Here is a 144,179-nt window from a genome sequence, read left to right as displayed (position 1 = left end):
TGACGGGTATTCACATTGACATTACACATCCAACGGAGCATACTGGCTTCATTCCTTGCGAGCTTACGTATGTCCTCAGCAGTTACAGCCCATGTTTCACTGCCATGTAGCATGGCTGTTCGTACGCATGCGTCATACAGTCTGCCTTTTACTCTGAGTGAGAGTCCCTTTGTCGCCAGCAGGGGTAAGAGCTCTCTAAACTTTGCCCAGGCTATTCTTATTCTAGCAGCTACACTTTCAGCGCACCCACCCCCACTACTAACTTGGTCGCCCAGATAGCGGAAGCTATCGACTACCTCTAGTTTTTCACCCTGGAATGAGATAGAAGTTGTTTCCTGTTTGTTTACAGTCTTTATTGCACCTGAACATCTGCCACAAACAAAAACTAACTTGCTAGTTAACCTGCCTTTGATGTTGCTGCACCTCTTATGTGTCCATAGCTTGCACCGGGTACATCTTATAGAGTTACTACCTACTCCTTTTCTACATACTGAGCAGGGCCATCTACCTGAAGGGGTTTGTGTTTTATCTACCTTCCTACTTATTAGGATTTTGGTTTTAGCTAGGTTGACTCTAAGGCCCTTCAATTCTAGACCTTGCTTCCACACCTGAAACTTCTCCTCTAGTTCTGATAGTGACTCCGCAATTAGGGCAAGGTCATCAGCATAGAGGAGCTCCCAGGGGCAACCTGTCTTGAACTCCTCTGTGATTGCCTGGAGGACTATGATAAATAAGAGGGGGCTGAGGACGGAACCTTGGTAGACCCCTACCTCTACCCGGAATTCATTGCTGTACTCATTTCCAACCCTCACCTTACTGGCAGCATCTCTGTACATGGCTCGCACAGCTCTCACTAACCATTCTTCTATCCCAAGTTTCCTCATTGACCACCAGATAAGGGATCGGGGGACCCTGTCAAAGGTTTTCTCCATGTCAACAAAAGCCAGGTACAGAGGTTTATCCTTAGCTAGGTATTTCTCCTGCAACTGTCTCACTAGAAATAAGGCATCAGTAGTGCTTTTACCTGGCACGAACCCAAACTGCATCTCATCTAAATTGATTCGCTCCCTAATTAGTTGGGCTATGACCCTCTCTGTAACTTTCATAACCTGATCTAACAGCTTGATGCCTCTGTAATTATTTGTATCTAAAGCGTCACCTTTACCTTTGTAGCAGTTGACTATGATGCTGCTACACCAGTCATTGGGTATGACTCCTTCGTGTATCACCTGGTTCGTAATACGGGTGACTAGGCTATAGCCAACACTGCCAGATATTTTGAGCATCTCTGCAGTGATTCCTGATGGGCCGGGGGCTTTCCCGGTCTTCATACTCTTAATTGCTTTATCTACCCTGGTACTATCAACTTGGATAGCTGGTCCCTCTATTGGGTCGACATACGGCAGGCTCTCTTTCTCCCATTCATTCTCCTTATTAAGCAATCTATCGTAGTGGCATCTCCAGACCTCTTTCTTTGCATCCTCATTTAGTGCAAGCGTACCATCATCCATGCGAACACATTTCTCTCCTACAACATCACTATTCTCTCTCCTACACTGTCTTGCAACACGAAATACCTCGAGTATGTATGTATGTATGTATGTATGTATGTGTGTGTATATGTTTGTGTCCCCCCCCCCAGCTTCGCTTGACAACTGATACTGGTGTGTGTATGTCCCCGTAACTTAGTGGTTCGGCAAAAGAGAACCGACAGAATAAGTACTAAGCTTACAAAGAATAAGTTCTGGGGGTCGATTTGCTCGACTATAAAGGTGGTGCTCCAGCATGGCCGCAGTCAAATGACTGAAACGAGTAAAAGAGTATCTTTCAGACAGCACCTGTTATAAACAACAGCTGCAAAAAATAAATGCATAATCAACATACCTGAAAGGAGACCTGGATGTGAACTGCTCAGCATACGGAAAAGAGAAAAGAAAGAAAGGACTATGCATGAGTACGTTTCCTGTAAAGTTAATGATAGTAATATTAACATGAAGTGCAGTCTTTTGTGGTACTATTATATCGGAATTAGATGTGAAAAGAAAAATAGTGAGCATGCACACATACATACTGACACACAGAATCTTTTTCGAAATTTCATGCATCATTTTGTGGATACATGTGACGTGTTGACACATCACATGTATGTGAGCCCACCAGTTTTTTTTTTTCCTTTTTTTAATTCCAATATAATCACAATCTACACATTCTGAAAGAGATTTGTAGAAAATTTCATTAAAAAAAACAACATTTTTCTCAAAGTCATGAGGAAACAAAGTCAACTCGTGTGAATTTTCCAAAACTCCTCTCCTCTACCCACAGAAAAAACTTTTCATAACAAATTCCGATATAATTGGAATCTACACCATCTGAAGGGTATTTGTAGGAAATTTCATTAAAAATATCCATTTTTCTGGATAGTATGAGGAAACAAAGTCGATGTGGGGAGGCACACTTGTGTAGGTATGCCAATTAGTTCTACCACACCCTTCAAAGTAGAATCCCTGAATCGTTGGACAATATGCCATGCTTGCGAAGATCTGCTGAACCGAGTGAGATCACAGTCATAGCTGATGGCAGTGCCACCTGACTGGCATTTAAAAAGCACCATCGAGCGTAGCCGATGCCACTGTTGCCTGGCTGGCACCTGTGCCAGTGGCACGTAAAATGCACCATTCGAGCATAGCCGATGCCAGTGCAGCCGGACTGGCTTCCGTACCAGTGGCCCACAAAAGCACCCACTGCACTCTCAGAGTACTTGGCGTTCGCAAAGGCATCCAGCTGTAGAAACTTTGCCAAAGCAGACTGGAGCACGGTGCATCCCCCCACCCCTACCCCACCCGGTTTGCCAGTTCTCAGTCAAACCGGCCTACCCATGCCAACATGGAAAGCAGACGTTAAACGACGACGATGATTGTATATATAGATAGAGACATACATTTATACATACATACATATATATATATATACATACATACATACAGTTACATATACATATATATATATATATCAATTTTTTTTCTCCATTTTTTTTTCTCCGTGTTTTTCTCCTTGTCTCCGTATTCTTTCTGTTGAAGAGCGTAGCTCGAAACGTCAAAGACTTTCCGTATTCCCGAGCGTCATACTAATATATCCTTTTGTTATTTACACCACCTGTCCTCGTCTGTTGTTGTTTTTTCGTACATTCTCCCATATATATATATATATATATATATATATATATATATATATATATATATATATATATATATACATATATATATATATATATATATTTACATGATAAAACTCCGAGTTTCGGATCCCGGAGTGGGAACCCACGCCGCCAACTCTTGCCATCTCTTCAGTTATCCGGCCCATGAAGAGATGGCGGCGTGGGTTCCCACCCCGGCATCCGAAACTCGGAGTTTTATCATGGCTACCGAATAAATGTCACATATTCTTACAGATAAATTCCTCTATTTGCATAATATCGGGGTCTCTTTCTTTCTTTTGTTGTCCTTCCTATCAAATACACACACACACACACACACACACACACACACACACACACACACATATATATATATATATATATATATATATATATATATATATATATATATAGCAGACGATAGTGGTGTGGTAGAAGTAATTAATACACAATTGAAGACGTTATTAACCCCAAAGGGATTCCAGTCAATGACCATTTTACGATTTTTTTTCTTCAGACTAACTCTACAAAGGACAACATTAACCAATGTATCCACCCATTTTTCCCCGAGACGTTAGGGTGTGGCTTTGCGGGAAATGTGGCTGCTATTTCAAGCAAATCAAACCACAACATAAAATCTTGTTAGGAATCCCCAAACCACAAATTCTGTTGTGTCTTGGGAGAGAGTCATTATGGCAATATTGAAGTTATTAATTCTTATAAGAAAAAAAAAAACAACCCCTTCGTTTTGTTTATATATGTATGTATGAATGTCTTTAATATAATTACAGACGGCTGACGGCAGTAATGTTTGCTGTCTTGACAGTCGATCTGAAGGTGTCAATACGAAACCAGTAGACCAACTGTGACATTCCAATCATGACCATCTCGTGTGTGTGTGTGTGTGTGTATGTATATATGGCGATCTTTCGAAAGATCGCCGTATATATATATATATATATATATATATATACACACACACACGCACACAGACAGTCTCTCGCTACAACCACATTAATTAATAATATATCATTTTAATAATATTTCCCTTTAATTTTTAAGACAACAGGACATGATCTGAAGGCGATTCAATCGATCGACCGCCTAGATGGTTTCTTTCACTTCTATATTTACAAATTACTGAAGCACTGACAGCCATGGGAGAAGCTAATTAATTTAAATTAACAGTTAATTCGTTGATAAATACAATTGCGATGCTTTTTATAGATATAAATTTATGTTAGATATACTTACGAAGGTGAGAGACGGGATAAATTATTGCCGCCGTGGCAGTCGACTGAAGAGGCTTCCACGAATGGTGGTAGCTTCGCTTCTTTCCGTTCAATAAACTTCATACATTATTTTAGTGTCTTTATCTTTACACAGAAAGGAATATTAATAATTTTTTAATAGAAAATTAAGATATTATAAATAACTTTCTTTCGTGAAATTTAAAAAAAAATTAAACAGGTGCCTGTGTAGAAATTAAATTTTCTCCAAATGGAAATTTCTTTATATTTTTTATACACATATATAGCAATTATTAATCTCTCTTTCTCTCTCTCAAGTATATAACTATATATGTATGTGTGTGTGTATACATGCATACATGCACACAGATATGTATGTATGTGTTATGTGTATATTCATGTTATATATACACGCAGGCGTATATACAAATCAACATTTTCATTATATAGTCTGGTCTACAGGTTCTCTGAGCGCACTACTGTGTACGTAATTGTATGTTCTCTTGTAAACATTCGTTCGAATGTATGTAAGTCGGTTTTAAACCGTTTTAATAACATGTTATCCTCTGAAACTTGGATTCACAAAGGACGAAGGGTTAGAACATGCTTAGGTGTCTGTTTCCTTGCAGCGAATTTTATTAAATATTGTCAATCAGAAATTGGACGTCTCCTCTAAAATCATAATTTAATTTTTTTTAAAAAGCATTATGTAATGCAGAATACATCATATATTACGCTAAACAAATCGTATGAGTATATTTGACAGAATACAGAAGGAGTCAGACCCAAAGATTATGCTAACGAAATGTCTTTAAAAAGTAACGATGTATATGTAATTATGACATAATGCGTGCTATTCAAAGAATTACTGTCGACCACTTTAGGCTTTTAAACCAAGCATTACACAATACTGATATTTATTTTAATAATATCCATTGAGAACGAGCTTTTCCTGGGAACCTAAAGCTTTACCTTTAGTAATAGAAAGCAAGGTATTATTACTGAAAGGGGTTATTAAGTCGAAGACAATCAACCATGTAAAAGAAAACATTAAAAAAAATAATTAGAAAATGGGAAAACTGAGCGATAAAAAAACAAAACAAATATTTGCCATTAACTAAATATTTTAATTAGAAATATTGCATTTCTAAATCTCTCGGAGAGACTTATACAGTAGCAGCATGATAAAGTGATGGTTTGTTGCCAACTTGAATTGTTTGACAAATACGGGAGATAACTCTGAGGATATTTTCGCTTAATTGAACCTCCTCAGCAAAACAGAACTCAACACATTTACCAAAGCCTATTGAGGGAATTACAAGAGTGTACAGTTGTTAAAATAGACAAATAGAAACGTTCTGATGAATACAAGTAAACGAGAACATCTTTGCAATCCTTCAATTTGTTTGAAATAGCATCCAAATTCCCTCAAATCGCAACATCATAAGTGTTACATTGGTACAAAGCTACAACAGAAAAGATAGTCAATTGAATATTATTCCAAGAGTGGACTGAAAAGTTCATAGGCTGGCTATGAAGGAGTGATGCTAGAACTGTGAAATCTTGCATACATTAATTTCAATGTTTTCCACTGTTGAAAGCAGTCCTGAGGAACTCTTGTGAAGTGACACCTTTTAAGACCTCCATCATTTTTTCTTCACCTGTTCCACATCGGCAAAACGTTTTCCTTTAAGGACTGTTTTCATTTGGGGGGACAAAAAAAAGTCACAGGGAGCAAGATCAGGGGGGATGGGTAAGTAGGATCATGCTGTTATTGATCAAAAACTGTGCAGTGTGCACAGGCAAATTGTCATGAGGAAACCACTACTCTCTACTTTGCCACAGGTTGGGGCATTTTTGTCTCACCGTGTCTCGCAGATGCTTCAGAACTGTCAAGTAAAATGTCTGCTTAACAGTCTGACCAGGGGGGAGCAAATTTTGTGGACAACTCCTTTTGCATCGATGAAACAAATCAGCATCATCTTCACATTGGATTTCACTTAATGCACTTTTTTGGGGGTGTGGTGACATCAAATGTTTCCATTGACTTGATTGCAGCTTCATTTCTGGGTTGTAGCCATAGCACCAGCTTTTGTTACCAGTGATGACCTTTGGAAAAAGGTCGAGATTAACTTCGAAATGTTCTTTCAATTCATGATGTGCATTCATTTGTGATTGATGTTGATCTTCCGTGAGACACAAATTTTGCTGCAACTCTTTTCATTCACGATTTAAAATTCTTTGGCAGGAGCTCCAGAACACAGCAGTCAAATAAACAAATTCATCAATTGTTTGGTGACAGTCTTCCAAAAGCAGTTCGTGAATTTTTGAGATGTTTCTATTCATTTGGGAGGTCAGTGGTTGCCCTGAACGAGATCGGTCTTCAAGTGTCAAGTGACCATTCCTAAAGCATGAGAACCACTCGTAAACTTGGCAGCATCCCTGTAATCTGTTTGGGGCAATGGCACCTGTTTTGGCCACCATTTTTCCCTGGCAGAAAATAGAATTTCATGGAAGCACAATGTTCCTTTTATTTCAGCCATTTCGAAAATCAACAAACAGGGGAGAAGTACTGCAAAACAATGATGCACTATATGTCAGTATGACTGTACCCAACAATGCCTGAGGGTTACATCAAGTGGCTTCTAGTGATGGAAACGTGAAGTACAACAGGAAACATTTGAGGTTACTTTTCGGTACCCGCTGTGTTTCCTGGATATTCTTTCTGCTTAATATTCCTGAGCATCAGTTTTATATGAAGGTCACTGTCACTTGCTAGTCTTCCTGTGATTCCAATATTCCTCGTGTCTTCTGTGTACACTTTATTGGATTCCTGTTCATATCTTTTTTGTATATGAAATATGATTATTTCCCAGACAGTGGTAGTCATGTATTCTTTTCTTATTTAGCACATCTTCAGTCTTGACTAAGTTTACCTTAAGGCCATTCAATTTCAGGTTTTGTTTCAATGTCGGAAATTTATTCTTCAAATTTGATAGAGATTTTGCTATATCGCACTACTACACAATGGCTGTGTGAGCTACAAAATCCTCATTGCCACTGTTATATTGCATGTTCGGATGACCTCTACTCAACTACTCCGACGTCTAGACTTCTCCCTCTATATCTACGTATTGGGCTAGCCTACTTCATTGTCTGGGGGTGGCAACACAACAGACTTTGTAAAAAGAATAAAGTCATCTACATTCAGGTGTTCCCAAAGACAACCTGTCTTAAACTCCTGGTGTTTTATACATTCATTAATGCAGTCCAAGATATACTATGGCTTTAAAAAGAAACGAGGATACACAGCCAGACACGACAGTGTCATCAGATGTAAACCCATGGAAAAAGCAAACATCAAAACAATGAAAATAATGATAATAGTAACAGCTGGAACACCATTGATTATAAATCTGCTTGGCCTTGGTTGACCTGGAGATGATCAACAGCATTAAATCAAATTTGAATCAATACAAGGTTGTTATACTTCGTTATTTAATCTGCTTCTGGAACAACAACAACAGTTCATTTAATCAATGGTGGGTTGGCACAATGAGGACTTTTTACTGCATTTTTTGACTTTGAGTAAAAATACATCTTTTTACAAATGTTCTCTATGTTACAAAAACTATATCAGCTTTGCAAAGGACCTTCTCTAAATGCATCAAAAATACTATAACATATTCAGAACACAATTTCAGAAAATTATCTCTGTTTTCTTTGAGCATATAAAAGACAAATTTAGACGGGGCAAAATGAGTAAGTCAAGGTAAAATAAATTTGCTTCTTTAGTTCTCCAGAATTCCATTTGAAAAAGACTCACACAGATCAATATCCAACCTTAGGCATCAGAAAGATTTTTAAAAATGCCACAAAAATCTAAAATATCTTGGTCAAGTGAAAGAGGACAGTGGGCAAATTATACAAAATTAACAAAAGTCAACTAAATCTAAAAACTTTTTTGATATACCCAAAATCCTTTTGGGTATATCAAACTTGAATGTGGCCCTTAAATACTGTCAGCCTCTGTCTAATTTTTCTTTCCACTGGGGATTACAGGTGAAAGTGATGAAGAAATTTGGTTTTCCTAACTTTTGAACTGTTACCATTGAGTCTTGGTATAGTTTCTGCATCCATCATTGGCCTCCTTTGAATGTTGGAGGTATGATTACTTTTTTGCTAATATCTGAGCAATGAGAATACATGTGATCGTGAATATTTTGATAAATTTATGTGCTGATTTTTTGTTGGATTATACTGAATCCACTGTAATGTTGCTTCTTCATTCTTGAAATATATATCACAGTAATATTCCTGAGCTAAACAACCTGAGTTGTGAAAGAAATGGAAATCATGTTCTCGAACTATGAGCCTGTATTTGTAAAAGTCCATCTGTGATATTTTATGACTCTTAACTCCAACATCAAAAGTTGATTCTATTCCCCAATCACCAAATGGAAGTAGCAGAAATGGTACTGCAGTGGATCAGAAATTTGGATGCACCGAATCGATTGTTGGAAGGAGTGATTCACCAGGAACGCATCGTTTATGCAATGTCAGAAGTCTTTGTGGTTGTACTGTTTCCAAACATCTGGCATAATTACTGCAACATCTTCTGAAATAACCATTGAGAACTCTTGTGCATTAATAGCACCTAAATATTCTACACTGTTATTTTGCTGAGGTGGTTGGGACTTTTTAAGAACCTCAAATTGCCAGAAGTTCCGGTCCTTTATCATTTCTTAAGCCCAGAGTCCTAAGGTCAGCCTTCACTACATCATCCCAGGTCTTCCAGTAAGGTATGGTTTAAGAGAGATTTGGTGCCATTTCTAGCAGGTTGACCGACCATACAGAGGTCCTACTCGTTGACAATGTGTGTATGCTGGATCAGAACTGATGTACGCATTTGAAATTTTTAAAACTATGTTAATAGAACGTGCATTTATAAATCAATGAAAAAATTATGCCTAAATACTGCCGATAAATTTATATATATATATATATATATATATATATATATATATACATATATATATATTTGTTATTATATGTGTGTGTGTATGTGCATCTGTGTTTGTCCCCCCACCCCAGCATCGCTTGACAACCGATGCTGGTGTGTTTACGTCCCCGTAATCTAGCGGTTCAGCAAAAGAGAGAACCGATAGAATAAGTACTAGGCTTACAAAGAATAAGTCCTGGAGGTCGATTTGCTCAACTAAAGGCGGTGCTACAGCATGGCCGCAGTCAAATGACTGAAATAAGTAAAAGAGTATAAGCTGTAATAATCGTTTCCAACGCAAGTACAGAGATTTAATTCTTTATTAGGCAGAAAGGCCCGAATGCAAGTACAAACCCTAACCCTAACCATAAACTATTGTTTTTTTTATTTTCACTATTCTTTTACAGGGACAAAATGAGGGGTGCTTAACCTAGTGGCTTATAGCAGACCCCCCAAAATAATGCTTGACAGGTTGTTGTTGTTGTTGGCACTCCGTCGCTTACGACGACGAGGGTTCCATTCGATCCGATCAACGGAACAGCCTGCTCGTGAAATTAACGTGCAAGTGGCGGAGCACCCCACAGACACGTGTACCCTTAACGTAGTTTTAGGGGAGATTCAGCGTGACACATAGTGTGACAAGGCTGACCCTTTGAATTACAGGCACAACAGAAACAGGAAGAAAGAGTGAGAGAAAGTTGTGGTGAAATAGTACAGCAGGGTTCACCACCATCCCCTGCCGGAGCCTCGTGGAGCCTTAGGTGTTTTCACTCAATAAACACTTCACAACGGCTTGTCTGGGAATCGAAACCGCGATCCTATGACCGCGAGTCCGCTGCCCTAACCACTGGGCCAATTCCACCTGCACTGTTTGACAGGTAGAAATTAAAGCAAACAAAAAAAAAAAAACCCACGTTGCTTTTACGCATGCGTACAAACTGTACTCCGGTTATGGAGACTTCCCTCCGGGCAGGACTAAGTATGCAAGAGGTCATTGCACATGCGTTACCGGAAGTCCATAGTAAAAATGTATTATTTCAAACATATATAAGGTAGAGATACAGACATACATACATATCCATACACACGCATACATATATATATATATATATATATATATATATATATATATATATATATATATATATATATATATATATATATATTAGGGATAAAATCCAAAATTACAGGTAAAAACTCAATTAAAATCAATTTATTAAAACTTAAAATTTATATATATATATATTCCAGCTTTAAATAATAGGAATTTGTTGGTTCATTATTATTTATACGAAAATAATAGTTGTGAATAACCAATCATACTGAATTTTGTTTTTCTTTTCATTTCCCAAATATATTTTCTTCAAAGAAGTCAACACTAAAAAGAAAGTCGTTTTCATTTGATTCTCTTATCAAATAATTTTCAGCAATCCAGAATTACATACGAATAATGTTCCATTGCAGTTGGACACGTCGATGTCGAAGATGTCATTGTAATTAAGTAATTATTTGGTGTCTTTACTGCTTTGCTGGAAAAAGTAGGTTGTGTGGAATTAGAATTTGGTTTTGCGTGAGATGGTGGTGGCCGTGTTGACAGAATTCCTCCTACATGTAGCAGTCGACTTGATTTAAGAGTGACACGCATTGATTATGGATCAGCAAGATAATAACATGAGCGGATTTAAAGAAAACAACATTTACAAGAACCTCTGGAAGCTGCTGGTGTCTCCCAAAGTGTTGACTGGAGTCTTGCATTCTCAGAACAGGAATGCTTCAGACTGGTGGGTGTTTCTCGTCTGCTATACTTTGAAATTACCAACTAAAATAATATGTTTTCTCTTTTTATTCCTCTTGTCTATTCAAAAAGCATTATTTTGAGGAATTCACAAAACCATTCTGTAATTTGTGTTGTGTTCCACTTGTTGTTTCGCTCCGTTCGAACAGGTATGTAATGAAAATCATTCCAGCTATGACCACCTCGTATTGTTTTCAAACAATAAATACATCCCAGGTTATATATTATTTCAACATGTTCTTCTTTTTGCAAGACGGTAGGGTGTGTAATTTGGTTACTATTTTTAACAGGTCGAGCAACCACTGTTGTTATGGCAAAAAGTGCAACGAAGTGGCAAACATGTTAGAAACGTAATTATGTCCTTCTGGAATTGCCAAAATAAGATCCTTGGTGTTGTTTAGCCCCAGGTCAATCCAGATCCTGCAAACCTATTATCAGAAACCCCCAAATCATCAAATCTTTTTAGGGTATTTTGGGACAACATATTACGTGTTCTCGTTTTCTTTCTGTTTACGTCTTGGATGCATTAAAGGAATCAACTCCAGTGCTTGACTGGTACTTTATTTTATCGACCCTCTGTTCTTTTAAAATAATATGGTGTTATTTGAGTGAGATTTAACTGCTATTTCTAGCTGCTTTGTAACGTATTGCACCATATTCAATCGAGATCTCTCCATTTTTAAATTTATGGCCTTATGCTAGTTTTAGAAATGATCGTTCTAATTATTATTATTATTAAGCACACTGGACGAAGTGCTTATCGTTATTTCGCCCGTCGCTATGTTCTGAGTTCAAATTCTGCCGAAGTCGACTTTGCCTTTCATCCATCCGGGGATCGATAGAATAAGTACCATTTGAACATTGGAATCGATGTAATCGATTTATCCCCTTCCCCCCAAATTTGCTGCCCTTGTGGCAAAATTTGAAACCATTATTATTATTATTATTAAGGCGGCGAGCTGGCAGAAGCGTTAGCGCGCCGGACGAAATGCTTAACAGTATTTCGCCCGTCGCTGCGGTCTGAGTTCAAATTCTGCCAAGGTCGACTTTGCTTTTCATCCTTTCGGGGTCGATGAATTAAGTACCAGTGGAACACTGAGATCGATGTAATCGACTATTCCCCTTCCCCCAAATTCCAGGCCTTGTGCCTATTGTAGAAAGGATTATTATTGTTGTTGTTGTTGTTGTTATTCTGTGCACCTCCTCTTTTTTTTTCTGTAATTTGTCCCTACAATGTCCCCCTCTCCTGTCACTCTTGTGGTAGGATTGGCAGAATTAGAGCGTTGAGAAAATGCTTTGCTATATTTGTTCCACTTCTTTACGATCTGGTTTCAAATCCTGTCGATGTCAACTTCTTCATTTTTTTCAGGGTCGATAAAATAAAGTACTAGTCAACTACTTGGGATCGATGGTATCAAATAAACTCCTCCCCTCAGGACTGCTTGGCTTTATTATTTCCGTGTGCCCCCCCCCTCTTCATTTTTTCTTCTTTTATCAACCTTGTGATAGAGGTGGTGAAACGTTATATCACGTGGCTCTTTATGTTCTAAATTCAACACTTCTCAACTACATCGGGTGATATATGTTATGTTACTAGTCAAGTACTAAGGTCAGCGGTATTGATTTATCTATTTCTCTCGAAATTGCTGGCTTTCTACATAAAATAGAAATAATTAAGGGCCACGGATGGACAGAATATAGAGCAGTGGGGAAAATACCTGTCTATTTGTTTCAGCTCTTTTAAGTTCTGAGTTCAAATCCTAGAGACTGGCTCTGCCTTTTATCCCTCCTGAGTTGATAAAATAAAGTCAAGGACAGGGGTTGACGGTATTAACAACCCCGCCTCAGAATGTTTGGCCTTATGCTTAAATTAGAAATCTTTATTAAGGTGGTGGAGCTGGTCGAACGAATAGAAGGCTGGAAAAATTGTCTTGCCGTATTTTGTTCTGGCTCTTTGTGATCTGTCCTCAATGCTGAGGTCAATTTTGTCTTTATGGAGCTGTCAGCATCCTTCCACATCACATGACCAAACTATCTCTGTCTTCTCTCTTGCACACAGCAACTCATTCCTCCTCTTGTGCCTAATTTCTCTCAAAATACATTAACACTCTGTCAAACGTGCACACTCACATTTATATATTTGTAGTTTTTTCTTCTGCAGTGTTTTTGTAAGTAATTTTAATCTAACTTTGTTTGGTTTTCAGGGGTTGGCAAGGCTTCTTGGCACATGCCTGCCACAGTTTTATAACCATTATTGATCCCCGCACTGTGCAAGTAAGTGAGTTCATTCTTTACTGATATACATACATACATGCATACATACATACATGCATACATACATGCATACATACATGCATATATACATTCAATAAAATAGAAGTAAAATTTTAAAATTTATTCTTTCTGTGCAGCTTAGGACCAAAAGATCCCTGCTTGGTACTCGTCCCTGACCTGATGATGCTTGCAATCTGCTTTACACGATATTTTGCTTTGAAGTTCTCATCAAAATTTTCCTATTCCATCTTCTTTTATATCCTTCATTTATTTGTCTCTTCTCAGCAAACTGTTACAAGTTGTAGGAAACGTTAAACCTTTGTTTTAGTTAATTCAATTAATATTTTTTTTTTTTGTTTTCAGGTTTTTCAAGTCTTAGAAAAACACAAGAGTAACGTGGTCAAGGTAAAGATCTGTAATATTATTACGCTTGTCATGACATGTACCTTAAACAACTTCACCAAATAAAATGAAACCCTTTTATATAAATTAGTCGTGTCCATAGTCCTTTTATTCATAGAAGGGCATCCAGCTGTAGAAACTCTGCCAAATCAGACTGGAGCCTGGTGTAGCCATCTGGTTTCACCAGTCCTCAGTCAAATCGTCCAACCCATGCTAGCATGGAAAGCGGACGTTAAACGATGATGATGATGATGATGATGTGTGTCTGCTATGAAGGGAGGGGGAAATTAAGCAACAACAATAATACAACAAGCAAAGGCATATATGGTTGTTCAAGTTGCTAGAAATTACAGTCAAACATCTCTCATGTCACACTTTATTGTATGTATTATAGATGATTCTTTTGATATGGATATCTGGTGTGAACAGATGACATACTTTGATAACAACAAAGTATCGTGAATTGTTTTGTGAGAATATCTGTGTTAGTTGACAGACTGAAGGGGCTGGAACGAAATACTCATCACATTCTCTTTCCTAAAACAAAATGCATATCTTGAATGCATCTGTCAATGTGGATGTGCCAACATGTATACAAACTTGTACATAGTGATTCTTTCATCACTCCAGTCATAAGGAAAGGTCATTTTTTTTTTTGTCAATACTACTACACTCTCTGAGTGGTTGGCGTTAGGAAGGGCATCCAGCTGTAGAAACTCTGCCAAATTTAGATTGGAGCCTGGTGTTGCCATCCGGTTTCACCAGTCCTCAGTCAAATCGTCCAACCCATGCTAGCATGGAAAGCGGACGTTAAACGATGATGATGATGATGACTGCCAGAATAAGACCAAAATATGTCTGAGGTTTTTCTGTACTTACTTGAAAAATGAAAATAGTAATAGCCATTGGTTAATATGAACTTTTTCCAACCACATAATTTTTAGTTTGGTTTGCACCACTCTGAGTATTAACTGTATTAAGATTAATTTACTGGCTGCTACATGTTCTGCAGCCTTTTTCAACCCCATGTGCTTGTCTGCTTTTATTGTTTGTGAAAAAAATAAAGTAAATATTTTTCTTTAGGTTAAATGGGCCCGACAGAACTATCACCATGACACTGCCAGCCCATATACTCTCCAACTCGCTTCTGCTGATGCATCAGGTACAATCATGCTGTGGGATGTTGTCACTGGTGAAGTTAAATCAGAGTTTTCAGATGGTAACAAGACAATCCAAGGTGTGACAATTTTGTTTTATTTGATTCTCTTTAAAATAAAAATGCTTTAACCCTTTCGTTACTGTATTTATTTTGAAATGCTCTGTGTATTTTTCAGTTACTTTAAATATTAGAAAGAATTTAGTAAAATAACTTCGTTATCATTAAGCTAGTGTTATGAACATAAATTGTGACTAAGGTTTGATGGAAGATCTTAATTCAAAGCTTATAAAAACAAGACATTTGGACTACAGAGCCAGAAGCAGTTTCAGCTGGGTTGGTATCAAAAGGGTTAAGACTATAGAATTCTCATTTAATTGTCATTGTTTTTGATGTATACGTTTTTTCCTAAGACTTAAAAAAATCATTTGGATATTATTGACCATTTTTGACAAAAAGTTATTGTTGCAGGGCTGGCTGCTCATCTCTGCAACAACGTTTTCAGGGATGGCTGTTCATAGAAACAGACTTACATTTGAAGGAAAATTAATCCTATTAATGATTCATTTTCTACTTGTGTGTGTGTGATGCTGATACAGTTAGCACAGACATTTGCCAGCCAAACTAAAGATGTTCTAGTACCTTGTTCCATGTCACACACACTTTTTAGGTTCAACTGTCTTTGTTGTGGCTGTTCTTTTGTAGTCAGTAGTAGTATTGGATATTTTGATATCTGAAGTAGATTGACTGTCCCGTTTCAGGTTTAACTCATTAGAATGAATCTTTCAACGAGACTCTGCTTTGGTACAGGACACCATATGAAGATGCTGATTTTTTCCACTCCCTGACATATTCTGTATGCTGTGGTAGAAGTAGAGGCTACTGCATTCATATCGGAAGAGAATAAACTGTAGATGCCAATTGCAGGCAATGATATTTTCCAACCTGTGGCATTTGAGACATTTGGAAGAGCTGGGCTGCTAGCTACAAAATTTTTTACATCTTTGGTGTTATGTCCAATTGAAGCCGCCTGGTGAGGGCAGATGTTTGTTCCAGTATCTCATCTTCATGTTGGTTCAGGATTATACATCAGTTATCTTAGGTTGCTTCCGTTAATACAGCACAAGAACTCAGATGGATTTGAAAATGTTTACCGAATGTTTGGATGCAAATATTGAAGCCCGTATGTAGAAGGTCCTTTGGGTATTGATTTGACCAGCTGTGACTCGTATCAGTTTCTTAGCTTTGAAGAATTCTTCAAGAATACAGATACTATATTAAGTAATATACACTTCTATATCAGGCAGTTTGAAATGTAAATTATACCATTTTAATGAACCTTATTTAAGGTTTAGCATTTAATTGTTTTTAACTGTTTTTAAATTCATGATTAAAAAAGACGGAAAGAATATTGAAGATTTGTTTAAGTTATTCAATGTCTGTGATTTGAATATTATTTTGATAGAAGAATTTAATCCTTGTAGATATGGAGTGGCTATCATGTCAGGACACAAACCATAGTTACTTAGTGGCTCTACACCCTCCTTATTCTTTGGTGTTGTGGAATGCAGAGACTGGAAATAAAATTTGGAAGAAATCGTACACAGAATCGCTTGTCTCATTTGTGTTTGATCCATTTGAAACGAAGAACATTACTTGTAAGTTATGCTTGTTGTTCCTGCTATTGTTATCCCTCATTCTGTTATTTGTGCCAAGTATTATTAATATTAATGCTTGTAACTGCTAACGTTTTGTGCCAAAATTTGAAACTGTTATTAAAGCAAAGATAAAAATTATTTGAATAACTTAAAAACCATTATAAGAAATACAGTTATTGTATTCCTTATTTTTATGAAACTCATTTTGCTTTTACGTTTGTTTTGCAAGATTCTTGATGTGATATCGTGTGTTGAAACAGATATCGTTATATTTCAGGATAGTCATATAGTGCCAATTAAACACATGTGCCATGTATTTGGTCTTCACTTCAGCTTTAGTAGTTTAGTCAAAGTTCTTTCAGCAAACACCCTGTGACCTCTTCAGCAACTTTCTATCCCACATGTCTCTTTTTGTTCTGTTTATTCCATTTCCTCTTTCTGTGGTGAATATTTTGCTTCTTTTTTTTTTCTCCTTTTTATAACATCCCTATTGCCACTTTTATTCAATGTTGAAATGCTTTTCTCATATTTTCAGTTCTGGGTCAGGATTGTATCATATTTGTGGATGACTTCTCTGTGAATAAACTCCCATCTAGTAATGGGAAGAAGTTTTACATTTCCAGTCCTTCGGCACAAGGTAAGCATCATTTACAAAACGGTTTCTTTTTCATCATCATCTTTTAATGCCTCTTCTCCATGCTGGCATGGGTTGGACAGTTTGACAGGAGTTGGCCAGCTCAAGGGATCTGTTTTGGCATGGTTTCTATGGCTGGATGCCCTTCCTAACACCAACCATTTTACAGAGTGTATTGGGTGCTTCTACATGGCACCGGCTTTTACATGGCACCGGCACAGGTGCTTCTGTGTCACACCAGCACAAGCGCTTTTACAATAACAGCTATAAAATAATGCTGGCAGTAGATTTTAAAGAAAAGCTTTGATCTGTATTCATTGAGTCATTTTGTTTCTACTATAAAGTAGATAGTAGTGTCATATTATCGTTGTGAATGCTAATGGTGTCAGATATAGCCCTTTCTACTTTAGGCACAAGGCCTGAAAGAGAAAGGCTTTGGGAGTAAACCCTGAGGATAAATCTGGAGCAGGAGTCCCTAAGGCAGTTCAATACTATATCCAACTCAATTCTGGCAATTCCTGCTGCCCCACTAGTGCCAAGTTCTATTAGCACCTGCCCTTCCCTTGGATAACACTGGTGGCAATGGAGAGAGGAGAGCAACTGTCGATCTCCTATAAAACCCTACCCAAGGGTACTTAGCTGCAAAAAAATAATATATATTTCATTGTTACATTTCCAGGTTCAAATCGATCATCAAATTCTGAATCTTTGGATAAAAAGTCATCCCGAAATCTTGCAAAAAGGGTCTCTAGAGTCCTTGTTGGTGAGAGCAAATTAAAGTGAGTTATTTCAAAGCTTGAATTTGTTTTATATAATGATTTATTGTTGTTGATGTTATGCAGCTTCAAGTTACTTCTGAAATTTTGATGGAAGATTTTAATTTGGATCCCTTTAAAACAAAATTTGTATCATAGAACCAAAGGGCTGTCTCAAGTGGCTTGATATGTAAAGGGTCAAGGATAGTATTAAGTTCTTTCTCAGTCGCCTCTCCAAACATCTGATTGACTTGGCAACTTTTGTCCTTTGTTGTGAACACTAAATTATTCAGTATGAGACAAAGCACTGGGGTTAATTCAATGGATTAAGATCTACCGAAGATAATACCCTAGCATGGCCAGTACCCAGTGACTGAAACCAGTAAAAACAAAAAACTTTCCACTTTGTTTAACAATTATGTCTTTTATTTCTAATTTCTAGGTCAAATTTAAACGATGAAGAACCTTTCACTTTAAATGAATGTCTGCAGTTAGCTTACCATAATTGTTGTCGGCATCACTTAATACTCGTTTATCCTCGAGAAGTTCTCATACTTGATCTGAAAATAAACCAAACTGTCGGTATTATACCCATGGAGAGGACTGGCTCACCTTTTATGCAGGTAAATATCATAGATTTTATGATCAGTCCATTGAGGGCAGTGTGTTGGCAGCATTGTTATTGCACTGGACAAACTGCTTAGAGGAATTTCATCCAGCTCTTTATATTCTAGGTTCAAATGTCACCATGGTCAACATTGTTTTTCATCCTTGTGGGATCAATAAAATCAGTTTACCTATTTAGTCCCCCTAACATAGTTAAATTTAGTTAAGATTGAAAAATGGGTTGCAAGCTGAAGTCTACTTTAATAGCTTTATATGTTGGGTTATTTTCTGTTTTGGTAGGTGTTGTCGTGTCGACAGAGGGATGTACTAATGTGTCTTCATGAGAATGGAAGCATCACCGTACGTGTGCGCCGCAAAACAAACATAATCAGTACTCCAGCATCTGAGGGAACTGGCGCATTCGGTAAGGAACCATTTCATCATTTGTCATTTTAATTAATGTAGAAAGAATTTTCATCGGTAGATTTTATTTTTGAGTTACCCTTGTTCATTAATTTGATCCGAGATTGTGTTTTGGAGACTAAAATAATTACATCATGATAGTCATTTTAGACACTAACAGGCAAGTTGTTGGTTCCTTTATTCACTGTACTTAAGCTTTATCTACTTAAAGTTGCAGCATTAAATACAATTTATAAACATGTGGAAGAGAGCTTTAAAAACATGAGCTATAAAAACTTCAGATAGTTGGGAAATCAATTTTCTCAAATGCCCTGGACTCTCTTTAGAGGAAGTGGATAATTTCTGCTACTTGAGGGACCAAATTAGTTGTGGGGGAGGATGTATGGAAAGTGTAATTGCTAGAATAAGAATTGGACAGAGAAAATTCAAAGAGTTTTTACCTCTGTTGACAACCAAAGATCTCTCTCTTTCTCTCTCTGAGTGAAAGGAAGATTGTATGATGCATGTGTGTGAACTACCATGTAGAATTGCTATTCTACATGGTAGTGAGATATGGGCCCTAAATGCAGAGGACAAGCAAAAGCCAGAGAGGAATGAAGCTAGTTTGCTCTACATGTGGGACAGAGTGTTAGTGTATTGAGAGAGAAATTAGGCATAAGAGGAATTAGATGCAGTGCAAGAGAGAAGACTGCACTGGTTTGGTCATGTGATATGGATGGATGCCGACAGCTCCAGAAAGAAGTGCCATTCACTGAAAGTGGAAGGAACTTGTGGAAGAGGGGGACCCAAGAAGACATGGGACAAAGTACTGAGGTACAACCTCAGAACATTGACTCTTTCAGGTGAAATGACAGAGGACTAAGATATCTGACACCTTGCTGTATTCAAGAAGACCTGTACTCCACAGCAGAAGTGTTGTTAAGGCTGCGTCCCGTGGTGAAGAGGGTTGGCCTGCATGAGTCCTGTACTGGAACCATGTAGAAGGCATTCATGCTGGTGCCATGTAAAAGTGCTTGTGCAGGTGCCACATTAAACGCACCCAACACACTGTAAAGTCGTTGGCATTAGGAAGGACATTTGGCCATAGAAATCATGCCAAATCAGACTGGAACTTGGTGTAGCTCTCCAGCTTGACAGCCACGGTTAAACCAACCAAGCCAGACCGACATGGAAAATGAACATCAAAGGATCACACACACACACACACACACACACACATCATAATCATCATCATTATTTTATGTCTGGTTTCCATGCAGGCATGGGTTAGATGGTTCATCACAGTTCAAATCAGTTCTTATTGGGAGTTGCTACTCTTATAGATTGGTGCTCATGCTTGGTTTCTTTGGTTAGATATCCTTCCTCTTACCAACTGCTTTACAGAATGTTCTTCAGTACATTTTTTCATGACACCAACACTCAATGTTTTTCTTTCTTTTGTAGATGATGGCTTGTTGAATCCAGCTTTGGATATTTCCTATGACCTACGATGCCAATCAGATCCGTTACGAATAACTCGACATAGTAAAGTGTTTGGAGTCTCGCTATGTGCTGTATCAGAAAGGTTACTAGCTCTGGTAATGAGTGATAGCAGAGTGCTTTTTATTGAGTTAAAAGCTACTGAATATAAGGTAACCTTCTCCTTCTCTTACTTGCTTCATATTTGTTGTATCTTATATTGCATTTTAATATAATGTGTGTGTGTATATATATATATATATATATATATATATATATATATATATATATATATATCCAAGTTATGCCAGCATGGACAATAGACATTAAATGATGATGATATCTATGTATGTACATATATACATTAGACTATTTAGATAAATAAGAAGAATTGTATATCTGCAGTTCTTATATTACAGTCATTTATACAGCATGTTTGATTTAAAACTCTGTCCCACATATGTTTCTGCTGCAGGAATATCTTATGTGGTGTTTATTTACATCCTCTTTGTTCATCTGATGAATTTATTCTCCTTATCTATTCAAGATATATATATATATATATATATATATACGTACACAAGGTCTTATCAATAAGTATCCAGACTGTTGCCATAGTAACAAAGCTAAAGCACACATGGTTTCTATGGCTCGATGCCCTTCCTAATGCTAACTACTTTACAAAGTGTACTGGGTACTCCTGTGTAGCACCAGCATGGGTGCTTTTTCCATGGCACCATAAATATTTTTTTTTAATTACTGAGAAATGTATCATTTTGAGTCGGGCAAATATTTTGTAGTCCCAGCAGACAGAATGGGTACCGAAAGAGCCATTCTAACCTACTGAGCTTATTCTGGAAAATGGCATTGTCTATCCTGATGAAACCAGGGTACTGGTTCAAGAGCCTAAGATACTAGACATGTACCACCTCATTAAGTTCAAAAGAAACCTATTGGTGTGCATCCAGTAATTCATTAACTTTAATTCGTTTGTTGGGTAATGAAACCTGGTTGCTGTTGAAAGTATTTTTCTCTTATTAATTATTATGGATTGATCTCTCATTTGTTTTTATTTCTTTAGGTTGGTTATAATTATCCAATACAGCTGACTTCTCCTTTGTACACACCTGGCTATTCTTTGGACCCTCTAGTCAGTTTTACCAACACTGTCTACTGCGATGGAACAAACCAGTTCCCGATAACCAGCGATATCCCATATCCTCGCAATACACTCTATGACTTGATAGGTCAGCCTCAGTTGAGTGCTGGTGGAATGTATGAGTCCAGTTCTCCGTATCGTGTGTCAAACCATGGCGTTGCACTCAAGTTTATGTTAACAGGACTCCTCAGTGGCGTTGCCTCCCCGGTGTCTGTGATTAGGATGTCACCACCACTAACCCAGAAAAATGCTTCCATGTACAAACCCCTTCTGGCAGTTGGTAAGTCTGTTGAATGCCTCCTGTTTTACATTGCTACTGTTGTTGTTGTTGTTACTACTGCTCCTGCTTTTTAAACACCAGGTCAACCCCTGCTTTGACTATTCTACCTTTCTGTTTATCTAGGACTGCATTGTCCAATGTGTCCTTGATATATGTGACACTGCAGTCCTCGATGTAAATGAGTTAGACAAATGTATAACACTGTGTAACACGATTTTTGTCCTTGGGTAACAACTGTTATTTCCGGTTTGCTTATCCCTAGAAAGTATGAAAAAATGTCTAATATTTCCTTCAAACTTTGCATTTGTTACGTTTATTCAAACTCCTATGGCGCTCCACTACTACTCCTGCTCGTGATCAGGGATGCACATACTGTCAGCCACTAAAGGACATGCTCAACTGGTTATGGTCAAGCAACTGACAAGCAAATCTGTGGTATTGAGCAGAATATTTGATATAATGATATTTCTGCATCAGCAACCCAGTGCTGAATCTGTCTGAAATGTAATGGGGAAATAGGTCAGGTTAGAAAAGCAAAGTTTGAAGTGAATAGTAGTCAGTTTCCATTGATTTCTAGACAAAAGCAAATAGGAAATAACATTTACTGACCAAAGGCAAAAAAAAGGAAATATATAAATTTTGTTACAAAGTATTATTGAGGTTTTATTTTGCAGCCAAATGTCCTTCTTGTTACTAACCCTTACCTGTTTTTTAAGTAAAGAATATTTTATTCCATATGTATATATATATATATGTGTGTGTGTTTGTGAACCCGGAACCATGTGGTTGGTAAGCAAACTACTTACCACACAGCCACCCCTACGCCTATGAAAAAATGAGCAAGTTAGTTACAGCTGTGTGTGTGTGTGTGTGTGTATTAATCGTATCTCAACAGCTCAACTTAAAAGGTTAAACTTATAAAATCCCACCCCCACAGATTCTAACATGGATGAAGTAGGGATAAAAAAATGTTAAAAAGAAGTGTTGTGTGTCTTTTTTTTTTCCAGGTAACAATTCAGGATCTATACAGATTTTTAACCTATGTAGTGGGCAACTGGACAAAGAATTTTGTGTTCACTCAACCATTGTCAGGTAAACATTTTTATCTCTTTTGTTACTTTTTGTGAGATAAATGGTGACAATTCGATAGAATCAGTTGAGTAACTGATGAAATGCTTTGTAGTATTTAGTTAAAACCCTTTATGTCGAGAGTTCAAATCCTGTAGATGCCAGCCTTCATTTCATAATTCTGGGCTGATTAAATAATTAGGTTAAGTATTGCATTTGATTAATTGCTAGTAATCATCCCTCAGAAATATTGGAAAATGAAAAAGAGAGAGAAAGTATGAGGATCAGCTTGTTTCTTTGCTGATACCTCTTCACCTTATCTAATCAACATAATTCATTTCATGCTTTTTTTTTTAGGACTAATCCAAGATTAGTCACAAAACAAGTTTACCTGTGCCCAGCGTCGCCTTTCTGGCACTTGTGCCCGTGGCATGTGTAAAGACATTCGAGCAAGTTCGTTGCCAGTGTTAGGAACAGCATCCAGCTGTAGAAACTCTGCTAAATCAGATTGGAACCTGGTGTAGCCATCTGGTTTCACCAGTCCTCAGTCAAATCGTCCAACCCATGCTAGCATGGAAAGCGGTGATGATAGTATTAAGATAGTTAATATAACTTTAAAAGTTAATTTTACAGTAAGGAAAAAACAATATTAATCAATGACTAGTATTATTTTAATTTTTTTTTTTCAACAAGTATTGGAGATAATTTTAGACACGTTTCAGCCTTATTACAGTTATAGTCTTATCAGCTAAGCTTAGCCTTCACCAATGTGCTGAAGTAAGGAAGGAAAATAATCACTAAGGAAATGTACAATGATGCATTTTAGTTTGTGGAGGACAATAAAATCATTTAGAAGAGAAATAATGAAAAACATTACTTGGTTTTCTTAACGATCCTTATATTAAATATTTTCCTGACTTGAATATTTATCTTGACTAATCATCTTTTTATGAGGTTGGCATCTCTGGCATGCACATGCCCGTGTGCATGTGCACATACACACACACACACACACATTTAAACTAAGCTTGTAGTGGGACACTAAGAAACAAAAATAAGCTTCTGATTAGATTCTCTTTCACATGTGTCATCCACATGTACATGTATTCTAAATTTAAACATATAACACATGTATTGCGTGATTGCTATTTATTTTTTTATTTTTATTACAGAGGGATTGAATGGGCTGGTCTACATTTCTTCATATCATTTGCATATCCTGACCCAAGTGCTTCAGGACTTGTAAAGAATGAAATTCTGTTGGTTGACATCATTTCAGGTATGCAAATTATATTTTCGTTGATATACACACAGTTCCTTGTAAGATCCAGCCTTTTGTATACAATGTGGATATATATATATACACAACACACACACACACACACACACACACACACACACATACATACATGCATATATCATCATCATCCTCCAGTGTTTAAATCCGGGTTTTTGTTTCTGTTAACAGGGGTGGCCAAATCTACCTCAATGCCATAGCAACTGCCCTCGCACCATCTTGCCCGGTTTGGGGCATCATCCCTTCTCAAGCCAACCCACCCAATCTCCTCCTCCACCTGTTCCCTCCACGTTTTCCTCAGTCTTCCTCACTTTTGCACTCCATTTACTTCATACTCAAGCACCCTCCTCAGAACATGCTCCTCATCCCTCCTCAACACATACCCATACCACCACACTCCATTTACCCTTGCCATCCATTTTACCAATTCCTCCGACCCCAGCATCCCCATCAAGTCCTCAGTCCTCCTCTTATCAAACAGCTTCACCTCACACATTTCTCTCACCATTGCTCTCCCAGTCCTTTTCAAAATTGCCATCTCTCTCTCTCTCTCTCCCTCAAACACCATATCTCATTCCCATACAGCATTGCAGTTCTCACACAACTCCTACAGACCTTTTTCCTTTCATCTTCAATGAGAACCTTTTCCCATATAACAATGCTCCACATTCCCTGAACTTCACCCAGCCAAGTCTCACTCTTACTGTCACAACTGCTTCACATCCACCCCTTATGTCCACCCTGTCTCCCAAATAACAAAACCCTCTCACCGTTTCCACCTCATCACATAAAGTTTCCACTGGTTCCACCAGCCCTACAGCTCTTTTCTCACATCTTCCTCAAACAAACTCTCTTGCCAGTCTTTCATAACCATTTAATACATACACACTCACATATATCATTATGTATATTTGTTTTATTTTGTTAAACTATCAAATACTTTTGACATGTTTCTCGCGCTTTATTCCTTTGCATATAAACAATTACACTTTCTTTTACAGGGAATGAAACCCCAATCCGAATTCAACGTGATGAAGAATCCCCTATCCATGCATTACGTGTGTCACCAATGAGGTAAATTATTAACCAGATTATCTCAGGGTAAAGATATAAAATAATCATGCAAAGAGCCGAGTCTGCTTTGCGGCATTTCTTCTGATGTTCTGCACTTCATGTTCAAATCAGGCCATAGTCAACTTTACCGTTTATATTTTCAGGGCTGATTAAAAAAAAAAGGGGTACTAATTCAAGGTGATGGATTAGTGGAATTGTAAGAATGTCAAGCTGGGTAACTTGTGATATTTTGTTCCAGCTCTATGTGCTCAGAGTTCAAATCTCACCATGGCCTATGTGGATGGTTGAGGCACCTTGGGTGCCTTTCATGGAAGTCTACTTTGTTGCATGTATTCAGGCCAGCTCACCTGTTTGAGGGTACCTCCCCTCCTCCTCCCATCCAATCTCAGAGGCTCTATAAAAAGTTATTTCCTAAAGAGATAAAAAAAAAACATTTTAACCCTAGGTCAGCCTGATTGAGCAAACATTTGATCAAAGGTGTCCTACTTTAACTGTTCTATATTTTTCTAGCCATAGTGTATCTTGGAATATATTGTCTTGTATATCTTTTTTTTTTTCTTTAACAATGGTAGAGTGAGATTAGAGTGAAGTTTGGTTGAAGTTTCTACCAGGTTAAGTGACCACATAAAAGCCCACATGTGGTGCATTTTGAATCGTTTTATAGTTAACTTCAGTATGCTTGAAAGATTAAGCTGTTTTCTTTCACAATCACAAGATCCTGGTTTCAGATTTGTTGCATGGCATCATCAGACTATATTTTGTGGAAAATTATGATAAGAATGAAAGAGACACAAGTAATAAAACAAGGCAAGAATGTTTATGGATTTTAGAGAGAGAGAATGAGGGATCGCTGAGGAAATCATGGCAAAGTATGGGATCACATGGGTCATGAAACAGGGAGAGAATATTGCAAGGATTTAAAGAATTATGAGTTTTGGAAGTTATTTGAAAACTTAAAGAATTACAAATTTCAAAGATTTTTTCTCCAAGATTATGGCAAAAAACACTGGCCCAATGGACCTCACTGTGGAAATGAACCTGAAATCATTTGGTTGCAAAGCAAAAATTTTAACCACACAGCCTTTACATCAGTATCTTTTCTACTTAAAATTTAAGAATTTCCATTTTGTTTTCTTTTTTTATAATAAGGTTCCGTTAATGAGATTTGAAGATGTATACTTGTTTTTCTTTTCCTTTACAGACAGTATTTTGTAATTACATTTAAAGACAAACCATTTGAATTATGGGACCTGAAGAATTTATCTCTGCTACGAGATGTGAGGAAGAGTTCAGCACGTATGACAGCTGTGGTATGTTTCAGGGATCCAATTTCTTTTTGAATATTTTTTTTCTTGTTATAGAGGTCAGCCATGATATATTTTCGAGATCAGACATGTTTTGAATGTGTTTTTTCTTCTTCTTAAAGATGACTGCTGTATTATGGTTTGAAAATCTAAGTTGTTTTGAATGTTTTCCATGAGAGGTGACTGTTCTGCTACTGTTCTGTCTTGGAAATGAACTGGTTGAGAATATTTCCCCACCCCACTACAGATATATCAATCATACATTCATATATGTCACAACAATGGCCATAAAAATGTTTTGTTGTTGTTGTGTGTGTGTGTGTGCATATATTATATATATATATATATATATATATATATATATATATATATATATATATTGATAGAAAGGACAACAAAAGAAAGAAAGAGACCTCAATATTATGTAAATAGAGGAATTTATCTGTAAAAATATGTCACAATTATTCGGTAGCCATGATAAAGTTTTATCATGGCTACCAAATAAGTGTCACATATTTTTACAGATATATATATATATATATATATATATATACATATATATATATATATATATATATATATATATATATATATATATATATACATATATATATATATCTGTATATGCATGTATGTTTTTTTATAGAGAATTAACTTATTGATATTGCTATGTGATGTGTTATTTAATTGTATTTTGAACATGTTAATGTCATGATTGTTTAAAACCATCTGTTAATTATTTTAAATTAAATTTTCTTCTTGACTCTGACGACTTTTGTATTTCGTTTGCCACATCTAGGAATGGTTTCCCGCCTCTAACATTCGGACATTGAAGAGGAAACTCAATACTGAATCTAAAGACTCTGATAGTTCTGTAAACATCAACACCGAAAGCCTTTCTTCCTCATCATTGTCTAATTTAGATAATTCCTCAAAGTAAGAATTTGATTGATTGATTGATTTACTATTCTTTTTTGTTTTTTAACAATTGGTTTTGTATTGTGTCATTCTCAGACCTGTGGCACACATTTAGGCAAATAACAAAGTGTCGCCCATGAATTTATTCTTTTAGATAAAGCCTTGTTTCTGTGCCTAGCTAAGGACCATACTCTAACACGTAGTGGTTGATCATATGGAATGCAGTGTGACAGTGGGGACGTGTCTTCTGTCCATTATCTGGACTGCTTCCATACACTGCACTCTGTCCACTGTCCAAACAACTACACCAACACCAAGTGTCTTTTTGTACACTTGGTGTTTGTGTTATCATTTTGATCTTGGTCGACCCTAATCTATTGATCAAAAGCTTTCCAACCATGCCTAACCCATCTGTTTTCAGAAACAGTATTCCCAGAACTATATTGTAATGTGTCTTTCTCTTTAAAATACTTTGGTGTGAGATGAGGGAGATCTGGCTGTCATTTTTAGCATTGTTCATTCCATGTCTTCAGTTTGAGGATAATTTAACCCTTTCGCATTCAGATTACTCTGTCTAAAAAATAATGCATATTTATTCACATTGTTTTGAATGAATCATGCCTTGCCTCAAACTTCTGAGATTTCAATGATGTTATGCATTATTTTTAGAATGACATTGTAAGATAGGTTTGAAAGGCCAGATCAGGCCAGTTTGAACATAAAACAGGGAGAATATTTGGGCCAAATATGCCCTGTTTAAATTCTAAAGTGTTAATCCTTTCTTCCTTTCAGTTTCAGAGCCACTGAAAAGGGTCATTGGGCTTTGCTACCTCTGATTCAGCCATTTAAAGAAAAATAGTGTGTGTATATGTGGGGGGGGAGTGTCTATGTATTGGGCTTCGTTGTTTGCTCGTCCACACATTATTGTCGTTTAGTTCTGATTCAGGAGACTTGTGTTGATTTCTCCTCCTCTCACCCTACCCACACCAAACTCTCCGTTCACTGCTCCCAATTCCTCCCTCTGCGCAGGCTCTGCATTGACAATCATGACTTTGAGACTCAGACTCAACTCATGGCTCGCCACTTCATCCTTCGTGGATATCTCAAATATGTAATATAATTTGATAAATCTAGATGGATAAGATTAGTACTGGACATAAATACTAAGGTTATGATAGTCATCAAAAGTCCATAAAGATGGTGCTCTAGCATGGCCACAGTAAAAAACTAAATAAATAGAAGTATTCTGATTGTTTTGTCTCATTGTTCCATTTTATCTTTGGTATTTTAGTGAGAACAAGCCAAGCGGTAAAGTAACTGGTAAGGAACATTTGGTATTTACAGACCAAGAAAGCACCTTGTACCATTTTGTTATTGAAGGAAGCACCATCACAGATGTCTCTAAACTTCCTGTGGAGGTAAGCTAGCTTATTACATCTTCAGAATAATCTACCCAAAAACACCATCCATAAGCAACACTGTGGTTTAGTTTGTGTTAAGATGAACATCATTTAATGCAGGGTACGTTCAAAAGATAATTGGAAATAATTAAGTGGTGAGAAGTAAGCAATATTAGTCATTGGCTAAGTACAGAGAAATCTATGATTTGCTGATGAGGTCATAATAAAACTGAAACATGTCCAGAGTTGTTTCCCTTACTGAAATGATGTACTAATATAATTCTCAGTGTTTCTCCTCTTGGTTTGTCCTTCCTTTTTGACATGCATATCAAAGGCAATTAACTGCCAAGATGCTCTTACTATCTCTGTATGTTGTCATATATAATTGTATATTTTATTATTTATTAAATGATAAAGAGGGACATGTATTTTATTCATTTGATTCCTTTAAATACACAAGTAATTGAATATAAAACCAAATATTTATCACTGTGGATTTTCAAAATATCTGCTAGTTAAAATAATATCTATCATCAACTGATATTGTTTTTCCCTCGTTGCATAAATACCTTTAGTTTATCTATTAATGCTCCGTGTATCAACTATGTTAACTATTACATTTACACATGTTTTCATTCCTTTCAACTCAGGTTTTGTTGGAACTCCTGGAGTCTTGTATGTGTAGCAAGCTTGCTACCTGCAGCCTATGATACCATGCTATCTGTTCTTTTCAACTGTCTGATATTTCCCTAATTATTCTGGCTGTGCCAAGGAAGCAAATATTTTATAACAGTTCTGCTGGGCACTCTATTCCAATTTCCTTTATATTCTTCTTGATGCCTTCTGATACTGTCCTGAAGGATCCAACACTATCTTCACCTTCTACATTTTCCATAGCTGGGCTGTTTCATACTTTAGAGAATTGAACATGTCTATATTTTTGCCTTCCTTCTTGACTATTCATTCGTCAAAGGGGCATGCAACATCAGTTATATAGCATATGTGGTTCACGTTGTCCACCACCACTAGGTCTGCCTTGTTGTGTTCAAGTACAAGATTTTGTAGGTCTCCAACTCCTCCACTCTCTGCAGTTTGTGCTCATACCATGTCTTGCCTTGCTCTAGACTCCACTTTTCACATAGGTAGCATTTTTGCTACCTCACCATGTTACCAAAACTTGTAGTAGTTTTGGGCAAGTCTAAGGCATTCGTTATCAATATAAATATATTGATATGAATACATATAAATGTATTTCTATATTTTAGTTAGTTATGTTCCGTCCAACCTGTCTTAGTATTCATGTATTTTGGTGTGAATGAATATGTTATCAAGTCGTTTCAAGAGAATTGGAATATTGACAAGTTTTACTAGATCAAAGTTTTTCTTTTTTGGATTATTTTGTTAACAGGGGACTTCAGAATGTGTGGATGTCTCTCCCAATACCTGGGGTAGACAAAAGGTTTGTCTTTTAGACATTTTTTTTTCTGAAAAATTTTCTTGTGTTTACATTTTATTCAGTATGGCTTCTGCTAATAGAGGCACAGCAAGAGGTACTAATGAGAAAAGAAGTGGCACTGAATATGCTCCAAATAACAAAATAACTTTTGAACACATGAAAGTGAATTTAAAAAAAGGTAACCAAAAAAAAAAGACAATGAAATAAATAAATTCAGTTATAAACATTATCTGGTACTCAAAAACACAAATTTGCATGACATAAACAGAAGTACAAACAACGAATACAACAACAATAACAGTAATGCAAACTTGTATGAATTTAACAAAAGTACTAACAACTCCTTTGCTATCATAACAAATCATAGGGAAGTTTTAGACACAGGTCAAGTTCAGTCAACGAAAGTGGCATGGCAATGATAAGTTACAAAGAAGTGTGCTTCTTTGCCTGAGGGATTTATCCAAGAACAAGCAAAGAGGAAAGCCCTTCAGCTTTTGTAAAGCTTTCTGTTTTACAAAAGCTGGAGGAGATGACCACAATGCCCACATATTACCATATGCCCTCAAAGGAACAATTAATGGAAGCCCTTGACAATTTGTGGTATGATGTGTATTCCATTGATAGATGTTGGGTATATAAGGTATGTACCAAGTCTTCAAAAGTGAGGATAAAGTAAAATCCAGGTGAGGCTGGTGTGCTACACACTTGCAACTTGCAAATGGATGCTCAGCAAGAGATGTTGGTGGTGATATTAACCCTTGGCTTATCTTCTTTGTGTTTCTGACATATTACAGGCAGGTGGTGGGCACACAGGTGAGCACAGAATGATGTAGTTTGCATGACCATGCAAGTTCTAATGACCCCTGAAGATTTCACGATAATCTTGGAGCTGAATCCCATTGTCAGAGCTGAGAGAAGGGTAATAAGGCTGGTGGTGCAAAGCAGAAAGCATAGCTGCTTCATGTGTAGTGGCAGTGTGAGTTACAGGAGCTGGAAAGACAGTGAGAATGGACAACAGCAACAATAATTACAGGTTGCTTCTAGAATAGTACCAATTGCATCACTAGTTGCAGCCTCAAAGAGAGTGGAAAAAAATCTCTTCATTTTCAATGCCAGAAACTGCTCACAGGAGATCCTTTCCTCCAGCCATGACCAATGGTGTCACCCCATCATCTTGTAATAATGAGGAGGTGATAGAAGAGAGCCAGGGGTGGATAAATTTTGGGGACATTGGAAAACAAAAGACTTCCCCTGCCAAAAAAAAAAAAGTAAGCTCAAGCAGAAAGAGTGAGTCACATCTCTCATTGGGTTTGTATGCAGTTGACAATCCTTAGAAAAAAAACCCACCAAAGGACTGTTGGAGGATTTGAATGCAATGCAGGAAGACATAGAAGATTAAATTGTAAACTGAAGCAGTGATGAGCTTTGTCTATGTGGAACATGCAAGCGATTAACTATTTCAGGTACCAGGAGAGGTGGCACCTTTTTTTTATACACTCCGAATCTTGAGTTGCTCACTGGCACCTTCAGGACTGATCATTTTGAGGATATATATGGATGTAGGGTACATGAAAAGAGGAGGTGGTCAGTATAAATGGATGCCCTTATCAAGTTCTGATGATTGCTTTTTGCATGTGTGTGGGTTGGTTGCTATTATTTGTTTTGTGTTTTTATTTATATTCTTTTATTTATATCTATTTATATTTTTATATATATTTGTGTAAAGTTTTAAAAAAATCTTAATATATCCCGATATATTGTATGACATCCTTGCCCACTTCTTGTCATCATTTTACACATCTTTCTAACCTTTTCGTTATGTGTTAATGTATGAACGAGCCTTGATGGCCTTACAAAACAAACAATTATTATTACTATTATTGGATTAGCATAATCATTAGTGTTGGACAAAAACCTTGCAATAACAAAAAAATAATGGTAAGAGTGAGCCTTCCATGAATATCTCCTCGTGTATTTTCACATTTCCTAATGGTTGTGTATATTTTTGAGAGATTTTTCAGCCAGAATCTCTGAATACCATCTGGCTGGTTTAGGAGTTTTCCAATTTAAATATCTCTTGCACTTTCTTTGTTTTCGTCCATCTTCCATTTCACTTTCAAATTTCCATAATCGGTCTGCTTCTAAATCATACTGAACTTCTTTGCTGCTGCTACTGCTTATTATTATTATTATTATTATTATTTTTAACTCAGGTTTTGTTGGAACTCCTGGAGTCTTGCATGCGTAGCAGACTTGCTACCTGCAGCCTATAGTACCATGCTACCTGTTCTTTTTAACTATCTGAAAATACTTTCCTCATTATTATTATTATTATTATTATTATTATTATTATTATTATTATTATTATTATTATGGCAGTGGTGAGCTGGCAGAATCATTTGCATGATGGGCAAAATGCTTGGTGGCATTTTGTCTGTCTTTACATTTTGAGTTCAAATTCTGCCAAGGTTGATTTCGCCTTTCATCCTTTTGGGGTGGATAAATATGTACCAGTTGAAAACTGAGGTTGATTTAATTGACTGAGCTCCTCCCCCAAAATTACTGACTTTGTACCAAAATTATTATTCGAGCTGGCCTAAGGTGGTGCGCTGGCAGAATCGTTAGCACGGCAGGTGAAATGCTTAACTGTATTTTGGCCGTCACTACGTTCTGGGTTCAAATTCCGCCCAGGTCGACTTTGCCTTTCACCCTTTCAGAGTCGATAAATTAAGTACCAGTTGAGTACTGGGGTCGATGTAATCAACTATCCCCTCCCCCAAAATTTCTGGCCTTGTGCCTATAGTAGAAAGGATTATTATTATTATTATTATCATCATTGTTATTTAAATTAATTTTCAGAGTGGACTTAGTATCATTACTTCATTAGCCTGGAAAAACGATCATTTGGCTTTTGGTGATGTTGATGGTGTCTTATCAATCTGGGACCTCAAAGGAAGAATATCAAGGTTTGTTTCATGAAATTTGTACTCTATTTTATTATCAAGATCTTTTTCTCTCAGTAATCACCACAGACTTGTTGATGCTTACCCCTGAGGTCAACTCTAATCCAATAAAAAAAGTTATAGAAAGCATTTCTTTCATTTGTAACATACTTTCTGTTTTTTTGTTTTTGTTTTCTAAATGTAGTGTATGGGTGGGGGTGTTGCAAAGTTCCTGGCTTTAAGGGTATCGTGAAAGGCCTGGTTGGAAGCCCAACCTTCCAAGTTCTTTTACTGGGCTTAGAATAACTGAAGGAATGCTGCAATGAGTGAATCTGGGAGGGGAATATGTTGGATAAACTGATCCTCCTGTATTTTCTTTTACCCAAAGCCAGAAACCTTTCAGCACTCTCTTGTGTCTAACACTATATCAACTCTCCTGTTACTTTTCTCAAGATGATAATTTATGATTTGAGAGTGATTTAGCTGCTATTTTTTTGCAGATTGAGTGGCTACATATCTCCCTTCGGTCACATATCTGTTATTCACTGCATCCAACTTAATCCCTGTCTCTCACACTGTCTTCACTCTTGTACACTTACCCACTGTCCTGTCCTCTATCTCATATCCACTTTCTACCTCAACCTCGTATCTCTCTCTCTCTCTTTCCAGGTGAGCAAGCCATTATACTCACCACTTCAGCAAGACACTTGCTTCTGTCCCTCTATGTTACTTTCATATTCCTGAATGCTATACCCCACTCATTTAAGGGGGTCTTGTCTTGTGGGTACTTGGTGGCTTCACTCGTGTTGCCACCATGAAAAAAGCACCCAGTAACACTCAGTGAAGTGGCTGACATTCTGGAGGGTATCTGACTGTAGAAACAATGCCAAAGCAGACATTGGAGCTTGGTGCAACCCTTGCTGATCTGTTTGTGTCAAACTGTCCAACTCATGCCACTAAACAAAAGAGGACATTAAATCATCACCATCGTTTTACATCCTCTTTCCATGCTGGCATGGGTTAGACACTTTGACTGGAACTGGTAAGCCGAAGAGCTGCGCCAGGTTCCAGTCTGATCTGGCATGGTTTCTACAGCTGGATGCCTTCCCCAATGCCTACCACTCCAGGAATATAATGAGTGCTTTTTATGTGCCACTGGTATGGGTGCCATGTGCACGACACCGGCAGTGGCCACGATTACAATTTCACAGGTGCCATTTATGACACTGGCAACGGCCATGACTACGACTCCACTTGGTTTGACAAGTCTCAAGCACAGCATATCTCCAAAGGTCTGATGATAATAATAGGACAAATAATGTATAATGTTTGTCTGTTGTTGTTGACAATGACCAAGAACACCATGGGAGGAGAAGATGGGTCATGGTGTGTCTGGCTGTGGCCGATCTGGCCAATATGTGCTCAGAAGGTTCTGCCACAGGGTGGGCACTACCTGTGGTCTGCTGAGAATGGAGGGAAGGAGTTGGCTCAGGACTTGTGCAGCTTTTTTCTCTTTGTGCTCCTGCGATTTTATTCTGTTTACAGGAGGTGGCCCCTCTTGATCTGCCAAGCATTTACATGCTGCTAAGGAGAGCACGAGAGCTCACATCTGACAGGCAGGTCATTTCATTCGTATGTCTGACACACACGGGGACCCAAAAGACTGTTTTACAATGAATTGGCAGAGTGTACTGGGTAGGTTTTACATGGCATCAGCACTGGTGAGGTCTGTTTCGGCATGGTTTTTACAGCTGGATGCCCTTCCTAATACCAACCACTTTACAGATGAATATTTATTGAGAATGTATACTCACACACAGGAAGAATTTAAAATTTTTTGTGTACATCTTTCCAGAACCATATCCACCCACAGATCAGCAATTAAAAAGATACGCTTTGGACCAGGGAAAGCAAATTTGAAATTCTTCCTCAAGTATAATGATGGCTTAGATATATACGAGATAAAAAGTCAAAAGGTAAGAGAAACAACTTTAACCCATTTTGTTAATGACAGTGTTTTTTTATAATTATATATTGTTTCTGTAAATATGAATGAGTTAAGTGTCTTTAATGCTCACGGGTCCTATGACCTACAAATGTACAGCTGACTTACAAGCTATGCATGACCTACATTTCTTAGAAATTAGAAATCTTCAGAGAAAGGGTACCCTACTTCACCAGTATGCACTAGTACAGTAGATGCACTACATCACACACACACATAAATGTATATGTATATCTATCTGTCCATCCATCCATCCATCCATCCAATTTTTGGTGCCAGATGTTCTAGGCATATATATATATATATATATATATATATGTATATGTATATATATACACACACACATATACATATATCTGCCAAATGAGCAAAAGGACTACTTTTACTTTTGCTGCCTTATGTGTCTCACAATGAAGGAAGACCCAAATCTACATCTAAGACCACACACACACACACACTAAGAAAACCAACAAAGTTAAAATGAAAGAGTCTAGGTGATACTTTATTATCATTATTGTTGTAATTGTTGTTTCTGTTTCAGGAAGAACTGATCGTTTCTTATAAGTGTTCCAAAGATGTTCCCAAAATCATTGATGCTGAATGGGGTCAGTCTGACAAGCCAGTTGTCTTGATGTCTGATGGCTGTATCAGAGTGTTTGATCTTACTATGAAGAAGGCCTCCTCTCACATGATGGACTGGGATTTAGAAGGTATCCCTTTAGTCTTTCAATGTTTCCAGTCAGTGGTGGACTGTTGCACCACTTCATTATACTAGCCCTTGCACATATTACTGTATTGAACACACACACACACACACACATAACAAATCAGAGAAATGGCAAATGGAATTCACAAGAATCTTTATTCATCACAATGATTGTCTCAACCCATCGTGCATTACTTCCTTGCAATTTGGTTATGGTGCATTCTTCAGTGCAGATGTGTGTCTCATTAGGTTTCCTTTTCAGAAAGAAGATACCTTTGCTCAATATAATCAGTTTCACTTGATTCAGTTATACAGCATGTTGTTATTGCCAGTAGGTTCTCTCTCTCTCTCTCTCTCGAGAGAGAGAGAGAGAGAGAGAGAGAGAGACCTATTTAGCAGTATTGAAAGGTTGTATATGTTTTATATTACCAACCCTTATCTGGTTTCCAAGTAAGAGTTTTTTCTTTTATTCCACAAATGTTCAAAGTGCAAAAATGTAAGCATGAAGATGCATTATGAACACACATTCATTTTATGATTGTTTCTCCATGCTTGCATAGGTTGAACAAATGTCATTTGAGGCATTGTTTTGCAGCCAAATGTTTTTCCTAATGCTAACCTTTGCCTCTTTTTCAAGTAAGGGATCTCTTATTCCACATTGCTTTAAAGCCATGAAGAAGCTTGACCATTTTGCTGACAGAAGAAACTGACAACAAAACTGCCCACAAACAAATACACAAGGACACATGCAATGACACACACACACACACACATTCTCATTTAACATCCCTTTTTCCATGGTGGCATGTTTTATATATATATATATATATATGTGTGCGTGTGTATACACATGCACACATACATGCATGCACAAACACGCATACACATGATTAAAAATTTTTTTTTTTTTTAGAGAAAATATTTTGCCCTTCCTTCCTACCTTCTCCTGGATCTTTATTGATGAAAACATTTCTACAACATCAACCGTGGAATGAAAAATATACGTTTGAGCTGTCTGGTATGAGGGATGAGGAGCAAGAAATTCAGACTGCTGTCAATAAACAACTAAAACTTATTAACAGGTAATCATCATCGTTTAACGTCCACTTTCCATGCTAGCATGGGTTGGACGAAATAATGTTCTTTCTTTCTCTTGTCTATAATTTTATAGGAGAGTAATGGGGTGATTGGTGATTTTCTTTCACCTCAGGTCAGCATTGGTCAAACAGACATATGATTAAAGGCATTCTAAAAGTAATTGTAATGTTAATGATGGTGGTAATAATGAGATTAACAACAATAATAATGTTTAGAAAATTACTATTTTTAAATCTCACAACGTGAGATATTCAGCGACAATATTTTGGAGTAAAGATTGTTTGCCAACATAACATGGCAGTCCTGGTTTAGGACGAATGTTACTGTAATTTAGCCCCAGGAAACATCATCTCCAACTGGCTATAAAGTAATTTTCTCATTTATTGATCAATGACTAGTTGTCACTTTGAAAACTATATTTTTTGAATGGGAATTTGGCAGCGCCACCTCTAGCTGAGCAATTATTCTGTGCCGATGAAGGGAAATAATCCAGAAGTTGTGATACACAGATATTGTTTTGAACTGAGTGGGGGTGCTAGATTCCCTTGTTTGAAAATATAAGGACACAAATCATGTCGTATAGCCAGCTGGAGACAATGTCTCCTGGGGCTAAATTACAGCAACATTCATCCTAAACCAGGACTGCCATGTTATATTGGCAAACAATCTTTACTCCAATAATAATGATGATAATGATAGTGTGAGGGTGCATGGCTGTGGTTTGGGTGTTCGACTCATGAGTATAAGATTGTGGTTTCGATTCTTGGACTGAGCAATGTGTTGTGTTCTTGGAGGTGGCCAGCTGACAGAATCATGAGGAACAAAAGGTTTAGTGGCATTTTGTCCATCTTCGCATTCTGAGTTCAAATTCTTCTGAGGTCGACTTTGCTTTCATCCCTTTGGGGTCGATGAAAAAAGTACCAGTTGAACCCTGGAATCGATTTAATTGATTTGCCCCTCCCCCTAAATAGCTGGCCTTGTGCCAAAATTTGAAAGTAACGAAAGAATAATGAGAATGATAATGAAGGATGTTAATGAGGTGAATAATGATGATGGTAATGACTGCTAATAATAATGGTAATAACTGGTAATAATTATGATAATGATAATGGTAATATTGGTAATGACTGCAACAACAATGGTAACAGTGGTGGTAGGGACAGTGGCAGTGGTGGTGATGACAGCGTTAATAAAGGTGGTAACGATCCTGGTAATAAGGATGTTAATGAAGATGACAGTGATGATGATGATGATAATGACCATTGGTAATAATAATTATCAATTGTAAAGACAATGTTCTTATTTTCTCTCCACCGTTCAGTGACTTGATGACTTACCTTCCTTCTTCAAAGTTCGGTGTAGCTCAACGTTGTCTTTTCGTTGCCAAGTAAGTTACTTTTTCTCCTTTCACTTCTCTTCATTTCACTATATTGTATTTCCTTTATTGTAAATGAGAAAAAATATAGTATTTCAACCATTCATTCATCCATTCGATATCAGGCAAATGCTAGTGCCAGTCATATTGGTTTACCTTATCTATATAAAAGGCCAAATCAAGCCAAAATCATGTGATCTGGTTGTCCGAGTGGCATACGTCTTCATGTTCTGAGTTCAAATTCTGCCGAAATTGACTTTGCCTTTCATCCTTTCGGGGTCAATAAAATAAGTACCAGTAATCGATTTACACCTCACCTGAAATTGCAGGCCTTGTACCAAAATTTTAAATCAATATGTTGTATAAATTATTTATATAATATGTTATTGAAAGCATTTAAAGATTTTCATATGCTGTATAAACTATTTAAATATTTATAATATGTTGTATAAACTATTTGGAAGTTATAATGTTTTATATATTATTTAAAGGTTATTTGGTGATGAAGCTGAACTTCACTTTTGGACCGTTGCACTCCACTATATTAGATCTGAGAAAATATCTCCCATGAGTAAGGTAGGTTACCAATGGGGCTTATTTGATGAACTAATCTTTTACTCTACATCACTCAAATATTTACTTAATGTTACATATATGGTTACTCAATATATAAAACAAAGAGAGACGACAAAGAAATAAATGAACTTCATTATCTTATAACTGTTTCTGCTATAAGATGTAGTTGACACCTTATAGCTTTATCAGAGCCTTGAGCTATAAGGTGTTATTCAGCAAACACTTCTTTCTGAAACATACATGTATTGAGTTCTACATTGGGTTATTGGTATTGAAATACATATATATATTTATATATATATATGTAACAGAGTTAATAGTGAGGGGTTATCAATCTGGGCAAAATACTTCATACGATCTCTGTTGGCCCCCAGGCTAACAATATTGTTTAGATTCGTGAAGTACTCCGAGTATTCTTATGGCAGGATTCAAGGTTATGGTTCATCACCATTCTACATTATAAATCCATGGTTGGGCTCCAGTCAAACTGGTTTTTACACAAAGTGATATATAAGAAAAGATGTGTGTATATATATATATATATATATACATGCACACACACACACACACACATATTAAGTCAGAAAAATTGATTGTAGGTATGACGTTTTAGTGATGTTCATCTCTACACACTCATTCACACCTTACCATGCTAGCTTCTACTTTACTGTAACTTCTCTTCTTGTCTCCACATAAGTGACATTTCTCCTTCTCTATACTGATAAACCTTGTGTCGTTAGAGCTTACAAATGATTATCAGACGATTCAATTACTTGTTTAATTAATGTAAAAATATTTTTCTAAAATACAGAATGTTAGCCGCAGCATATCCGAGGGAATGATCGGAGATCTATTTGTTCCCTTGGGTCCTAACAACAAAGAGGTCCATGACTTGGTAGTCTTTGATAATCCAAAACAAAACAACAATAACATTTTGATTCAGCAATTCAGGGATGAACCCTTGGAGAAATGCTATGATGTCCTCCAAGACAGCGCTACGTTTCAGGTAAGTTGACATGCAGGTGCTTTCTTCATTGAAGTGGATACGTGTGTGTGGAGTGGATGTATGCACGTGTGTGTGCATGCACGTGTGTGTGCATGCACGTGTGTGTGTGTGTGTGTTGTCTCTGGATTATTCGTAGTGTTTCGTAAATTGTCATATTTTATGGTAAGGGCAGTGGATTAACAGAATCAGTAGAGCATCCATTGAAATTCCTTTCCCTATGACCTCTTACATTCCAGGGAAATAGACATTGCTTTTATTTTTCCAGTGCTTGACAAAATAATGTACCAGTGATGTACTGGGATCAGTTTAATTGGTTGTACACTGTCTTAACAAAATTTGTGTTTCAATGGCTGTGTTGGAAATCAATAATAATTACAGAAAATTTTGCTTAACCTGTCTGCATTTAAACTGGCCATATCTGGCCCAAATATTCTACGTATTTCTCATTCAAAGTGGCCAGCTCCATCCAGCCTCTCACACCTACCCTACAATGTCATTCTAAAAATAAGCAGTCACATCATTGAAACCTTAAAACTACTTTTAACCTGGCTACTCTCACATGTACCTGGACTGGTTACATCTGGCTACTTCTGTCCAGGTTACCTCTGGTCTACTTAGACCAAACCTGACAGGTTTTACTCATACATCATACAATTAAAATGATTTTTCTTTTTGTAATTTCCAGAAATACCAACTTGATCGAATTGCCCTGCATGATAGCAAGAGGGCCACATATGAAAATACCAAAAAATGTGCTGAGAACTACATGCTGTTGGGACAGACTGACCGTGCTGTCCAGTTGCTATTGGAAACTGAAGCTGATAATGATAACTATTATGTGGATAGTCTAAGGTAACAGTTAACTCTTTTGCTGGTTTCAGCCATGCTGGGCATTGCTTTCAGCATTTCCAGTTGACCATATTGACCCCTATATTTCAGGCAGTTGTAAGCAGTGGACACACACACACACACACACACAATGGGCTTTTTTTAGCTTCCGTCTACCAAATCCACTTACAAGGATTTAATCAGCCTAAGTCTATAGTAGAAGACTCTTGCTCAAGGTGCCACGCTGTGAAACTGAACCAGGAACCATGTGGTTGCACTGCAAACTTCTTACCACACAGCCACACCTGCACCAAAATTTCATTTCATTTTCATTTTATCTAGTGTCAGCTCATGAGCTGTGGCCATGCTAGGGCACCGCCATTTATGTCAACAATTCATTTAAATTAAAAAATTTTTTTTGCATCAAATTCTTTAGGGAGTAATCTCCAGATTGCTTCCTAACATTAGTACAAGACCACAGGCATTGTTGATTAAGTTGATCCTCAACACTAAGCTGATACAATAAACACCATTATAATTCCTATGTTAACTTCTACTGTTGCAGAGCATGTCTTGTTGCCAGCATCCGGTCATCAGGAGCCAGTCAAAGTACCATCAAACTGGTGGCTACTAATTTGATTGCTAATGGAAAACTATCAGGTTAATTACATTTTTTGAACATTTTTTTAGTCAGTTTTAATGTTAAATTTGATTATTTATTTTAAAATTTGTTTGTTTAATTAAAATCTGATTATTTAATCAAAATCTGATTATTTAATCAAAATTTGATTATTTAATTTTAAAAATTTGATTTTAAAAAAATAAAATCTGATATTTACTGAAATTTATTTGTATAAATATGCAATATAATAATTTCACTTGGAATTTCTGCAATCCATCCATTTTCTCATTTGTTCATAACTATTTTGTGGTCAGCAGCAGCAGTTTTGAACCTTTGGAATATATTAATTTTCTTGTTATGTATGAACTGAAGTGTTTACTCTGCATTATCTCTGCAGCTTTTCTCTTAAGGTTTGAGCATTGAAGTGTCTGAACTCTAAAACCTCAAACATTAATTTCTTGTCCTCTGCAAATCTTGTTTTTTCTATCAACTTTTCAGTGACTTATATGACTGCTTTCACTATCTTTACCCTTCTTTTTATCCCCCTTTCCTCCACCACCATCCTGCGCAATCTTTCTCCCTTTTCTCCCCCCCCCCCCCCGCCTTTTCCTTCTTTCTTTCTTTCTGTGTCTAGTTGGCCTTGAATATTTAAGGACCTGGGGCAAGTGATGGTTCAGGGTTGGAGTAATATTCGATCTGTGGCTGATAATTTGGAATTAATTGTCTGTTATTTTGCAGAGGGAATCCAACTGCTGTGTTTAATAGACAAAGGTCTTGATGCCTGCCGTTATTTGCAGACCTATGGTCACTGGGATGAAGCAGTGTGGTTAGCCAAGGTATCTTTTATGTTTATGTATTTTTATTCACTCACAGGTCAACTCTGATCACCAGCATTCCAACCATGGCCATCCCTTTTTTTTGTTACCCCTTTAGCATTTAGATTACTCTTTCAAATGCTTATTTATTCACATTGTTTTGAATTAATTATGGATTATGTTGTAGCCTCAAGATTTTGATGATGAGATTGTTTAATTTTAAAATGACATTGTAGAGTAGGTTATTTCTCTTCATTGGCACCGGATGCATAAATGGCTAACTTTGATGCTTCCAGCTCAGGCTGGTGCTGGCTGCACACAGCGGCCAGATAGTCACATCCGTCTTTGCCCGATCTTCTTGCTAACTTTTAGCACGTCTCCATAAAGGCATTCGTTTGTCATATGTTGCTGCCATTTCACATTTAGGGTCATTCATCACATCCTTGTGTAGCAGACATCCAACCCAAATTAGACTTGTGGAGTCCACTTTATGGTGATGTAAGGAGAGAAAACATTGCCACACATCATCAACTTGATTGCAGACACTGGCCTGGAATGTACCCAGGACCTCAAGGCAGTGATGTTGGACTGGGAGGTGTGATGGGTAGATTTTGTTGCTGTGGCCCAGGCTGGAACCCGGCCATAAGAAGAAGATATATGATGAGCTTCTTTCAGTTTCTACTGACAAGTAGAAAATGTGTGCTCAAAGTGCCATACAGTGGGACTAAACTCAGAACGATGCTGTTGGCAAGCAAGCGTCCTACCACACATCCACACCTGTGTCATGTAAATGGAATTTAATAATTGAAATATGATTGTGAGACAAGGATAGGTGATGTTCTACATTCTGATTGTGTTATTGCTTCTGTTTTTAATCTTCTTTCTTGGTTTGAACCCAGGCAACCCTCAACTATTGTGAATACAGTGAAGTTGTGAAGAGATGGGCTGACCATTTATCTCAGCAGGGCCAAAAAGTAAGGGACACTTTTTTGTTTTATCTTTTATCTTTTTATTTTTAACTTGTTTTAGTCATTAGACTATGGCCATGCTGGGGCAGCGCCTTGAAGAATTTTAGTTGACTGAATTGACCCCAGGACTTATTTTTTAAAAAGTACTAGTACTTATACTATCAGTCTCTTTTGCTGAACCACTAAGTTAAAGGGACGTAAACACACCAACCCTGGTTATCATGTGGTGGTCAGGGAACAGACACACACACACACACACACACACACATACACGATGGGCTTCTTTCAGTTTCCGTCTACCAAATCCACTCACAAGGCTTTGGTTGGCCTGTGGCTATAGTAGAAGACACTTGCCCAAGGTGTTACACAGTGGGACTGAACCTGGAACAATGTGGTTGGGAAGCAAACTTCTTACCACACCTGAACCTGCAAACAAACTTTTTCAATAATTTTGTTTTTCATCGTCAATTTTACATTTGCTTTTTCCATGCTAACATGGGTTGGACAAGTCTTGTTTTGGCAGTATTCTTCAAGCATCTGTCCTTCCAGTTGCCAACATTACATTATTCCACTGCTGACCATTTTTTTTATGTGGAATATGCATGAATTGTTTTCACCTCAGAAGGATGACAGGCAAGCAATTATCTAACAAAGGAATTGATAAAGTTCTTGCTTTTCTCTTATTCAGATATGTAATGTGTTACAGAAAACAAACACAAAAAATATAAATACCTCTTAAACCCTTAGGGGATTACAGGAACCGATATGTAGGTAAATGTTTCACGGCATTAAGTTGTTGAAAGTTAAATACACCGCCTGGATAGGACGTCAGTCTATCATATGTAACTCACTTGTGATATTGGCATCTATTATCCATAGCTAAATGAGGAGATGAGAAATATGATAGTTGTTGTTGATGTTTAATCGCAGGTCAATCCTAAGTGAGAAGATTTATGGTAATAGCAAAAGTTGTGACTTTTGAGTGATATCTAGAACTATATTATCCTTTTTTTTTTCTTCTTCAGAAATTAAGATATAATTTTCTGGAAATTTATCTTCTATTTCTAGCACGTCAGGTTACCATTTGCTTGGATGATGTTGATTTGGTGGTGGAGGCTGAGGTGGTGATTTGATAGTGGTAGAGGTGATGTGGGGGTGGTAATATAGTGTTGGTGGTGTGAAGGCTATTTTTCTCTATACCACTGATTTTCTTTTTTGTTTTATTTTTCAGAGCAGAGCAATCCTTGCTATGCTGTCGCTTGGCCAGTTCCTCCGTGTCTCTGAAATGTTGTATGGCATGAGATACTTTGACAGGGCAGCCAGGTTTATAGAGGCATGTATGGAATTTGGTGTCATTGAGAAATCAGAAGAGAATGGTATCCTTTATAACAATCAGCTTCTTTGTTTCCTTATTATTTTCTCTTTTCTTCCTTTGTTTTACTTTTTTTTTCGTAATTCATTTTATATTAATGAAATTGTCTTTAAGCTATACTTTTTTACTTGTTTCAGTCATTTGACTGTGGGTCATGCTGGAGCACCGCCTTTAGTCGAGCAAATCGACCCCAGGACTTATTCTTTGTAAGCCTAGTACTTATTCTATCGGTCTCTTTTGCTGAACCGCTAAGTTACGGGGACACAAACACATCAGCATCGGTTGTCAAGCGATGTTGGGGGAACAAACACAGACATGCACACACACACACACACACACACACACACACACATATATATATGACGGGCTTCTTTGAGTTTCCGTCTACCAATACACGCACAAGGCTTTGGTCTACCATTATTAAATGTGGACGTGAATATTCAGTGTGTTGTGTAACAGTCTGACCCTGCTGTTTAAATGAAAGTAGTCAGAAGTGTAAGATGATCGTGAGAACTTACTATGTAACATCTTTGTGCCAGAGACACTTAAGACACTTGTCAGTGACATATAAAAGACACTCATGTCACTGTTGTGTAAAAGACACCCAGTACACTCTGTAGAGTGGTTAGGGTTAGGGATGGCATCCAGCCATAGAAACCAAGCGAAGACAAATGACTGGAGCCTGGTGCAACTCTCTGGCTTACCATCTCTGGTCAAACTGTCTATTCCATGCCTGCCAGAATGGACAATGGACATTTAATGATGAAGATGATTCAGCTGTCCAGTTTCTTTATTTATGATTGAAGGCTCTGGAAAAAGATATGGCTAACTTGTGCAATGTGTGATCTTTAAATTCACAATGATATTGCAATGTTATGCAGACTTTGGATGGTTCTGACACTAATTCATAATTTTAAATTTCATTTCCATAAAGTTTCATAAAGATTTTTAAAAATGCTTTTGAAGTTAAATTTTTCTTTAACAAAATTTTTCAGCACCATTGATTGAAGCTATATTCCTTGCATTTAGCCGGTATCTTATAAACATCGGTATGAAACAAGCGGCTCTTTATTATGGTCAAATGGCTGGAGAAAAAGGAGAACTACTGCTGAAAGAAGTGAACATATTATTCAGTTAAAGGGTACAGTTGGGTAGGAACAATGCAAAGTAAGACTTGGCAGAAATTACAGAGATTCTTCTGGTCTTACTGAACGATGCAGGTCCCTGGAAAAGTAAAAGTTAAACCATCAGAGTTTCCATTGGATTTTTAGCCAAAAATATGCAAAACCATTTCTATTATATTTAGCTATCAAAGTTTAATAGTAATTAAAATTTTATAAATAACCCTTACTTGTTTCCCTGACTCAAATGAATGAAAAAAAATAATAATTAAATAAATTTTTAGAGAATGAAAGGAAAACAAGGGGTTAAGTAATCCCAAGATAAAAAAAAGATGTGGTTGAGGGACACAGAAAACATTCTAGACTTAAATGTTAATTTTTATTGTGCCGCTGGTTAATAAGTTTATTATAATTATAAAGTATTTTAGCATCATGCTCAAAATGCAATTTGTTCAGTTATATCTAAACCTGTGATCTTCTGTTATATAATAAAATATTTTGTACAGTCATCTGTGAAATTTGTTTTTTTTGTTTTTGTTGTTTTTTTGCTTATCTATTTATTTATTTGCAGCCATTTGATTTATGAAACTGTTTTCACATCTTTTCATCCTAGAAAGAGTTTAAAAGACTTTTCCTTTGGGCTTTGGCTAATCTAGCTCTTTCTTTCTTTCCTTCCTTTTTCTTTCTCATTCTTTCTTTTTTTTCTTCCTCTCTTCCTGCTTTCCTTTTTAAGATGAGATGTTTTTCGAAGGAGTATATGGTTGCTGTTTAACAGAACAAGAGACTGTGTAGAGCTGCTATCATCAGCTCATTCTTAAACTTGTTTTCCCAAAAGCTTCACTCTTTTTTTATATTATGGTTTGTCAGGAAGAAGGGGCTGTGTCTATTACCTTCAAAGGACCCCTGAAACCAGTGAAAAAGTTATAAGCATTAAATGAATTATGGATTAAAATACAAAGAAAGAAAATGCCTGTACATATGTTTATTAGCTGTGAGCCAAACATGTTTGTTGATCCATAACTTTTCTTGACAACAGAATTGAAGTCTTTTTAAATGAATAACTTTATCTTGACAATCAGACTTCTCACTGTCACATTATTTTGCCATTATATACCCAGTTTTCTGGGTCTTTAAACCACTTTTGATAAAAACAAAATAGTTTTGGAAATTTATGAATTTTTTTTCAACCCCACCTCTGAGTACAACATATGTAGTTTCTATGTAGTTTCTACCAACAACTTTTCTGCATACCAAGCATGGCCATTTCCCTGATGGTTGGAGGGTCCTGTTTTCTTCCTACTTATTCAAACCTTAGTCTCTGCTGCTAAGTTCACTTTGAAGGTTCTTGATTATCCTGCGTACATCAACATGGCTGTGTGGTTAAAAAGCTCTATTTACAACCTTATAGTTTTAAGTTTAATTACATTGTGTTGGATTTTGACCTTCACTGTGGTTAACCAATGCTTTGTGAATGGAATTTGGTTGGCTGAAGATAAACAAAAGCTCTTCTACATAAAAAAAAACCTTAAATCACTGATAAAACAAAAGCACTGGTGCTTTTGTACATATATCTTGTGTTGCATTTGTTCTGCTCAAGTTGCACAGAGACTCTCTTATTACTGGCACCATCAGAAAAGCAGTAAGCCATTGATTGACTAATTGGAAACTTATAACCAATGATGGTGTTGTGCACAAAAATGTGGTATAAAATATGTTTTTAAAACAGAGGAACAATGAACAATGAACTTATATTCGTCTCAGATATCAAATATATGTCAGTACATAAGTGAGATATATCTCTGTCAACAATTGTTTGATTAGATGACACGCTGATTATGAAGATAATGCTGGGGGTTTTTTGTGTGTTTTTGCTGTTGTTGTTTAGCACCAGATAATCCCAAATTGAGCAAACTTATTGATCAAAGGTGTTACAGTGAATTCTCAGGGTAATTAGTGCCGTGGGAAGAAATATCCCGTGGCATTTGTGCCAGTTCACTGAGCTTTGAATTCAAATTCTAACAAGTTTAAAATTGCCTTTCATCCTTTAGAGATTCAGGGCAGTGGATTAGTGATGCTGCTAGAATCACCCAGAAGTATTTGTTGTGGCTCTTGTGTTCTGTGGTAGGTATGGAATACATCAGGACATCTTCTGTAAGAAAACTAGGGTCAGTGCTATTATATTTAATGTAATGAGACAAGAAGTTTCAATTAATTAAAATTGTTGTTGTTGGCACTCTGTTGCTTCTGACGTCAAGGGTTCCAGCTGATCTGATCAACAGAACAGCCTGCTCATGAAATTAACGTGCAAGTGGCTGAGCACTCCACAGACACGTGTACCCTTAACGTAGTTCTTGGGGATATTCAGCGTGACACAGTGTGACAAGGCTGACTCTTTGAATTACAGGTACAACAGAAAGAGGAAGTAAGAGTGAGAGAAAGTTGTGGTGAAAGAGTACAGCAGGGTTTGCCACCATCCCCTGCCGGAGCCTCGTAGAGCTTTTAGGTGTTTTCGCTCAATAAACACTCACAACGGCCGGTCTGGGAATCGAAACCGCGATCCTATGACCGTGAGTCCACTGCCCTAACCACTGGGCTATTGCACCTCCACTAATTAAAATTACTCTCATAATTAAAAAAAAAGACTCATTAATTAAGTAATTAATTATAATCAAGCTACAAAGGGAGACCCTGAAATTTGATTGTAGGTTTACTTGAATGAGTTTGACCTCGAGCTAAAGAACAAAAGGCACATTGTTTAATATGGCCCAAGGGAAGCTATAACTTAAAAAGAAAAGAGAAAACAGTTAGAGATGGAAACCGTTTGATCATATGTCTGCTGACTCAGGGTCGTTCCAGATTTTAACATGTATGCAAACATATTTCAATAAATTTTGAATATTATATAAAAAAAGTTAGAGTTGGGGGTATTAGAATAACTGAATATAATTAAGTTGCAGTTTGGGTTGTATCTAAAGAAACAAATTCTTTGATAAAATTATGAAAGAATATTAAAATTTAAGAAATAAAACTGTTAAAGGATGATTTTGTATCATGTTACCTCATTAAGACTTGGACAAGCTGAACTGAAAAGAGTTAAGCAATAATGAACATGCAAATAAAATTTATATTATTATCAAAAGTATATTATGAGAAATAACCTGGTTATTTTATTGTTATTTGATTAAGAATACTGTGAACAAAAGAGTAATTGAGTACAGGTTTGTCATAGTCCCATCACTAGTTCAATGAGTTTATGGTGTAAGGGTGACTTACCACTATAAATGGGGTGTCTAGGGTATGTCTGTACAACTCAGGTGGAACAAATATCAAAAGGTATTTTTGTTTGAAAGCATCTGAATATAGGTTCCCTTGTCGATGTTTACCTCTTTTGCACCTGTGAGTGTGGAGGGGAGGGATGTGAACAAGTGTGTATGATAGTTTTTCATATAAGAGTTTTCTCTCTCCTAGATGGTTTGTCAGCCAAGACTAAAGAGCAATTATCTGCCTGTTGAGTAAGTTATCTTGCCCCAGACACCAGACTGCCCAAATGATTAAGAAATGTGCTTTGTATCCACAAGGTCCTGCTTTGATTGCACTGCATGATATCATGGCCAAGTCTCATCAGATGGTTTGTACCTGTAATTCAAAATTACAGCCTTGTTGTAAACCATGTCAAGTTGATTCAACGTTAATGGTACATGTAGCAATGGAACCCTCAGCCACTTATGTGTTAATTCAGTGTTAGGTAGATTAGTCGTTAGAACAACTTAATCCTCATTGTAAAAACCACTAGAAATCCATTCACTTACTATTAATATTTTAATGTTTGTCTTGCCTGGTTTGTACCCATGGCTACATCTTTTCCAGTCTCACTCTCACCAATCATTAATCATCATTTCTAGTCTTTGGAAGACTAAGCAGCATCAGATCAGTCTTTATTAATGCATCCCACATTTTGCACAATTTCCATTTACTTTCTGCATTTAGCACTAAAAAGGTGCAACTATCCATCCAACTAAATATATACACCTGATTTCTCTCATATCTAGTTTCTCTTTCAGTCCATTTGTTCATTTGATTATACATGTTAACATTACATCTCCAGCAGAGCATGTCTGCTTCATTTCATTTCATTTAATCTTTGCACTACTTACTTTCATTATTTCATTTTATTGGCCACAACGGCCTTACGTAGAAGAAAAAGAATAAAGAAAGAAGCTGCGGGCTGGACAAAGACATAATGGTATGTGTAATGAAAGTGATAATAATGAATAAGTGGGGGGAAACAGCAACGCCCGCCGATTGCTTGATCCCCTACTTACTTTCATGCGACATTACTGTTCTCACACAAACATCCTTACCATTTTCTCTGAATGAATAAACCTTTGTTAGCAGCAAAAGTAATTTCTACTTGAACTTCTTTCCTTCAGTTCCCACTCTATTTTTTTTATTATTGTTTTCTGGGTCCTGGGCGGGTGTGGTCTAGCTTCTCCAATGTTCTTCCCTGCCAGTGTGATGGTGGCTGGTCTTCCTTGTTCAGATCTGGTGAGAAAGACGATCTCACATGTGGGCTCCTTTCAGTTTCTGTTTATCAGATCCATTCACAAGGCTTTGCTCAGCCCAAGACTACAGCAGAAGACACTTGCCCAATGTGCCACACAATGGGACTGAACATGGAACCATGCGGTTGGGAAGCAAGTTTCTTACCACACAGCCATGCCTGTACCTATTCATACACACACACACACACACACGCAATGTCAGGATGTAGAAGCATTAGGCAAATATTTTGTAATATTACCTGACCAATGCCTGCCTGAATATTAAGACATTATATAAATAATATTGATGATGTTGATCAGGAGGTGGAGGAGGAGGTTAATAATGAATAAATAATGAATAAATAATGAAGACAACAGGGCATTACAGCAGCATCATTTTTATTTCAAGGAATTTTGTTGCATAGAAAATACTTTAAATTCTATAATATGTCACCATGGAAGGACCTGATACAATACAATGTGAACAATTATATTTTTACAATGAATTTGAAAAAAAAAATGAAATAATATCGACACTTATTAATTATATCTTTGTCAGAGGAGGGAGGGAAGCAGCAATGACGTTTGTTGTGTCTCAATGGTGGGTAGGAAGAACAAGAAGATGTGACCGTGATTTATTCTTAGAATGGAGTCCTGCTTGCAACAGAGTGGACTGCTTCTATAAAGTGATGTTAAATGGGGCAGCCGATTAAGCTTTATCTTTCAAGCACAACAGAATGGACCCTATAAATAGCATCTGAGTATGATCTGGTTGTGTTAAACCAGCTGACAGATTAAGTCTACAACCAAGTGCTAAAAACATCCAAAGACCAACTGGTAAGGTGAAACAGGACTATAAATTCAGACTAATGTCTTTTTTTATAAATTAATTACTATCTATATAAGATCGACCATATTAAAACATAAATTGTTTATCAAATAATCTTTTAAAGAAATCTTGTAAAAACATATCCATAGCGATAATTTTCATAGAAGCTGAAATAAATATTTGGCATTGAAACACTATGTTAATAATGGTATTCACATCAAATGTTCTTGTTGTATTATGAGGACTTGTTCTCTCCAAACACTGTGACACATTAATGCTACAACAGACATTTCTTTCTTAATCAACCTTTTATTTGGTAGATTACATTAAATATGTTACATTTATGAATTAGTGTTACAAAATTCCTGATGTGAAACTGTCTGTTGAAACAGATATTGTTATATTTCAGGATGGTCATTTTTTTTTTTCTTTTTGAGAGAATGAACTAAGTGGAGCAGGAAGATACACATGGATGGAAAGGGTTGCTGAAGAGGTCATAAATGTGTGCTGAAAGATTTCCAGACAATGGACATAAGATAAAATAAGAACAGTAATAAACAAGTGAAGAACAAATATACAGTGTGTGTGTTTATTTGGCCCCAAAAAAAAAGAAAAAAGAAAAAAGAAAAAAAAAGAAAATGACCATCCCCTGAAACATAACAAAATTAAATATGTTAACTACCATTTAATAACATTTTTGTTTCTTTTTAAGGGAAATTTTCAAATGATATTTTAAATGATGTAATCAATGAATATTTATCTCACTCAAGAGTTATACATTATCTTAGTCATTCCGAGGTCTGATAAATACATGTAAGACCATTCCTTGCTGAAGCAGTCTAACAACATGTCCAGAGTTGTCACAGTACTTACCCAAAATACCTACCCCTGACTCACATTCAATTTTTAATCAATTGGAATTTGGGATTTGTTTGTTTTGCTTTTGGCAAGAATTATCATGAGCATCAATTTTGTTTGTCTTTTTATTATGGGTGTAAACTTTAATTGATAAAAAAATTTTTATTTGGTTCATTACATTACATTTGGTAAGACTCCATTTAATCATTTAATTATGTTCATATGTGAGGGTATGAGGTAAATATAACAGAAATGGAGGTGAAATATGTTTTCTTTATCAATGCATCTGTGTTGATATGGATGTCCAATTGAAACTGGTAGAAATTCACAAATCTGAAGTGAAGGAGGAAATTTGTTTTTGTGTGTATGTATACAAAATACACACACACACACATTCATAAATATATATATTATTAAACATTCCTTTAGTTATATATTTGGACAAACATACCCATACTTAATAAATAATTCCTTCAGTTATATATTTAAACAAACAAGTCTCTATTTGGTCAAACATGCATTTAGTTATATACTTGAGTAAACATACCATTATCTTGTCAAACATACAATTAATTATATATATTTTAGACAAATACACCCTTATTTCATCAAACAGTTAAATATTTGGACAACAAACTTCTGTTTGATCAAACAGGTATTTTGTTATATATTCAAACAGGTATACTTCTACTTGGTTAAAGGTACATTTAGTTTTGTATTTGGATGAGCATCCATTTGGTCAAACATACATTTAATTTATATATATATATATATTTGTTCAAAAATACATTAATTTATGTAATAAATATTTTTACATTGGCACAAGGCTATGAATCTGTAAGGGTGGGATATAGACAATCGGTACTTGTTTTATCACCCATGGAGGGATGAGAGGCAAAAGTCAAATATAAACACAATGGTTTTGGTAATATTTGGTTTGACATTCCCTACTTCATACAATTAATCTGTATATGTTACTTTACTGGCTGTGTAATATTTAAAATATTACATGGCCAGTAAAGTAACATATACAGATTTTGATACCATCTTTACATTTTAGTTAGTCACTCAGAAAAATCATAAGATATTTGGATATTGCACAGCTTGTAGCAAACATCAGTGATGAAGCTATGAAAATCTTTTCTCCTGCTCATGTAATATTTGATCAAACATATATGTATTTGTATAATATTAGGATACTACACCACAGCTATTTGTTTTAGAGAATAAATATACACAGAGATGTTATCCACGAAAAAACAATAGTTGAGTTAAAAACTACCGAGTGATGTATTCTCTGAAATATACTAATCTTTTTACATGTACTCATGCACCATAATATATATATCTAGTGATTCTCCCATCACTACTTTGGTAAGTACATGAAGTCTCAGCTTCACTGAGGAGGGCTTATAAGATCAAACCATATCTGGAGTTGTCTCTCATATTTACTGTGAATAAAATTAACATGGTATTATTCATTAAATAATGTTGTATTTTCTTCACAGCATAAATACTTTTAATTAGCTTTTTAATTCCCACTGCATTAAATATGTTAACATTAACTTAATCAGATATTAAACATCAGTTCTGGTTATATGAAAACATTCACTTATTCATGTATATTTAATCAAAAATATACCCATTATATATATATTATATATATATACACACACACACACACACACACACACTCACACATATATACATTTACATTGCAGGTATAAGATGCAGTGTTGATATTTTTAGATTTACATATTTGATGAAAACTCATTTTTTTTTTTTTTTAATGAATTTGTTCTTATTTAAGTAATATATGACCCAATATACACTCGTTTATATTCCTTATAATTTATACAGTGTATAATATTTTCAAATTCATCTTTGGTGAAAATTTGCTTTCTTCATAAAATTTGTTTAAATATGAATTTGTTCTTATTCATATAATATCCATAATAATATTTGGTTAAATATGTATTTGGTATTGCACAGCCCATAGAATGTTACAGTGCTGTTATGTATAAATATCTAATATGTGTGTGTGTGTGTGTGTGTGTGTGTGTGTGTGTGTGCTGAAGAGTGTAATGGGTTCTTTCTGCTTTCATTACTGTACAGTTTCTCCATTGTGGATCATTCAAAAAGTATGTGATGGTCTACTCTATTTTTAAAGATGGCTATGTACACACATGAATAGGTCATCACATGTCATTTGAACCATCCACAATGGTTAAACTGCAGAGATATGGCAGCATAACTAACACATAATACTACTTAACATTACAGCATATATACATATATATATATATGCATAAATACATATACATACATACATACATATATATCTATATATATGTGTGTGTGTGAGTGTGTACATGTGTGTGTGTGTGTGTGTGTGTGTGCTGTCAAACACTGACATTCAAAGAACACCTGCCATTAAATCAGACATATCAGTCCACCTGTTTCATTGAACTATCAAGTTCTTTCTCAAGTTGTCTCATAACACGTTGACACCTAAATAATAACAAGCCATCTGGTATTAACTGCTGTAGAATCTGAATGATACAGTCGGCTTTGTTTAGAATCTCTGACGGTTGGCTAAACACCAGCAGATATTCCTGAAAGAAACAAACACATGATTATCAATAATAATAATAATAATAATAATAATAATAATAATAATAATAACAATAATATGAATTTTGATCAGATAAGTGAAGCAAAGAGGTTCAATATGGCATGGAATCAGACTGGTTACGGAAATTTAAAAGTAAAATAAATAAAAGATCAAAGCAAGGGAATATAGATTACTAATTGGAAAGTCTCTGGATGGTAGAGGGGGAGTATTGTATGAAAGATATTTTGGAGGGATTTCTTTGCCCAGAATTGTCAGTAAGCAATTATACTCTATAATATACTTTGTGATGTCAAAAGGGACCAATTAAAAATGTTGAGTGTCTATGGGAAAGGCCACTCAGCTTATTTTCACAAGTTAGTCAAAAAAAGAAAAGCAGCACCTTGATTATTTTTGAGGCATAGTCATTATAGATGTATTGGTGATCTTTCGATATTTATATCGAAGTTTAGCCGGTGTATTATAGCTATGCTATTTAGCTGCCTTTAGTTTGGGGCTGTAAACACAATTAGCCCTACGTAGGAGCCAGCTGAAAAGTCTGCATGGAGTGCGGATTTTAAGCTAGAATAAAAGGATCTAAACACTTCATAAAACATTAATGAAAAGCGTTGCCCGTCAAATCAGAAAGATCCAAGTTTAGTTAATAGTGGAAATAGTACAGAATCTTTTGATACCCCATACGTGAAAATCGACAAGTCGGTTTTGGAATGCATAAGGAATAGTTGCACCCTGAAAAAACCCAAAATTGATCCACACCCCCTCGGGTGCCCGCGCGAAACAATCTCTACGGCTCACAGACAATGAACGGCTAAAACAAGTGAAACAGTGTGTTGTATATACCTGTTGTATACGTCGGTCTTGTTTTTTCGCTTTGAAGGTAAGCGATTCTCATAGAAGTGAACACGATATTGAATAATTCTCCGTCATACGTCTACTAAAAACTTTAACATACTTCCAAAATGGGACTTCGTCTATGTTTATCTACGTGCGTCTATGTGTAGATATGTGTGTGTGTGTGTGAACCATCCCAACAGCAACAATCATCAACATCTTCTTCATAATATTTGTACCCTTTAAAAAGAAGCAGCTGTTGCTATTTTTCCGAATTTATTTAACATTGTGTACACCCAGATTGGAATTTTTACTGTTACCTTGCACCAGAGAACATTATAGATTATCTGAAGACAAAACATATTGCCAATGAAAAAACCGTCTGCTTGCACATATTCGATGAATTTTCAAAATTCTAGTCGTTCTATTGAAAGGGTTTGTCAATAGAAAGTACGCTAAATGTAAAAGAAAAAACTCATTCCATTAGGAAAGGTAGATTTACAGAAAACTCTAAGCTGTCATATGTAATTTTTCATTTAGTGTTTGAATTTATTTTCGGATTGGCTCTGACGATATCTGCAAGAATGAATTGCAATGATATAAAAGCTGCCGTTCAGTGGTACCAGTTCTGTAAATATGTTTGTTCGGCAAAATTACTGCAGGACATTATAGGGAAAATCTTTTCCAAGAGGGTGGCGAGAGGACTTCGGAAAATTCACAAGATATGAGCTTTTCCTTCGCAACTTTTTAGGATGTATGTATGCCGTTTGAAAGGTATTTCTATAAAATTTCATTGAAAAAGAACCCATTTTCCTAAAAGGAAAAGCTCGGATTTTGTGAATTTTACGAAGTCCTCTCCCTACCTCCTTGGAAAAGATTTTCCCCACAAATGTCATTATAATCGTAATGGTGGAGTTCGATGAAAGCTTGTTCTTCAATAGCAAGAACAATGTAGGACGAATGTGTCGCAAAACTTGGTTTGTCGGATGTTATGACACCACACCCAGAAAAAGGATTTCTTCAACGTGTACCCGACAGGAGTACAGAGACATTGGAGAATCTTATCGGACAAACGTTCTTCCAGGAACTACTGTTATGACTGACAATTTGGCAAGCTATTGTAATCTCCACATACTCGGTTAAGATGATGGATCGCACCCCCTTTGGGATATTTTTTGGGGTTTTATTTTGTAAATGAACACACTCTATTGAGGGCGGAGATTCCGAATATGCAAAAAAAAAATTTGCATTTCAAAATTTATATTTTACAGGCAAAAAAAAAAAAAAAGAATACATAAATGACAAAACACATCTTTATCCACTCACTCTCTCCCCCTCTCTCTTTCCCTCTCTCTTTCCCTCTCTCTCCCCCTCTCTCTCCCCCCTCTCCCCCCTCTCTCCCCCCTCTCTCCCCCCTCTCTCCACACGAAATCGAAGAGTTCTTGTTACCTGCTTAAAATTTTGGCGCGAAAAATTACTAAAGGAAAATGGAAACACTTGATGCTATTTCAAAACTGTTTTGCAGCTTAAGGATTATATACCCTGGGATCTATATATCCAGTAATTTTAGCAGGTAGATAAAAGATATTGTTTTAATACACTTTCACTTGTTTCAAACAAACACTAACATGGTTTCCTTTTTGTCCAGACATCGTTACCACTAATTTTTATAACCTCAGCATTCGTTTATTGTTCTTTTCAAACTTTGATTTTTCAATCTAATGTAATTCCACACTCTAGAAAACGTATTTCTGCAAAATGTCATCTTAAAATATGGACCTCTTTCTAGCATATAGGATGTCCACTTAGTGGTCATCCCTTCTTATACACACACACACATATAGATAGATAGATAGAGAGAGAGAGAGAGAGAAGAAGAGAAAGTAATAACAAGTGAATGAGAATAACTACGGAAGGGTTAAAAAGAAAGAGTAAAAATAATTGAAGATAAAATGAAACAAAAATGAAGCCAAAACATTTCTATAAAAATTCATTGAAAAAAACTCCCATTTTCCTAAAAGTTACGAAGGAAAAGCTCAGAACTTGTGAATTTTCCGAAGTTCTCTTCCCACCCTCTTGGAAAAGATTTTCCACACAAATTACTTTATAATCTTAATGTATGCCGTTTGAAAAGTATTTCTATAAAATTTCATTGAAAAAAACTCCATTTTCCTAAAAGTTACGAAGGAAAAGCTCGGATCTTTGGAATTTTCCGAAGTCCCCCCTTCCCGTTGCTTTGCGCACATTTTTTTTTATATTCGTTTCCTAGACATTGTTTTACACCCATTCCAATATATTTTTTGGAGTTTCATTTCCGGGTCAAGATATAAACATTAACCATAATTTCTTCTAGTGCAGATGTTTTAAGCATTGTAAATTCAGATTCTTTGAAAAATAAATATGAAATAGAATGTGTGGAGGGGGTAGATCTTTTGGCCCACTTTATGTAATTTTCGAGGTTTTACTTTCTTTTGAAAAAATTTTTTTTACATCTATGTTTCAAGAATCTGAAATTGTGATTTTTTTCAAATTACATGTAACATAAATTTAAAAAGTATTCGAAAAGTAAAAACTTTTAAAAACATTACAGGAAAATGGAGAGAGACCCAACGAAACTCATTTTTCTCCTTTTCTTGTTTTTGCCTGTTTGTTTTCTATGATTCTTCAAACATACATCTACGAAGAAAATAATTTTTGGTGCACAAATTTCCGATTCTATTCAAATGCGAATGCATGCATGTGATGGGGGTACCATGGTTTTTATGGTGGTGGGCATGGCTGTGTGGTTAGAATAATCTACTCACGTCCACCCCATTGCACAGCACCTTGGCTAAGAGTCTTCTACTTATAGTCTCAGACCGATCAACGCTTTGTCAGTGAATTCGGTAAACGGAAACAAGAGTGGAAGTCCCTAAGTCTGTCTGTATGTATGCCGTTTGAAAGGTATTTCTATAAAATTTCATTGTAAAAGAACCCATTTTCCTAAAAGTTACGAAGGAAAAGCTCGGATTTTGTGAATTTTACGAAGTCCTCTCCCCAACCCCTTGGAAAAGATTTTCCTTACAAAAGTCTTTATAATCGTAATGGTGGTTCTGTTCGTGTACGTCCTTGTAACATAGCATTTAGGCAAAAGAGACCGACAGATTAAGGACCAGACGACGTGTAAATGCAGAGTCGATTTAATCGACTAGAGACTCCGACGTGTGCTATAGCATGGCCGTAGGTCAACTACTGAAACAAGTAAAAAGTTAAAAAGTAAAATAGTAACCCCACCACAACCACCACCACTATCTGCACTGTGACATGTTAAACTGGGTCTATACTGTAAAAACAGGCACACTGTATTTATCGAGTCACAAGATACACAACGATGTTACACCCATCTTTATAGTCACATGATAAACACAACTTATAACCAGTAAACATATCGACCATATATCCTCTGCGTTGACAAAACTATTACAGACATGACCAGTCTGTTTTTTAGTATAGATAAGATTTCATTAATTTAATTTGGCTGCTATTTCTGGAAGTCGTTCATCCAGCGACTCGCTATGCTAAATTTAAATTCTTCTATAGGGACAAATTATTCATAGAAAGATTTGTTTTGTCTGCTTAATGTCACAAGGTAAGGGAGAGAAAATGAGAGAAGAAAGGTAAGCAATAGGCAGACGACAGAAAGCAGACGATAGAAAGGAAACGAACGACAGAATGAAGAAAGTAAGAGGCAAACATAAGAATGAAATAATGTAAATGATAGAAGGAAGAGAGAAAAGTAGGAGAAAGAATGAAAAGTAACATTCGATGGAAGAAAGAATGGAATGTAGAAAAAAGACAGGTGGGAGATAAACGAAAGGAAGAAAGCAGACGACAGGAGAAAGAATGAAATGTAGAAAAAGACAGAGAAAAATAAAATGAAAGGGAAATTTTGTTTGACTTCAGGTCAATCCTGGGAGACTAAACTGATGATGAAAGACATTCAAACCATGACTATTGCCAGTCTCTCCAGCAGACACCAATATACCGTTTCCAATCGGTGTTCACCACCGTATATACCAGTATATTCAATCAATATTTTCTTTTTTCTCTAGGCACAAGGCCCGAAATTTTGGGGGAAGGGGGGCTAGTCGATTAGATCGACCCAATACGCAACTGGTACTTAATTTATTAACCCCGAAAAGATGAAAGGCAAAGTCGACTTCGGCGGAATTTGAACTCAGAACGTCAAGACAGACGAAATACCGTTAAGCATTTCGCCCGGCGTGCTAACGTTTCTGCCAACTCGCCGATTCAATCAATGTGTACAAACTCTCTTGTCAATCTACATGACAGTCAATGTTTATATTCGAGTTAACAGGTCACTTTACATGTTACAACATGCTAAAACATCGTGGATGCACTTCACCCCAGACAGATAGGAGAATCTCCATGTGATTACACGGCCTACAAGAAATGGCAACCAAATTTTCATCAAATCAATACACCACATCGTATTAAAAAAAAAAAAGACAGTTGATTTGATAATGCAGTTCAGTAGTGCAGAGGTTGACTAGTTCTTAAGTAAGAGGAGGTCGTCATGGCAAGAATGCTCCCCCCCCCATATATATATATATATATATATATAGAGAGAGAGAGAGAGAGAGAGAGAGAGATTTATAGACAGACAGATAGATATGTATATATTTATGTATACACACACACACACACATTGTAACCCTATTGTACATATTGATTCTACACCCATTCAGTGCACATACATGTCTAAACTGCCTATATATATATATATATATATATATATATATACACTCACCAATTCTAGACCCACACATAACTTTATATGCGCCCTTTCGACTTTTCGACGGAAAGAACCAACGAAGGACCCTACTAGAAAGAGCGGCGGAATCTGTCCCTACCAAATCTCATCGTCTTAAAAAAAGGGGCGGAGTCAATGGATTATATAGCAGTCCGAGAGGGATAATGCACGATGATAATAAAAGAAAAAGACCTGGATGGTCATGGCTGGAACGTCATCATACATCTGTGTAGCTAAACAACAATAACAAGAATGAGGGTATTGGAAGTGGGGAAGAAAAATGAAGCGAACCTGCACCCACCTGGAGATAGCGAACTATGTGTTTGAGAATAACTTCGGCGATGAGTCGGTTCTCGGTTTTATCGCAGACCAAACTGAAAGCCAGGGTGCCAGCTCCGTACCAAACGATGACCTTCTCGTCGGCATAGGGAGCGTGTTCGGATAACCTGAGGACACCACACTCCAGTTCGGGTAGCCCCAAGCCATTGTCGATGTTGGTGGCTCTGGCTAGATCTTCGTCCAATGATCGTCCCGATACGGTTCTTCGGAACTGGTATTCGCCATGAACCACATCTGCGACATACTGCCACTGGGCCTGCCGGACGCAATGCCATCGGCTTCCCGATTCCTTGATCTCATACGAAGTTAAAGGATCCTGGCGGAATGTCGACGAATGCAGCACAAGACTCGAACCTGGAAGAAGTGTGTGGATGATGAAGGCGTGAACCATGACCGTCTGCTCGAAATTATTTTTTAAAACCGGTGAACAATAAACTTAGTCCCTTTTTATATTTGTTCCAATCGTGTGATCTCTGACGCAGCAGTAAATAACATAGAATCGATATAAGCCAGGGAGAGATCCTCAACTTTTGGTTGCTTCATCTGCTAGAAATAATAGCTATAGTCCGAGTGATCTGATACTTCAATGCTTTTAAGGATGAAACAGCGGTGTAAGTATGGAATCGATGCGAGCTAATGAAGAATCTATCTGTTATATGGACTGTGTGGTTGCTTAAATTGCTAGAAATAATAGCTATAGTCCGAGTGATCTGATACTTCAATGCTTTTAAGGATGAAACAGCGGTGTAAGTATGGAATCGATGCGAGCTAATGAAGAATCTATCACTTGTTTGTGGTTGCTTAAATTGCTAGAAATAATAGCTATAGTCGAGTGATCTGATATTTCAATGCTTTTAAGGATGACACAGCGGTGTAAGTATGGAATCGATGCGAGCTGATGAAGAATCTATCACTTGTTTGTGGTTGCTTAAATTGCTAGAAATAATAGCTATAGTCCGAGCGATCTGATGCTTCAATGCTTTTAAGGATGACACACAGCGGTGTAAGTATGGAATCGATGCGAGCTAATGAAGAATCTATCACTTGTTTATGGTTGCTTAAACTGCTAGAAATAGCAGCCATATCTTTCACTATGTGCACCGGGTGTTCTTATTTATTATTTTTTTTTTTTTTTGAAAGAAAGAATGTATTTGATAATGTAGTCTTAGATACAACTATTGTACGAATTCTCAATAATAATGTTATCTATGTCAGAAGTGAAAGAACGTAATTGTGTGTGTGTGTGTGTGTGTGTGTGTGTGTGTGTGTGTGTGTGTGTGTGTGCGTGTGTGCGTGCGTTGTATGGAATTTCAACCAACACACTTGTTACATATTGAACAGGGCCATTTTCTTGAAGGGATTAACATACTGTCTTTTTCCCCTACTAACTAAGACTTTGGTTTTGCTAAGTTAACTTTAAGGCCCTCTAATTCCAGGATTTGCTTCCATACCAGGAATTTCTTTTCTAATTTTATTACAGATTCAGTTATGAAAATAAGGTCATCAGCCTAGGGAAACTCCCACAGATAACCAGTCAGAAACTCCTTTGCTATGGCTTGTAGATGGGTGGACTATGATAAATAGGAGAGGACTGAACTCTGATGAACTTTAACCTGCCTATTGTATCCTTTGTGAACTCTCACCTGTACATGACTTGGATAGCTCTTGTTAGCCATATGTCTACTTCTAACTTGCAGAGTGACCACCAGATTAGGGAGTGAGGGATTCTGCCAAAGGCTTTCTCCACGTTCATAAATGTTAAGTACAGTGGTTTACTTTTAGCTAAATACTTCTCCTGTAGTTGCCTTACTAGAGAGAGAGCATCAGTAGTGCTTCTTCTTGTCCCAAAACCATTCTGCATCTCCTCTTAAGCCTTTTTCTAATTAGGTGAGCCATAACCCTTTCTGTAATTTTCATATCCTGACCCAGCAATTTGATAACCTCTGTAATTACTTTTCTCTAAGGCTCCCTCTTTTCCTTCATAATAGTAAAATAAAGTAATATAGTTTTATATACACTTTGCCTGAGAAGGTGAGATGGTCATAGGTGGAATGTCTTTGAACATAGGTTGGCTCAATCAGGGTTGAAATGAGGTGAAAAACAGCAACAATTACGCATTCTCTCGCCTTTATACATACGCTTGTAAAAAAGACATGCACATACTCTTACATGTTTGGAGTTGGTAAATTCTGCTTTGGTTGTAAAAACACAACAGTATTCTATGAAAGGCACAAAAGTTGTGATGTTCATGCCTTTCTCTGAGAAATATCAGCAAAATGAAGTGAGATGTTTAAAACTAGGAATTAAAACTGAATGCCAGCCACTGATAATTCTAAATCCATTCACTCCGTGTCAGAGGTGAGGGTCACTTGACACGTTCAGTTTATTATGCCTTTTTTATGCTGAACTGGCAAAGTCATCGAAGTGTTGGACACAAAGCCTTGAGATACTTGTTCCAACTCTCTGCATTCTGAGTTCAAATTCTGCTGAGGTCAACTTTACCTTTTATTGTTCTTTTGTCGTTGTTAAAAATAAAGCAGCAATCTAAACCAGAATTGTTGGAGAAGTGGTTCCAGACACAAGGTCTATAGACACTTGGGTAGTGCTTGGAGATTCTGAGCTGAATTTAAAATTCATTTGAGTAGACAGATCTTAAAAGCCTGGAGTCTGTGGGAAAATTCATTCAGTTGAAAGACATCCCTCAAATTGGAAATCATTGCACCTGAGCATTGGGTGAGATACCTTGCAGTATCAGGTCTGACTCTGGTGCCAAGTTGTGTCATCCTTGCTATTTTCTTGGACATCATCAGTGACATGGAGAGAGAAGAAATTTGAATGTATGGACAATTAGTCTTCCACAAAAATCTCCTTCAAAAGGGGTCCTTGATTGGTATTTATTTTATTAATGAGAGAAAGAAGAAAAGCTGAATTTGAACTAAAAACAGTGAGGAACCAACTTAGTTACTGTATAGCATCTAACTTGGCATTTTACCGTCGCAGTTATCAACACTATATTTTTTTGTAATGATGAAAAGCAAGAGAGTGACAAAAGTAAAGTTTGCTATGACAAAAATCGTGGACAATTCTATCATATAAAAGATAAGCATTTTATTTTCAAACACTACTTGATACATTTTATGGTCAGCTACCAATTTTTTAGTTTGGCTTGTTACACTGTTTAGTTCTAAATAAATAAAGTGAGAAGGTAGCTGTCTGACCCATGTCAAATCTACCTTCTCGCTGTGTTACATACACATGACAGTCAGGTTATCTTCTCATTAGTGTGGATGCTTTGATGGTTTCTTGTTAATTGCTGCTGATACTGTGCTTGATCTGTTGTAGTAGTGACGGTGATACAGGCAGGTTTGTCCTTCAACTGGAGTCAAAGTAAAACATATTATTGTCTCTGCCGATTTGCTTCTCTACCAAAAGGCAGGCAAGCAATTAGTTTGATGGGTTACTTGATAAATAGGTCAAAGTTCACAAAATGGAATAAATTTTGTTGTGAAGAAAAGTTCAACATTTAAGGAGGAATCTTTTGTTGAAAGTGTTTATAATTTAGGTGTGCTGGTTATTGTGTTGGTGGTGCTGTGGTGGTATTGGTGGTGGTGATGATGAAATTTGTGATGTAGTGTTGATGATGTTGGTGGTGTTGTATGATGTTGGTACCTGCAAAGTTGTAGGTGTGCTGGTAAAGATGGTGTTATGATAGTGCCAATGATATTAGTGTTGTGGTGCTAGAGAAGGTGGTATTTTGGTAGTGTTGTGGTGGTGGTATAATGCTGGTAATGGAAAACTCAAAAATATAGAAAAGCATCAATCTTCTTCTTTGCCGTTTCTATCAAATGCAAAGTTGGTAAAACCAAACTTAGTCGGAACTTGGTAGCTGTTAGATAAGTAACTGTCATTTCCTACATATTCTCCTCCTCCCCCTCCTTGTTCATACCCTTCTGCATCTTTTCTCCCTCCAAGAAATGACCCAGACCAATCACCAAAAGGTCCATTATGATCAACATTGGCTCCATCTTGAAGAATATGTGATCTAGGCTGATCGATATATGAACTAGGCTGATCGATATATGAACCAGGCTGATCGATATATGAACTAGGCTGATCAATATACGATTCAGGGTGACTGGTATTTGATCCAGGCTTACCAATATATGATCTAGGTTGATCAAAATATGATCTCATTGGATCAATCTCTGATCTGTTCTGATCAATAATGAATTTTGACTGATCAGAATTTGATCCTGGTTTATGAAAATATGATTTTGTCATATCAATATCTGATCTGTTCTGATCAATATAGGATTCAGACTGATCAATATTTGATCCAGCTTGATCACTATATGATTCAGCTTGTTCAAAATATGATCTGGCTGGATCAATTTCTGGTCTAGTTTGATCAACGTGTGATTTGTGCTGATCTATATTTGATTCAAACTGATGATCCACATGGGATTTCGGTCTGTTGCTGCTGCCACCACTATAGCCGACAGGTTTTCTCTTTGTTAACATTGCTCTGCTTCGCTTTCTCAAACGGTCAGTTGGCCTTCTGGTACCACTGTTTGCAGTCCGACCAAAGTTACTTTCAGATGAAGATGAGGCAACAGCATTGACTGCCATTTCAGTGATGCTTCCATTACTTTCGGAACGATTATTTCTCTGTTGTAAAGAATGGTGAAGTGAGGAATCAAACTGTCCATCTTCGGTAGGGATCTCATCACTTGAATTGACCGTCCATTGTAAGATTTCATTTTCAACATGTCGGATTTCTCTGTTCAGTTGAAACTTCTTCAGCTTGGCCAACTTGATCTCATCTAAATGCGTCTCATACTTGAGTCTGAAAAAAGAGAGAAAGCAGAATTCTTTTTGTATCTATGAAAAATTGGCAATATATATATATATAAATAAATAACGAACCAAGACTCCTGTCTTAGGGTATCAATATCTTCCCCTCTCTCTCTCTCTCTCTCTCTTTTCTAAGGCAGTGAGTTGGTAGAATCATTAGCAGACAAGGCTAAATGCTTAGCATCAGTTTATCCATTCTTACATGCTGAGTTTAGATTCCACTGGGGTTGACTTTGCCTTTCATCCCTTTCAAGGATTGATAAGATAAGTACCAGTTGAGTGCTGGGGGTTGATGTAATCAACTCAGCTCCTCTCCACATAACTGCTGACCTTGTGCCAAAATTTGAAACCAATATTTTCCTCCTTACCACTAGAGTGAGATACCCTGCAAAAATACATCGCTTGACAACTGATGCTGGTGCATCTATGTCCCCATAGCTTAGCGGTTCGGCAAAAGAGACCGATAGAATAAGTACTAGGCTTACAAAGAATAAGTCCTGGGGTCGATTTAATTCGACTAAAGGTGGTGCTCCAGCATGGCCACAGTCAAATGACTAAAACAAGTAAAAGAGTAAAAGAGTTATAATATACCGTTGTGCTTCTCTGTCAGCATGGAGCATTGAAGTATATTTACTGCTGAAGCCTCTTCCATGGTTGACCTTCTTGTTCAGAACACTGGGCAATGATGGTGGTTTCTTAGAAATGATGCTGGATCCCATTTTTGTGTTAGCTGTTGGTGGATTCAGTGTTTTGGCTCTGGCAGTTGGTGATCTGGCTGTGGGTGAAATTAATGTTGAAGCTGAGGTTGGTGATAGGACAAGAGGTGCAGGGGATTTACCTTTAGGTGCCCACCTCTGCTTTCGTTTGGTATCACCTGTTGAAATAGAAATACTGAACATGAGAAAAAGATCTCATATTTGTTTTAGAATATATATATAGACTTGTAAGTGTTTAGTCTGGCTGTCTGTCAGTATTTTAATGTGAAATATATATATATATATATATATATATATATATATATATATATATACATGTATGTATATATTTATGTATATATATATGTATGTATATACATGTATATGTATATCTATACATGCGTGTCTTTGTGTTAGTGTTTGTCCCCCTTCCCCACCACTGCTTTACAACTCGTGTTGGTGTGTTTACATCCCCTTAACTTAGTGGTTCCACAAAAAGAGATTGATAAAATAAGTATCAGGTTTTTAAAAAAATGTACTGGGGGTTGATTCATTCGACTAAAATTTCTTCAAGGCAGTGCCCCAGTATGGCTGCAGTCTAATGACTGAAACAAGTAAAAGGTAAAAGATGAAAAAAATATACCTGCAAATATCAGCAATCAATTTTACACCTACTGATTGATATTAATACCTCTTCCATAACAGTTGCACGAGTCAATCCAGTCCATAAAAATTAAGAAAAGGTGATCCTTACCAAATTCCAACACCCACGTTGAAAGGTTTAAACTTAAACCATTTACCTGAATACAAACACCTGGGCGTTCATATAGTGACTTCACAGCAAATAGAAATTGTCCATTAATTGCAAATTCTTGCAAAAAACCTCCACATTTATATCTCATGGCACAAGGTTGTTTGTATTTTTGGGGTCTACAGAGCATGTGTACATCTAACAATATTCCCACAATTTCTCAAAGACCTGCCACAGAGTGAATATCTAATCGGTTGCACTGCATCCCAGAGAGAGCCACACTGTACCTCAGTCAGCTTGGATCAATGTTTTCCCTACATCTCTTTCTCAGACATTTAGTGTAGACTTTACTGGGGACGCTCAACAATGGGATTTCTCTGTAATTAGAGCATTCCCTTCTCACCCTTTTTAAAAAATTGGTATTATCACCTTGGATAGCCATTGCTTTGGTGTCTTTCCAGAAGTCCACATCACCTGACATACATCATTCAGCCAGAGAATATCTTCCTTTATTTAAGACTTTTAACATCTCTAACAGAATTCATCCTCTCCAATAGCCTTGTCCCATTTGTGCACCTTAATTACCTCTGTGAGGTTAGTTTTCACCCCTAGATGCATCTGATGTCCACCAGAAGATTTTTTTTTATTGTGACTGGATTTAGGAGAATAGCAAGGTATTCTATCCACCTTCCAAAAATACTCTCTCTTCCTCCTGCTGTCACATCCTGGCTGTGTTGTTGGGTCAAAAGGTGGGATACTTAAGGGGCTGCCTTTGTTTGCTTGCAACTAACTAGGTACCTAAACCAGTTAATGAAAGCATAGCACATATTACCAAGCTATACTCATTCAGTATATATAAACGGTAGTTTCTTTCAGTGTCCACCAACCAAATCTACTCACAAGGCTTTGTGCCAGCTCAGGGGTATAGCAGAAGACACTTGGCCAAGGTGTCATGCTTTAGGATTGAACTCAGAACCATGCAGTTGGGAAGCAAACTTCTTACGACATAGCCAGGTCTGCTATGATATGTACACATACATACATACATACATACATGTCTATGTATATACACATGCACACACATATATATGTGTGTGTGTGTGTGTGTGAAACTATTTATACTGTGAAACTTAATTTAATTTTAATTTTTGATAAATTGAATTTAATTGAGTTTTTATCTGTAAATTTGGATTTTTATCCCTAATATCATTATATATATATATATATAATCTCTGTTCAGATATGTATGTATTTGTTTGTGAGTGTGTGTGTGTGTGTGGGAAGAATACAGGAATGTCATCAAACATCCGGTTACTGGAGATATTTTCAAAATAAGGAGTGTTAGTATCACAAAGAGCAGTCACAGGCACTTTTATTTTATAATAGTACAATATATGTGTGTGTGTGTGTGTCTATAATGAGTGTGTGGTAAGAAACTAGGCACAGGAGTGGCTGTGTGGTAAGAAGGTTGCTTCCCAACTATGTGGTTCTGGGTTCAGTCCCACTGCATGGCACCTTGGGCAAGTGTCCTCTACTATAGTCTCAGGCTGACCAAAGCCTTGCAAGTGGATTTGGTAGACAGAACCTGAAAGAAGCCCGTCGTATATATATATATATATATATATATATATATATATATATGGCTACAGCCTAGTCACCCGTATTACGAACCAGGTGTTACACGAAGGAGTCATACCCAATGACTGGTGTAGCAGCATCATATTCAACTGCTACAAAGGTAAAGGTGACGCTTTAGACACTAATAATTACAGAGGCATCAAGCTGTTAGATCAGGTTATGAAAGTTACGGAGAGGGTCATAGCCCAACTAATTAGGGAGCGAATCAATTTAGATGAGATGCAGTTTGGGTTCGTGCCAGGTAAAAGCACTACTGATGCCTTATTTCTAGTGAGACAGCTGCAGGAGAAATACCTAGCTAAGGATAAACCTCTGTACCTGGCTTTCGTTGACATGGAGAAAGCCTTTGACAGGGTCCCCCGATCCCTTATCTGGTGGTCAATGAGGAAACTTGGGATAGAAGAATGGTTAGTGAGAGCTGTGCGAGCCATGTACAGAGATGCTGCCAGTAAGGTGAGGGTTGGAAATGAGTACAGCAATGAATTCCGGGTAGAGGTAGGGGTCTACCAAGGTTCCGTCCTCAGCCCCCTCTTATTTATCATAGTCCTCCAGGCAATCACAGAGGAGTTCAAGACAGGTTGCCCCTGGGAGCTCCTCTATGCTGATGACCTTGCACTAATTGCGGAGTCACTATCAGAACTAGAGGAGAAGTTTAAGGTGTGGAAGCAAGGACTAGAATCGAAGGGCCTTAGAGTCAACCTAGCAAAAACCAAAATCCTAATAAGTAGGAAGGTAGATAAAACACAAACCCCTTCAGGTAGATGGCCCTGCTCAGTATGCAGTAAAGGAGTAGGTAGTAACTCTATAAGATGTACCCGGTGCAAGCTATGGACACATAAGAGGTGCAGCAATATCAAAGGCAGATTAACTACGAAGTTAGTTTTTGTATGTGGCAGATGTTCAGGTGCAATAAACACTGTAAACAAACAGGAAACAACTTCTATCTCATTCCAGGGAGAAAAACTAGAGGTAGTCGATAGCTTCCGCTATCTGGGTGATCAAGTTAGTAGTGGGGGTGGGTGTGCTGAAAGTGTAACTGCTAGAATAAGAATAGCCTGGGCCAAGTTTAGAGAGCTCTTACCTCTGCTGGCGACAAAGGGACTCTCACTCAGAGTAAAAGGCAGACTGTATGACGCATGTGTACGAACAACCATGCTACATGGCAGTGAAACATGGGCTGTGACTGCTGAGATCATGCGTAAGCTCGCAAGGAATGAAGCCAGTATGCTCCGCTGGATGTGTAATGTCAATGTGCATACCCATCAGAGTGTAAGTATCTTGAGAGAAAAGCTGAACATAAGAAGCATCAGTTGTGGTGTGCAAGAGAGACGATTGCGCTGGTTTGGACATGTGGTGAGAATGAATGAGGATAGCTGCATGAAAAAGTGCCACTCCCTGACAGTTGAGGGAACCCGTGGAAGAGGTAAGCCCAGGAAGACCTGGGCTGAGGTGGTGAGGCAAGACCTTCGAACATTGGGCCTCACTGAGGCGATGACTACTGACCGAGACCTTTGGAAATGTGCTGTGCGTGAGAAGACCCGGCAAGCCAAGTGAGATCGTTGCCAGGGCCCCTGGACTGGCTCTTGTGCGGGTGGCACATAAGATGTACCATCCTGAGCATGACCGTTGCCAGTACCGCCTGACTGGCCTGGTAGGGTTTTCGAGCGAGATCATTGCCAGTGCCCCTGGACTGGCTCTTGTGCGGGTGGCACATAAAAGACACCATTTCGAGCGTGGCCGTTTTCGTGCGGGTGACACGTAAAAGCACCCACTACACTCTCTGAGTGGTTGGCGTTAGGAAGGGCATCCAGCTGTAGAAACTCTGCCAAATTAGATTGGAGCCTGGTGTTGCCATCCGGTTTCACCAGTCCTCAGTCAAATCGTCCAACCCATGCTAGCATGGAAAGCGGACGTTAAACGATGATGATGATGATGATGATGATGATGATATATATGTATGTATGTATGTATGTATATATATATATTTGTGTGTCTGTGTTTGTTTCCCCCACCATCACTTGACAACCGATGTTGGTGTGTTTATGTTGCCGTAACTTAGCGGTTCAGCAAAAGAGACCAATAGAATAAGTACTAGGCTTACAAAGACAAAGTCCTGGGGTCAATTTGTTCGACTAAAGGTGGTGCTCCAGCATGGCTGCAGTCAAATGACTGAAACATGTAAACATACACTCTGACATACACTGGCGTACACACACTCTCACATACACTGACATACATATACTAAGACACACACACACACAGACATAGATTTACATAATGAACGTGCACACACACACACACACACACACACACACACACACACACACACACACACACAAGTGCAGGTATGGCTGTGTGGTTAAGCAGTTTGCTTCACAACCACATGATTCTGGTTTCAGACCCATTGCATGGTACCTTGGGCAAGTGTCTTGACCTGACCAAAGCCTTGTGAGTGACTTTATTAGTGAGTAGGATGTGATTTAAGAGATATTTGGGGTTATTATTTCTCTCAGATTGAGTGACTGCATGCATGGAAGCTCTCTATGTTGGTTAAGAACTATTTATTTATCTCACCTGGTGTAAATGCTTGTTTCCGTTCCACATTTCCAGAAATCAAAACATTTTTTGAAGTTCTCTTAATTTTAGTCAATTTTGTTGCATCACCTGGATATGGAGAAGAAAGAACAGGGTTAAAACTGTTGCTGATATTTATTTAGTTTGTGTTTAATGACATTGTTGTTTACAGGTTTTACAATGAGTCGATCATCAGTTCATTGCATTTCTGACAGAAAGAGCAACAAGGGAGTGTTTGTAACACACATGGAACAAATGTCCCAAGAGATTTCATTCATAAAACACTGTTTGCTGGAAATTTCTGAGGGATGTTCATATGTTTCACATTAGTGAGATAGAAACTTAAAGATACACTGAACAGTCAGATATTTAGAAAAGTTCTAATGAGAGCATTTGACAAACAAAAAGGGGACAGAGATGCATAACAAAAAGGACAACTGGAAGTTGTTATAGATTAACCTACTGAGGGTTACAGTTCAAATCTCTGGCTGGTACAAAGTTCCAGCCAAACCAACGGTGATGTGGTGCTGGAACAGGGAAGTAGACCGAACAATAAAAGCAAAGACAGACTTTGAAGGTTTAGAAGGGTGGGGGTGGCAGAGAATTATACTGCACCAGTATGGACATGCAATATGTATGGAGGATGGGAATAGCCGTATGGAGGATGGGAATAGCCGTATGGAGAAAGTTCAGGGAGCTTTTACCTCTGTTGGCAACCAAAAGTCTCTTTCTGTGAGTGAAAAAAGGTAGTATGATACATTTGTAGAAACAGCAATGCTACATGGTAGTGAGACATGGGCTTTGAAATGCTACATGATAGTGAGAGGTGGGCTTTGAAAGCAGAGAACATGCCAAGACTAGAGAGGAATGAAGTTAGTATGCTCCACTGAGTGTGCAACAGAGTGCTAATGTATTGTGAAAAAAGAGGAATTAAAAGCAGTGTGCAAGAGAAAAGACTGTGCTGGTTTGGTCATGTGATGCATATGGATGCGACCAGTTGCATAAAGAAATGCTAATCACTTAAAGTGGGTGGAACTTGTAGAAGGAGACCCAGGAAGCTATGGTACTAAGAATTGGAAGTTGATTTCAAGATGCTGACCCTTACAAAGCAGATGACAAAGAACTGAGATATCTGGTGTCTTGTTGCACTGAAGAAGATCTGCCCACCACAGCAAATTTGGTATTTTGAACCACTTTGGTAATGCTTGTCTTTGAGGGGTTCTTTCTCATCATTCTTTCCACCCTCCATTTTTCATCTCCTAACATCCATCACTTCTCTATCACCTGGGAGCAGAATAAGCACATACTACATCTTTCTCAGTTACCTCTCTTCCCCCATCCCAAACAACTTCCATTTCCCGTCATCTTCCCCTGCCAACTCTCTCTACCAATCACCTTTCTGTGCCTTTTCTTCCCTGTATTATTCCCCATCATTTGCACCTCACGTATTTCCTATCACCTTTCTTTCTCCCACATACCCACCACAACCCCCACCTCCACACATCTAAGTTTCTCTCCATCATTTACTACATCACCACTTTCCTTCGCACTCACCCACTTCAAACTTCTGTATCACCTCACTTATTCTCGCCACCCCTAATGTCCCTTGAGGGCATGTCTTGAAACACCTTTGCCACCATCTCTCTCCCTATTGCTCTCTTTAACTCGTTTTCCTTTCCTTTCCAACTGGAGTATGCATGTATCTACTCTACATCAAGACACCTATCTCTCTCCCTCTATATTTTTAATCTCTTAACTGGCACAAAGCCACTCCAACCTCGATACTACTCCCCACTCCCTGTTGAGGGAGTTTTGCCTTTTTTTGTCTTTTCTTTTGTCTTATAAGATACTTGGTGACCCTGTAAGTGATAGTGCCACACAGAAAACATTGGCGCTGGTGTCACATAAAAAGCACTGGTGCTACATAAAAGGAACTAGTGCTGGGGCCATGTAAACGGCATCCAGTACACTCTGTAAAGTAACTGGTGTTAGGAAGATCATCCAGCTGTAGAAACTAAGTCAAAACAAACAAAGGAACCTGGTATGGGTCAATAAAATAAGTATCAGTTGAGCACGGAGGTCAATTAAATTGACTTAGTCCTTCCCTTGAAAAATACTGGCCTTGCGCCAAAATTTGACGCCAATGTTAAATCTACTTACTGTCACATTTTTCATTAGGAGTTGCTTCCAGCGTCTCTCTATCAACTGTTATCTCTTTACCAGGGGTTGTTTCTCTGCCAGAGCCTTCAGTTACGTTGGAGGATTCACCTGTTTGAGCTCTCCTGGCTGCATTAAAAATATTAACATGCATATTATTTATTAGCAAAATCTGGAATCTGAGTTTACTTTTGATACTCACTTAAGTGGCAAAACCACAGACCTGATATAATGATTTGGGACAGAGAAGAGAAACTGTCCACAGTTGTGGAAATCAGCTGCCCAGCAGATGTTAACATAAAGCTGAAGGTCAGTGAAAAAGAGAACACCTAACTATTGAGAAATCTGCAGTTATTTTATCCAGATTACAAGTTCAGGTTTATACCTGTAATTGTTGGGGCCCTGGGATATGTAACATACTGCCTAAATGCCAATCTTGAGAAATTAGGTTTCTCAAAACCAGGAAGGAGAAAGCTGATTTGAAGACGACAGATCCAATCCACCACTGGAACTGTAAAAATTTGTAAAACTTTCCAGAAGTTTATCATTTAAATATTTATGAGCATGTCTAGATATGTAGCTATATGCATGAGAATGCATACATAAAGCAAAACATACGAATCTGCACAAATACATTACATACATACAAAAGTACCCTGTTGATGTTGTTGAAATTCCAATGAAGGAGCCTTGGATCTGGGTTAGAAACCAGCTCTTTCTCTATTGGCAAGAAATCTTGAAATAAACTGAATAATGACATACATACATACATATAATATATAAACGCACATACACGCACACACACATGCACATATAGTTATAGATGCTTGCATGCACATAGATAAAAAGAAATAAAAGTTCTTCAGAAATTACCATCTGCCATGGCATAAACCTTCTTTTTACCTTCTGTTCGTTCCTGAAAAAGAATAAATAAATAATAAATAACTGAGCAAGAACCAGTAATGTTTTGTTTTGTTTTATTATTTTTATTTTTGTTCCTAGCATGTTTATTTGTTTTGTATCCTATCTTGTTATCTTATTTCAGTCATTAGACTGTGGCCATGCTGGGGCACCATGTTGGAGAATTTTAGTTGAACTAATTGTCCCCAGTACTTGTTTTCTTTGTTAGCCTGGTAGTTATTCAATCAGTTTCCTTTGCCAAACTGCTAGGTTAAAGGGACATAAACATACCTACACTGGTTATCAAGCAGCGGTCGGGGACAAACATGTGACATAGATATCTGTATCGGGTTGAGTAAAAAGTAAGCAACGTTTTGAACCATAAAGAATTTGTACTGGATTTTTGCAGAGTTTTGAATTTTTTTTGCAATTGTCTGATAATACAGACAAAGACTTGCCCAAATACATCAATAAATTAACATTGATTTTTTTTTTCATCGTTGTTACAATCATTTGAAATGGAACTGTTAAAGTGCGATATTCAAGCAATTTCGCTATTCAACTTCAAGAAAAGGACATTAAGCAGCTGAAACATTTGGTGAAGAAATGACCAGTGAGTGGTCAGCTCGAAAATGGTTTAAATGATTTCGCACTGGTATTTATTTTATCAACCCAGAAAGTATGAAAGGCAAAGTTGATCTTGGTGGAATTTGAACTCAGAACTCACGAAACACTGCTAAGCATTTTGCCTGGCATGCTAACAGTTCTGCCAGTTCGTCACCTTAGACTTTTTAGATATTAGAATCAATAACAAAAGAACGGTCACTAAGTTATCTTCAGTTTTGCAATGGACTGTTAGTATTAACAGGCACCAGCTCCGTGTGGTTAAGAAGTTTGATTCTCAACCAAATGGGTTGGGGGTTCAGTTTCACTGTGTGCCACTTCAGGCAAGTGTCTTCTGCTATAGGCTCAGATCAGTGAAGGCCTTGCAAGTGGATCTGGTGGACGGGAACTGAAAGAAGATCATATTATTTGTAGATATGTGTGTACGCATTAACAATATGAGTGAGAATTGTATAAGTTGCACATGAATAAGAAAAATATTCTTGTTTAATTAGATGCTTGCTTCTACCACCACCGCTGCCACCACCACAACCATCGCTGCCTTTATCTCCAACGATGACAAAAACAACTACAACAGCAAGAATATTTTAATTGTTGGTCAGATTATTACTTACATAGTCAAGCGTGTTCTTCAGTTCAGCATTGTTTTCTTTAAGTGACCGTGAAATAGACCAGAGATAGTAAATAATCATGCTGAAGAGAATCAAAACAGAAACAAAAAATTAATTAATTAAAAAGACATTATAAAATGCTTATGTAATATTGTATTATTTGTTTACAAGATAAATATACGATAAAAATATTGTCAACTTTTATTATACTCATTATATATATTGTATCTGGTATAAATTAATATTAATAAGAAATATTACCAGTTCCTGGCATATTGGTCAAAAAAAAAAAAAACTGCTGGTATGCCACATCAGATAGTTTGAGAAGCACTGATGTACAGGATGTAATATGATTGATAAGAGATTACAGATAACATTTATGAGAACTTGTGCCACAGGCAAAGGTCAGAAAATTAGGTGATGATAGTCATGGTAGGATGGGTGTTTGTTGATTGTATGAACCACTGTACTTGACTAGTACTTTATTTTATTGACATTGATGTGTTTACATCCCTGTAACTTAGTGGTTTGGCAAAAGGGACAGATAGCATAAGTACCAGGCTTAAAAAAGAGTTCTGGAGTCAATTCATCTGACTAAATTCCATTGGGGCAGTACTCCAGCATGGCCACTGCTTAATGATTGAAAAAAAATAAAGACAAAAGATAAAAGAAAGTTATTGAAATAAACAGAAAATGAGAAGTAACAGAAAGCAGTATAATGTAGAATGAGAGAATTAAAGAATTGGTGTGTGGAAGGTTTTGTCAATGTTCTGGATGATGAGAAGCATAAAGTGTGAAATAATTAAAGACAGGAATCAATAAAAGACATGAAGTTAGTGACCATCACTCCTTCTTTGATTAGTAGATACCCAACATCCAGCAAAGGTGATGTTGAGTTGGGTTTTAATCATGGAGTTCCTCTGTAAACTAAACATTCAACAAATGTGAGTCTGGAGAAGGACTATATGTGGTTGCTTGATTGACTAGAAATGGCAGCCAAATTTCTTCAACTTATACCCTATCAATTTCAAAAGAACACACTATTATTTTCTTTGTTTTAACTGTGTCATTGGATCACAACCATCCTGGGGCACCAAAGGTTTTTAGTTGATCATATTGTCTCCAGTATTTATTTCTGTCTGGTACTTATTTTATCAATCTCCTTTTATTGAATGTCTAAGTTAAACCACTTTTTTTTTTTTAAATATAAAGAGACATAACTCAACACACTGACATATACAGCTATATAAAATAAGCCAGGATAGGCATGGCTGGGGTGTTTTTGATTGCAGGTCTACTCAGTCAGTGTTGGCATGTTGGCTGTTCCTCAACAACATTCGAAGAAAATACGATTGAAAATAATAAAAACGATGAAGTAATAAAACAGATAAAAAAAAAACCCAGTTTGAATGAGTTGGAAGAGATAATACCTGAGAGCACCGAGTAATATGAAGGATGTTGCTGGGTTTTTAGCATATTTCATGATGAATGCAAAAAAGGCTGATTGCTTCTCGAGGACATCCATTACATCTTCCTGGCTCCTAAATTGGTCAAACAGATAAATGGTATGACAAGATTAGGTTTTTATCGTGATTGATTTACAAGTTGTCTGTCTCTCTGCCTCTGTCTTTCTTTCCTTCTCTCTCTGTATATATATATATATATATATATATATATATATATATATATATATATATTATATTTCAAATCTCAGTGTTTGAATGTTTTGCTTAACCTTCTGATTCTTTTAATGTGCTAGTTTCCTGGTATTAAATTGATATTAATTAATATCGAATTTTTACCATATTATGTTAATTATATATATATATATATGTATATATATATATATATATATATATATATATGTGTGTGTGTGTGTGTGTGTGTGTGTGTGTGTGTGTGTGTGTGTGTGTGTGTGTGTGTGTGTGTATGTGTATATATATATATGTGTGTGTGTGTATATATATATGTATATATATAAATTGTAAATGTAAAAATAAAAACAAAACACAAAGGATTCTGTGGTACACGTGTTATATATATATGTATATATATATGCTCCGTTGGATGTGTAATGTCAATGTGAATACCCGTCAGAGTGTAAGTATCTTGAGAGAAAAGCTGAACATTAGAAGCATCAGTTGTGGTGTGCAAGAGACGATTGCGCTGGTATGGACATGTGGTGAGAATGGATGAGGATAGCTGCGTGAAAAAGTGCCACACTCTAACAGTTGAGGGAACCCGTGGAAGAGGTAGGCCCAGGAAGACCTGGGCTGAGGTGGTGAGGCAAGACCTTCGAACATTGGGCCTCACCGAGGCGATGACTACTGACCGAGACCTTTGGAAATGTGCTGTGCGTGAGAAGACCCGGCAAGCCAAGTAAGATCGTTGCCAGTGCCCCTGGACTGGCTCTTGTGCGGGTGGCACATGAGATGCACCATTTTGAGCGTGGCCGTTGCCAGTACCGCCTGACTGGCTCCCATAGGATTTTCGAGTGAGATCGTTGCCAGTGCCCCTGGACTGGCTTGTGCGGGTGGCACATAAAAGACACCATTTCGAGCGTGGCCGTTTTTGTGCGGGTGACACGTAAAATCACCCACTACACTCTCTGAGTGGTTGGCGTTAGGAAGGGCATCCAGCTGTAGAAACTCTGCCAAATTAGATTGGAGCCTGGTGTTGCCATCCGGTTTCACCAGTCCTCAGTCAAATCGTCCAACCCATGCTAGCATGGAAAGCGGACGTTAAACGATGATGATGATGATGATGATGAGATATATATATATATATATATATATATATATGTATGTACATGAGAAGAAGGGCAGTATGAATTCACCAGGCTTGGATTTATGGTGGATTCTCGCATATATTTGTACGGATGGTGGGCAGAATCTCCTGGATGTTAAAAGATCACGGAGGGAGAATTGGGTTGGAACTACCTTGGAGGTTCTTCTCCGTGTGAAGCCAGAGCGGTTAGAGAAAGTCCCAGACCTGATTTCCCTCTCAAATGGAGTGGAACTAAAGGTGAACATGGAGGGCAGAAGGCCGAAGTGCTACGATTTTGGTTCAACGAGCCACTAATGGTTTCACTGCCCACAGAACCAGAACAGAAGGGCAGAAAGAAATGTCCAAAGGAAAGCACCACAAGCCATGATGTGAGAAGAAGAAGAAGAAGAAGAGCAGCAGTAGGCAGGGGAATAGAAACAGAAATTGAAGCCAAGGAGACAAAACAGGCAGATGTTACAATAAAGGTAGCAGTGTCTATCTATCTCTCTCTACTTTTATAAACTTGAAATCTTTACTTTAAGACCTAAAACCTATCTATCTATCTTTCTATTTACCCATCTATCTTTATAAACTTTAAATCTCTATAATCTCTAAAATCTTTAAAACCTTAGAACTTTATATTTCATGACTCGGAAGCCTTCAAGAATTCTCAAGATTCTTTGAGAATTTTTGAGATTTTATGAATTGTTTCAGAAATTTTTTCTTCGAGTATTTTTTGAAGTTTGTGAAGTTTATTAAGCTTCTCTTTAAAAAAAAAAAAAAATCACTTCTTCATTTTTGCAATTTCTTTACTCTTTCACCTTCTCTTGTCTTGTTCTTTAAGTACTTTTAACTTCTTTTACTTCTCTTAGCTTCCCTTGATCTACTCAGTTACCATATTTCATCCTCTTCTTCCTTCACCTTCCTAATCTCTCCTACTAATGACATTACCCTATTATCTTTCTTTCGATATGAAACCAGGACCACGTTACCTGAGATACACCAACACCTTAATCTGATTTGGAAAACTTCAAGTGGTCGAAAGGAATTAAACAGGGCCCCTTTGGCTTTGTGCTTGCATTAGAAACAATTATTATTGATATTATATTTCCGTAAGGTAACTTTATATCAAAGTTATTATAAGTAGAAAGATGTTTGCAGCCTAGTTTATTCATATTTTGCATTTCCTTATTTTTCTCTAAAATCTTCACACTACTCTTTCAAAACGGTAGAATAAATATATGAAGCGTGTTCCTAAATATTGATAATTAGGATGACCTAAATTATATAATACTTTGATGGTCATTGTCAGCTTCGTCTTGTATCTGAGAATTTAAGTTTTTCTTTGCTAAATGCTTCCTTTATGGGTGTCGATGGTCAAAATAGCAAAGGAAAATTTTGCAAAAAAAACAAACTCTCCCTAGAGTTATCTCCCTTGCAACGTTAGTAATTTAGGTTTTTTTTTATTTTTATAATGTTCGCTTAGGAATTCATTACTTCTAGAAAAAAATACGACAAAATGGTCATGGCCGGAACGCCTTTTCTCACAGATCCATTACAATCAGAGCTACCCTATGGTTAAAACAATATTCTTCACTGAATGATGAAGCAGCTAAAGTTAAAGAAAAGTTGTTTTTTTTTTTTTCTTGAAGATGGAAATTTCATTTTTCTTTTTTGTCAGGAAGATTTGGTTGCTCTTTCTAGCAACTCGAGCGACCAGGTAAAGGCTCTCTCGTTGCCTCGTCTCGTTCCCTTGTCTCGTTCCCTTCGACACTTGTTGTTTAGTCCCGAGTTGGATTTGATTGAACAGATATGATCAAAGACGTCCCAACTGTGACCATTCCGTCTTTCTACCCAGACATAATGGACTCTACGTGTATATCACAGGAGAGAGGTTTTTCTATTCTGTATATTAAAAAAAAGTTTGGCTACTTTTTCTAGCAGGTCATGCAACCACATACAGGCTCCGTCGTTGGTCTGTATCAGGATACAGCAAACCTATGTTGCTATAAAAATATGTCTGGTTATCAAAGAAGGGTTTTGTTTGGTGGGGGCGGACCCAGAAGTTGTTCGCAAACAGCAACAGTAATTTTCTTCAGCTGAATACACATCATTGATTGGTTAAAATTACCCAAATACGACAACTTTAACACGAAATAACTTCTAAAATACAAAATTTTGTCAAAAACGTTAAGAGTAAACCCTGTTCTATGTGACACATTCTACCAGTATCCGCAGTATCAAAGTGTTCAGTTTTTAAAAAAATTAATAAAAAAATCTGTCGGTCAGATTGAAAAGATCCGGTATGAGCCAAACAAATTACCGCCAAGGGTACCACAATCTGAAGAAGCTGCTCTCAAAATTTCAGATTATTATTCTTTTCACACGTTACATTTTTAATATAATTTATATTTAAATAATGATTTCATATTCTAACTGTGATTACTCAATGATTAATTCAATTAAATTAGTTCTAATTAACAACAGTTAATATCATTAACAAAAAAAAAATTGGCACAAGGTTTTAAAAAAATCATTATCTATGCAAGTTTGTAAAATTTCGTTATTTAATTATAAAGATTTAACATGGCCGCAGTCAAATGACTGAAACAAGTAAAAGAATATGACATGCACACACACACACACACACACACGTGACTGAATGTATGTAGGATGGAAGGAAGGATGGAAGGATGGAAGGAAGGAAGGAAGGAAGGATGGAAGGAAGGAAGGAAGGTACGTATGTATGTAAGCATGAATAAATGGTTTTAATTCTCTGAAAAAGTTTCTGCTTAAAGAAGGCTATCTTACCTGAAAGGCCCACAGTCGTGGGAATGGCTGTTGAAAACGGCCAACATTGGAGGAATGCAACAGATAAGCAACATGAACAGAAGGAGCACATAGTAGAAGTTATTGGAGCGGGATGCTCGGAATATTCTTTTTTCCGGAACATTGCAGACAAGAACTGACCAAAATCGAATATAAGCCAGAATGATGAGTTTAACAAGGTTCATTAAGCACAAACCAGGCGAGAAAAACCATCCTAACCTGTAAAGAAAGAAATGTACAAAGAATTTACAGAAAGGAAACCACCAAACTGTAATAGATAGATAATGGATGGGTAAACGGTGGATCTTCGGTCGGTCTCGACGAAGAACATTCGGTTTTTCGATCAACTCAGTTCCAAAATGAGAAATTAACAGTTGAATATTTTACTGACACGTGTACCACACTGCTCGACTTGTATAAGGTTGTAAGTGCCTGATAACATTCCAAATGCCAGGTACCAAACCTTGGCCTTCGTTTAACTCAGAATTGCATCACCATCAATAAGACAAGCTGCTTAACACGGGTTTGACTACACATGCTCATCATCTCGAAACCTCTGCAGATAGCGCAGTCTTAACGATATTTGTGCATCGACAGCCGCATCATACAGAACCTGCCGTCCAAGATCACCTTACATATAGGTCTCCTTACATATAGGTCTCTTCTATAAAAAGTGAAAGAACAGATGCTCCAATCTAAAACGAAAACAATGGCAAGATTCGACAGAGTTGATGTATGTGTACATTACTGTGCTCAAATTTCAGCGACAGCTTCTTTGAGCCTCTTTCTAGGTGAGACTGGCCACATTGTTTGCAACCTTGTTAGAGTTCCTATCTATCTGGCGTTCCAGACCAAGTTAGAACCTTCCGATTTAACCAGTCCAATTGTACAGCACCCTAAGACGCTGTCTGACAGCATAGATCTTTCTTTCCAGGTGTTGAACTGCAAGTCCACTGATTTGTCCGGGTTAGTATTTGCCCTGTCCCTTATTTGTATTCTCTTACGCCAGTGGTGCTTTGATAATAATAATAATAATAATAATAATAATAATAATCCTTTCTACTATAGGCACAAAGCCTGAAATTTGAGGGGAGGGGACTAGTCGATTACATCGATCCCAGTGACGCTAGAAGTCTTTTCTTTTCCAACAGTATAATCTGTTGAGTGTATATGAAAATGATATCAGCAACAACAAAGTTTTCTGTTATAGGTGTAAAGCAAGCAATTTTAAGACATTAGGAATTCATTAATACAGTTGACGGATCTTTTTTAAAACGGGGGCCACATTTTTCATTAATGTTTTACGTAGTGTTTTTGGTACCGAAAGACTTTCAAACTTCGTATACTTATCTATTTTGTGTTATAGAATAGAAAAATATTTTTGTATTCGAATTTATTTCATGTAAAAAATTGTCTTATTTCGATAATTTCAACCAATCACTGACGTCCATTCAGCCGATATACATTAAGTGCCGACTACATAAACAAACGATTCTTCGTTTTATTTGCTTTAACCTTAACCCTAGGATTAATTGTTTCAGAATCGGAGGGATTAAATTAAAGCTGACCTCGGTGATATTTGAACTTAGAAGATAAAGAACCGGAACTAATACCGCGGTACTTTTAAATTATTTATTCTCTAAACAATTGTATTCTATTCACACCAGCTAATGTGTTATTCTTATGATGTGAACGATTCTTTTTGGCCAGGAAACCCGAATTTGTATTTTCTTCAATGCATGATTACTAAAATTTAGGTTTTGAGTGCTTCTTGCATTAAATATGTTGGATTAATTTAATTAACTTACCATATCATACCTTGGTTATTAATCAGGTGCAGAATGTTCTCGGCTGTCTTAAATTCTGGATATTCTGGCTAGAAAGATAAAACATTTCATGTTTGCTATTAGTTTGAGTGCAAACGTGCGTTGGTGCTTTCATAAATTTAGCATAAGTCGAAACAGCTATGAGTGGATCATTGACGCCTTTGGTCACCGCCACAGAGGAACATCAAAGAAAAGGTAGAAGAATTCCTTAAAGAAATCTCTTGGCGCCTGTCACTCTGATCACCACTGGTAATCTGTCCTTGCGTCTGACGTGAAGCCTGGCATTTTACTGTCCTCCAGTTAACAGCCTCCTTTGAAGGCGCCCACGAGACCATCCCTGCAGACAAGAGAAAAAGGAGGGAAAATAAGGACATGACAACCAACCTCGAACTGCTTATCTTCTCATGCAACCTCTGCGGTCGTAGTTGTTTGTTCCGGCTCGGGCTCGTTGGACATCAAGTTTGCGACAGATGTGGACATTCCCCTCTGTAAATTTTCACTAGCGAAGGCAAGTTTTAAAAAAAACTGACTCATCCAATATATTTTAATTGGTAAAATTATCCCCCTAAATATTTTAAAATTTAAACTAAAATAAAGGGTAAGCATTGCTGTAAGTTTATTTAAATCTTCATGTTGAAGAAAAAAGGGCACAAAAAATACTTGCAACTCCAGATACAATTATACTGTCCAGTAACTTGGGCATTTTCCTCCTATTATGGCTTCGGGATTGACCAATGTTTTATGAAATTTGATAGAGAGGAACTGTGAAGAGGTCCGTTGGTTGAACTATACCAGTTCTTAGGTAATAGACTTAACTCGTCGCCTGGTTCAACGCCACCATTCATTTTTTGTTGCCTTTACCAAACAAGGTGTCTGTGGATACCGAGATCTTGCCCGCTTACCCGAACACAAGCATGGGTGGGTGTTGTACTATTTTTTCAGACTAAGCTTATAAAAAAATGAACGTACATACACACATGCCTAAGGTCCTCATGAAGGAGGGGGGCAGTGGAAGAAGATGAGGAAGAAGAAGAAGAAAGTTTATAAGTGAGGAATAAAAAAAAGAAACTTACGAAAGTTTTTTCCAAATTCCAACACCAGCACTTGTTACAGAACCTCACCCAAAGTCCTCGCAGGAAATCTTGTATTAATATTAGGATAATTGTCATTGCTAAGTCGAGCTCTGTCAGTTTTATAACCTCCTGTGAAAAAAAATAATAAATGAATTAAATATAATCATTGAGATATCCAGCGTTACCAGAAATTGGTGTTTTTATTTGGAAAAGGAATCGTAGAACCAGATTTGTGATGCACTTGTCTTGTGACTTTAGCAGAAGGCCTGAATCTTTTTATAATATTAGTTCCAAAGATATCATTTGGAATACACTGTTCTGGACCAGAATGTTTTCAATGAAGTTCTTGGAGTCAGAAGTTTTTGCCTCTTAACAGCATTCTTAAAGGCTGTGGAGGCGTTGACAAAACTCTCAGATGGAAGAACACATTCAGCTGTCACCCCTTCCCACTGTTTTCACTCCAATGCCGGTCTACAGTTCTGACAAGGAATCAATGAAGAGAATCTGTCAGATTCATAACTATAAATTGGAGCAAAGGTAACAACTTCCTGACCTAATTGTTTTGAGGTTAATAATGATTTAAAATTTTGGCTCAAGGCCAGCAATTTTGAAGGAAGGTTAAGTCGATTACATCGACCCAGTACTACAACTGATACTTATTTTATTGACCCCGAAAGGATGAAAGGCAAAATGGATCTCGGCGGAATTTGAACTTAGGACGTAATGACGGACGAAATGCCGCTAAGCATTTCGTTTTCGGTTAATAATGAAGCTCTTTTGGAACGGAGAATGTCTTGTATACTTTACTGGAAGATATTCTTTTCTACTCCAGGCACAAAGCCCGAAATTTTGGGGGAGGGGGTCATGTTAATTAGATCGACCCCAGTACGCAACTGGTACTTAATTTATCGACCCCGAAAGTGTGAATGACAAAGTCGACCTCGACGGAATTTGAAGTCAGAACGTAAAGACAGACGAAATACCTATTTCGTTATTGCCCAAAGGGGCTAAACATAGAAGGAACAAACAAGAACAGACGAACGGATTAAGTCGATTACATCGACCCCAGTGCGTAACTGGTACTTAATTGATCGACCCCGAAAGGATGAAAGGCAAAGTCGACCTCAGCGGAATTTGAACTCAGAACGTAACGGCAGACGAAATACCGCTGAACATTTTGCCCGCCGTGCTAACATTTCTGTCAGCTCGCTGCCTTACTTTACTGGAAGATATTGTTTCAGTCCAGGCTAAGATTCTTGCTGGCTTCACGCATTTTATGTCCTCCGTGTTTTGTTGTCACTGTTTTAATGTTTCTTGCTGTTGATAGTTCGCTTCAAACATCCCATTTTCTTTAAGTTTTTGTTTTGTTTTGTTTTTTGTTTGCAACGTTTCACGCATTGTTTTCTTCAAGCTGCTTATACCTTTGTTCTTGGTTTCGATTGTTCACCATGTTGATAGGAAGTCTTAAACGCACAGAGAATAAATAATTGTAGCAGTGAAACAAATTGATTTATTTTTGTCTAGAAGAAATCGGTTGCAGAGTTGTTAGGGTATAGGCTCCGTCAGGTCTAAAGGTACTTAAGACACGCCATATATCACGGCGGTGTCCCTAGGATCCAGTCAAGGAGTTGAGGACCCAAGGTAAAGCAACACACACACACACACACACACACACACACACACACACACACACACACACACACACACACACACACACACATACACAGTCCGTTTAGATTGAATTCCTTTCGTGAAACTGAAATTTCACGCAATTTCTTGAGTTTTGCATTGAATAGTTTTAAGAAAATGCTTATACTAATGGAGCAGACTTACATACCGGGTAGATTTTGTTACTGGCAGAAGAAGAGATTTCAATTACAATACATACATATATTTAAGGAGATTTGCTGTGTAAGGCCAGGACAATGCGAGAAGATACAAAGGAAACTACAAAAGGAAAAGGGACAAATCTCATTAAAGTTATACCAGACGATGCTTCACCAAAACAACCTCATTTCAATATGTATTTGTGTGTGCGTGTGCGTACGTGAGGATAGATAGATAGATAGATAGATAGATAGATAGAGACAGACAGACAGACACATAGATAGATAAGATAGATAGATACTGATTCAGTGAAAGTGAAGGAGAGAAACATGATTGAGTCAATGGAGTAGGTAAGTATAGTATTAGTAAACGGATGTGCTTGTAAACAAAGCGATTACCCTAAATCTCAAATGTGCGCGACGGGTACATGTGTGTGTGTGTGTTTCAGGATTTTCCATGACTAACCTGGCCAACGTAATTTTCCCAACATTTCAAACCTTGTGTGCAATTCTGACTCGATTGAACCGAAGTGTTTCTGGTGGTTGCAGCACCATCTTTGGACGAAGAGGAATTACCAGATACCGCCTGGCTCTTTGGTTGGCAGTCAATTGACGTCAGTATCTACGGAAGAATACGAAAAATGTTATAACGATCTGCATCGGCAAGCAGTAAATACAAAAATAGACCAAAGAGGGCTTGGCTGATTGCTGAATCAGTAAGAAAGAGAATGTCCATGAGCCTCGGAGACTAATGAAAGGATGAGAGAAAGCAAGAGAGACAGAGAGGAGGGAGTGAGGGGTGGAAGATGGAAATCCCCTTCAAACCGAAAATCTAGTTCAAATATTTGCAACCCTGTGAATTCCGTTAAACTCATCCAAGGTGACAGATAGTGGGGCTGCCACCTAGAGATAAATGCTGCAAGACCGACAGATTGTTGGGCGTTTCAATGATTTGGTCAGTCTACGAAAAAATGGAAGACATTGTTGACCTCAATGGGAATTGAACTCTGAAAGCAAGAAACCAGAATCATTTCATGATTTATTGTCCGATGCTCTAATGCTTCTGCCATATCGCCGCCTTGTTGCTAACGAGATCCCCAGCATACTTTACACAATAACCTACCCTATACAAGGGTGGATTGTTTTGCCTTACAAAAATAAATAAAATAGAAACACCAAATAAAAAATGTAATATATTCAAATATATGGTTGGCACTCCGTCGGTTACGACGACGAGGGTTCCAGTTGATCGGATCAGCGGAACAGCCTGCTCGTGAAATTAACGTGCAAGTGGCTAAGCACTCCACAGACACGTGTACCTTTAACGTGGTTCTCGGGGAGATTCAGCGTGACACAGAGTATGACAAGGCTGACCCTTTTGAATTACAGGCACAACAGAAACAGGAAGTAAGAGTGAGAGAAAGATGTGGTGAAAGATTACAGCAGGGTTCGCCACCATCCCCTGCCGGAGTTTTGTGGAACTTTAGGTGTTTTCGCTCAATAAACACTCACAACGCCCGGTCTGAGAATCGAAACTGCGATCGTACGACCGCGAGTCCGCTGCCCTAACCACTGAGCCATTGCGTCTCCACTTTATTCAAATATAACTTTGGATTATTAATTTAATATTTAGAGATGACATTGCTTTTACATTATTTATAGCCACACTAAGGCGGCATGCTGGCGGAAACGTTAGCACGCCGGGCGAAATGCTCAGCGGTATTTCGTCATCTTTACGTTCTGAGTTCAAATTCCGCCGAGGTCGACTTTGCCTTTCATCCTTTCGGGGTCGATAAATTAAGTACCAGTTGCGTACTGGTGTCGATCTAATGGACTGCTCCCATTTCCCAAAATTTTGGCTTTGTGCCTTGAGTAGAAAAGATTATTTATATCCACACTGTTTAAATGGATTTAGTCTCTGATCATCATTAGGTGTCTTTTCTCTTGGGTACTCGTACGGTGATATCTCAGGGCAAATACCACAGTAATCGGCGTTCTAATAATCCATCCACGTTTAGTAGGATATAAAGATTGTCATTCGGTATTGATACTGATTCCGTTGTTAACAGTTATTGCATATATGTGTGTGTGTTTATTTTGTGTTGGTTTTTTTTACCTCTCCGTAAATAGCTCTTTGGCCAAAGAGTCGATTGAATAAATAGCAGGTTTAAAGATAAGTACTAGCCCCGATTTGTTCGACTAAGCCTATCAGGGAGGTGCCCCAACATGAATGAAGTTGCTGTCACAACAATTACTTAAGTTAAAGATAAGATATATACACTTGAATGAAAATTTATCTTGCTGTATCGGTGGTTAATATTATCTCTGACATGTGCAAGCATTAATTAACAAGACTCCCAACAACTAAAAATCTCTGAGTACATCATACTAACCACATACCCCGCCATCTATGCCGTCTTTTTTAGATTCCATCATAGAGGTAATCATAAGGGAATTGATTACGCCTTGGAGCGAACGCGTAGTGGAGGTTCTTGAAAGAAAGCTTGCTAAATACCAGAAGCTAATGGTGCAATGCAGAAGCCGGCGCTGGTAGGATCACTGCAAGCAAACTCTGTGTGTGTGTGTGTGTGTGTGTGTGTGTGTGTGTGTGTGTGTGTGTGTGTGTGTGTGTGTGTGTGTGTGTGTGTGTGTGTTAAATAAAATGAGACAACAAAGCTAAGGCAGTGTGAAATTTCTAGAACATTTATGGAGAGAAAAGTAGTCTTTCAGCTGTTTCAAGGATGTGACAGATATCCCTTCATCAGAGACAATATGATAGGGTTAAATAGAGGGAAATTGTAGAGTTTAATATAAGGAGTTATTTGGGAAAGTACAAAGGGAAAGCTATGGAACATTCTGCAAAGCTTTGATTGGGTTTGAAATTACTGGTATAGCAACGTGTTGGGAAGCATATAGTCCATCACCGAAAAAAGCTACTTGGTAGCTTTGGATAAGGAGGGTGAGTCTGTGACTTGTTGTTGCTGGTATGTAAGGTAGAACTTGACTCGATCAATACCGGCTGATTGGACTAAACGAGACAAATCCGACATTGAAGGAACCTCACAAATCCTTAGATTTTAGGTTTATCGAGATTTGGTTCGATCCCCGCCCCCTTTCAGAACATTACTGATGAAGCATTTCAGAATATTCGAGAGGTTTGTCTTGAAACTTGGTCTAATGTTTCGACTTGTTGAGATTTTCCTCGAAAACTTACATTTCCCTCCATATTGTTTTCAAGTTTTGGCACAAGGCCAGCAAGTTGGAGGGAGGGAGAGGTCGATTAGATAAACCCCCAAGTGTTCAACTGGTACTCATTTTATCGACCCAGAAAAGGATGAAAGGCAAAGTCGGCTTCGGTGAAATTTGAACTCAGAATGTAAAGACAGACAAAATGCCTCGGCGTGCTAATGATTCTGCCTTCTCACAGCCTTAATATTAATTGCTTTCAGTTATCAACCGCAATACACTTCCCACGAACTCTCCATTGTATATTATGGATCGTTGAAGAAACTAATTAGGCCGAACGATAGACACAGAAAGGAGCTGCTGATTGCATAGAGTCGCTCCACTCCGATAAGAAGCGACAGCTTTGTAGGTCTTCAACTTCAGTGTTTGCTACTTTTTGCATTACGAAGTTGAAAGCTGTCGAGCGGCGTGACCACATTCATTGAAATCCGGTTTACTGTTTTTGCACGTCATGTAACAATAGAAAAATAATAATAATAAAGTAAGCAGAAAGTATAATGATAAATGCACTTGAAAAACTAACAAATTAGAAGCTGTAATGTGGGAGATAGAAAGAACATATATATATATATAAAGAGGAAGGACAAAGCTCGTATATGTTTCTCTGCATCTAACCACACACATACACACATACGCACACTACATACCTCAAACCATCAACTTCAGATAGTGATAGTAACGCCGTGTAGACAAACAACAGCGTCTCCTCGTTTGATCACTGCCGATTTTTCCGATAGTGTGTGTGTGTGTGTGTGAGAGAGAGACGTTAAAAATATCTCTGACAAAATTCTAAATTAAAATTCATTTTTTTTAATATATTGGCGTTTTCAAACTTCTTATATATATACACACACAAATATGTATATATATATATATATATATATATATATATATATATATATATATATATATATATATATATATATATATATATATATATATATGAGTGTGTGTCTGTGTGTGTGTGTGTGAGAGAGAGAGAGAGTATTTGCAGGTTTACTCGGGCATGTCCAAGCATTAATACAGGAGGCACCTATTTAGATAGACAAAAGTTTGTTTCCATTCACACGACTCACTCATGTAAAGATATTCTTACCTGCCTATCTGCTTACACACCTGTACATTTCACGCGTTCTCGATAACCTCTACCGACGCACACACACACACACACACACACACACACACACACACACACACACACACACGCACGCACACATTGTAACATAAGCTGTTATTCTATGAATTCCCATTCATCTTTGATGACTGTTTCAATGCGGCACCGGAGTCACTGACATGTCTTGCACTTGAACCTTTTGTGTAAACGTTTTTGCTACGTTTAGAAATTTGGAAAGTTCTAAATCGTTGTGACTCGCACATTTGATGACGAAGACTGAATTTCTTTTCATCTCTTGTGTTGGCATTTGATCTGTCATGAGCAGAAAGACAAAAAATCTTTTAATTGGTTTGAAGAGAGTAATATACTGATAATTAAGTTCCCTCGAATACTCTTCGCAAAATGTAGTCGTACATACCTAGCTAAATACTTGTATTTAGGTAGGCTTGTGAGACGAGCGTAACCAACCATCCCGACTACCGACAAAACCATAAACAATAACGTGATATTGTTTGAAAGAGAAAAAAGGAGCAGAGACAACGGTAACGGAAGGCCAGACAGCAGCAACCATGACCGACTCCAACATTCACATGTAGCCAATGCATTCGCATTGCCACATGTCACAGAGAGTAGGGTGCATTCTGAGGGAGACTTTCGGCATAACTATATCGATATGGAGGGAGATGCTGGTGATGTGTTAATAGTCAGTCGCTTCAAGTTCATGAGTGTAAATATACTCCTGAAGGAATCTGAACGGAGACGAAAATTACACACACACACACACACACACACACACACACACACACACACACACACATACACATACATACATACATACATACATGATGGGTATATATGACTTCGTATAATTGTACCCCAATGTCACTTTGGTGGCATGCACAGCTCTCTCACTGCACCGTCTGATAAGAGCATACCAGGCACATGCGTCACAACCATATGTGCACAACATGGTGATCTCATATCAAGATAAACAGTGCATGATCTTGCGGGTGGGGCCCAGTTAGAATTTTCTTCAGGTGGAGTAGCCCATCCTGCTTAAAAGGTCCCTGAATAAGGGTTGTTTAAGGATGTTGAATGAAACACCCATGTTTCTAGAGGTGAATTATCCAAACCCCAAAGAATTCCTCTCAACACATGACTGTGATGCTCCCCCACTACTTCTGCTCATGATCAGAGATGCACATATCGTCAGCCACTAAGGGACATGCTCAACTGGTTAAATTCAAGCAACTGACAAGCAAATCTGTGGTATTGAGCAGAATATTTGCTGTAGCTCATATTATTATTATTATTATTATTATTATTATTATTATTATTATTATTATTATTATTATTATTATTATATAACTGTTCAATATTTGGTAGATTGAGGCAAATTTCTACTGCATCACGTGCTACAGCTCCGTGTTGCTGGGGTGTGTGTAGCATTGTGTATTCTTTTGTTGTTGGGAGTCTGCAAGCTCTTACCGGTATAGTATTGTTTTAGCTTTCTTTCCTTGAGGTGTGGTGCTGTCTTTTGTTGTGTTACTGCTTGTATTGTGTGTTGAGTGTGTAACGCTTTGGTTTCCTAGCTTGCTGGTGGGAGTTTATTTCACTGGATAAATGCTGTATAGAGTGTGTCTTGTATTTGTGGGTTGTTTTGTTTAGGTTTTATTATTGGATTGATAGTGTCTTGTGTAGGATGTGGGCCGTTCCTAGCAGGGCTATTTTTTTGGATAAAGTGGAGTGTTGAGGATCCAGGTATAGCTTCTACGTTTCTATTCATATACCCAAAGCTCCAATCATTATTGGTATTGTTTTTACCTTCAGGCCCTACACTTTGAATACTTTGATTTCAAGGACCTTGTACTTTGACAATTTCTCCACTTCCTTTGTCTATCAGTAAGTAGGACTTCCCCCCCCCCCCATTCCTTGACTATTATATCTGAGCCATTAGCTTTTATTTCCTTGTCGGTTTGAAGCGACATATCCTAGATATGCTAGATCACGCGTTTTCTGCTTATTTGTGTCATTGGGTGCAGTTATCCTCTATCATTACATTACAAATGTTCCTTTTACTAATATAGAAAAAACTGATTAATCGCTAAGTGGCGCCGGAAATACCTTGTGGGTTGGATAAAACTTTGTTATCAGTGACAGGAGCAGTATTAGTACCGAAAAGCAATCTGCATATCTTACTTAACTTGGATATACGAACAGAAAGCCACAACATTGCGGTATTCGTCTGGAGAAGGCATCTTGTATGGACGTATAGTACAACAAAGAACAATATATCTTCATCAATGTCGTCGTCGTCGTCATCATCATCTTCATCAACGTCCATTTGTTGAGACAAGCACCTCCACCCAGGGTGGAGGTGCTTGTCGCCCCCTTGTAAACATAAGGACACAGGAAATGTGTCAAGGCCGACAGGAAGCGGTGCTGCTTCCTAGGGCTAAATAACAGTAGTATTATTCCCTTCATGGGACTGTCACATTAAGTTGACAGCATACAACTACTTTATATATATATATATATATATATATATATATATATATATATATACATACATACACGGAAATGTCGAACGACGAACTGAGTACTCGACACCGCATTGGTGGATATATAATTTCTTTATTTGTGAATTAAGGCTACCATTGGTTTCATGTTAAGAAAGGTAGGAAAATATCCTAGTGTGTTAATTTTTTTAAGCCGATCACATGGAGAAAACTGGTTGTGAATACCTTTTTCCATGTGATCGGCTTGAAAAATTGTTAAGACACTAGGATATTTTCCTACCTTAACATGAAACCAACGGTAGCCTTAATTCAGAGATAAAGTATATATATATATATATATATCAAAATAAGCAACAAGGATATCCAGAGGTAATGCAGTACGATCGTTTCATGCAACTCCATTTAATTGAACAATGTAATCATTACATTAATTTAAAATGCAGAGCAATAACGATCGTACTGCATTACCTCTGGATATCCTTGTTGCTTATTTTGATTTTAATCACCTTACTTTGAAATTGTATGGATAATACCGTACTAAATTCTGGTGCCTAAACTTAAGTACCATATTCACCTGAATCAATATATATATATATATATATATATATATATATATATATATATATATATAGTTATATATATATATATATATATATATATATATATATAGTTATATATATATATATATATATATATATATATATATATATAGTTATATATATATATATATATATATAGTTATATATATATATATATATATATACACAGAGAGATAACGGACAACAGGCTTCTTTCAGTTTCCGTCTTCCAATCCATTCACAAGACTTTGATCAACCCGTCAGCCCGAGGAAATGCGGAAGACACTTGCCCACGTTGCTGTATAGTGGAACTGATCTTGAGATCATATGGCTGGGAAGCAAGACTTATGTACGTGTATATACGTATGTATTGGTGGATGAATGTATGGATGGACGGTGTAAGACCCATTACTTACACTCAGTGATGACTTTATACCGATATGTACCATGCTTTCGTCAATTGTCATAGGGGCCCCTGAAACAGACTTAGAGACACCTATTTACGATGTATAAATTAACCACCAAAATATCAAACTATTTCAAACTTGCAGAGCAAAAGCAACAGAATGGAACAGTGCTGTGCGGCATAGTGAATTATTAGGTTGTCCGGAAAGTTCTAAGCGTGCAAAAAGGGATATAAATAATTGATCTTTCAATAAATTTTATTCAATGAAATAATTTCCATTATTATTAATGATTTTTGCCCATCTATCAGGCAATTTAAATATTCCATCAGCATAAAATTTTACTGATTTTGAAGAAGAAATGTTATCTAGATGCATTTTGACTGCATCTAAATCGTTAAATGTTTTTCCTTGCAAGCGGTAGTCAGGTGGTGCAATCTCAGGAGAATATGGTGGATGGGGTAAGAGATCCCAGCCAAGTTCATGTAGCTTTGTTCGGGTAGCCAAAGACACATGTGGGAGGGCATTGTCTAGTTGGAACAATACCCCTTTACTGTTGGCAATCTCCGGCCTCAGTTCTTTGATTTTTGTGGGTTCAAATTAGCCAACTGACGATAATACACATCAGAATTAATGGTCTGGCTTTGTGAGAGAAGCTCATAATGAATAATGCCTTTATGATCCTACCAAACACAAAGCATGGATTCTTTTAGTATGGATATTCGTCTTTGGTTGATGTTTTGGGGGATCCTTACGCAAACACCAGGACCTTCTTCGCACTACGTTTTCATACACAATCCATTTTTCATCTCTAGTCATAAGTTGTTTAAAAAAAGGCATGCTTTCATTCTGCTTTGAAAGCATATCATAAACTTAATACTGGTCCAAACAATTCTTTTCTGAGAATTTGCGAGGTACCCACACCTCATAGCGAGGAACGTATCCTAGCTTCACTAGATGTTCATAAGCCGTACTTTTAGAAACTTCCAGCTCCTCTGAAAATTCTCCAGTCGTGATATTTGAGTTTTCTTCGATTTTTGCCTTCAAAATATCTTCATCCAATTTTGAAGGTCTTTTACTACGACTGTCATCTTCCAAGCTAAACTCTCCAGCTCTAAATTTTGCAAACCACCTTCGAACAGTTGCTTCACCTACAGCAGCATCACCAGAAACTTCACAAATGTTTTTGCAAGTCTTAACATTTTCTCCTTTTTTAAAAAAGAAAAGCGTTACAACGTGAATATGAAATTTTTGATTATCCATTTAAAATGTCAATAAAGAGTAACCAGAATGAAAGATAAATCTACTTTTTGTTAGAAACAAAGAAGAGATGCACTTCTACTTCAAGCAACACCAAAGTTTTAACTCTGCTACATTTCAGGTGTGTTCAATAAAAACGTTAAAATATTTAGCTTAAAAACGCTCAGGACTTTCCAGACAACCCAATAGGTTGTGGTACATAACAATATAGCGATGTGATGTGCTACAGTGTACTACAGTGCAATAAGGAGAATCGTAACTAAGTTACCTTCTGGTAAAGTGAATAAAGAAGAGAGGCCAGATTAAGGAAATTGAGAATGAATACTCTGTAAGATAAACAAATATAAATAGATATATATACATATATATACATGCGCGCGCGCGCACACACACACACACACACACACACACACACACACACATACACACACACACACACACACACATACACACACACACACACACACACACACACACACACACACACACACACACACACACGGAGTAAAGAATTTCATTGTTGCAATATTTTCACCAATTTCAAATTTCAGTATCTTGATTAGCGAAACGCGAAAACGGGTGATTATCATAATATTGTATTCTTTAAAATTTATTAACAATATATAAATTGTGTGCATTTTCCTTCTTTTGTTTTTCTTGAATTTTTCCATTTCTAAGTTGCTATTTTTTGTATTGTGAACAAAGCGTCATCTCTATATAATCCCCCCACCCCTATGTTCGGGAGTCAAGTTTCTACACTGTAATATTCTTACTATATATATATATATATATATATATATATATATATATATATATATATATATATATATATATATATATATATATATATATATATAAAACAAATAATAAATGAGTATATGCATATATACGTACAAGTATGTGCATACCTACATCTACCTGTATATATAGGTGCATATCTGGGTACAGGACGTTGCAAACAAAACATAGACAAAAAAATAACAATAACCAGAGTACAGAAAACACACCGGCCACATAGAGAACATTTTCCTTCAGCTGCCACCATTCTAACACAGGCGTTTCGAAGAGTTAGGGCAGGACGCATCGTTAAAATGGCTCTTCCCACGGACCACAAATTAAATTTGTACCGACAAATTAAATTTGTACCATGGAGGAATGTAGTGGCGGACAGAGAGACTCTCTCATTAAAAACGACGTATGTTCAGTAAGAAGATAGAAGAAAAATCCAACGAGATAGACAATCAACAACACACTCACAATACTATTGCTACTACTCATCAATGTTTACAATACATTTACTTCACCTTGTGACTCTTCATGTGAGTCCCCAGGTTACCAAAAACAATACGGATATGAGCACGACCTATTAAATCATCACGTGATCTAGCTGAGAAATCACAATGTGGACAATGATGGTTTACGAGAAGGCTGTTGTTTTGTTAGCTTATTTGCCTATTTTCACGTTAGTGCTCTTGATGAAATTTCCTCTGAGTTTCGAAAGTTTGAAGTTAGACAAAGCACTCTCGCCTTCAGTCTGAACTGTTTCTTGCAAGATTCTCAAAGTTTTCTTTCCTAACGTTCAAGTGTTTCAAATTATAAAGAACCTTTTATGTCGTATTTGTCAGCTGATTCTTGCAGTTTTAGCCTCCCACCACCACCACCACCACCACCACCACCACTGTTCGGAGTTTAATTCGAACAGAGATTTGGAGGAGGGAACTAGTCGATTACATCAGCCCCCAGTGTTTCACTGGTACTTAATTTTTCGACCCCGAAAGGATGAAAGGCAAAGTCGACCTCGGCGGAATTTGAACTCAGAATGTAGCGGCGACGAAATACCGCTAAGCACTTCGTCCAGCGTGCTAACGGTTCTGCCAGCTCGCCACCTTAATAGTAATAGTAGTAATAGTAGTAATAATAATAATAATAATAATAATAATAATAATAATAATAATAATAATAATAATAATAATAATAATAACAATAATAATACCAGATATAGTTGTCAAAGATCATGAAGAAAAAAAATGCTTTCTAATTGATGTATCAATACCAGCAGATGACAACGTTTCTCTAAAAGAAATGGAAAAACTTTCAAAATACAAAGACCTGGAAATAGAGATAACTCGAATGTGGAATCTAAAAACAGAAACAATTCCTATCATAGTTGGTGCCTTAGGTATAATAAAAAAAATATTCAGACAAATACATAACAAAAACACCAGGACTTACAAATATATATAACATACAGAAAATTGCACTACTGGGTACTGCACACATCCTACGCAAAACAATTTCAATACAGTAAACATAAGAGCACCACAGCAATCCACAGCACATACCCAAGGCGCACAGAGCTGCGCTCGGTAGTGAAGTGAAAGCACGTTATAAAAATAAAACTACTGAACAATGATAATAATAATAATAATAATAATAATAATAATAATAATAGATCATTACCTTGCTAATTGTGCTCTAAGGTTTGTACGTGGATGATACTGTTCCATTCTTGATATCAGGTCAAAGAAATTTGGAAAAACTAAGAAAATTACCGTTATGACCCATGTTGTCTGCAACGAAATAAGTAAAATTTAATATATTACTGCATAAAAGTAATGTCCTCTGTCGTTTATTTCTTTCACTAATTCTTTCTTTTTCATCTCCCCTTCTGCTCTTCTTTTAACTCCTCCTCCTCCTCATCATCATCATCATCATTATCATCATCATCTTTTTCTTTGTCCTTCCTTCTTCCCTCCCTCCCTCCTCCCTCCTTTCGTTCGTTCGTTCCTTCCTTATTTTCCACGGCGTCTCTCTCTTTCTGATTCTTCCGCGAATAATTCTCCTCTTTCTTTCTTTCTTTCTTTCTTTCTTTCTTTCGTAGCCATTCTTTCTCTCTTACATGATCCCCATCATTTACCCAACCACATAAACACATGCGCACACACACACACACGCACACACACACACACACTCATTTCTACGAAGACACTACTACTACTACTACTACTACTACTACTGCTGCTGCTGCAATAAAAAAAACAATAGCCACTACACAAAGAAACAGAGACACCATTTTACGACGCAACATAAGAACTCACTCAAGAGTTTCCTAACCAAGAAGAGAAAACGAAATGATCTTTTTATTTCCAAAGCTGCTCACCGCATTAGCTTCGAAATAGGATTTCTCAATGTCTGGATTATTCTCCGAAGTAGTGACGATGTAGTAAGTGAGATAGCCACTGAGTCCGTAAAGAAGGAGACTGAAAATGACACCCAGGCATCGGAGAAAAATCAACAGCTTCCTGAAAGAAAAAGAAAAAAATACAACAAAAGAATTTGATGAAACAATTGCATACACATACAAACAATATGTGTGTGTGTGTGTATACACAGACGCATATATATACACATATGTATTTGTATATATATATATATCTATATGTATGTATATAAGGATTTACTTTTCGTAATGAGATTTAAAAAAAGCCAAGGCTGTGTACTACATTATAGAACATTTATAAGTAGAAGGTCTTACAGCTGTTTCCAAGATATTTATTATATCCCTTCATCGGAGACGGTGTGAGAAGATGGTTAAGCAATAGTTAGTTTAGATAAGATCGGAAATAGAGAGTGAATGTAGAGATATTGTATTTGTATGTATTGGATATGTATGTATATATAAAACCATATTCTTTTCTTTTACTTGTTTCAGTCATTTGACTGCAACCATGCTGGAGCCCCGCTTTTAGTCGGCCAAATCAACCCCGGGACTTATTCTTTGTAAGCTTAGTACTTATTCTATCGGTCTCTTTTGCCGAACCACCACTAAGTTACGTGGACGTAAACACACCAACATCAGTTGTCAAGGGATGGTGGGGGAAAACACAGACACACATACATTCATATATATATATATATATATATATATATATATACATATGCAAAGTGATGTAGACAGTAGCAGCAGGACATCGTGAAGCATATTTGCCACCTAAATGTGGCTGACCCATATGGGACGATGCTACTGTAGCTTATAGCCCCTGGAAGACATCTCCACCAGCTGGTTAACGACACACTGTGCCCGATCAATATTTGCCAAGGGAACCCGGGTCTAGAGATGGGAACGATGATTTCCCTTCGAAAATACTGATCGGGCGCAGTGTGCCTTTAGCCCGCTGGAGGAGATGTCTTCTTGGAGCTGTAAACCACAGTAGCATCGTCTCATATGGGTCAGCCACATTTAGGTGAAAAATATACTATATGTGTATATATATATATATATTGGGTGATCCCATAGATAATGCAGTTTTTTCAATTGCATGCGCTAAAAGTCGGAAGGGGACAGGATAAATTACCTGCATCAACTTGCTATAAAAGCAGGTTGTAATTTTACCTTGTACTTATTCTTGGTGCAAGTTTTGAAGAGGGCAGTTCGATTTTAACGGTTATTTTTCAAAGCTATAATGAAAGTGACAAAGGAGCATATTCAGTATATTTTGCTTTATGAGTTCAAAAAAGGCAACGGAAACTACAGTTGAGAAGATGAGTTACGTCCTGGAAGATCTGTAGAGCTCGACGAGGACATCCTGCAAACCCTGGAGGAACAAAATATCATCGTAACTGGTGGAGAACTGGCAGGGAAGCTTGAATCTTGTCATTCAACCATTCATCGACACCTTCGTGTCATCGAAAAAGTCAGCAAATTGGGTCAATGAGTTCCTCATAAACTTTCCAAGTTTAATCGTGCACAGAGAGTGAGTGTGTGCTCTTCTTTGCTGTCACATTTCACGAATGAACCTTTTTTGGACCGAACAGCGACTGGTGACGAGAAATGGGTTTTCTATAGAAATGTCAAGCGCCAAAAGCAGTGGGTAGGGAAAAGAGAAATACCGGCACCTAGTGTACTGTTTTTTTGTTTTTCACAAAGCCACACCAACCTTCCATTAACTTACTTTTTCTCCACTTTCTCTTTTTCTTCGACTTCGCGAATCGACTCCTGAAAATATAGCAATCAAATATTATTGTGAGAATTCGTTAATATAGATAATAACCATAGCAGAAGGCAAACATTTCCAAGTAGCTAATGAACCGACTAATAGATCTGACGATTGACGGATTGTATAATTGGCCAATTAGTTATTTAACCTATTAGCCGAGTGATGTTTTTTTTTAATGGTTTGGTCTACAGCATTGCTTCCCAAACTTGTCATTTATTTAAATGATTTTATCCTTAAAGTCCCTTGACGTTTTGCTGTCTGCTCAGTATTATATATATTATATATATATTTTTTCTCTCTCAGCCCGAAGGCTGCGACCATGCTGGAGCCCCGCCAGTAAAAAATCACAATGCCTTCCCGGGGTCATATACTCATAAGACTCGTTTCCCGGATTTCGTGGCGTATATGTATTATATCCTGCACCACAAATGAGTGAACTAGAGAAACGTGAAATGAAGTGTTTTGCTCAAGAACACAACGCATCGCTCGCTCCACGAATCGAAACCGCAATCTCACGAGTATGAGCGCAATGTCCCAGCCACTAAGCTAAACACCTTTTACACTGCAGCCCTTTAAAATTTTGAACACAATCGATGGACTCCAGTGTTATTTTTATGAGCCTTTAGTGGGCTGCGGACCCTAGATTTGGAACTGCTTTCCTAGCCAAAGGGGGTGTCCGGGCAACTCGTCGACGGCAATTTGTCGTTGTTGCCGATGATGATGACGACGACGTCGATGACGAAGACGTCGATGATGATGATGTTGATGATGATGGTTGTAATGATGGTAATGGTGGTGGGATCTATACTCACTTTGAATGTGGTAATAATGGCTGCATACTTGTTGTTTGCTGTGTCCGGGTTACCCACCAGATAATCCCAGCTGCTGAACAATTTCCATGAGAAGGAGAACATTTCGTCTTTGGTCGCCGTTTTGTTGAGTCTTGCATTGGTAGCCAACCTAAAGTTGCAAGCATCATGGTCGTTAGCAACAACCTTGCAGTTTTGACTAACATAATCAGTAATAAAAACACACACTCACTTGACGTGAACATCACAACAGTTAGTAAACAGTCGTACAGTATTTGCAAGGGGCATCGCAATCATTAGCAACAGTTACATAACTGTGAATATTCTGATAACAGTTAGCAGCATCATAATCAAAGATTTTCATCTGGTCGGTAGTCTTTAGTTGCAAACAAGTGATAATCGTTGTATCTTTGTATGTACGTATGTACGTATGTATGTATGTATGTATGTATGTATGTATGTAATTATGTATGTATGTATACATGTATGTGTCTATGAGTGTATGTATGTGTGTATGTATGTTTGTAAGTATGTGTGTGAATATGTATGTGTTGTATATATATATATATATATATATGTATGTATGTATCTGTTATCTTCTATCGTTTACTTGTTTCAGTCATTAGACTGCGGTCATGCTGGGGCACCGCCTTGAAGAGGTTTTGGTTGAATGAAGCTACTTCAGTACTTATTGGTTTTAAGCTTGGTACTTATCCTACGTCTCTATTGCCAAAACGCTAAGTTACAGGGAGGTAAACCCACCAACACCGGTTGTCAAGTGGTGGGACAAACGCAAACATACACACACACAACAAAAGCATTCAGAGATATAATCTTATTAAACGCAGACAGCTCTGACTTCCATATTTTCCGGAGTCTGCAGAAGTGCATTTTTGTTGTTTTCGCTTTAGTCACAGCACCAACGTATGCAACATTCTCATCGATTCCGAGATACTTGCAGCTTTCATCATTACAAACAGAGGAGATGAAGCCGTTGATGTACACGTTCTCTGGCCGAAAATCTTTCCTATATATGTATAACTAGGTCTGTCGGCTCTAATTTAGACAATTTATTACGGTCATCTCATTTTCTTACACTAGACACAGTGTATAGATTTGAAGCCAAATGGTTCTGGGTTCGATGTCACTGCACATTTGCAAGTGACTTCTATTATAGATTCGGGTCGATTAACACATTGTAAGTGGGATGAAGTAGACAGAAACTCTTGTACGTAACTAATAACCACTTACTCGAGTTCACGGTTTGATGCATTAAAAAAAGTATGCCCTTCATCTTTAAAGTTGAGATTTGAGAGAGAATTTAGTTAATATTTAGAGCAGATCAATCAGTCGTGTTTGTACACGTCAGTATTTTTTGCTCGTTGTTTCATAGCCCTTCTTTTAGTCTTGCGAGGTGTAGCTTCTGTGACTTGTCAGGACAAGTTTTAACACAAAACTCAAGTAACAAAGATCCAAAACCATGGTGGCAAAACTATTTCCTCATTACCAATGTTAAATGTAAACAGTTTATGACCCGTGATAAGAATGCTATTAATAATATTAACTACGACTGACATCATTTTTCATACGATTCTTTTCTACAATACAAACGAACTCTTTAAACAGAAGATAAAACTGCTTATCTTCTCTTTGAAGAATAATTCCCTAAACTTATTTGAAGAGATTTGAGGAAGTCCGAAATAAAATAAAATACGACGGTAAGTAAAAAAGTAATGCCATTTTCTTTATTACATGTGAAGTTTTTAATAAAAATAACTGAAAATTTTCCCATTACGTTCTGAAATATTTTGTTTCTTACTTTTCAGGTTTTTAGACTGATAAGGAAAATTCAAAATGGCTGGCCCCTTAGAGTTACGTCAGAAACAAAGAGCAGTGATTGAATTTCTTGTTGCTGAGGGGGAAACCCCTGTGAACATTCACTGACGATTACAAAATGTCTTTGAGGACAATACTTTAGATTATAGCAATGTATGCAGGTGGGTCCATCGTCTGAAAGATGAAAAGGTGGGAACTGTGAGTGTAGGGGATAAACCCCGTTCTGGCCGTCCGTCTGCTTCTGTGAATCCAGCAAATAAAACAAAAGCAGATGCTCTGATCAGAGAAGATAGGCGCATAACTCTTGATGAGTTGGCAAAAAACCATGAAGTGAGCCATGGAAGTGCTTACAACGTTGTCGAATCACTTGGCTTTTCAAAAGTGTGCGCCCGTTGGGTACCAAGAGAGCTGACTACCGAACGCAAGACAGACAGGGTCAATGCCTGCACTAAACTTCTCGAGCAAAATCAAAGAGACAAAACCTTCTTTCGAAGGCTCGCAACAGGTGATGAAACATGGGTTCATCATTATGAACTGGAATCAAAGAGACAGTCAATGGAATGGTACTACTCTACGTCACCACCACCGAAAAAGTTCAAGACGCAAAAGTCAGCTGGAAAAATCGTGGCGACTGTCTTTTGAGATGCTCAAGGTGTCATTCTGGTCGATTTCTTGCCAAAAGGAAAAACAATAAACTCTGAGGTCTACATTGAGACCCTGACGAGGCTCAAAGCAAGAATCCGACGAGTAAGACCCTACTTGCCAATCGACAATGTCCTTCTTCTGCACGACAATGCTCGACCACACACAAGCATCAGGACGAGGAAGACAATCGCCTCATTCGGGTGGACAACTGTACCACATCCTCCATACTCACCAGATTTAGCGCCTTCAGACTATCATCTCTTCGGCCCCATGAAAGAGGGTTTGAAAGGCAAATATTATTCCAGTGACGAGGAAGTGAAAACTGTAGTGAAGAAGTGGCTCAAAGAACAGTCAACAGAATTTTACGGGGCATGGATACCTGCTCTCATTCGAAGGTGGAACATTGCTTTTGAGAGAAACGGTGACTATGTTGAAAAGTAGGGATGTGATCCACCGAGGACCAGCTTCATTTTGTACAAGTCTGTAATGCTCGAGCACTAGACGAGTACGGGCAGGACAATATCATCGCTCTGAGCGAATCTCGGACCGGTTCGGTCGGCAGTACTTCTGTGCCTGAAGAGTTTATCTCGAACAAGAGACTCACCCCACTTAACATTGTCAGGTCAAGAATTCCTGGAAAACATCTATTCGTTCCAGCTCAACACTTCCCTGGACTTTCGTCAACGCCCAAAGTTTCCTCGGGAACGTCGTCGCTCTTGCCCATCATTAAACTTCTATAGAACGCCATGATTGAAACTGTCATCGACCGTACCACCCGACTGGCAGAGATGTCTTAACGGCATTCCAGGTGCAAGGAGACCTCACCTCACCGTCAAAGAATTGCTGGAGATGATGCAGCCTTAGGACATGTCAGCGCATCACTAGCCAGCCCTCTGCTTAGTTTTCTACTCAGTGGTCAAATAACAGCAAAGGTGCACCTTGGTAGTGGAACGCATCAAACCGCAAAAAGCGAAGGAGCAGACGCTTCAGGTTGATGAGACGTGGGCTGGAACAAGGTGCTGCAGTCGGGCGGTGATATTTAACGGATGCGATGTAAGCGTTTACCACCTCTGCCCGACATTTCAGGGAGTTTTTTCGCGATCCATTTCTGCGTGAAATAGGCCACCCTAATCGTCACTTCGTCCCAGTTCTTCTCCACTTAGAGATCTCATCTAAATCTGATGAGAAATTTAACCAGCACCCCATGGCGCTGCTAAACAGAATGGACCTGTCTCTCCAGGTGCCGAGCTGCCGGTCCACTAACTTTTCGGGTTGATTTTTCTTCTTGTCACCGCCTTAGTGCCTTAGTACCCAACACTACCACGATGTTTAGTATCCAACGATATGTTTAGTATCCAACACTACCACGATGACATCGTCCGTATGTGCTGGAACGATTCTTCTGCTTCCTACTTCACGCAAGATGCCCCCTCAACGTCTCTAGTTTCCGCGGCAGTGGCTAAGGAGTCTGTAAATGCAGAAGAGACGAGAGAGGACAATCTTGATGGGCCGAGTGGCTGATGTTGAATGGTTCCAATAGGTGACCATTTAGTCTAAGTACTGAGCAAATGTCGTTGTACTTTGCAGCGATGCAATCACAGAACACAGCTCCAAAACTGGCTACCGTGAGGTCAGCCACCAAGTATTGATGGTCGACCCTATCGAAAAAATTTGATTGATTTAAATCGATCAATACTTTACACATGCTCGGTTTCTTACCCATCCTATTTATATCACATAACGTAAAAGTGATAAGAATGAAATAGTCAATAAGTAGAATATTACAACAGAAACTGAGTGGTTTATTCTTGTATTGCAGAACTATATATCCCAATGGAAAAAAAAATACTATGAACTAAGGGAAATAACTCAACTGGGTCAATGGCTTTACGTTAAAGCATGATGTACTGAAAAATGCAAAATGTTCTTTGTTGTTTAACCTAGATCAGATATGAATTGAAGTTAAACAATAATATTAATAGCAACCACATCTCAGCAAATCGTTTTGCTTCATAAAGTATCCCAGCTCAGTTTTGACAAGCATTTCAGTTACACTTCTCTGCTCTCGCTTTGTTTCGCTCTCTCTCTCTCTCTCTCTCTCTCTCTCTCTCTCTCTCTCTCTCTCTCTCTCTCTCTCCCTCTCTCCCTCTCTCTCTCTCTCCCTCTCTCTCTCTCTCTCTTGCTCCTCGCCCTCTCTTTCTAAACTTTGTTATTTTCAGTGAACTGAACTTCATCGACAAGTTTGAAGCAGGTTATGTGAGGTCTTGAAAGCTATAAATGTGTGTGCATGTACGTGTGTGTGTGTGTGTGTGTGTACGTGTATTTATGTGTGTGTGTGTGTGCATCTATCTACTTATTTCACTATCCTCTTTCTCTTCCTCTCATGTGTCTGTATTTATAGGCGCAGGTGTGGCTGTGTGGTAAAATGTTCGCCTCTCAAACACATGGTTCTGGGTTTAGACCCACTGCACGGCTCCTTGGGCAAGTGTCTTCTACTACAGCCAAAGACTTGTGAATGGATTTGGTAGGCGGAAAGTGAGTGAAGCCCGTCGTATATATATATCTGTGTCTTTGTGTCGATGTTTGTCCCCCACAACCGCTTGATAACCGGTGTTAGTTTGTTCACGTCCCCGTAACATAGCGGTTCGGTAAAAGACACTGATAGAATAGGCACCAAACTTTTTTAAAAATGCACTGGGGTTGATTCATTCGACTGGCTGCAGTCCAATGACTGAAATAAGGGATATGATTTTTAAAAAACGTGCGTGCGTGCGCGCGCCCATATTTTCATGCACACATACACACACACACACACACACACATACACACACACGCACGTACGCATAGATATGTATAAGTATGTTTTTAATCACTAAATTTCATAATCTGAAACATCGTTGTTTATATTAGACTGGTTGCATTTAATGACCAGACCGGAGTTTATCTATTAATTTTAGCTGCTCAAGCGACTTTGTAAATTCTATGACGTAATGTCCGATTATGCGGCTGTTGTTGTCGTCGATGTTGTGGTTGTTGCTTACGTTTAACTCCAGATCTGGCTTTGGTGAGTAGAGCTTCGATGAAAGGTGTTTGTGATTATAATCTCTTCTCTTCATATAGTTAATCTAGGACCATATATTATCCAACGCTTCCTTCCGTTTGGTTTCTTTCTAAAGACGGTAGGGTGTGATTTGAGAGAGAAGTACGAGGGGGGGGGGCTGAAACGTTCCTGGCTTTGGCCAAAAGAAACTACAAGAGGAACAGTTAATTATGATTTTATTCAACATATTCTCCTCTCAGATTCTCACACTTATCGCAGTGGTCCTCCAGTTTTTTTTAAGCCCTGCAAAAGAATTTGGAAGGTTGAGCCTCCAACCAGGCCTTTCACGACACCCTTAAAGCCAGGAACTTTTCAGTACCCACTCGTAGTCGATATTTAGCAAGACAAGCAATTGAGTTTGGTGGCTAAGATGTAAGATAAGATCTTAGTTATGGTTGTCTGCACTTGTTCACACGCTTGGGAAATCATACTCGCAGGCACAGAGGTGCGTGTAGAATATTCTAAGCACGTCAAAAAGAAAAAAAAAGCGCAAGACCCCGGCAATTTCATCTGGATAAAAAAGGGCTTCAGCTACTCCCTTTCATGTCAGCTTGAGAGACATTTACACGCGCGCACACACGCACGCATGCACACACATACGCACACATTATTGTATAGTGTAGTCCTACATAATTTCTTCGAATACAAAACGGCAATGGTTGCGGGAGGGCGTGTTTTGATCGTGGGTTTAGCTGACCAGCGTTGACTTGGGGTCAAATAACGACAAGTAGTTCCATATACACTTTTCCTGAAACGACCACAGCTGCAATGACTTTTATTATGGACCTACTTGATATCATGGGGTTAAATAACAACAAGAAGCGGTCCAAGATACACAATGCCTGAAAAAAAACCGATGGCATAGTCACGGCTGGAATACCTTTGATTACAGCTCTCCTTGATCGGAGCGGATCTGGATTTTTAAAAAGGGTAGTCCTAGATAGACACTGAAAGAGAAAAAATGTGATGCCCACGGCCAGAAGACATTTCATCGTAGTTCGACCTGATCATGGCTAACCTGAGCTAAACATCCTCCCACCACCACTACCACCACCAGCAACAACAACAATAACACCAGCAACAACAACAATAACAACAGCAACAACAACAATAACAACAGCAACAACAACAACAGTTATTACTTTCAACATCTCTTTCAAGCATAAGGGCATATTGTTCGTTCGTTACCTTGGCCTACTGATTCTCATGTGTGTCGGCGAAAGGTGTCTAAGTGTATTGTAAATTCCTTAAAATGTACTTTAAGACCAGTGCACCGCAGGAGGTGTCTAAGTACACCTTGGAGTTCTTAAATATACACAGACATGAAAAAGAAGTAAATAGTCACCCTTATAATCATTAAAATTTATTTGAATCTGAAATTATAAATTCAAATTATTTATTAATTATTATAATGTGAATATCTAATATTTAGTAAACATGCCCTTTGCATTTTTCAACGCAAGGATCCTATAGGGATGACGAATATTCTCTTGGGGAATTTCTTGCCAAGTTTCATGCAGTAATCTCAAAAGATCTGGCTTTGACGATGCTTTCTTGTTCTTTTTACGAAATGTCCTGTCCATTATGCCCCGGAGGTATTCAATAGGATTCATATCTGCTGACTGGCTTGGCCATGGAAGTTCTTTAATGCCATTCTCTTCCAACAAATCTTGGGAAGATTGGAAGGAGTCCTTTCTGCAATATGGACACGTATTTATCTGAGTTTATGTTTCTCTCACACTCCACCAGCTCTGATTGTTCATTGCTCCAAATTGCTCCCCAGACCATCACAGAATAGCTGCCTTGTTTCATTGTTGGCAGTAACAATCCACACTTGACCACTTTCAGAAAATACGGCAAATCTGGACTCATCAGAGAATATGATAGTATCCCAAAATGCTAGCGGCCACTCCATTATTTCACTGGCCCAATCTTTTCTCTGCTTGATATTGGCTGGTTGAAGAAGTGGCTTCCTTCTTGCTGCTCTGCCATAGTAGCCACGTTTGTAGAGATACCTGACAGCTGTTCTGGGATTGACATCAACTTGTTCTACTATGCTAGAGGTCTCCACACTTCACTTAACAAAGCGAAGGATCCTGTCAGAAGGCCCTGGTTGACCTGGGCAAGATGACGTGAACTCCTTCCCCCTCTCTGGTGAATTGCGCAATCACCCTTATTAACTGTAGAAAGCGGGATCCCTAGTCCTTCTGTTATTTTATGCTAAGTCCACCTTTAGATTGACCCACAGTACGGCCTTTTTGAAATTTGGACACTTTCAAGGCTTCTTTTGTACGTGGCATCATTAAACAATCACATATAGAACCTGAAACATAAAAATTTCATTAATAAAAAATATAAACCTTTACAAATTAAAATAAACATGAAACAATGTTTTTGTAGGGTGTCTATATACTTCTGTCATGTCTGTGTACATTAAGACTAGATAATCCATACTAATGCATAAGAGTATTGCTGTTCATAATTTGTAGTTGTGTGATAAGAAGCGTGTTTCCCAACTACATGGTTCCGGGCTTAGTCATGGGCAAATATCTTCCACTTATAGCCCCGGGCCGTCCAAAGCCCTGAGTGGGTTTGGTACTCTTTTACTTGTTTTAGTCATTTGACTGTGGCCATGCTGGAGCACCGCCTTTCGTCGAGCAAATCGACTCCAGGACTTATTCTTTGTAAGCCTAGTAGTTATTCTATCGGTCCAGAAACTGAAAGAAGCTCGTCGTATGTGTGTGTGTGTGTGTGTGCGCGTGTCTCTTTGTGTCTGTGTTTTCTCCCAATACCGCTTGAGAACCGGTATTGGTGTGTTTACGCCCCCGTAATTAAGCAGTTCGGCCAAAGACCGATAGGATATGCACCAGGCTTAAAAATACATAAATAAATAAATAAAATAAGCACTAGGATTCGACTAAAAATTCTTGAAGTTGGTGCCCTAGCATGGCCGCAGTCTAATAACTGAACCAAGTAAAGTGCGTGGTTTATAAATAATAAAACAATAAACAGAATCAAACGAGCAAAACAATACTTTTGTGTTTTCAAACTTCAAAATACTTCTATTTTGCATCATTCGTTGCAAAGTGTGACAGTTCTTTTATTTATCACAAAAGCCAAAATGGTTGAGAACCACTGCGTTTGAACATGATTGTTTTTTGTCAGTTTTTAATGTGAACACTCCCAGAGTTTGAAAAGCATAAAAAGAAAGAAAGAAAGTAAAAGGAATGTAGAATTGAATATATTTGGTTCAATGGTTTAGAAAAAAAGAGTACATTATTAGTACTTACTTGTGAAGGACGATAATGATACTGAGCAGATATGTAGCCAAACCTGTAAGAAGGTAAGCGACTGGTATTTCGTAACCGCTCCTTGTCGCAGTATCTTGGTAAAAGCCATAGAAGAGCACAGAATATTTCACGATTCCCTGCATCAAACATATAACATACACACACACATATAAATATATATATATATATATATATATATATATATGTATATATATATATGTATATATATATATACATATATATATATATATATATATATATATATATATATGTATATATATATATATATATATATATATATATATATATATATATATATATATATATATATATATATGTATATATATATATATATATATGTATATATATATATATATATATATATATATATATATACATATATATACATATATGTATATATATATATATATATATATACATATATATATATATATACATATATATATATATATATATATATATATATATATATATACATATATATATATATATATATATATATATATATATATGTATATATATATATACATATATATATATACATATATATATATATATATATACATATATATATATATATATATATATATATATATATATATATATATATATATATATATATATATATATATATATATATAATCATAAATATATAGGGATTGACAGTAACCTGCTTCTCCAACATACTGAGAATTCATATGCATATATATATATATATATATATATGTATATATATATGTATATATATATATATATGTATATATATATGTATATATATATATGTGTGTATATATATATATATATATATATATATATATATATATATATATATATATATATATATATGTATATATATATATATGTATATATGTATATATATATATATATATATATATATATATATATATATATATATCAGGTCATCCCGTAAGTTCTGTCCGATTTTACCTTTTTTTTAAATTGAATGAAATTTGATAGTATTTTAGAATGTCTAATGGAATTAAAAATTATTTTTTATGCATTTGTATACATTTAAACTAATTAAATATCATTTCACAGAATAATAGAATTAAAATTTCTTTGATTAAAACCCTTTCTAACACGGGAATATCCAAAGAGCATTTGAGGCACAGAATGGTTTATGAGTACAAAAAAGGAAACTCTGCAGCTGAAGCGACTCGAAACAGACGCTCAGTTTATGTTAAAGAATGCTTGAATGAAAGAACTTGCAGAAGATGGTTTGCAAAATTCAGAAGTGGAGATTTCAGCCTTGAAGATGAAGATCGAACAGGACGTCCATTTGAGTTTGATGATAAGCTCCTTGAGGCATTACTTGAAGAAAATCAAGCATTATCAGAATTGGCAATAAAGCTTAGTTCAAACCATACTACTGTTCATCGTCATCTTCAACAACTTGGAAAGGTTCGTAAACTTGGAAAATGGGTGCCTCATGAATTGTCCGAAAGCAACCGCAAATCCCGAGTTGAGATCTGCTATTCTCTCCATTCTCGCGAACTCATTTCACCCTTTTTGTTTTAGTGTTTTCACTAAAAGTATGAGGAAGGTATTTTCCCCGGAGTTGGTAGCAACAGTGGAGAGCATCGTGTTTCCTTCACCACAAGGCTTCGAGATGGTTTGAATTCCACATGCAAGTTTTCTGCTCTCTATCTACCCGCATTCCTCAAAACAAAAACAAAAAAGATAGAAGTATAAGTGATTTCTTCTGAAGCAACTAGCATCTGGAAATCCATATGAATTCCAGTCTTGTTGAGCTGGAGGGTGGACTCCACCTCCACAATTTCCCCATGCCCATCCAGAATGGCTAAAATTGTTGCCAGCTCGCGGTGAGCCGGCACGTTCTTCACTCGAATTCAAGTCAATCTTTTACTCATTAATGGAGGATCATAATAACGGTCTGGGTGCTGCATACAACTATTGCCATTCGTCGGCTTCTTGTTTGTTGGTGCAATATGGTAGCTACCGTGTCCAGTATTGTTTTCCTCCATGTATGTGTAGCACTGAGGGATACACAACTTCGAGGCGTTTTTCAGTTTCTGCGTGAGTAGGAAATTTAAGGTGGAGGAGGCGCAATGGCCCAGTGGTTAGGGCAGCGGGCTCGCGGTCGGAGGATCGTGGTTTCGATTCCCAGACCGGGCTTTGTGTGTGTTTATTAAGCAAAAACACCTAAAGCTCCACGAGGCTCTGGTAAGGGGTGGTGGCGACCCCTGATGTACTCTTTCTCCCCACCTTTCTCTCACTCTTTCTTCCTGTTTCTTGAGTGACGCTGCGATGGACTGGCGTCCCGTCCAGGTGGTGGGGGAGACACATACGCCACAAAAATCGGGAAACTGGGCCCATGAGCCTGGCTAGGCTTTGAAAGGGCGCATAAATAAATAAATAAAGGAAATTTAAGGCTCCTCTGTTTGCGAGAAAAATATTTATAGATAATTGTTTGCCGTTCAGAGTTCGCCTTTTCCTCCACACTTTGTGGAATAACGTTGTTGTTGGCACTCCGTTGCTTACGACGTCGAGGGTTCCAGTTGATCCGATCAACGGAACAGCCTGCTCGTGAAATTAACGTGCAAGTGGCTGAGCACTCCACAGACACGTGTACCCTTATCGTAGTTCTCGGGGATATACAGCGTGACACAGAGTGACAAGGCTGGCCCTTTGAATTACAGGCACAACAGAAACAGGAAGTATGAGTGAGAGAAAGTTGTGGTGGAAGAGTACAGCAGGGTTCGCCACCATCCCTTGCCGGAGCCTCGTGGAGCTTTAGGTGCTTTCGCTCGATAAACACTGACAACGCCCGGACTGGGAATCGAAACCGCGATCCTATGACCGCGAGTTCGCTGTCCTAACCACTGGGCCATTAACAATATCATTTTTGTACTTTTCAGACCTTACACTTAATGCACGGTCCACTGGCTAACATAAAGAGCTGCTGTTGTTGTACACAATGTCGTTAGCGTTGTTGTTGTTGTTATTGTTGTTGTTGCTACTATTTTTGTAGGTGCTGCCGTCGTCGTTACAAGACGAAATTCCCTTAACTGAGATTCGATACATTTATTTCAGTTCCAAGTCATTGATGTCATGTTCCGTTGTCATAGCCACATTGGAACTCAAAACCGGGTCGGCGTTCACCGTCGATTATTATTATTATTATTTCGTTGTGTTCCGACATTTTTTTTCAAATTGGAAAACTTACGAAATTTTTGTTTTCACAAAAATCGCAAAATAAATATAACTGAGTTACACGCCCCGAAAGTGGTGTAATTGATCAGAAATGTTACGGCCGCGATCTGAGTGCAACGAGATAATGGAAGACGAAATGAAAGAGCAACTGAGGATGGAGTATTTCCGAAGACTGAGGGTGGTGCTGCACTCAGAATTGAATGGATGGAATAAAATCCAAGCAGATAATACGTGGGCGATAACATCATTTTGGTATGGAGCAGGAATTATAAAATGGCACAAGAGAGAAATGAAAAAAATGGATACCAAGACCAGAAAAATGTTGGCAGTACACGGAGCCTTCCACCCTAAGAGTGATACCGACAGGCTGTACTTATCCAGAAGAAAGGGTGGGGAGGTTTGATCAGTGACCAGGACTGTATCGGAGCAAAGGAAAACAGCCTAGGGTTATATATAAAAAATACCGTGGAGCCATTGTTGAAACACCGAAAGAAGGCCGGCATCATCAACACTGAAAATTGTGGAAGTAAAGAAAATTTAAACAAAAGAGGAACAAAAAAGAAGAAAAAGCTAGTTTTGAGGGAATGGGCAAGTTGATTACATTGCCCCTAATTTTCAAATGGTACTTATCCTATCGACCCCGAATGGATGAAAGGTATAGTTTTTACCTCCGTGGAATTTGAACTCAGAACGTAAAATAATAATGGCAAAGATGATGACATTGATGATGATGATGATGATGATGATGACGACGACGACGACGATGTCAAATTCTTAGAATGTTATTTTATTTCATTCTACTTACCTCTGCTGCTATAAGTGTATCAAGATCTCCAGCCTTGGCTACTTCGTTTGCTGGTATCGCTTGCTTCTCTCCTGCTATGACCTGGCGAAAGTAAAGAATGGATATAAAATAAATGGAGGATATTTTGTGGCCGTTAATGTTGATTTCCAGGTGAGACCGCCCAGTTACCCGTAAACTTGTCTCAGTTCCTATATTCCTGCAGGCCTGAGCCGAACCAGACATCATGTACCAAACTTTTCCGAAGTAACATCCCCAGCCCACCTAATCCGGACAGACCAAAATAGGATCATCGCTATCTATTGAGCATTTGTAGTACGCTTTTCTTTTTCGTACCTTGTTCTATATGGGATGGCAGCAAGAGGTCCTTGTCCAAGGTGCACACTATTCTGGGTAAACTTTAAGGCCCTCTTCGTAGGTGTACAAAGTCAGAAATGTCCTGAAGTTCTTCCCCTGCTTAGTACCTGTTATATGTTAGCCCATGTCTTTTTCAGGCGCTTCTTGGCTCGCATCGGAATCGGGTAAACTACACAACTGTAGTCTACAAGGTTTCTCTGCTTTCGTTCAACGTTCTCTGCCATATCACATTGATATTTCCATTGCAGGATTTTTGTGTTCTTGCCTTGGATCGTGTGCGCTGTGATGCAGGGTGCTGGGGGTGAGGTTTGCGAACGAAATGTTTGTTTGCGCTTCTCCTAGTGTTGCTGGAACCTGGCATATCAGCTACGCTTCTCACGTTCTTCTTCTTCTTCCTCTTCTTCTTCTTCTTCTTCTCCCCCGCCTCCGCCGGCGTCATGGAGGCTGCTACTTGACTGATTGTCGGTAGTGTTACTCTGTAATTGTTTTTTGCCTTTGTTACAATTTCCATTATCTCTTCAACAACAGATAAGGAGATAAAGGAATTGTGACAGTAGTAGTACTGGCAGTTGTAGTAGTGGTGGTGGTTGTAGTATTGGTTGTAGTAGTTGTAGTCGAAGTGGGGAAAGAAGCTTTTGGTAGAAACTTCAACTTTTGTTGCCCAAATTCCTCTCTTTATTCTGTCATGTTGTCTAGCCGCCCAAATACGTTGGGGAAAAAATCTTTCCGATAAAAATGACAAATTTTCTGACGTATCTCAAACTGAACAATTTGGTGTGTGAAAACGAGCAGCAGGAAGTAAGAGGCAAAAAAGCAAATAAGAATAACGATAATAATGTTGTTGTTTTTTTCTTTTAACTTCTAAGGGTTCACAAAGACATTGGGCCAATAGCAAAGGATGCAATATGGGTTTACATGAAAGAGCGTGTAAAAAGTAACATAAGAAAACTCTAAACGAATAATAAAGAGATTTCCGAAGGCTGTATATGAAAACCGCATAAAACTACGGTCACTCTGACCACTAAAGCAAGTTAATTTTCTCTGTTGTTCCTCTTCAACCAACAGGCACATGCTCAGAGTAGCCCCATTCACTCGGTTCGTGTTCGCTTTTCTCATTCACCTTTTAGTAAATTTGACTGAAGGCAGCACTACCATCCCTGCATTCGTTTTCCTCTTCGAATGAAACTTGAAAAAGTTGATGAGGGCTTGACCAAAAAAGGTGACCGTATTCAGCCCTTTCAATCTGGTTCACCACACAACCTCTTTAGCTAAGACTAGCAGACAGATAAATATTGCCTGTTCTCGGCGAAAGGAAGGTGACAGAACAATCTTCACAATGGATTCAACTTATAGCCTGATCCACGCGTCAGCAGTTGTTCGACATAAACCACAAAAATATTGCTATACTCGGGTACTGGGGGAAGATGTGCAGAACAGTTTCTTCACTCTGCATGTATCTCGACCAGCCCAAGCTGACGGCACTTCTGTGCCGATGGAGTTTACGTCGGGCCAGTAATTTCCCTGGTAACATTGTCAAGACAGGGATTTCTAGAAATTATCCATGGACCTTGGCTTGAAATTCCTCCGATACAGACCAGCCTGTTGATTTTAGCCAACATTCAGGGTCTTCTGGTCAACCCGAAGGAACATCTAGAAACTCTAGAAATACTCTACAATCTTGGTGTATTGCAAAAAATCGACTTTACTTGGAAATGCATGCATACTGTGTAAAGTACTGTCTGTCTGAGGTCCTTGTTGTGACCTGACAGACAGTACAAACCCTTGGTACACACAATATCTTCAATCTACATCACAGTATTGGATACTGTGCAACGTCTTAAAATAACAACAACAATAATAATAATAATATTAATAATATTAATAATAATAATGATAATAATGATAATAATAATAATAATAAGTAGAAGCTACCTGAGGTAGAATAATGAAAGCTACTGTTAACAGTGTCAGAATAGTATTGACCCACAGCAACCATCGAAGGAAGAGGAAATATGACGCCACCACTGATCCAAAATGGCCTGAAAGATAAAACAAAGGCAAGAAAATAATAAAAATATAACAAAACATACTCGAAATAGTTGTCAGAATAAAGCAAGAAAAGCTCACAGATTACGGATTAAATATCAGTTTCTTTCAAATACATATATATATATATATATATATATATATATATATATATATATATATACATATATGGAGAAGACCCCCTTCGGTCATGAATGACCATGGGATTGCACCTAGGAAGTTACCCTCCCAGGTACAAGTCCGGGCAAGGTTGTTTATATATATATATACATATATATATATAGGGAGATGTACTTGCATAGCAAGTGACCTGATCTGAGATCGTGTGCTGGAACGAAAACAATTGCAGCGTGGAAGGTGTTTATAAGCCATTTAAAATAACACACAAAAGCCGTCAGATTCACTTCAACATTTAAATTTAATTTGTCAAAATATTTTCGTCGCTTTATTTAATTGTGCTGCAATTGAGATGCAGCACAATTTTATCAGTGAACAGGTCGCGGTCTCAAAGCGATGAAAATATTTTGACAAATTAAATTTAAATGTTGAAGTGAATCTGACGGCTTTTGTGTGTTATTTTAAATGGCTTATAAACACCTTCCACGCTGCAATTGTTTATATATATATATATATATATATATATATATATATATATATATATATATATATACTGAGGGTGATAAATTGAATATTAATTTCAATTTAAAACCAGTGGTCTAGCATATAAAAAAATCTGATAATTCAAAAAATAGTATTACATCCGTATAAGAAGGGATGACCACTAGGTGGTCATCCAATATGCTAGAAAGAGGTCATCAACGACCCAACCACAAAAGAAAAATCATGTTCTCCAAAAAAAAAATTCAGCAAAAATACACAGAGCTTAGGCGGGCAGGACAAAATAAAAAATATATAAATATATCCCCAATGTAATCGGTAGAACTGTACTCACGTCTAATTTTAAGTATACAATTCGTGTATAGTTCTGCAAATTATATTGATTTTAGAACGGATTGTGCTGACGAACCACAGATGATTTTACGTAAGTAAAAGAGTTAATAGGGAAACTGGTACACAATTAATTCTTTATTTTTATATAGTTTTCATTTTGTCTTGCCCGCCTAAGCTCTGTGTGTTTTTGCTGAATTTTTTTCTGGAGCCCTGGTCTTGAGAAGCATACACGACTGCAAACATTGCAGACCAAGCTTTCCCCATTCACTATACGAGCCGTGCGCTTTCGCGCAGCTCGCTTAAGTTCTTCATGCTGGATACGTGCTCTCTCTCAAAAGTGTCGATCCCCCCCCCCTACCTCCTTAACCTGCTTCCTCCCTCTGTGGCGATGACAAGCATTGTTCTCCCAGTCAGTGTCCTGCATATCACAGGCTTTTAATGAGGACTTGACACAGTCCTTAAATCGCAGCCTTGGTTTATGCCGGAGTCTCCTTCCATTCACAAGTTCTCCATAGAGCATCTGCTTAGGAACATACATACATACATACATACATACATACATACGTACGTACGTACGTACATACATACATACATACATACATACATACATACATACATACGTGTGTGTGTGTGTGTGTTTTCGTACAGAGTTAATCACCAGGTTTTTTCAAACAAATAAACTCTATATATATTGGGTAATCATTTGTTTGTAACCGGAAATGCACGTCCATCGTTTGCAAATACACTCACACCCGCACACACCACCACCACTCCTCCTTTCCTTTCTAACCCTCTCTCCTTCTCGTTCGACGCAGTTGGCTAAATTTCTCATACAGTTTCATTATCGCACCTTTTTTTTTTTCCAATGTAACATTATCACTGCTCAATTCCTTCTTCACCTATCAACCACTACCATTTCCAGCGTACCAGCCATCGTTACCCGAACCCTTTCCACTAAGATATTATTCATGGCAACGGTTGTTGTCACGGTAATTAAGTTGAAAATATTTGCTATCGCCAAGTATGAAATTAATTGACTAGCAACACTCGCTACGATGGCTTAATCGATAGTACTTATGCTATTAAAAAATATTAAATCGTCGTGGTTAATTTCTCAGAGACACAATAAAAGAAACAATCTCATAAAAGAAATAATAATCGGGTCAGTGTTAACATATTTAATATAGTGAACATCATAAACCAAATTAGAAATAACGACGCCACAAGGAAAATATAACATTAGCTCAATGACTGATATCATTGTAATAAAGCAGTTCTGGACATGTTTAGGTTTAACTAGCTCTCCTCGGTGGAGCATTGACACATTCAATGTAATGATGTAACTATACTCTATACCCGCTTGCGACCCTAGACCCGATGGTTCCCTGTCGTAAAACGGAGGTAAAAGGAGTCAGTTTACAAGAATATCTTCAAAATTCTTCACTATGACGAAATTAGGCGTGGTTCATTCTAATGGGTTAAAGTTGCTATAGTTGTTTTTGCTATCGTGGTTGTTTGTTCATTATCGAAATGTTCCCAATAGTCAGCTGTGAGCTCTAACGAACCTATGACTATACTAGCTGAGGTACCCGGTAATACCCGGGAGCAAGAATATTCTCAGTACTTATTACAATGCCTAATTTCTCTCAGACGAAAAATGAAATCAAGACATAGGACAGATTATAGAAGGCGCAAGCAAATTCAATCACGAAACACTAATACAAATAAATACGTGTGGAATCGGAAAATGACAATCGTTTGGTCAGATGAGTGGAAAGCTGCAAATATATAATCAATGGAAACATCCAGAAGGAAATTGTAAAGGAGTGCTATGAAAGAAAGAACATAAAAGTTTGAAAAGTAAACAAAAATTATTTAAAGAAAAGAGATTTTATACGTACAAAAAATGGTTGGAGTGCAGAGGCGACAACGTGGCGGTCATAAGAGTCGTAAGATGCTATGAGGAGGGGGGAAAAAAGCATATAAAAATGACGATGTTCGTCATTTTTGGCCAAATTCTCTTGCAACCCGAGAGAAAGTTTTAAGTGCACATGCACTTAATTTGACGACTGTGTTTCATGGGTACAGTTCCACTGATCGTGATGATCAAATATCGATTGCAGCGGTTAGAACCGACAAATTTAAGTGCATGTGTTAAGAAAATACATGTTATATATTTTAGCACACAACGTTGTAACGTTTAGAATCGATAATTTTAAGTACAGGTATGAAGAAAATACATGTTACAGCAACCTGAGAATGCTGAAATAATTGATGAACATTTTAACCCCACAGCAATTTGGGCCAAATTTTGTTAATCAGTTAATTAAAAATCATCTTACGCTTTGCTTGAGTGGTCTAAGTAAAAGTTTATTTGTTTCAACCCGTCTTTAGCGCATATTCCATCTGTGCATAAAATTTCATGAAAATCGGTCGAAAACTTTAAAAGTTATGGCAGAAAATAACATTCATATGAGAATTTGCATTGAAATGTCCTATTGATTTTTTAAAAATCGATACTGATTAAAACTTAACGATTTTTTGTAGTTCCAAGTGCATAAGTAACTGCATGGGCATAAGCTCCACACATGTGTCGAGTTTCATCAACATCGGTCGGATAGTCGCGAAGGAGTTAAAGTAACAAATTCACAAACACACACAAACAGCCACAAACAGACAGAAATTGCCATTTATGTATACAGATTACCTTTTTTGATCCATGGTTTTTGTATTAAGACGGGTGGGTAAGATTTAAGACCGAAGAATTGTTAGAGCATTGATAAATAGCCTCGTGATACTTGTTCTAACTCACTGCACCCTGATTTCAAATCCTGCTTTTTCGGCAACGTGAAACCTACCAATAGTGGCGATGCTAGATTGTAGAATAAAACGTTACTTCCTTTACTCTTTACTCTCTCTTTTATATTTGTTTCATTATTGGACTATGGCTATGCTGGAATACTTTTTTACATATTGATCTTTAGCTGGACATCAGACTTAATAATTTGACGATAGCCATCTGACCCTCACATTCTGATCCCAGTACTCTTGACCTTGCTGACATGTGCTAGCGGTCTGACCACAGCAACCTGATGCTGGAGATCTGACATAGTAACGTGGCTCACGTAATCCAACTTTTGTCATTTGGCCCGAACAATATGATTCGACCCATTTGGATCGAGAAAGACACTCGCAATTTGATCCTAACAATGCCATCTCAGTAATCTGACCCGAACAATCTCATTCTCATAATTTGATCTCTGCAGTCCACCCTACTCATTTGATCCTAGTTACGTAACTCAAATAAGCTGGGCTTACCAATTGGACTTTGCAATCTGGATCAAAGGATCCGATCCGAGTAACTGAATAATTGCGACTCGAACCTAAAGATATGCCCTGGCATAAGACCCTCCTAATGTGTCGCAAGCAATTGCTGATCACGGTTGAGTAAAGGTCGGAAAAGCAAACTTACCTTCCACTCGTTTTATTTGCATTTCCCAAGGAATAAACATAGAAACTGCATTCATCAGTTCTCTTTGGATTCGTCGAAAAGCCTGAAAGTAGTAGTAGTAGTAGTAGTAGTAGTAGTAGTAGTAGTAGTAGTAGCAGCACCACCACCAGAACCACCACCAGCACATGTTGCAGTCGTGGTAGTGGTGGTGATGAAGATGGTGGCAATAACAGGGCGGCGAGCTGGCAGAGTCGTTAGCACACCGGGAGAAATGCTTTGCGGTATTTCGTCTGTCTTGTACGTTCTGAGTTCAAATTCCGCCGAGGTCGACTTTGCCTTTCATCCTTTCGGGGTCGATAAATTAAGTACCAGTTACGCACTGGGGTCGATGTAATCGACTTAATCCGTTCGTCTGTTCTTGTTTGTTCCCTCTATGTTTAGCCCCTTGTGGGCAATAACGAAATAGGTATTTCGTCTGCTGTTATGTTCTGAGTTCAAATTCCGCTGAGGTCAAACTTTGCCTTTCATCCTTTCGGGGTCGATTAAATAAGTACCAGTTACGCACTGGGGTCGATGTAATCGACTTAATCTCTTTGTCTGTCCTTGTTTGTCCCCTCTATGTTTAGTCCCTTCACGTCGGTGCCCCAGTATGGCCGCAGTCTAATGACTCAAACAAAGAAAAGATAAAGCGTAGTATAAAATTATATAACGTATAATATAATACGATGATATAATAAAAAGCAATATAAAACGTAATATAAAACCCATCTGAGGGCGGTGAGCACACCAGGCAAGAAATGCTTTGCGGTAATTCGTCCGTCCTTACGTTCTGAGTTCAAATTTCGCCGAGGTCAACTTTACCGTTCATCCTGTCAGGGTCGATAAAATAAGTACCAGTTGAGCATTGGCGTCGATGTAATCGACTTACCCCCATCCAGAAATTGCTGGCATTGTGCCCAAAACTCGATAACACATCTTATACTGCCGAAGTCGTCTTTTTCCTTTCATCATTTCGGGGTCGATAAAATAAGTACCAGTCAACTAGTGGGGTGGATGTGATTGACTTTTCCCCTACCCCGAACTTGTTGACCTTGTGACAAAATTGGAAACCAATATGGCGTAACACACGAATACTTCAATCATACGCAAACGTACGTCGTGTTCTCTCCCTCAGCTACACTCCTACCTCACCTCCTAAGCCCACGAAAATATTTTCTTCCTCCACCTCCCATTGTTCTTACTCCTTCCCTTTCCTGTGTCCACACTTCCAATCTAATCTACCACGCGTTATCAGCAGACATTCCACGTGTATTGAAAGAAACCGGAACTAGACGTTTGCGTCCCTGTCATAGCTCACTTAGATTTCACCTGTCTAGTTGGTGGTGATGATGGTGGTGGTGATGGTGGTGATGGTGATGATGGTGGTGGTGGTGGTGGGAAGTACATTGATAATGAAGTGCGAGGAGACGTCACTTACTCCTCTCTTTTGATGGTTAACAACAGATATTTATAATTCAATGTTCTCCTCCAGCTGTATATCTATGTCATGTAGTAACATTTGGTATGTGCGAGCGCGCGTGAGAGAGAGAGAAAGTGAGAGAGAGAGAGGATGAGGGGTCAGAGACAGGGAGGGGCAGTACATAGGTCAGACAATTCAATGTATGACATGATCGAATCGAAGGACGAGGTAACATATCACGTGATGGACGGATAAGAGAAGGAAAATCAGAAAGTTATTTCGTTTGTTTTCATGTTTTGATTGTTTTACAAATCTGCAGTTTCAGGATAACTAACTTTCTTTTTCACTCCATTTGACGCAACCGTCAGCACCGACTCACACACACACACACACGCGTCTACATGTGTGTGTGTGTGTGTCTGTCTGTCTGTCAGTCTATCTATATTTATTTATCTCCATACACACGCACACATACATACACAAACATACACATACTGTATATTGCATATATGTATGTACATATGTGTGTGTGTGTGTGTGTGCATATATATATATATATATATATATATATATATATACACCTATATAACTCCTTATATTGGACTCTACTATTTCCTTCTATGTAAACCATCTCACATAGTCTCTGATGAGGAGACATCCCTAATATCCCAGAAACAGCTGTAAGACTAACTTTCTCTTTATGAATGTCCTGAAAATTCTACATAGCCTTGGCTTTGTTGTCTCACGAGGCTCTGGCAGGGGATGGTGGCGAACCCTTCTGTACTCTTTCACCACAACTTTCTCTCACCCTTACTTTCTGTTTCTGTCGTACCTGTATTTCAAAGGGTCAGCCTTGTCACACTGTGTCACGCTGAATATCCCCGAGAACTACGTTAAGGGTACACGTGTCTGTGGAGTGCTCAGCCACTTGCACGTTAATTTCACGAGCAGGCTGTTCCGTTGATCGGATCAACTGGAATATTCGTCGTCGTAAGCGACGGAGTGCTAACAACAACAGTGCAGGTAAGATGTAGAGTATGGGAAACGTGTGACCAGGCTGGAGCTATTTTCACCAATAGATACCGGATATCCGATGGTAAATATATATATATAAGTGGTTTTGAAGTTTTCGAATGCAGTCAGTCAACCTGAGAACTTCGAGATCGGTTACGGTGGAATATAATCGGATCCCTGGGTAATTTCTGTGTGGTGAAGTAGTCCAGGATAAAAGGTTATCACAGAAGTTCAAATTAAGGTATAAGGATTGTATCAAATTGCTGGAGACGGTCAAGATCGCTAGGAAAATGGATGGAAAAGCCTCTCCCCAGATCGTTTGAACGAAAGAGAGAGATTTGTAAAGATCTGGACATTAATTTCGCTGTGTATGCTGGAGGTACAACCCAGTTTAAAGAGTCTGAGCATGTGTGTCTAGGAAAGGCAGGTTTTATAAGCCATCAGAGAATCCACACAGACAGAGGGAAGTTGTTAGCTACGCATTATACGGATTGGCTACTTTCAGTGAGTGTAGAAAAGACAATGTGTCAGGCGGCGGGCTGAAACATTATAGAATGATTTACCAAAAGAATATTGTAACGCCCATTGCAATCTGTTATTTGTAGCAGGTCAAATGAATTTGTAGGATAACGGTTCCCAGCCTGCGGTTCGTGCGCCTCTGGGTTTCATAGAGGTTATACTGAGGTTCCGTGAGTTGTGTTCAAAATTTTAAAAGGTTGCAGTATGAAAAAAAAAATGAGAAAAAAGAAAAGAAAAACACATATTCCATGAATGTCTTCCAAACTGCAATAATTTTCTACAAGAAATGTCTCATTTCGTAAAAATGTAAAATGGTTTATTTAGTTTAATTAATTTACCTTCGATTATGACAAGCTGACGATTTCAAACAAGAATAAAATCGCTAAACATGATTACCTAAAACTAGAAATTTTATGATTTTTGTAACGGGTACGAAAAAATTAAATATGTATATTCCATGTATCTTCTTCCTTGTTCCTCGATGTTAGATTTCAAACTTGAAATCCCACCATATCAAAATGATCTTCTCCTTTGCACAAACTGGCCACTATGGAACATCAGATATGTATAATTACTCAGTTATGCATAATTATTCAGTTACATACATCTTTCACTGAAAATTGAAACTGATAACCGAGGTTGTCGTTAGTGAATAAAATCGGATTATTGAGTCTGCAATCCGTGGGTAAATTAATTAAGATAAAATGGGTACTGGGTAATGAAAAGTTTGGGAACCCTAGAAACAAACCTTTCATTAGCGAGTGCGTTGGACCCACGTTGACAGTGGTGAGTATGGACCACTAATATAATGGTATAAAATGATGTTCAGAAATGAATTTTTACTCACATCGAAGCCCATCCGCTGGAAATCTTGGCGTCTGGAAAGGCTACTTTCGTGGCCTTTAACATAAGCTTTAGCTTTCCTGAAAAAAAACCCCCATGATTAACATTTACTTTGTTTTCGTGTATGTATATATATATATATATATATATATATATATATATATATATATATATACACGAAAACAAGTGATAAATAGTTCAGAAAACAATTAAACACACTAGAAACAGAAATACACAACACACAACACAGCTCAACACACGCACAAATATTCACATTTACATTAGACATTACCAACACTGATACGTAGATATTAGTATTAGTTGATTTTCATTTCAGAAAACAAAAAGAGAACGATAAAATGTCAGCCAAGAAACGAAATGCAAAACAGTAAAATGGAACATGACATAATTAAAGTAGAATATATGGAAGACAGAAAATAAAAATAAAAACATAGAAACAAAAGGAAAGTAGTAACCTGAGGTATTTTAGTTTCTTGTGAATATTCCAAGGCTGAAAACGAATTGTATCAATCAGTTCCTTCTGTAATTTGATGCTATTGATGATTTTTTCTTCGGCCGTCTGTGACTCGAAATCACGGCTAGTAGTGGTGAAGAAAATCAAAACATGAGAAACGAAAAACAAAAATATCGTTAGATTAATTAGCCAGAAAATGAATAGCTGAGTCAAGATTAATATAATTAACTCAATGAGCAATTAAATACCGAATTTGAGGAAGAGGAATATACAGTGAATAAAAGATATAAACTCAATGATCAATAATGTTTTAATCATTTCACCTATTAACAGTCACAGTTCATTTGATCAAATGTTTAATGTAATATTGATTTCAAATTTTGGTACAAGGCCAACAATTTCGGTTTCAGGTGACGGGTTTATGTCGGTTTCCTCGACCCAGGGCTCAACTGGTACTTATTTTATCGACCGCGAAAGGATGGAAGGCAAAATGACCAAAGCGGCATTAGAACTCGGAACATAACGACAGAGAAAATGCAACTATGCATTTTTCTCGGCGTACCAACCTTTATATGTTTAATGTAATATTCAACACCAGGGGGCGAGCTGGCAGAATTGTTAGCGCACTGGGCAGAATTGTTAGCGCACTGGGCAGAATGGTTAGCGACATTTCGCCCCTCTTTCCGCTCTGAGTTCAAATTCCGCCGAGGTCGACTTTGCCTTTCATCCTTTCGAGGTCGATAAAATAAGAATCAATTGAGTCCTGGGGCTGATGTAATCGAGTTACCCCTCCTCCTAAACTGCTGTACTTGTGCCAAAATTTGAAACCAATCTTAGTCCTAGAGGCAAGGTTGTCGCTGCTGTCAACACTCGTAGTTTTATGTGAAATGAGACTCAGAGTAATAAATTACAGAGATTAAAAGATTTAAATACAGATATTATGTATCAGCTGAATAATACAAGAACTCATTATATGGCTTAATGGTTAGAGTGCCGAGCTTACAATGGTGAGGTTATGAGCTCGATTCCCGGATCAGGTTGCGTATTGTGTTCTTGAGCGAGACACTTTATCTCACGTTGCTCCAGTTCATTCACCAGTAGAAACGAGTTGTGAGAAATGACTGGTGCCAAGCTGTATCAGCCTTTGACTTTCTCTTGGATAGCATCGAGGGCGTGGAGAGGGAAGGCTGGTATGCACGGGCGATTGCTGGTCTTCCACAAGCAATTCTGCCCGGACTTGTGTCTCGGAGGGGAAGTTTCTAGGTACAATCCCATGGTCATTCGGGACTGAAACGGAAGAGGGTCTTTACCCACACCCACACCCACACACACACACACACACACACACACAGATATATATATATATATATATATATATATATATATATATATATATATGCTTAAACTGAAAGCATAAATATATCAAAATATCCAAATTTTAACGAGACACATGTTTCTGCAAGCTGAGAGGCTCTAAACCTCAAAGGAATAGTTCATTCAGAACTCTCGTACATTCCTGCGTCGTAATGTATTTTGAAAAATGGATAAACTGAAAGATGTAGCTTCGTTTAAGAAGCAGTCTCCTGCATAGTACCGAAGGTTCGAATGGAATATTTGAAAAATAAGGCGGACCTGGTTCATACAACAGCAGAACGACAATGATAAGAAGAAAGAAAGGACATGTTACGTAATATATTCACTGACCTTTCAGATTTGGAACTCTGGCCTTTCTTTCGATGTGACTGTCGTTTGTTACTTAAATATTTCATCATGTCTTCGTCTTGAGTTTCGTCTGCGCTGCTGCCGTTATTCTGATGCGCTTTTCCAGCTTTAGAACCCGCATTTAAACCAGGACTTCCCTTTTCACCAACCAACACATGGATGCTGTTACCACTACTACTACTATTATTAAGATTATGAGTATGATTACTTCGTTGAAGGTCTTGTGGCGTTACCACGACGACAGGTATGTCTTGGGCTTCCTCCGTCCACGAAGAACATGGCCGACCAGAATCCGATGAGCGATAACCAGTTTGCCGAGTGATGTCCAGTTCACCATGTGGTATCCAATTCCCCATGCTGTATCCGTTGTGCTGTGGAGCGTTGATATCATAATACGATGAAACACTCCCCTTGTTGTTTCCATTGTGTTCAGCTTGTTCATGTAACTCTAAATAGTTTTTGGTTGCCATATTTATGAAAACTGGAAAGTAATTCGTTAGCAAAAAGTATAGTACAAACCTAATACAAACCAAAGTACAAAAGTGTAGGTGGTTAAAGAGGTACGCAGACAAATAGATAGATGATATATACGTACATACATGCATATATATATATATATATATATATATATATATATATATATATATATATATATATATATATATAAAGAGAGAGAGAAAGACAGAGATAGTTAGAGAGACAAACAGACAGCGCAGAATGAGAAGTAGAAGAGAAAGTGAGTTTGAAAAAAGAGATAGAAGACAAGAAACAGAGTGGAGAGAAAAAAATGAGAGAAAGGGGATAAAAGAGAGAATTGAGAAGGGAAAAGGAGAGAGAGAGAGAGAGAGGGAGAGAGAGGGAGAGCAAGAAGCAATAATTTGAGGACGAAAATCAATATTGTCGAAAATTATAGAAATCAATAAAAAATATTAACATTGTTTCGATGATATTAATAAGATTACAGAAAACATAATTTCAATAAAATTATGCTCTTAAAATATTTGCTATGTGGGGACTGGCATGCCAAAGAATAGACCCAACCCTTCCTCTACATGGCGTAAAAGTCGACTAATTGAGGTTGAGGTAGGATTTGAACTCCGACCTCATAAAATTTTCACCAGCAATGAAAGGCAAAGTCAAACTCAGCGGAATTTGAACTCAAAACGTAAAGACGGATGAAATGCCGTCAAGCATTTTGTCCGGCGAGCTAACGATTCCGCCAGCTCGCCGCCTTATGTCTGCCCAAAATATAATTAAACAAATGATAAAAGACTCTTAATCATTTTAAACCAGTTACATACACCAACAGGTAATCAGCATACACAGCATTTTTTCTACATATAATTTCCATTTCTGTGGAGGCGCAGTGGCCCAGTGGTTAGTGGTTCGGGTGTCAGCATCATGATCGTAAGATTGTGGTTTCGATTCCTGGACCGGGCGACGCAAAACACTTCATTTCACGTTGCTCCAGTCCACTCAGCTGGCAAAGATGAGTCACGCTGCGATGGACTGGCGTCCCATCCAGCTGGGAAACACATACGCCATAGAAACCGGGAAACCGGGCCCATGAGCCTGGCTAGGCTTTAAAAGGGCACATTTATTTTATTTATAATCATTTATATAATACTTCTCTGTCATTACAAGAAAATGTATTCTGATAGTCGTAGCAGATATGCTCGCAACGTTCAGTCAGGTTTCCTACAACGCGTTATCACAATTTGTAATCGTTAATAGCACCGTGTAACAAGACCCTTTGTCCTTGGGTAGCAACTGTTTTTCCTATTTGCTTACTCCAGGACAGTATGAAAAATCACTAATATTTCCTTCAAAATTTGCTTTTGTTACTTTTATTCAAACACCAGAAACTCCTTCTCAGCACATGGCTATGATGCTCCCCCACTACTCCTGCTCATGATCAGCGATGCACATATTATCATCCACTATGTGACATACTCAAGTAGTTATGGTCAAGCAACTAACATGGAAATCTGTGGTATTGAGCTGAATATTTGTTATAACGATATTTTTCTGCTTCAACAACTCAGTACTGAATCTGAAATGTGATGGAAAATGGTTTAGTTTGAAAAGATTAATGTTCAAATCACAAAAGCAAAGTTTGAAGAGAATAGTAGTCAATTTCCTTTTGGTTTCTAGAGAGAAGCAAATAGGAAATAACACTTACTCACCAAAGATAGAAAAAGAAAATTGTTACATAGTGTAATTTGTTTGAGAAATTAATCGTTAGTTCTGTTTACACCTTAGTAACACACTTATTCTCAAGATTAAAACTCCCTCCTAAGACAAATACCTGTTGATTGTAATCTGGTATTTTCAGTATGACGTATATCTGAATTCCCTCACACACACACACACACACACACACACACACACACATGTTTCTTCCAAAACACCATTTCCCGACAACTTTCTTACAGCATAAAACATACAAATCTGCACATACATACATACATACATACATAATTACATACATACATACATACATACATGCATGCATAGATGCATGCACGCATACATACATACATACATGCATACATACATACATACATACATACATACATACAAAAATACCCTATTGTTGATGTTGAAATTCCAATGAAGGAGCCTTGGATCTGGGTTAGAAACCGGTTCTTTCTCTATTTGCAAGAAATCTTGAAATAAACTGAATAACGCCATACATACAAATATACATACATACATACATTACATACATATTACGTGATAGCCTTCTTGAAGATAATTAATGAACAGTAAAAATACTACAAACTTATTAATCCCAACAATGCTTACATGGTTCGCATTTTATTCTCATCTAACCTTATTTGTATTTCAACTTATATGATGTCGTAATAACTACGACGTTGAAGCAAGTCTTTCATATTTTCGTTACTACATTTCACTGATACCCGCCCTCTGAAGTTGTCAAACTTAATATCTCATAACATATATGTCTTACATTCTTTCTCAAGGCTAATAAAATGTCGGCTTTTCTAATATTCATTCTCCCATCATACTTTAAATATCTTGAGTAACTACTTGCAAGACTTGCTATGGTTCAATTAACAACGCTCACGAAGAGCAGTCAGCCAAAACTTTATTATTATCTGATAAAAATAATGGAAATATGTGTTTAATTCGCTCAGGTAGATTGCTTTTATGGTGAGTTGTGTGACGCGTCTGTTTTAACAGTATGTAAAATATCCTCGTATTTTTAAGTTTGATGTGCAGTATGTTAAGCGTAATGCCATGAGCTATGTATTTTGAGAAGGGTTCATACGTGTCGTAATATTTGGCACTCCGTCGCTTACGACGTCGAGGGTTCCAGTTGATCCAATCAACGGAACAGCCTGCTCGTGAAATTAACGGGCAAGGGGCTGAGCACTCCACAGACACGTGTACCGTTAACGTAGTTCTCGGAAGTAAGAGTGAGAGAAAATTGTGGTGAAACAGTACAGCAGGGTTCGCCACCATCCCCTGCCGGAGCCTCGTGGAGCTTGAGGTGTTTTCGCTCAATAAACACTCACAACGCCCGGTCTGGGAATCGAAACCGCGATCTTATGATCGCGAGTTCGCTGCCCTAGCCACTGGGCCATTGCGCCTCCTCGTCATAGACATATCCCTATCAACAAACAAAAGTAACAACCACGAACCCTACTCGTTCTTTCGGGAGAATAAAATCCGTTCTCGGAAAATTTTAATTACAGTCTCAGTTTATTATAGGATGATGATTCCAAATTTTGACACAAAGTCTGCAATTTCAGGGGAGGAGATAAGTTGATTGTATCGAACCCGGTGTTCCACTGGTACTTATTTTATCGACCCGAAAGGATAAACGGAAAAGGTGACCTCGGCGGAATTCGATCTCAGAACTTAACGACAGACGAAATGTCGCTAAACATATTCCTCGACGTGTAAACGATTCTCTCAGCTCATCACCTTAGATCGTTATAATTGTTATAGAGTAATAATAATAATAATAATGTTATTGATATCAAACAAATTCAAGGTGATGTGCTGGCAGAATCGTCAGCACGCCGGGCAAAATGCTTGGCGGCATTTCGTCCGTCTTTACGAGTTCAAATTCCGTCGGGGTCGACTTTGCCTTTCATCTTTTCGGGGCCGATAAAATAAGTAACAGTTATTTACTGGGGTCGATGTAATCGACTAGCCCCTACCCTGAAATTGCTGCCCTTGTGCCAAAATTTGAAATCAATATTAATCAAATCTCGCTCAGGGATTGGCATTACCTTTCATTCTTTAAGGATCGATAAAATAAGTAGCAGTCGAATAATTACGCAACGCAATGCCGCATAACGTAACCTGCATGCATCTATGCATACAGACCGTGTGGAGTTAACACCGAAGATATTGCTCACATTATAAGCAGATGTTCGAAAATGCCATAGCTACTTATGTAAAATGATGTTTAGCAAAGCACTGTACAATGAGCTATTTCAGAAGGCTGATCTCGAGGCCAAAGAGATAAGAACCGAAATTGCGATAGAAGCCGCAACTACTCATAATATGAAAGAGTACTCTTTTACTCTTTTACTTGTTTCAGTCATTTGACTGTGGCCATGCTGGAGCACTGCCTTTAGTCGAACAAATTGACCCCAGAAAACCGCCCAGTAGGCCGTCTTCCTGCTAGTATATATATGTATGTATATATATATATGTGTGTGTGTGTGTGTGTGTGTATATATATGAAGCAAGTTAAAACTATACTGGACATTACATATAATTCTTTTATTTGAGCAAATTTCGGCTTATGGGTGTTTCCAGTAGTCATGATAGGCTTACTCAATTTGTCTATTGATCAATTAAGGCAAATTGAACGACCTACGAAAATCCATGCTACTTTCGTCATATATATATATATATATATATATATATATATATATATATATATATATATATATATATATATATACGTGAAGTATATTTGCCACTTAAATGCGGCTAAACCCTAAAGGTGAATGTTACTGTTGCTTTTAGCCCCAGGAGAGCATCTCCTCCAGCTGGCTATTGACACACGGCCTCGAAGGGTAAATACCTAGAAACTCGAGTCCGTGCGTATCACGTCAGATCAAGATGGGAAGGATGACTTCCCTTTTCAAATACCAACAGGGCACAGATGTGTGTCAATAGCCAGCTGGAAGAGATGCTCTCCTGGGGCTAAAAGCAACAGTAACATCCACCCTTAGGGTTTAGCCGCATTTAAGTGGCAAATATACTTCACGTTGTCGTGCAGTTACTGTTTATACCTCGTTCAGAGATTTAACATATGTGTGTGTGTGTGTGTGTGTGTGTGTGTGTGTGTGTATGATTTAATCTAATCATAAATATGTATGTGTGCGTAGAGAGAGAGGGGGGTGAGATACAGGCAGACAGACAGGCTTAGATAGATAGATAGACGGATTGATGGATAGATAGATAGAGAGAGAGAGAGAGATAGAGATAGAGAGAGAGAGAGAGAGAGAGAGAGAGATTTGTTTAAATTAACGTTTAGTCAAACGCGTCACTCTTAAGTTCCAGTCCTCGTCCAGCTGGGTACATATATACTTTTAAAGCAAGCAGCCAGCTTCCATTGTGATCGCCCAATCTGTATCTTTATGTTGACATGCCCTACCCGTTATTATATTTAGCTGCTCTTCTGTAACCATCAACCTCAAGAAACAAATTTCCCACCCGAGTCCATTAAGCTTTTTATTCGCCAACCACCCATATTTTTTTCTTATTTATTTATTTATTTATTTATTTTAATTAAGTTTTTTTTTTCTCTCTTTCTTTCATTAGCTCCTTAGTCACTCCACTTCCGCCGCTTCATGTTTTCACTTCCGGAATTTGTGTATGTATGTGGAAAATGAAGTTGAAAGCTGCTTAATCAATACAGCTACTTAAAACAACTCATGCCAGATGTGTGTGTGTGTGTGTGTGTGTGTGTGTGTGTGTGTGTGTGTGTGTGTGTGTGTGTGTGTGTGTGTGTGTGTGTGTGTGTGTGTGTGTGTGTGTGCGTGCGTGCGCGTGCGTGCGCGTGCGTGCGTGTATGCATGTGTGAATACATGTACACACACACTCACACACACTATGTAGCAATTTCTTTGGTCCCTTTGTTGATAGCTTTATCACAGTGTACGCATAACAGTATGTTATTTTCTATTACTTCTTTCTAGTCATTGAGCACCTGCCATGCTGGAGCACCTTGAAGAGTTTACCTGAATAAATTGCCCCAGTATTTTTAAGTCTGATATGTATTCTACTTATTTTGCTGGCCTCTTTTGCCGAACCGCCAAGTTATAGGGACGTACGCAAACTAACACCGGTTGTCAAGCTCAGACACCTAGCTATTTGTAGTACTTGTTTTATAAAACGGAATATAAAGAGAGAACGTTGCTGGGTTTGAAAAGCAGTTTTTCCCCGTTCACTTGATAAATATGAATATTTCTTTAGGACAAATCCCAACCCTATATCAACGAAAACTTTGATTAAATCCAGCTATTTTCCATCATTTTAAATACTTTGAATATTGATCTTTAAATCATTCACGAAGAAATTATGAGCAATATTAGTGTCTCTTCTGTTATAAACCCTAGGAGAGAGAGAGAGAGTGGATTTTCATAGAAGAAATGACAACGTATTTAGAGTCAAGATAAACAAACGGACACATTGTCGCCTTGGAATATTCTTGTTGAAATATTTATAAAATCAATCATTCTATTTTCCGTTGGTTCCTGAGGATAGTGAATAAGGCCTTCACGAGCATTCCATGAGAGCAACTAAGCCATCAGATACTTTCTTTTGTCAGCTGTACCTCTGGGTGTGGGTTGGATTTGAATGCCTTTCTCTAATCAAGCCATACTGTCACAAGATTTCCGCGTTGTATTTCACTTCAGACAGTACAGCTTAGAAACAAAAGTTTACAAGCTGTACTGTCTCCTTTCTTCCTTTCTTCCACTTGCCTGCTCGTCACTTATATGTCTATGTTCGTCTGTACTCTTACTCTAATTCGCCAGTGCAAGGTTTCATAGGTAAATCCATTAATTTTCCAATCATTTTGTATCACATTAAGTAATGGGATACTCTATGCAAGTACAAGGTCTAGATTATTTACCTTGTACTTTATCGTGGAAACATTTATACCTCGTACTTTATCGTTTCTATATAAACTAAAACTGCTATACAAATTTTACAGATCAAACTGGCTACGGGCAATCACCATTAGAAATGTTATAGAGTGTGAATTCATTCTTCACTCAATTTTTGTGTAGTCTGCCTTTCCGTTACGGTCTCTCGCCGACAGAGTATTATAAAAAAAATACTAAACAATAATATATATATGTGTCTTTTGCTTTTTACTAGTTTCAATCTTTGGACTGCGTCCATGCTGGGGCACCGGCTTGAGAATTTTTAGCCAAATGAACCAGCTCAGGTGCTTTTTTTTAAAAAACCTGGTACTTGTTCTATCGGGTTCTTTTGCCGAACTGCTAGGTTACAGGGACGTGAACACCGGCCGTCGATCGGTGGTGGAAGGACAGACACGGACGCAAAGACACATACACATAGACATATACATACCTAGGTGTATATATATATATATATATATATATATATATATATATATATATATATATATATATATACCAGCCTTGAAGCCGCCATTCAGGCGGCATTCAGGCTAGCTCCTGCGGAGATCACTTTTGGGGCCGCTTTGCGGCCCTCTACCCTTGTGTGATGAACCTTATTTCTGCAAATGTGGTAAGCACTGATGCTGATCATAGTTTAATCAATAAATGTAGGAGCGAGGTAAATGAAGTAAAAATAAGGGACTGAGTGGAGCCCCATTTAAGTGGCCCTTCAGAAATTGAGCCTCCTTAAGACACTCCCTGGAAGTTCATGGCATGGAATTCATTGTCATTGCTTCGATTTGGTCGCCAATGCCATCTATTTAGTTTAAAATGCTGTAAAAATAGGTCAGTGGGACTTCAATTAGATACCCCTTAAAAATATAGCCCCCCCCCCCCCATTCCCTGGGATTAGGAGAGTTGCTGGTTTGAGTTTTGTTGTTCTTGCACCAACGGTCTAGGAGGAGTTAACGAACAGAGAAACATCACTCAAATTTATATTAAGATGTGTGTGTGTGACGGGCTTCTTTCAGTTTCCGCTTATCAAAACTATTAACAAGGTTTTGGTCAGCCCGAAGTAAAGCTGAAGGCACTTGCCTAAGATGCCACACAGTGGGACTGACCTCGGAACTACGTGGTTGGGAAGCAAACTTCTTACCACACAGCCACACCTGCGTATACACACACACACACGCACACATACACACACACACATGCACACAAACACACACATAAACACAAAAACACACACACACACACACACGAGGAGGTGCATTTCAGAAGTTTTGAGACTTATAACTGTCCAAGATTATCATAATTCCAGTATACCATTACCAAAACATATGATAAGCTGATCTGCCAACTTTTGTTCTTCCGGATTGAAGGAGACGGCTGTGACAGCACTTTGAACAAACCCTTCTAAATAATGCTTGCCGCAGCTGACAAGTTTGCAGAACGCAGTGGAGAATGGAAGGCAGAGTTAAGCTGGCCAAAAATGCTACCGAAACTTATAATACGCTCCAGATTCCTTGAGGATTAACTTGTATGTGCCTAACATGATTTTCGCTGGTACAAAGGTTCAAGGACGGTTGACAGAATGTGAGAGATGGTTAGAGATCAAGGTGAGAGAGGCACGTTAGAGCAACCGAACTGGTTGAGAAAATTCACAATTATCTACGTGTGTGTGTCTTTCTTTAATTTTTTATGACACACACACACGCACACATATACAACGGGTTTCTTTCAGTTTCCGTCAACCAAATCCACTCACACGGCTTTGGTCGGCTTCATGCTATTGTCGAAGACACTTGCCTAAGACAAAGATGCCATATAGTGGGACTGAACACAGAACCATGTGGTTGGGAAGCAACCATCTTACCACACAGCCACACCTTTATATAAACAGAGAGCAGTAGAGCAACGCTGATTATGAATGCCAACAGCATAACGGAGGTAACACCTCAAGGGAGCATCTGACGTTCTAAAAACAATGGTAAATAATTCTCTTGTCATAACAAATGCGTTAGATCATCGAGACCATCCCACTTAGGAAATCCTACAGCATTCCTACACCTGTCATGACTTAAATACATTCCCACTCTTCGCCATTACTCAGTGATCCACTTACTTCTTTCTCAGCGACTTTTCACACTAGGCGTCTCCACCGTCTTTTTAGCTTTCATTTTTAAACATTAATACATTATGAAAATGCTTAAGCAATATTTCGTCTGTCTTCGTGTTCTGAGTTAAAATTCTGCCGAGGTTGACTTTACCATCCTTTCGGGGTCGATAAAATAAGTACCAGTTGAGCACTGGGGTCAATGAAATCCACTTAGTTCCACTCATCGAAATTGTTGGCCTTGTGACAGAATTTGAAATCGATATTAATACATTTTATGGCAATAATTACAACGATCGATTTATCTATATTTGAATCTTAATATTCTTTTCGTCGCTTCGTCTGTCTTTACGTTCTGATTTCAAATTCCGCCGAGGTTGAGTTTGCCTATCATGCTTTCGGGGTCGATAAATTAAGTACCAGTTGCATACTGAGGTCGATCTAATCGACTGGCCCCTTCCCCCAGAACTTTCGGGCCTTGTGCCTAGAGGAGAAAAGAATATTCTTTTCGTTACAAGTAGCGTTTCATTTTTAAGATATTTTTCATTTCATTTATATATATTATGGAGATGTACTTGCATAGCAAGTGACCTGATCTGAGATCGTGTGCTGGAACGAAAACAATTGCAACGTGGAAGGTGTTTATAAGCCATTTAAAATAACACACAAAATCCGTTAGATTCACTTGAACATTTAAATTTAATTTGTCAAAATATTTTCGTCGCTTTGAGACCGCGACCTGTTTGTCAGTGAACAGGTCGCGGTCTCAAAGCGACGAAAATATTTTGACAAATTAAATTTAAATGTTGAAGTGAATCTAACGGATTTTGTGTGTTATTTTAAATGGCTTATAAACACCTTCCACGCTGCAATTGTATATATATATATATATATATATATATATATATATATATATATATATATATATATATATATATATATATATATATATATAAACACACACACACACACACGAGGTTGTGCCTAAATGTTCCTACCTCTGGATAAAAGAAAATACAGGAGGATCAGTTAATTATGATTTTATTCAACATATTCGCCTCTCTGATTCGCACACTTATTGGAGCGGTCATTTAGATTTTATAAGCGCTAAAAAAAAAAAGTTACAGAACCTACAACCAAGCTTTTCACAATACCCTTAAAGCCAATAATTGAACTTTTCAGCGCTCCCTCGTATATATGCGTGACCCCACATGGTAACCATAGAGATTACAATTGGAAGAATTAGGGGGCCAGAAACTGGGGCTAAGTGACGTCGTATATATTCTTCAATAACCACTTCTGACTTTTCTGGATTTATGGCAAGAAGCTAAACCTTTTTGTCATACATATGGCCTTCCAGCAGCAGCCCTCTACAGCTAGGTTTTGATCATAGTTTCCAGACGTCTGAATTGAGCCTAAGGCCCTGTTCAAAGATGTGGGGATGACTTTCGGTGTGCGGGCGCAGTAAGAGAACCTGCCGCTGTTTGGTCGTCTCCAACTATCCATATCACATCTAAAAGTATTTACAGTATTCACAAAGCATTGAGCAGGAGTCGTGATGGCAGTTAACTTTTTTCTCGACTATAACTTCAATGTATGCTCTCCAACGCCGTTGACTGTTTATCTATACATCAATGTGTTACGTCAAAAAAGGAAACATTAAAAATATTGTCAAATTTAGTCCAAGCCCTGTATTTGTGTCTGTGTCTGCACCATTCAAAAACCCAAACGTATCCCGTTATGCTTCGATTACTTCTTAATCGTGTGAGCGACCGAAATAACCAAAGTTTGTATGTGTGTATGTATGTATGTATGTATGTATGTATGTATGTATGTGGAAGTGCAATGGCCCAGTGGTTAGGGCAGCGGTTTCGCGGTCATAGGATCGCGGTTTCGATTCCAGACCGGGCGTTGTGAGTGTTTATTGAACGAAAAAAACAGCTAAAGCTCCACGAGGCTCCGGCAGGGGATGGTGGCGAACCCTGTTGTACTATTTCACCACAACTTTCTCTCACTCTTACTTCCTGTTTCTGTTGTGCCTGTAATTCAAAGGGTCAGCCTTGTCACACACTGTGTCACGCTGAATATGGAGTGCTGTGTCTGTGGAGTGCTCAGCCACTTGCACGTTAATTTCACGAGCAGGCTGTTCCGTTGATCGGATCAACTGGAACCCTCGATGTCGTAAGCGACGGAGTGCCAACAACAACAAATGTATGTATGTATGCATGCATACATGTATGTATTATGTATGCATGCACGAGTGTATATATGTATGCACGCATGTATGTGTATATACATGCGTGTATGTTTGTATGTATATATATTCTGTATGCATGTATAAACGTATGCATAAATGTATGGATGCAAATATATATATATGCATGTACGTAAATCGTGTATGTGTGTTTATACGTATATATGTTTGTATATATATAACTATATATATGTGTGTGCATGTATTTATATATGTAGGTATGTATGCATGAGTGAATCTGTGTGTGCACGCATGCGCGTGTGTACGTGTAGAGCGTACGTATCGAAGTTCACTATTTTAGTTTACAATGCGCAAAAAATAATGACCGCGATAACCATCAGTAATTAGCAACAATAATAACCAATGAGCAGAGTAATTACAACAGTAATTATGGTACTTACTTTTGTAGAAGGGGTGGACCTTTTCCTTGATACAGTTCTGTAGAAAACACCAGTAACACTTGGGTGGACATCAGCAGATATTTAAGTAAGATTAGTATCCGTGACGTGCAAGTCTCATGACGTAATGTTTCGTCTGAATACGTTTGGCTCGATTTCTCTTGATAAGAAATGACCATGGAAAAACGACGCGAAATAAATACATACATATATGTGTGTGTGCGTGTGTGTGCGTGCGTGTGTGTGTGCGTGTGTGTGTGCGTGTGTGTGTGCGTGTGTATAATCTCACGTGTGTGTGTGTGCGTGTATGTCTGTGCGTATGTATGTGTGTGTATGTAGATATATGCATGTTTCTACACCTACGTATGCATACGTAAATACATACATACACACACACACACATGCACAAACACACACACACACACACACACACACACACACACATGGGAGTGGGTAGTTGGAGTCAGCAGTCAATACGATTCTTTAATTTGCATTAACGCCGCATAGACGGCTCCGGAAGTAATTAACGGAGATATTGGTCTTGGAGAACAATCGTTATCGAATCGGTTATGGGTGTATATGGACGCCTATTGTGTAGTTTACAATATTGTTTGGTTCAGACGGCAAGCTGAAGGCGATGCGAAATGAGACGTGGCGAGATGAGACGAGATGAACTTCGGTTCGATTCGAGACGCGTTAAAGTCATGCTTCACTTGAGAAAACCGCACTTTATAAGCTTGAGAAAGGTTACTAATATCTTTGAGAAGGGGAAAATGGCACTTTGAGAAAGTCTTGAATTTACAGGATTCTGTCCTGTTATCTATTATTTCATGTTTGTAACACATGATTATTAAGAGAAGATTGTCGATAGAACAGACACTACTATAACTTAGCTACTTATTTTTAAGGACCTGGAAATGATCAATGGCAATATTAGTTTCTCTACAGGGCCCAACTCGCTCTTGCGTGTGCGTGTATATGTGCGTGAGTGGGTATGCATATTAGTGCGTGTGTGTATATATACATATATATATATATATATATATATATATATATATATATATATTGTTGTACTTGGGGATGGTCATATTGCCAGTTTAGCCAATAAAAACACACGCACTGTATATTTGGTGTTAATTTGCTTCAGCTTTATATTACATTAATCTTAATCTTATTTCGGCCCGAGTTCTTTCGTCACACTTCTGTGACCTCATCAGTGGTCCTTTGTTTCCTTCTTTCTTATGTGTGTCTCACCTTGCTAACTATCAGCCATTTTGTATTTTGTATTCCTATTGTATGTGTCTACGCATGCGTGTCCTTCAATGTGTCTGTGTCTTTTGTAAGTGCATGTGTGTATGGGGAGTGTCTGTATCACCTATATTCTCTGTTAATACGTGTTCGTTTGTATTTGTTTTTATTTATTTATTTGTTCATGTGTGTGTGTGTTTTTTGTTTTTGTTTTTTTTTGTGTTTAATTAAATTTTGTTAACGTATGTAGTATTTAATTCCATTTGTTTATCTATGTATTGTATTATACTTTGTTCATATTATTATTGGTTTATGGGTAACATGTTGTCACATGCTGTGGTTTGTGGTTTGTTAGTGGTGTGTGTTAGTGTTCCATTCTAGTTTCCTATTCAGGCTAGGTTTCTCTTCTATTATGTGTGTAGCTTCAGTAATTTGTCTAAGTGCTGCATCACTGCTATGTGTAGATAAGATTTTAATTTCTATGTTGTTGATTGAGCCTCTATGTTCTTGCTCAGCGTGCTGGTACAGAACTGATGAGTTCTTCCCTTCCTTAAGTTCCCTCCAATGTTCGTTTGCCCGCTCCCCTATGCTCCTTGCTGTTTCGCCTATATATATATATATATATATATATATATATATTGCCCACACGGGGCTAAACATAGTGGACAAACAACGACATACAAAGGGATTAAGTCGATTACATCGACCCCAGTTCTTGACTGGTACTTATTTAATCGACCCCGAAAGAATGAAAGGCAAAGTCGACCTCGCTACAATTTGAACTCAGAACGCAAAGACGGACGAAAAACCACTAAACATTTTGCCCGGCGAGGTAACTATTCTGCCATCTCACCGCCTTCATATATATATATATATATATATATATATATATATATATATATATATATATATATATATGTGTGTGTGTGTGTGTGTGTGTGTGTGTGTGTGTGTGTGTGTGTGTGTGTGTGTATTGAATTTTCTTTTATGTCAAGTTATAATTAAAAAAATAATTTTACAATAAACTGACGGATTACTCAATACTTTTTGTTGAGTAAACTTATTATTCATTGGCAAGAATTGTATAGACAGTGACGTTTCTGTCAGCAAAGGCACAATAGAGCTGTGATACTTTTGAGTTCATCATAGTTTTATATAATCTATGTTTAGCTAAAGTTTTCTGAAGTAGGTGGAGCTCTGTTGAATAATAATTAGGAATTAGGGTAGGTTGTGATGGGGAGTTGTTATGGAAAGTATTTTGTTGATCAAATTCCGAGTTGTGTTTTTATCCATAATTTATTAATGCATGAAAAACTTTGCAATCAGGTGTGTCTATTTACGTGCGTCGGCTTCAGGTGATGGAGTTGTTAGTATTTTAGAGGTCTACAAAAGAATGTGGATAGGCAGAAGGAGTTAGTTGGTCAGCAGATGTGTCCCTAGGTTTAGTTGTTGGTTTTATTCAAATACTAATGGGAGATTTAACTTTTTGTTTTAGGAATGTGAAGGATGAAGTTCAGAGTTCAGTCTAGCATTTAAACCTCTATAGATGTGAAGCAGTGTGGTATGTATGTGGACGTATAAATTGCAATATGGTATGTTAAATTAATTCAAGATTAATAATAATAAATGAATTCAGAGTCAAATTACAATAGACAGCAAGGAAACATATATTAAAGCTGCAGAAATTTGATAAAGCAAACTGCTAAGACATTTCAATTGTTAAAACTTTATCAATATTTAAATGTTTATCAAAATGTAGACTAGAGGTTAAAAGAAAAACCTTGAATACAGTGTCACAATAATTCTGGATACTTCTGTTCAAAGGTTGGTAGAATGCTAAGATTAACTTCAAAGATTCTGACTTGAAATCTCTTCAAACTGAAAACTGCAAATTGAAATCAAAATTTTCACGTCAAGGTCACCAGGCGCCGGCGGGGAACGAAATTGCGACCTTACGATCGTAAGCCGAATACCCTAACCACTGAGCCACGCACCTTCACTATGCAAAATTATGTATGTATTGAGAACTCTGATTTTCTCTTTTATTTACAAGTGTTCCCTTTATTTATTCTCTTTGACCATTGCCACTTTCCATTAACGCTTCCTACCTTACATCTTCTTTTCCTCCTCTCTCATTCACTCCCTCTCTGTTTCTCTTTCTTTATGTCTCTCCTTCTCTCTCTCTCTCTCTCTCTCTCTCTCTCTTTCTCTCTCTATCTATCTATCTATATTTCCCTCTTTACCTTTATCTCTCCCTTTTAAATTCCTTTACCACCCAAACTTCCTTTCCTGTTTTGCCAATATTTTGATTATTTCCTCAATTATTGACAAAAATTAAAGCGGCGAGCTGGTAGAATCGTCAGTGAATCGGACAAAATGCTTAGCGGTATTTCGTCTGTCTTTACGTTGTGAGTTCAAATTTCACCGAGGTCGACTTTGCCTTTCCTCCTTTCGGGATCGATAAAATGAGTACCAGTTACACACTGGGGTCGATATAACAGACTTACTTCCTCCTTTCTTTCAATTCTCTCTTTCTCTCTCTTTATCCCTGTTGCTTCCCAGTTGTTCCTCTTCTCCTCACATATGCCTCTTCAGCTCTGCCATTTTCACCCTCTCTCTTCTCACACGTCATCCTCTCTCTCTCTCTCTCTCTCTCTCTCTCTCTCTCTCTCATTCCTTCTCTATTTTCTAATCTCTTTCTTCTCTAAACGTTTCTATTTCACCTCCATGCACATCACCTTTATTTCACTTGTTTCCATTGCTTTCTATTGTCATTTGTGTCCATGTATTGAGGAGTCTTTGTATGATTAAACTCTGCTTATATAATTTGCTCTGCTTATACAATGGATGATAAATATAGCGGCATATGTGTCTTATAAGCATGTGTGTGTATATTTACATACATACCCACTCACACACACACATATACACTCAGAGGACCATACATTCACCCTCCTCCTCTCCTTCTCTCTAAACATATTCCCTCTCTCTCTCTCTCTCTCTCTCTCTCTCTCTCTCTCTATCTCTCTCTCTCTCTCTCCCTCTTTCTATTTCTCTGCCCCCTCCCCGCACGTCTATAAGAAACTTTACAGTACATTTTGTATTCAGTGGCAAAGTAGAAGCAGAACATATAAGAGAGGCTGTGGGTGCATGGCAGATTGAAAGAGAAAGAGAGAAAGAGATAGGAAGAGAGTGGAAGAGAAGAAGGGAAAGGTAAAAGGGAGAAAGGAAGCTACTAGAACACTGTCAAGGTTTCGAAGAGAGAAAAGGTTTTCTTTCGGATAAAGAACACACTTACTATGATAAAAGGGATTTTGTTGACCAAACGATACAAATTTAAGCAATAAAAAGTCTCAAGAATTATAAAGTAAGTAATTATTTTTTCTTCCCTAATTTTCCTAATTTCAATGATTTTATGCATTTATTATTAAGTAACCACGACAGTTTCGTAGTGCAACCAGGACCAATCATTACCAGAAACCATTTTAGTTTTATGCATGCCATCGGAAAACACCGGCGCGCGAACTCTCGGGAACTTGTTGGGACATACCGGAGAATTCCGTTTCAATCCAAACAGCTGACTGTCTCAGAAATAGAGGAAGGACTCATTGAGTATGTACTGTAGGAATATATATTAAAAAAAAACATGGTAACCGACGAAAATATTACAGATACCAATACAGATTGTTATAGACAGGGAGGCAAGACTCAAAGTTACCACTCGATGTTCTAGAATTAGCAGCTAAGTCTTCCTCAAATCACGCATTGTACAGTTTTTTTTCCAAAAATGAGCACACCAGATAATCTAGAAAGTGTTATACAACAGTCGAAAAATAAAAGACTGGTTGGTCGAAGATCTTGATAAAATGTCTGCTCGACAAGTGCCGATTTGTAGTTAAACAACAATAATGACGACAACATCTACAAAAAAAAACAACAACATCCGGGAATAGTTACAGCTAAGTTACATTTTATCCTTAGGTTTGTTCAGAAAGGCCTTGGGTTAAACAAAAACAACAATAACAGCAATACATGAATCTTGAAATCAATCAAATAAGATTGACTTGAGTGTGACTCAATCACAGTGGAGGGCGGGATAGCCTCTAGCCTAGTAAGATGCTCTGTGTGGTGAAAATCCTCCTGGATGGAATATTTTACAAGAACTCATCGAACACGTTTTTTAGAATTTTAAAAAAAACGCAATTTTTAACTCGGTCTTTGAGCATTCAAGCATCTATCGAAATACCATTTTCGCATGGAAAAATTAAGTGTGTTTGTGTGTGTATGTGTGTGTCTGTGTGTATGTGTATGAATATGTATGTATGTATGTATGTATGTATGTATGTATGTATGTATATATTTATAGATAGATAGATAGATAGATAGATAGATAGATAGATAGATA

At 37.6% G+C, this 144,179-nt stretch overlaps 4 protein-coding genes across 13 annotated transcripts in view; 1 reads left to right on the top strand and 3 right to left on the bottom strand.

Annotated features, from left to right (window-relative positions):
• The window catches only part of LOC106867752 (phospholipid phosphatase 5), a 27,157-nt gene extending 21,948 nt beyond the window's left edge, over positions 1 to 5,209 (bottom strand). For 2 of the 9 annotated variants that reach the window (XR_016237998.1, XR_016237999.1), the window contains exons 1-2: positions 4,448 to 5,083; positions 1,885 to 1,907 (exon numbers count right to left, since the gene is read on the bottom strand). The gene's annotated coding sequence lies outside the window, so the exon portion shown is untranslated. Of the gene's footprint in view, positions 1 to 1,884; positions 1,908 to 4,447 lie in introns of all 9 variants that reach the window. The other 7 variants (XM_014912716.3, XM_014912717.3, XR_016238001.1 and 4 more) reach the window with 6 other exon arrangements.
• A 5,555-nt stretch (positions 5,210 to 10,764) lies between these two features.
• Positions 10,765 to 46,505, top strand: LOC106867756 (WD repeat-containing protein 11). Of its 2 annotated transcripts, XM_089339888.1 has the most exons (31): positions 10,765 to 11,226; positions 13,445 to 13,514; positions 13,878 to 13,919; positions 15,000 to 15,153; positions 16,557 to 16,730; positions 17,266 to 17,367; positions 18,044 to 18,143; positions 18,562 to 18,742; positions 19,026 to 19,149; positions 20,592 to 20,779; positions 21,688 to 22,045; positions 23,053 to 23,137; positions 24,286 to 24,392; positions 25,412 to 25,484; positions 26,686 to 26,794; positions 27,588 to 27,724; positions 28,998 to 29,124; positions 30,515 to 30,565; positions 33,422 to 33,528; positions 35,360 to 35,480; positions 36,051 to 36,219; positions 37,129 to 37,297; positions 38,635 to 38,700; positions 39,180 to 39,264; positions 40,076 to 40,270; positions 40,956 to 41,122; positions 41,664 to 41,758; positions 42,459 to 42,556; positions 43,435 to 43,509; positions 44,735 to 44,879; positions 45,871 to 46,505. In XM_089339888.1, the coding sequence occupies exons 1-31, from the start codon at positions 11,096 to 11,098 to the stop codon at positions 46,011 to 46,013; spliced, it is 3,948 nt and encodes a 1,315-aa protein (XP_089196014.1). In that variant the 5' UTR covers positions 10,765 to 11,095; the 3' UTR covers positions 46,014 to 46,505. The 2 variants fall into 2 exon arrangements, with proteins under 2 accessions (XP_089196014.1, XP_089196015.1); XM_089339889.1 differs by lacking the exon at positions 30,515 to 30,565.
• A 7,588-nt stretch (positions 46,506 to 54,093) lies between these two features.
• LOC106867753 (AP-5 complex subunit sigma-1) lies at positions 54,094 to 61,568 on the bottom strand. Its single transcript, XM_014912719.3, has 2 exons — positions 60,802 to 61,568; positions 54,094 to 54,839 (listed from the first exon to the last, which is right to left on the bottom strand). The coding sequence occupies exons 1-2, from the start codon at positions 61,228 to 61,230 to the stop codon at positions 54,672 to 54,674; spliced, it is 597 nt and encodes a 198-aa protein (XP_014768205.1). The 5' UTR covers positions 61,231 to 61,568; the 3' UTR covers positions 54,094 to 54,671.
• A 2,364-nt stretch (positions 61,569 to 63,932) lies between these two features.
• On the bottom strand, positions 63,933 to 138,665 carry LOC106867757 (uncharacterized). The gene is made up of 24 exons (XM_089339841.1): positions 138,530 to 138,665; positions 126,599 to 127,097; positions 124,896 to 125,018; positions 124,424 to 124,499; positions 120,606 to 120,687; positions 116,069 to 116,175; positions 113,783 to 113,863; positions 109,762 to 109,898; positions 100,894 to 101,041; positions 100,037 to 100,080; positions 98,245 to 98,386; positions 97,545 to 97,654; positions 95,353 to 95,410; positions 86,430 to 86,585; positions 84,138 to 84,266; positions 83,047 to 83,114; positions 81,221 to 81,457; positions 77,074 to 77,184; positions 75,647 to 75,725; positions 74,382 to 74,424; positions 73,512 to 73,637; positions 71,352 to 71,441; positions 66,285 to 66,567; positions 63,933 to 65,685 (listed from the first exon to the last, which is right to left on the bottom strand). Exons 2-24 carry the CDS (start codon positions 127,084 to 127,086, stop codon positions 64,656 to 64,658), a joined length of 3,948 nt encoding a protein of 1,315 aa, XP_089195967.1. The 5' UTR covers positions 127,087 to 127,097; positions 138,530 to 138,665; the 3' UTR covers positions 63,933 to 64,655.
• Between the last annotated feature and the right edge of the window lie 5,514 nt (positions 138,666 to 144,179).

Source organism: Octopus bimaculoides, chromosome 22, assembly GCF_046866305.1.
Source record: "Octopus bimaculoides isolate indiv1 chromosome 22, ASM4686630v1, whole genome shotgun sequence".
NCBI classification, from domain to species: Eukaryota; Metazoa; Mollusca; class Cephalopoda; order Octopoda; family Octopodidae; genus Octopus; species Octopus bimaculoides.
The sequence above is the reverse complement of the archived record's forward strand: the minus strand, read 5'-3'. Positions and strand labels throughout refer to the sequence as shown.

Excerpts from the sequence above, each read along its gene's own strand:
- LOC106867756 (XM_089339888.1), top strand. The coding sequence starts at position 11,096 with ATGGATCAGCAAGATAATAACATGAGCGGATTTAAAGAAAACAACATT. Across the intron at positions 20,780-21,687 it reads TAAAAGCTACTGAATATAAG|GTTGGTTATAATTATCCAAT; the intron begins GTAACCTTCTCC and ends TTATTTCTTTAG. Across the intron at positions 43,510-44,734 it reads TATCTCAGCAGGGCCAAAAA|AGCAGAGCAATCCTTGCTAT; the intron begins GTAAGGGACACT and ends TTTATTTTTCAG.
- LOC106867753 (XM_014912719.3), bottom strand. The coding sequence starts at position 61,230 with ATGGTTCACGCCTTCATCATCCACACACTTCTTCCAGGTTCGAGTCTT. Across the intron at positions 54,840-60,801 it reads ACATAGTTCGCTATCTCCAG|GAATATCTGCTGGTGTTTAG; the intron begins GTGGGTGCAGGT and ends TGTTTCTTTCAG.
- LOC106867757 (XM_089339841.1), bottom strand. The coding sequence starts at position 127,086 with ATGGCAACCAAAAACTATTTAGAGTTACATGAACAAGCTGAACACAAT. Across the intron at positions 113,864-116,068 it reads CTTTCATTATTCTACCTCAG|GTCATAGCAGGAGAGAAGCA; the intron begins GTAGCTTCTACT and ends TACTTTCGCCAG. Across the intron at positions 95,411-97,544 it reads CTTAGAGCACAATTAGCAAG|AGTATTCATTCTCAATTTCC; the intron begins GTAATGATCTAT and ends TTTATCTTACAG.